Below are 106,720 nucleotides of genomic sequence, written 5' to 3' on the forward strand. Positions count from 1 at the left end.
CTGCGGGACGCCCGACTCCCCCGGGCTCCCGCGATCCACACAGGGCCGGCCCTCCTCCCCGCCCCGGGCCCACGCCAAGGCGGCCAGCGGCGGGGAGGAGCCGGGCGGAGCGCGGGATTCCCGGCCGCGCGCCGCCACCCGTGGTTCCGCTCTTCCCCGGCCCCGCCCGGGAGCAGCGAGAAGGCGGGGCGTGTGCCGGGGGCGTGGCCAACGGGCCGCGACTCGGCCAATCAGAGCGGGGTCCCTGCGGGAGAGGCGTGGCTAGGCCCCTGCGGTGTCGCGGCTGGACCAATCCCGACCCGGGCGGGCGAAGCTGAGCGCTACCTGGGCCCAGGTGCGCTCGGCTCCGCATCCGCGGGTTCCTCGGCGCGCGGGGGCCCCGGAGGCTTCGGGAAAGGTCCAAGCCAAGGCCGAGCTCCCAAAAATGGAGCCCTTGGGAAGCGAGGGCCCGGAGCTGGAGCGGCCGCAAGGCCCTGGGGAGAAACGGCTCGGGAGTCCCGAGAGCAGCCCGAGCCTGGCCCGGGCGGGGCGGGAGGCGGCGGGCTCCGGCCGGGACCTTTCGGACGACACGAAGCTGCCGCCGCCTCGCCCCGGGCCCCTGCGGATGCCGCCCCTCAGCCTGGGCTACGGCGCCTTCCGCCGCCTGGGGTCCGCCGGCCGGGAGCCGCCGTCGCCGAGCGCCGCCTCGGCCGAGCAGCCCCGGGCGGGCGAGGCGTCCGGGTCCGAGCTGGCGCCCTGGGCTGCGCCGGGCGAGTCGCCGCCCGGCACCTGGGCGCCCGTGGAGCTGCAGGTGGACGTGCGCCTGAAGCCGATGGGCGGCAGCCGCGCGCCCTCGCCGGCGCCCTCCACGCGCTTCCTCACGGTGCCGGTGCCCGAGTCCCCCGCCGTCTCCCGCCAGACGGAGCCGGGCTGCGACGCCGAGGGCCGGGCCAGCCCCGCCGCCGGGCGCGCGGGCTCGCCGGGCTCCCCCACGGGCCGCTGCGCGGAGCCCGGGCCGGGGCCGGCGGAGGACGCGGTGCGGCTGCTCGGCGCCGGGACGGACGGCAGGAGACTCCCCCGGGCGATCGCGCTCATCGGTAGGTGCCCAGCGGCCCGCGGGCTGGCCGTCCTGCGGCGGGGCCGCTGCGCCGTGGAGACCCTGGCGACCCTGCTGGCCTCTCCGCCAGGGCGCCTCAGAGAAACGGGCGGGGGAGGACTCCAGGAAGGGGGGGGGGTGACTCAGGGTCACGTGGCGGCGGTGGCTGGGGCGGGAGCGAGGCCCCCGCCGCCCTGGGTCGACTCTGCCAGGGCCCAGGCCGGTTCTCTGCACTGCTCTGAGCAGGAGGACCCCGCTGCACCCTGCAGATCCTGTCGGAGGGGACTCTGCACTGGCTGGGGGGAAGGGGGGGGTATAAACAGTGTCCCTGAGCAGAAAGCTAACAGCGCATTCCCTGCCATTGCTAGTGGGCGTGGGGCCCAGGAAAACCTGCCAGTGCGGCCTCGGGTTGGAGTTGTGGGTGGTAGGGGCCCCTTCCAGTTGAGGGAGGCAGGGCCCAAGGCCTGTGTAGAGGCCTGTAGAGACCTGCCCAGCAGGCAGACGGCCAAAAGCTCCAGGATTGAGAGGCGGGATGGCCCCTAGACATGCCCTAAGCCCCCCAGGGTGGTACAAGCTCCTGAGTCATTCTTGTCTAAGAACTGCTTGAGGTGGGGCTGGCGCTGCGGCGCAGAGAGGGAAGCCTTTGCCTGCAGTGCCGGCATCCCATGTGGGTGCCAGGTCGAGTCCCGGCTGCCCCTCTTCTGATCCAGCTCTCTGTTGCGGCCTGGGAAAGCCATTTGGGAGTGAACCAGCAAATGGGAGAACTTTCTTTTCTTTTAAGATTTTCATTTATTTGACAGGTAGACTTACAGACAGTGAGAGAGAGAAAGACAGAGAGAAAGGTCTTCCTTCCGTTGGTTCACTCTCCAATTGGCCACAACGGCTGGAGCTGCACCGATCCAAGGCCAGGAGCCAGGTGCTTCCTCCTGGTCTCCCATGTGGGTGCAGGGCCCAAGGACTTGGGCCATCCTCCACTGTCTCCCCGGGCCACAGCAGAGAGCTGGGCTGGAACCGGCGCCCATATGGGATGCCGGTGCCGCAGGCGGAGGATTAACCCACTGTGCCACACGCCGGCCCCCAGTGGAAGAACTTCTGTCTCTCCCTCTCTCTGTCTGTAACTGCCTCTCAAACAAACAAAATTAATGAGAAGAGACGTGAAATCATAAAAGAAAAAAAAGAAACTACTTGAAGAGAAGCCATTGGGGGCTTAGGGCATGTCTGTGGGGTTGGGTGTGCAGGAGGCCCTGGGTGTAGCGTTGGCCGTGGGGTGTGGGTGTGCAGGAGGCCCTGGGTGTAGTGTTGGCCATGGAGTTGGGTGTGCAGGAGGCCCTGGGTGTAGCGTTGGCCGTGGGGTGTGTGTGTGCGGAGGCCCTGGGGTATACATTGGCCGTGGGGTGTGAGTGTGCAGGAGGCCCTGGGGTATACATTGGCCGTGGGGTGTGTGTGTGCGGAGGCCCTGGGGTATACATTGGCCGTGGGGTGTGGGTGTGCAGGAGGCCCTGGGGTATACATTGGCCGTGGGGTGTGGGTGTGCAGGAGGCCCTGGGGTATATACATTGGCCGTGGGGTTGGGTGTGCAGGAGGCCCTGGGTGTAGCGTTGGCCGTGGGGTTGGGTGTGCAGGAGGCTCTGGGTATAGCGTTGGCCGTGGGGTGTGGGTGTGCAGGAGGCCCCGGGTATATACATTGGCCGTGGGGTGTGGGTGTGCCGGAGGCGTGGGGGGAAACATTGCTGATTTTCTCAGACGCTCTCGGAGTAAGCAGATGTTGCTGGTCTCCGGCCCTCTGCACGGTCAACAGCCGAAACCCCCCAGAATCATCGCCGTGAGGGCTCCTGGGAGCTCTGCTCTGCTTGGGATGCGCCACCTCCACCTGAGCATCATGGGAAAGCCGGTGCCCACGCCTGCTCTGCTTGCTGCAGATTCACGGCACCTGCTGATGCCTCGGGCGCCCCAGCACCCCCAGGTGGCCCCCATTGGACAAGTTACAGAGTCAGTCCGAGTTTACTCCGGTGCCAACGGTTTCAAAACCCCGGTGTAGTTTTTTTTCCACACTACACGTTTGTGTTTTCTTTAGTTTTCAAATTCTAACCTTGTTTTAATTCTGAAGCGCAGCATGTCCCAGGCTGATGCTGAGTTTCTGTGCCCCGTGCCAGGGAAGGGGACAAAAGCTCCGGGGGGGGGGGGAGGGATGCTGAGAGAAGGTGGCCGGGGGCCAGGAGCTCTCCAAGACCCCGGCGGGCTTCCTGGAAGCTGATGCATGAGCCCTCTCAGAACCCCTTCGTGTTTGACAGTGTGTGCAGTCTTTGAAAAACAGCCAAACTTGACGTTGCACAGAGCCTGGGGCCCCGCCCACCACGGGGCTTGGCCAGGAGGAGGTGGCAGAAGGTGTGAGCGTGGCTGCAGGTCTGAGTTGGAAGGAAATGGAGCGATCACTGGAGTGGCCCGAGGAAAGGTGCTGGAGACGCGGCGTGTGCAGCACGCTGGCGTCAGCACTGTGTGTGTGTGTGTGTGTGTGTGTCAGGGTGTGGGCTGAGGTCCCTTAGGGGTGGGTGGGTTGGAAGGCACTGAGAGAACTAGATTTAAAGACAAGGTCTTTGAGACTGGCACTGTGGCGCAACGGGTTGGGCCGCTGCCTGTGACACTGGAATCTTGTATGAGCGCTGGTTCGAGCCCCGGCTGCTCCACTTCCGATCCAGCTTCCTGCTAATGTGCCTGGGAAAGCAGTGGAAGATGGCCCAAGTCCCTGGGCCCCTGCATCCACGTGGGAGACCCAGATGGAGTTCTAGGCTCCTGGCTTCAGCCTGGCCCAGCTCTGGCTGTTGCAGCCATTTTGACAGTGAACCAGGAGGTGGAAGACCTCTCTGCTCTCTCCTCTCCCCCTCACTCCCTCCCTCTCTGTGTCTCTGTGACTTGGCCTTTCCAATAAATAAGATAAACTTAAAGCACACACACACACACGCACACACGAGTCTGGGTTCGGTTACTGGGGACTTCAGCTTCATCTGTATTTTCCGATACAGCCACTTGGCAAGGAGAGTACTTGTATTTTGTCTAACTAAGAGTTGCTATGTGGGGCTTGGGGAGGGCTTCCTCCTTGGCGAGTGATTGGGAGGCGAGGGGGCCTGCCCAGGGCTGTGACTCATCAGCTGGGCTCCCCTGGTTGCTATGGGAGTTTGTCGCCCGCTAGTACCTTCCCTGCTTTGCTTTCTGGAGGTCGGAGCCCCCGCTGCATCGCCTCTGCGAGTGGGGGAATTCGCTCCTTTTCTTGGCCGCGCTCTTTAGTTCTGCCTCTGAGTGTGGCTTCTTTCATCTAGCAGGATGGCTTCAGGGGCCCCACCTCGTGCCGTGTACCAGTCACTGTTACGTAGGTGTCCCCGTGGTGGTCTTTTACACTGCCTCCAGCTTATTCAACTGGAACAACCCTGCGCTCTCCTACATTAAAAAATTATAATTTTCCCGCTACTCCAAAGAAATGCAATAGAAAACTTTACAGAGAGAAGGCCCAGATCAAAACTGCAGGTGAGCACGGAGCCCCAGGCCCCAGGAGGAGACCACCCAGAAGGCCATGCCCCCAGGCTCACCTGCTGTCCGTACTTCAGGAGTGGGGCCAGCAGGGGGCGCCAGCTGCTTCACAGGAGACTTGGCACCAGCAGCGAGTGTCCAGGCGTGGTCAGAGCCCCGGTTTCTCCCCCAGGGGCCCATCCCGGCCTCTGCCGTCCAGTTCCAGGTGGCGGGTCCTTCCGGGGGGACTCCCAGCCCTGGCTCTCCAAGCCTGCAGCGCCCATCAGGGAAGGGAGCCCAGTGGGTATTCGCAGGCTGCTGTGGGATGCAGTCCTGCCTTTAGCCAGACACAATTCCAAGTGATCTTTCCTGGCTGCGAGGAGGCCCGGAGTGCCAGGCGGCCTGGTTGGGGAAGGCTGCTGGAGGAATGGCATGTTGGGCTGCAGGCAGCAGGAGACCGCGCGCTGGGCAAGCAGCCGTGACAGCTCTCTGACGTCACAGCACACCCTTCCTCCCTGCTGTGTCCGGTTTACCCTTGGTGAGGCACTGCCCTTGAATGGAGTTCATTGCCCAGGTCAGCTGCCCTTCCCACAGGCTGGGCTCATGATGGCCTTGAATTGGAGGATACTGATCCGTCGCATCCATACGTGCATTTCCGTGTGGTGTATACTAGTGCACAGGTGTCTTTATGGAATTAGTCTTTTCAGAAGAATAAGCTGTTGCGTATTAAACACAGCGTCTGTGTCTCTCTGGACTCTGGCAATCTGAGGATTGTCTTCTTAGAACCTCGCACCAAGACACGGTCGCCAACATCTGGGGGAGTGCTGGTCCCCCAGGGGCAGGGTCCGGAAGAGGGAAGTTCTCTTCCCGCTGTAGTTGACCCCGTGCTGCTGTGTCTTGGAGAGGTCAAGTTCAAGACTGCTGCTCCACCAGGGGAGTGTGAGTTTCCAGGTTCACAGGTGTTTCTAACTGTCCGTGGCCGCGGTTAAGCGTTTGAAATTACGCCTGCCTTCTTTTATTCCCCGGTTCCCCCCTCTGGCTTCCCCGGTTGCCCCATCCGCAGGGCAGAGTGGGATTTAAATGTGCTCTCTCCCAGCCTTTGCCGGGGCCACGTGTCCGGCTGGCACGCCCTCCCATGTGCCGCGTGGCCTTCTGCAGCCCTGTGCCCGCCCCCTGATCCTTGTGGTCCCAGAGCCCAGGCCCGGCCATGCCGATGACTCACGTGGGGGGTGCTTTGGCACCGGCAAGGTGTGCTCATGTCGCTCTGTTCCTGACATTGCAGACCCCTGAAGGGGTCAGAGGGGTTTTGATGTTAAATGGATAAGCATGGAGCACGGCCCCCGGAGTCAGGACTTGAACCCAGTGCAGCCTCATCTCTTCCTTGGCGGTTTTGTCCTGGTGTCTTTGCCTGCCCTGCCAGCTCTCAAGTGCCCAGACTCTGCCCATCCCCTGCCAGCTCTCGAGTGCCTGGGTGGCCCCTCTGACCTGTCTGTCCCTTGGTTTGCGCACAGTGTGCCGGGTGGGGCTGGGTGGCCCCTCTGACCTGTCTGTCCTCTGGGTGGCGGGCAGTGTGCCAAGCGGGGCTGGGTGGCCCCTCTGACCTCTCTGTCCTCCTCACCCTCCAGGCCTGGTTGGTGGGGCGGGCAGTGTGCCGGGCGGGGCTGGGTGGCCCCTCTGACCTCTCTGTCCTCCTCACCCTCCAGGCCTGGTTGGCGGGGCGGGCAGTGTGCTGGGCGGGGCTGGGTGGCCCCTCTGACCTGTCTGTCCTCACCCTCCAGGCCTGCCCACATACATGAAGTCCTTGCAGTGGGCCCTGGCTGTCATGGCTGTGCTTCTGGCCTTCTCCACAGTTGCCATCGTGGTCCTGGCCTCCAGAGCAGGTACAGTGTCCCCTCGCGCCCCCTCCCCCCCTGCTGTACCGCCACGGCTGTGTCCATTTACAAGAGACATAGCCACCGGGGAGACTCGAGGAGACGCTGGGCGCGGGCGACATCCGGCCCGCGGGCCACACAAGGCCTGGCCCTGCCAAGGCAGCCTCAGGCAGCTCTCAAAATTCAATCAGCCTATAGCAGGCTTGTTTTTCATTGGTAATTTCGTCCAGCCATGGATGGCTTCACCGTCCACTTCACCCTGTGGTTCACTCGTGGTCTCTGCCTGCAGGAGCCAGGTGCCAGCCGTGCCCCCAGGGCTGGCTGTGGACGCAGGAGCACTGTTACTACCTCTCTGCGGAGCCCCAGGCCTGGGAGCCCAGCCAGGCTTTCTGCTCGGCCCACCGTGCCACCCTCCCCCTGCTGCGCCACACCCAGGTAAGAAGGCGGCCGGTCGGGGGCCGTGCACCTGTGCCAGACCTGAGAATCCTGGCCCTGAAAGGAGTCTGGATCGCGAACAGCTACACTGCCAAGGTCATCAAGGGGACCGGCACTGTGGCGTAGCGCGGAGAGCGGCCGCCTGTGACACCGGCGTCCTGTAGGGTTCACATCCCGGCTGCTCCACTTCTGATCCAGCTCTTTCTACTGGCCTGTGAAAGGCAGTGGACCGTGGCCCAAGTGTGTGGTCCCCTGCACCCACGGGGGAGACCTGATGACGCTCCCGCTTTGGCTTGGTCCAGCCCAGCCACTGCATTCATCTGGGGAGGGAACCAGCAGATGGAAGTCTCTGTCTCTCCCTCTCTCTGTAATTCTGACTTTCAGATAAATAAGTAAATCTTTTAAAAAAAGCACCAAGGCCCAGAGAAATGGGTGCCATTCAGGGGACCAGATGTCGGGTCTCCAAAGGCTTTGTCCTTAGAAGTGAGGGTGAGGCAGGGTGCTCCCAGCCAGCTGGTGGTTGCATGGTTAGCGGGGCGCTCAGGAACCAGTCTGTGCTGGCCCAGGCTGGGAGGCAGTGTGGAGAAGGAAGGAGACTGGAGGGGGTACTTGTCAGGGGTTGGTGTCAATGCCAGGTAACAGAGACCCCAAACCCTGCAGGGACTGACAACAAGCATTGATTTCCCCACCACTGGGGGGTGGGGGTCAGCTGTTGTGGGCTGGGCTGGGCTGGGCTGGTCTGGGCTCGGCTGGACAGCTCAGCTTTGGGATGCAGATCGTCTGGGGTTGGCTTGAGGCTGCAGGCTGGGTTTGTGTTTGCTCCGTGAGTCTCTCATCCTTTAAAATGGCAGAAGTGCAGGAAGCCAGCCAAGCTGCAAGCCTCATTTAAGGCCACGGCTCACGTCAGGAGCCGAAACGGTAGCGTGGCCACGCCCGACACCTAAGGGACTCGGCGTAGTGCCTTCTCAGGAGAGGGAATGCGGTGTGCGTGTACGCTGGACAGAGGTGAAGTCGTGGATTTGAGAAAGGCCGGAGGCGTGGATCTGGCCCTGGCTTAACTGGTTTCCCCAAGAAGTTCTCTCTGTGTTAAAGCATATGTAACACAAGGTTTACCATCTTCACTGAAGCGTGAGTTCAGTGGTGGTGCCTCTCCCGCGCTGCGCGGCCCCGCAGCCCCCCGTCTCCTGGGCTCTGCGTCTTGCACAGCTGAGTCTGAGAGCGCTAGCCCCGTTGCCCATCTCCCAGCCCCTGGTAACCCTGTCCTGCTCTCAGCCTACGCGGGTGCCCAGCTGGGTCACACGGTACTTGTGCTGTTGCGCATAGCTTATCTCACTTAGCGTGACGTCGTCAGGGCTCGCCGATGTTAGAGTGTGTATCGGATTTCCCTCCTTTTCTGAAAGGTAACCCCTTGAACATATTCAGCTCGCTTTGCTGGTCTGCCCACCTGCCAGTGAGCGCTGGCGCGGCTCCCACGCTGTGGCTGCCGTGCCGAGCCACGCTGTGAGCGCCGGTGGGCGATCCTGGGGGTCTGTTCCCAGGTCTCCTGGGTAGACACGGAAAAGAAATCGCCGACTCATACAGTAGCTCTGGTTTAAATGTTTTGAGGAACCCCATACTGTGTTCCACAGGGCTATACCACTAGTCTTCCCTACCAATCCTTAGATTGATTTTACCTAACGGAGGGCAGGTGCCAAGAATGTGTGTTGGCTGCTGTGGAGTGCATGCAACTACAGCGCACCTCCCACCAGGGCGCGAACAGGTGTTGGGGAGCGCCTGCCCTGTGCAGCACTGGGGTGAGGTGATGACCAGAACAGCCGAGCTCCACCTTGCCCAGGCTGGGAGGGCAGGGGGCGGGGCACACTTCCTCAGGAGATGCGCAGTCACTGCGCTGACCCGAGAAGGACGGTGCACAGGGCTGTGGCTGTGACAGGGGCATGTCACTTGAGACAGCACAGCCTCTTAGAGACTGACGAGCGCGTGTGGGCCGGGCTCCTGGAGACCTCGTCCTCATCCTATGTCGCAGTCTGGCTCGCCAGGCCTCTGCACAGCTGCCGCCTTGTGTCTTCACTCACATCCCCGGTCTGCCTGTGTCCCCCACAGCTGTGGTCCCTGTGTCCTGCCCTCCTGTTTCCACATCACATCCTGTGTCCCCCACAGCTGTGGCCCCTGTGTCCTGCCCTCCTGTTTCCACGTCACATCCTGTGTCCCCCACAGCTGTGGCCCCTGTGTCCTGCCCTCCTGTTTCCACGTCACATCCTGTGTCCCCCACAGCTGTGGCCCCTGTGTCCTGCCCTCCTGTCTGTGTTCTTGTTCACATCCCTGTGTTGGCAGAGCACAATCTTTTTTTTTTTTTTTTTTTTGACAGAGTGGACAGTGAGAGAGAGAGACAGAGAGAAAGGTCTTCCTTTGCCGTTGGTTCACCCTCCAATGGCCGCCGCGGCTGGTGCACTGCGGCCGGCGCACCGCGCTGATCCAATGGCAGGAGCCAGGTGCTTCTCCTGGTCTCCCATGGGGTGCAGGGCCCAAGCACCTGGGCCATCCTCCACTGCACTCCCTGGCCACAGCAGAGAGCTGGCCTGGAAGAGGGGCAACCGGGACAGAATCCGGCGCCCCGACCGGGACTAGAACCCGGTGTGCCGGCGCCGCAAGGTGGAGGATTAGCCTAGTGAGCCGCGGCGCCGGCCGGCAGAGCACAATCTTTGTAACCCTCCTCAGGAGAAAATTTCATGAGAGGTCCATTTTTAGACATTTGAGCCCTAGGGTAACTTTATTCCAGCCTCTGAATGATTGATAGCTCAGCTGGGTATGGAAGGCCAGCATCCCATACAGGCACCGGTTCCAGTCCTGGCTGTTCTGACTCCACTCCAGCTCGCTGCAGATGGCCTGGGACAGCAATGGCAAGTGCCCAAGTGCGTGGGACCCTGCCGTCCACGTGGGAGACCCGGACAAAGCCGTGGCTTCAGCCTGGCTGGGTGCTGGCTGTTGTCATCTGGGGAGTGAACCGGTGCATGGAAGATCTCTCTGCCCCCTCCTCCACCTCCCATTCTGACTTTGAAATAAATAAACAAAATCTTAAAGAAAGATAGCTGGCGTTGCGGGTTCTAGTCCCAGTTGGGGCGCCGGATTCTGTCCCGATTGCCCCTCTTCCAGACCAGCTCTCTGCTGTGGCCCGGGAGTGCAGTGGAGGATGGCCCAAGTGCTTGGGCCCTGCACCCCATGGGAGACCAGGAGAAGCACCTGGCTCCTGCCATTGGATCAGCGCTGTGCGCCGGCCGCAGTGCACCAGCCGCGGCGGCCATTGGAGGGTGAACCAATGACAAAAGGAAGACCTTTCTCTCTGTCTCTCTCTCACTGTCCACTCTGCCTGTCAAAAAAAAAAAAAAAAGAAAGAAAGACAGACTGAAAGGAAGTATTTGGATAGTGGTTACCACTGAGAAGCAAGATTGTAAGTGGTTTTATAGCTTTTCCTTTAAAGCTCCGTGTCCTGCATCCTGCAGACAGCATGTGTCGGGATGGGGGATGTGCTGGGGGAGGGGCTGTGGCCGTGAGGACGGGTGAGCACAGAGGGCGTAGCCCCGGCCCAGGCGTCCCTCGCTGCTCTAGGTCAGAGGGCGTGGCCCCGGCCCAGGCTCCCCGCGCTGCTCTAGGTCAGACAGGATTAGGCTGTGCAGAGAAACAGTCTCGGGCTCTGCACCAAGTGACCTGCATGGCCACAGCTGGGAAACAAAGGCTGTGGCCGAGGCAGTGTCCCTGAGTGGGGAGGGTCAGGGCCCGGGTGGAGATGTGGCGGCCCCGTGTGCCACCAGGACATGCCCCGCCCAGGGTGACCCGGGAGCAGCCGAGCAGGTTGCCTCCGTCACCAGTGGGTCCTCCGAGGAGGAGGCTGAAAGAGCTCCAGATGGAATTTTTTAAACCAGGCTTACAGGATCCGTCACTGGAAACAGAAATGAAGAGCGGAACACGTGTGAGAGTCGGAGGAAATGCCTCCCGAAGCCAGGGTTCAGGATCCAGGCTCAGGGCTGGGGAGGTCTGGGCAAGGCAGGGTGGGGAGGGGCAGCCGGGGACACCCTGGGGAGCCACAGCCACAGCGCGACTTCCCGAAGGGCTGAGCGGAAGGAGAAAGTGCCCCCTGCTGGTCTAGTAGCAGCCTTGGGTCACAGTGTGTGGGCGGAAGACACCAGCCTAACGGCACATGTTCAGATTAAACCATGAGCACGTGCACGTCATGGAGTTAAAAGAATGACGTCATTCAAGCCATTTTCACCTGAGATGTGTGTGACGTGCAGCAGTGCATAGAGAGCAGGAGGCGGCTGCGGGAGCTGGGGTGGGGACGGGAGTCCGGTGCAGGGGGGAGGAGGGCGTGCTGCAGAAGGGGGGGGTGGGGGGGTGGGGGGGTGGGGGTGAGGTCCTGCCCCCAAGCTCACGGCAGCCTCAGGTCTGCAGCAGGAGACTTCAGGCAGCTCTGTTCAGGGTCACATCCCCCTCCCCGTACCCGTGCAGAAGTTAAGGCCGTGGGGGCCTCAGTATCTCTTGGGCCATCGTGAGGTGGTTCCTTTGAGCCGTAAATCACTCAGAAGTTTCTGGAATTTAAAACAGGGCAAGGCCTTTCTCATACCATGCGCTTTGCTGACAGTGAGGACCGGAAGTGGACCTGCAAGGAAAAAAACAGAATGGAGTGGGTGGGGACAGGCTCCTGCCCCCAGGAGACCAGCCGGCAAGGGCTGGGGCCCAGGCGGCCCCGGACTGGAGCAGCCATAAACCTCCAGTGAGGTCGCGGGTTAGGGACAAGGCCTTGCCCCTCACGTATCAGGGGTGGGAGATTCCACAGCTGAGGGCATGGTTTTTAGTTCTTATTTATTTATTTGAGAGGCAGAGTTAAAGAGAGAGAGAGAAAAAAAGGTCTTCCACCTGCTGGTTCACTCCTCAAATGGCTGCAACGGCCAGAGCTGTGCTGATCCAAAGCCAGGAGCTTCTTCAAGGTCTCCCACGTGGGTGCAGGGGCCCAAGGACTTGGGCCATCTTCCACTGCTGTCCCAGGCCACAGCAGAGAGCTGGATCAGAAGAGGAGCAGCTGGGACTCGAACCAGCGCCCATATGGGATGCTGGCGCTTCAGGCAGAGGCTTAGCTAGCTAGCTAGCTAGACAGACAGACAGATAGATAGATAGACTGACTGATTTATTGATTTGGAAGGCAGAGCAACAAAGAGGAACAAACACACGGAGGGAAATCTTCTATCCGTTCATTCATTTTCCAAATGGCACTTTTTTTTTGACAGGCAGAGTTAAGACAGAGAGGCAGAGAGAAAGGTCTTCTGTTGGTTCACCCTCCAGATGGTCGCTACAGGCCGAAGCCAGGAGCCAGGTGCCTCCTCCTGGTCTCCCATGGGGTGCAGGGCCCAAGCACTTGGGCCATCCTCCACTGCACTCCCTGGCCACAGCAGAGAGCTGGACTGGAAGAGGAGCAACCAGGACAGAATCCGGCGCCCCGACTGGGACTAGAACCCTGGGGTGCCAGGCGCCGCAGGTGGAGGATTAGCCAAATGAGCTGGGGTGCCGGCCTCTCCAAATAGCTTTAACAGCCAGGTCTGGGCCAGCAAAATCCAGGAGCCAGGAACCCCATTCTGGTCTCCTACACGGGTGGCAGGGCCCCAAGCACTCAGGCCATCTGCTGCTGCCTTCCCAGGTGCATTGGCAGGAGGCTGGGTGGGAAGCAGAGCAGCCGGAGTCGAACCTGCGCTCTAACGTGGATGCTGGCATCGCAAGGGGCATCCCCTAGGGAGTGTTTCATGAGTGAACGTGTGTGTGTCTCAGGTCTCGTGGTGAAAGTCCGCCCTCGGCAGCGCGGAAAGGTTGGGGAGCTTACTAAGGTTACGCGGCTTACGAGTCACGGCACCGGCACTGGAGTGCCCCAGCGCTGCCCTCTGCGCTGTGGCCCAGTCGGAGCCCTGCAGCCCCGGCGCCCCTTCCCCAGCAGGTGGCTCCGGCTCCCATCTGCAGCCGTGGCGGCCCCAGCCGCTGACTGGCACTGCGGTGCAGCCGAGGGCCCCTTCATCCTCTCCTGGTTCCCCTCAGCCCTCCCCGGCCCAGCCTCTGGAGTCTAGCAGCAGAGGGAGTAAGCGGCCGCGGAAGGGCCACGTGTGCTCCGGCTGCTCTGACCTCTTGCTCCATTTTACCGGCAGTCTGACTGCTAGGGTCTGAACAGGAGCCAGCTCTCCAGGTGCACAGGCTTTTTGTTGTTGTTTTTAAGATTTATTTACTTACTTGAAAGGCAGAGTTACAGGGGCCGGCACTGTGGCATAGTGGGTAAAGCCGCCGCCTGTAGTGCTGGCATCCCATATGGGCGAGGTTCAAGTCCCGGCTGCTCCTCTTCCAATCCAGCTCTTTGCTGTGGCCTGGGAAAGCGGTAGAAGATGGCCCAGGTCCTTGGGCCCCTGCACCCCCATGGGAGACCTGGAAGAAGCTCCTGGCTCCTGGCTTTGGATTGGCACAGCTCTAGCTGTTGTGGCCAACTGGGGAGTGAACCAGCGGAGGGAAGACCAACCTCCCTCCCTCCCTCCCTCTCTCTCTCTCTCTCTCTCTCTCTCTCTCTCTCTCTGCTTCTCCTTTTCTCTCTGTGTAGCTCTTTCAAGTAAATAAATAAATCTTAAAAAAAAAATAAGGCAGAATTATGGAGAGGCAGAGAGAGGGGGGTCTTCCATCTGCTGGTTCACTCCCCAGTTGGCTGCAATGGCCAGAACTGAGCCGATCGGAAGCCAGGAGTCAGGAGCTTCTTCTGGGTCTCCCACGCAGGTGCAGGGGCCCAAGAACTTGGGCCATCCTCTACTGCTTTCCCAGGCCATAGCAGAGATCTGAATCGGAAGAGGAGCAGCCGGGACTCCAACTGGCACGCATATGGGATGCCGGTGCTGCAGGCGGCAACTTTACCCGCTATGCCACAGCGCAGATCCAGATGCACAGACTTTTAAAGTCCAAAGTATTATGTTAACACTTAATGGATTAGGGTGGAGGCTTGATCCAGTTCTCATATCCGAAAGTGGGGCCTCTGGCAGTGCTGTGTTGGATTCGGCTGCTGGGGGACAGCCCCTGATCAGATCACCGTGGCATCACCGGGAGAGACCAGAGGAGAGTGACGGGGCAGGGCTCTCCTCATCTCTGCCTCGCGAGCTCATTCTACCCTTGTCAGCCGCCGCCAGATGCCACACTAATGGACTGCCTGATCTCGGACTGGGGGCTGCCACGTTTTTGTTTTTTAAGATTTATTTATTTGTTTGAAAGGCTAAGTTACAGAGAGAGAGAGGGAGAGACAAAGATCTCCCATCTGATGGTTTATTCCCCAAATGGCTGGGACAGCCAGGAGTCTGGGGCTTTCTCCAGGCTTCCCACGTGGGAGTGGGGACCTACGGACTTGGACCAGCCTCCTCTGCTTTCCCAGGCCATAACAGGGAGCTGGATCAGAAGCGGAGCAGCCGGGACTCAAACTGGCGCCCATTTGGGATGCCGGCACTGCAGGCGCTGCCTGACCCACTATGCCACAGCGCCGGCCCGGTGCTGGGTTTCTGGCTCCTCGGGTTATTATGGAGGGTCTGCCTTGTGGACCTGATTTTATAGGTGGGGAAAGCTGGCACACGCTCACTCTCTTACGCCAGTCTGCTTTGGGTCCTCCTCAGCCTGGCTCCGTCCCTGACGCTGTCAGCAATGTGGACTTCTCAGGCGTTCTGTTTTGCTTTGTGCTTGGCACGATTATGTATTTGCTTTTTCCTGCAGAGCTGTGTTTTCTACATACTTGTCATTTTTAATAGCATTGTGATTTTCCATCACGTTGACATCCCGTAATTTGCCTAGCTATTGCCAGCCGCGGAGCATTCTTTCTTTGTAAGCTGCCCTCTGTTCTCTTGGGATGACTTCATTTTCTCCCCTTTCTATTCCTGGCTTTGCCCCTCCCGGTGAGTCCCCCGCTCGAGCAGTGGTGAGGTGTCACGCTCTTGCTGGTAGCGCTGAGCCGCGTTCCAGGGCTGAAACCTCCACCTCCCCACATCCCTACACTGCGACCCACGATGTTCAACCACTTTCCCAAGTGACACAACCTTAAATGCATTTTTAAAGATTTATTTATTTATGTATTTGAAAGGCAGATTACAGAGAGGGAGAGTTACAGAGAGGTCTTCCATCTGCTGGCTCACTCCTCAGATGGCCGCAGTGGCCAGAGCTGGGCCAGGCTGAAGCCAGGAGCCAGGACTTCTTCCGGGTCTCCCACGCGGGTGCAGGGGCCCGAGGGCCTGGGCCATCTTCTGCTTTCCCAGGCCACAGCAGAGAGCTGGATGGGAAGTGGAGCAGTGGGATGTCGGCCTGGCAGGCAGCGGCTTCACCCGCTATGCCATAGCACCGGCCCCTTAAATGCATTTTGAAAACATATTTTTTTGCTTTAATTCATCATTAAAATTACAGGGTATGGAAAACAAATATTTTTTAAAAATCACCTATAATAGCTCTCTAACATTCTTGTTCTGCTTTTTGCTGTTTGTTGTGCGTCCATGTCCATGTGCAAGCATTACTATTATTATTATTATTACTATCGTCACGCAGAGAGAGACAAGGATAGAGAGCGCCCATTCACAGCTGCGCTCTCCAGTGCCCTATCAACTGGACCTGGGCTGCCCAAGCCGGGCGCTGGGAACTCCTCCAGGTTTCCCACATGGGTGGCAGAGGCCCAGCCCCTGACCCCTCCCTACTGCTTCCCAGGGTGCGCACCAGCAGGAGGCAGGACACGGGAGCCAGGCTTGGCCGTGAGCCCAGGCACGGCCATGTGGGGTGCCAGCCGTGGACGCCTGCCCCGTGCACAGCTTGGACAGCTTGGTGGTTCCTCGTTTAACGCGGCAGGATCCTCTTCCATGTTGCTCCACAGCCTCTCTGCTTGCCCTCCCCCCCCCACCCCTGCAATGGCCTGCCCTCTTCCCACCCCCTCCTCCTGCAATGGCCTTGACACTACTGCATGGACTCCCTGTAAGGTGACTTAGGCTCCTTTTTTGTAAATTTATTTATGCATGTGAAAGGCAGAGTTAGAGGAAGAGAGTAAGACAGATCTTCCATCTGCTGGTTCGCTCCCCAAATGGACACAACAGCTGGGGCTGTGCCAGGCCACAGCCAGGAGCCCGGAGCTTCATCCGGCTCTACCAGGTGGGCGCCGTGGTCCAAGTACTGGGGCATGTTCCTCTGCTCTCCCAGGTGCCTTAGCAGGGAGCTGGGTTGGAAGTGGAGCAGCTGGTACTCAAACAGGCGCCCACGAGGGATGTCGGCACTGCAATCGGCGGCTTGACCCACTGCGCCCGAACGCCGGCCCTAACTGATCCCCTTGGTGGCACTTGTGTCGTTCACCGGCAGCTTCTCAACCCCAGCACGCACCTGCTGCCGGCGGGGCTGTCCCGTTCCTGGACATTACCAGACCTCCAGCCTGGTGCAGGCCTTCCTGTCTCTGACGCCTTGGTTTCCCCGCCCAGTCCACCCCCATTATGTGTGGCTTGCTGGTGACTGGCATCGTATCCCCTTGGGGGCTGAGATGGGGTCGCCCTCCTTTCTGGCCCCGGCGAGCACCTGTTGGTGTTGTGTCAGCCTTGCTCTGGATCTGCGAGCTGGGATCCTGCGGAAGCCTGGCGGGTAGCAGGTGCCCGGTCGGCGGTCGGGAAGAGTGACAGCCTGCTTTTCTCCCTCAGGACTTCCTGAGTAGACAGCCCATCACCACGCACTCCTGGCTGGGGGCCCGGCGAGGCCCCCAGGGCTGGCACTGGATGGACGGGGTGCCCCTGCCGCCCCCGCTGTGAGTGACCTCCGCCTGCTCCCCTGGCCCCAGACTCAGCCTTCCTGCCCGCCCCCGGTCTATGCCGCTCTGGAAGCCTGGCCTGGCTTCAGCCCCCACCCGTACCCCCCAGCAGCATTGCCTCTCCTCCACAGATGAGGGGCTCCCTGCCCAGCGCGGGGGCCTGTGGGGCACAAGCCCGGGAGAGCGGACCGGCATCGGCATCCACGTGCCTCACCCCTCTCCTCTCCCCCTCCCCAGGCTCCCGGAGGAAGATGAGGACGACCCGGCTCTCAGCTGCGGGGTCCTGGAGGCGGGCAGGCTCGTGGCCGTCAACTGCAGCTCCCGCAGGCCCTGGGTCTGTGCCAGGGGGGCCCAGTGACTCGGGTCCCAGCGGGCTGAGCCTGCGGGGGGCCGCCCCAGGCTTCCAGGCGTCCCCGCTGCACGCCTGGATACTGGACTTGCGCTTCGAGAAGGTCACGCCCAGGAGGAGACTGAGGGCCGGTGCGCGTCCAGCGCCTGAGGCCACTCTGCTCGTAGCCGTTCTGAGCCCCGCTTTGCTTCTCATTAAAACAGCCATTTCCCATCCTCCCCCGCCTGCGCCGCCCTGCGCTGCCCTGTTTCCGTCTGGGAGGAAGCCAGGCCCAGCAGTCGCAGGAGACCAGGGCTGGGCTCCCCGTGGGTCGCGTGGGTCGCCCTGGGCGGCCGGAGCGCGGGGCCCCCAGGAGGCCTGGCCGAGGCAGAAGACAAGACTTGCGGGCAGCGTGGTAGGCAGAAGCAGCGGCAAAGCCAGGGGCCGGGCAGCGAGGGAGCCAGGGCGGATGTCAGGTTCGGGCAGCTCTCGCACCCGCAGCCCCTGCGCCGGCACTGAGGGAAGGCTCTGCTCTGTGGCCTGGGACCCTCCCCAGGGCAGGACCCTGTCCCTGCACCTCGTCTGTAGCCACATTGTCCTCTCTGCAGCCGGACCATGCGCCCAAGTTCCTCCCAAGGAAACCTTCCCTGGGGCCGGCGTGGTGGCGCCACGGGTTAAGCTGCCACTCGCAACACCGGCATCCCACGTGGGAGCACAGGTTCAAGTCCTGGCTGCTCCACTTCCGACCCAGCCTCCTGCCGAGGTGCTGGCACTCAGGAGACCTGGCTGGAGTTCACGGCTCCTGGCCTTGGCCTGGCCCCGTCCTGGCTGTAGTCGTTTGGAGAATGAGCCAACGGATGGAGAATCTCTCTCTCTCTCTCTGTCACTCTGCCTTTCAAATGAAAGGAACCAGCATTAGTGCATTTTAAACAAAGGGCTCGTATGGGCCATTGGAGAGAAAGGCATGAAGAATCTTTTTTTTTTCTTTGAAAAATTATTTATTTACTTGAGGGGTTGAGTTACAGATGGAGAGAGGGAGAGACAGAGAGAGAGGTCTTCCATCCACTGGTTACTCCCCAGATGGCCACAGCAGCCAGACTGAGCTGATGCAAAGCCAGGAGCCAGGAACTTGTCTTCCCGGTCTCCCACACAGGTGCAGGGACCCAAGGACCTGGGCCATCTTCCACTGCTTTCCCAGGCCATAGCAGAGAGCTGGATCAGAAGTGCAGCAGCCAGGTCTTGAACCAGCACCCATGTGGGATGCCGGCACTGCAGGCGGCGGCTTTACCCTCTGCACCACAGCGCCGGCCCCCGGGACAGAGTCGTAGAGGAGAGAGATTCCCTACCATTCTCAGGAAGGAACAGCGACAGGGAGGTGGCAGTGTCCTGGGCAGTGTGAGATGGGTAAGAGGCCACCAGCTAGAAGGCGGAGGCTGTGGAGTAAGAGCTCCTGCCCGCGTCCACAGCCTGCCCCTCCCCGCGGCTGGCTCTGCAGGGGCCCGGGGACACCGTGAGGGGCAGTGGAGTGGAGGGAGGCGCCAGGTCATCTCAAACACGCCTCGCCCCACCGGCTGCTCTGTAACGAGTGCTCCCACACTAGCCACAGTTAGAGAGCTCCCACACTAACCACAGTTAGAGAGCTCCCACACTAGCCACAGTTAGAGTACTCCCACACTAACCACAGAGTGCTCCCACACTAACCACAGTTAGAGAGCTCCCACACTAACCACAGTTAGAGAGCTCCCACACTAACCACAGTTAGAGAGCTCCCACACTAGCCACAGTTAGAGAGCTCCCACACTAACCACAGTTAGAGAGCTCCCACACTAGCCACAGTTAGAGAGCTCCCACACTAACCACAGTTAGAGAGCTCCCACACTAACCACAGTTAGAGAGCTCCCACACTAACCACAGTTAGAGTGCTCCCACACTAACCACAGTTAGAGAGCTCCCACACTAACCACAGTTAGAGAGCTCCCACACTAGCCACAGTTAGAGAGCTCCCACACTAACCACAGTTAGAGAGCTCCCACACTAGCCACAGTTAGAGAGCTCCCACACTAGCCACAGTTAGAGAGCTCCCACACTAACCACAGTTATTTGTTTCCAAATAATTCTTTTCCGCCTCCTGATTGACCTGCAGTACTTTTGCTTTGTTTTTATTTTAATTTTTTTTTTATTTTTTTAAATTTTTTGACAGGCAGAGTGGACAGTGAGAGAGAGAGACAGAGAGAAAGGTCTTCCTTTAGCCGTTGGTTCACCCTCCAATGGCCGCCGCAGCTGGCGCACTGCGCTGATCCGAAGCCAGGAGCCAGGTGCTTCTCCTGGTCTCCCATGGGGTGCAGGGCCCAAGCACTTGGGCCATCCTCCACTGCACTCCCTGGCCACAGCAGAGAGCTGGCCTGGAAGAGGGGCAACCGGGACAGAATCCGGCGCCCCGACCGGGACTAGAACCCGGTGTGCCGGCGCCGCAAGGTGGAGGATTAGCCTAGTGAGCCGCGGCGCCAGCCCTCTCAAATAAATTTTAAAAACTAAGTATGTCTGGAGCCGGCGCCGTGGCTCACTAGGCTAATCCTCCACCTTGCGGCGCCGGCACACTGGGTTCTAGTCCCGGTCGGGGCGCCGGATTCTGTCCCGGTTGCCCCTCTTCCAGGCCAGCTCTCTGCTGTGGCCAGGGAGTGCAGTGGAGGATGGCCCAGGTGCTTGGGCCCTGCACCCCATGGGAGACCAGGAAAAGCACCTGGCTCCTGGCTCCTGCCATCGGATCAGCGCGGTGCGCCGGCTGCAGCGGCGGCCATTGGAGGGTGAACCAACGGCAAAGGAAGACCTTTCTCTCTCTGTCTCTCTCTCTCACTGTCCACTCTGCCTGTCAAAAAAAAAAAAAAAAAAAAAAAAAAAAAAAAAAAAAAACTAAGTATGTCTGAAATATTTCACAGTAAAAAGTTACATTAAACCTCGTAGGACTTCTGAATCCATCAAGATGATTGTTAACATACAGCGTAGGTCACAGAAAAGAAGAAAAGAGAGGGCTGGTGTTGACTGGGCGCGAGGGAGGCGTTGGTCTGGTGAATGATGGCTACGTCTGTGCTTGTGTGGAAGGAGCTGTGACCTCAGACCGGCCCCAGGTGGGCCTGTGCCTCCCTGAAACCCAAGGCTTTGAGGGTTTGCTGGAAAAGCCGCCCGCCCTGCCCGGACAGAGCGGTTTTCACTGACTGGGAAAGCCTGCGGCTGGGTCTCCCGCACGGGATTTCCCGACTGCCCGTGTGGCCCACAAAACTCCAACCTGGGAAACTCCCACCAGAGTCACCGTAGCTTGGGGACACCCAGGGACTCCTCAGCTGCCCTAGAGGGGCTCCCATAATCCTCTCCGTTAGCCCCCCCCCCCCCCCAGGCGGAGGGACGCTGCTGAAGACGAGCTCGCTACAGAACGTTGAACACAGAGGTGCAGGATTGATGTGAGAAGGCCCAGGCTCTCAGCGCTGGCTCGGGGTTCCGGGAATGTTGGTACTAACAGCTGGGCAGCCGAGTCTCCCGGAAGGCGGATCTGAGTGCGGTACCCAGGGTGCACTGCAGAGAGAGGGCGTGGAAGACAGCAGGCATGAGGCCGGGCACTGCGTGCACAGCAGGGCTGTCTCAGAATCACGTTTGAAAGTGTAGACACGGGCTGATGCTGTGGCTTAGTGGGCAAAGCTGCCGCTTGCAGCCCTGGTGTCCTGTATGGGCACCAGTTCGAGTCCCAGCAGTTCTACTTCTGATGCCACTCCCTGCTAATTGCCTGGAAAAGCAGTGGAGGCTAGCCCAGGTGCTTGGGCCGCTGCCCCCACGTGGGAGACCCAGCTGAAGCTCCTGGCTCCAGATCGGTGCAGCTCTGGCCGTTGCGGTCATGTGGGGAGTGAACCAGTGGATAGACGACCTCTCTAACTCTGCCTTTCAAATAAATAAAACACAAGTTCAAAGACTGTTATTTTTAAAAAATGCACTTGATGTTTCTCTTTCAAATCTATTTTATTGGGTGTTCACAGCAACGTAATGCTGACTTCTTTAAAAGGATCCAGGGGGCCGGCGCCGCGGCTCACTAGGCTAATCCTCCGCCTTGCGGCGCCAGCACACCGGGTTCTAGTCCCGGTTGGGGCGCCGGATTCTGTCCCGGTTGCCCCTCTTCCAGGCCAGCTCTCTGCTGTTGCCCGGGAGTGCAGTGGAGGATGGCCCAAGTGCTTGGGCCCTGCACCCCATGGGAGACCAGGAGAAGCACCTGGCTCCTGGCTTCGGATCAGCGCAGTGCGCCAGCCACAGTGCGCCAGCCGTGGCGGCCATTGGAGGGTGAACCAACGGCAAAAGGAAGACCTTTCTCTCTGTCTCTCTCTCTCTCACTATCCACTTTGCCTGTCAAAAAATAAAAAATAAATAAATAAATAAAAGGATCCAGGGTTGGTTAATCCCTGAGTTCCAGAGTGGTTGAAGCGTTGATGGTGTGCTCGGCCAGGAAGCAGGCAGCACCTGCCAAGGTCATGTCCAGTGAACCAAGGACCAACTGGGTGAGGCCTCGGGTGACTAAAGACGTTTGTTTTTGAAAAGCAGAGTGACCACGAGACAGAGATCTTCCACCCATTGGTTCACTATCCAGATGCCTGCAGCAGCCAGGGCTGGGCCAGGCCGAAGCCCGGAGCCTGGAGCTTCCTTTGGGTGTCTCAGGTGGGTGACGGGAGGTTTGATGACCTGGCCACTGTTTGCTGCTTCCTGGGAAGCTGGATCAGAATCAGAGGCAGGCCCCAGCCCAGGCGGCAGCTTCACCCACTGAGCCCAGGCGCTGTTTGCTTTCTAAACTGGTGTTTGCTTTGAAAACCTTTCCTAGGGTTGTTGGCATGAAGGTAAGGCCCTCGGGGTGGGGCGGTGAGCCTGGGCCACCCAGGTGGGCTCGGGTGTTCACAGAGATTGCTAGAAGGGCAGACAGCTGGTCGGAGGGGAGCAAAGGCAATCTGCAGACGGAAGCAGAGGTCAGAGGAGGGGGATTGGAAGCGGCTGCACTCTGGCGGGGAGGGCGGAAGGCGGGGGCTGCGAGCTTGCAGGGTACGGGCAGCATCCAGAAGCCGGGAGAGGCAGGCGGCTCTGCCCTGCGCCTCCAGGAGCAGCAGGCCGGCCGGCAGCTGGCGGCAGACCCACGGCGTCCCCACAGGTGAGCCCCGGCGTGGTGCACGGCGCTGCGTGGGGTAATCTAACAGGACCCCGGTGGGCTGTACCGCGATTCTAAGCAGAACTCTGTCATTGTAACTGAGCTCTCTTGTAGTCCCATGTATTCGGTTCATGTAAAACTGTGAAGACAGAATCTCACGGCCTCCCCAGGCTGTCAGCGAGTCTGGCGCACTCCTGGCCTGCCCGTCCCACAGCCAGGCTCACTGGAAAGCCGCAGCATTCCCACAAGGGACTGCGCGCCGCCCCCCCCCCCCCCCCCCCGTGAAGACCACTGAAAGCGGGGGTGACCAGCAGAGCGCTGCGTGGGGGATGGGTGTCTAGGGAGGCTGAAGGAATTCTGATTGCGGCCCGGGGCCAGTTTCTCAGTGTTTGGGGAAAAGCTGCCGCTGACCCGGGCACAGAGCAGTCAGGGCAAAGAAGAAAGTAGGGGGCCTGGGGCACCCCACAGTCCACTGTCTGACCAGCTCTCCGGCTCTCGGCCACCCACTCCCGCGATGCTGCCTGGGCAGGCGGGAAAGGGCCGCGTGCCTGGCCCCGTCTTTGGCCCTGACTTTATGAACTGCTGCAACCAACCACACCAACAGCAGCCACAGGTGCGTGTTAAAAAGCCTGAAGCCACAGCTCCCACAGGGCTGGCTGCCTGGGCCCCTCCCGCAAACCGAGCTCTTATCCTGGACGCCCGGGGTCCTCTCCCGACTGGTCCCTGCCTGTGAGAGTCTGGACGGAGGAGGGCTGACTGAGCCCAGGGCTCGGCCACCCCCGGGTGCAGCGTCCGCGGCTCTTCCTAGAGCTCAGTCCCGCAGAGCCGCTGGGCGCCGTTCAGCCGGTCAGAAGTGTTCTTGGCCTGGCAGACCAGTCTGTGCAAGCCGATCGTGTCCTGGGGCGTAGGTCTGTGGCCCGGGGCAGTGAAGGATGCAGGGTCCCTGGTGTTCCCTGAGGGTCTTCAGAGTGGGCGCGCTGAGCCCACGGAGCCGTGCCCCGCTTGCCGGCCTGGTCCCCACTGCTGGCATATGGGGCTCTCGCGAGCAGCTCTGGCTTTGGCGGTTGCCCCTTGTGGGGTGTGTTTGGTGCAGGGGCTGCTCAGTGCCACGTGCTGACCCCCAGGTTTGTGCGGTGGTGCTGCAGGTGTCTGGAGGCCCCATTTCCATGTGGGGTTCAGTTAGGCTCGCCGGGAGGGACCTAGACCCCACGGGGGTCGCCTCCTGGGGACCGGACGGCATGAAGCTGACAATGCCGTGGTGAAGTCAGCCTTGCTGGGGACAGGACGCCCAAGCTTGAATGGGGCTGATAGAGCAACAAAGGAGGGGCTGGCGCTGGGGTGTAGCAGGTTAAGCCTCTGCCTGCAGCATCCTGTACTGGCGCCGGTTCGAGTCCCAGCTGCCCCACTTCTGATCAGCTCTCTGCTAGTGGCCTAGGGAAGGAGTGGAGATGCCCCAAGTCCTTGGGCCCCTGCACCCGCGTGGGAGACTCAGAAGAAGCTTGTGGCTCGTGGCTTTGGTTCGGCCCAGCTCCTGCTGTTGTGGCCACTTGGGGAGTGAACCCGCGGATGGAACCCCACCCCACCCCACCCCCGCCGCCGCCTTTCAGATAAATTTGAAACAACAAAGGAGAAGGCTCCTCAAGCGATGGAAACAGTTCTAGGGACCCAGTGGGGGCTGGCGTTAGACTCCCCAGTGCCCACCCTCGGTAGTAATCCCGGTGGTCTTGAAGTTTCCCGGGAGGGCTCTCCAGACCTTGCCCACGCTGGGACAGGAGCTGCAGGTTCCACGGCGACTGAGATGAGTGAGCCCCACACCAGCAGGGTGCACTGCCCGCCCACTGCCAATGCATCTCCCGGAGAGGGGCAGGGCCAGGGCGCTGGGGGAGCATACTGGTCCAGGCCAGATCCGGGTCACGTGGGACGAGAGAGCAAGGTCGGGACAGCCCACGTGGGGCTGAGGTCTGGGCTCAGATGCTGCGATGCTGTCAAACCCTAACAGCTGGCACCAGTCTGCATTCCTACTTGGCCCCCATAGTGGGGCCCTCACTCGGGTGCAAACGGCTTCCCCTAAAACCAGAGGGCCCTTCGAGAGCTGCACTGTTCCTTGAAGAGGCCATGCCCCTCTGTTCATCCCGCTGCCTGTGGGTTAGGGGCAGACGAAGTCGCCACGTGGCGCTGTGCCTCCTGCCCAGCCCTGGGTCTGCACGCCTGTCAGTGCTCCTGGGCGCCAGGTCTCATTTGCAAGCCCCGCGGACTCGATCAGGGTCTGGCTTCTCTTAGGTGGGGGAAGCTTGCAGAGACCCCCGCGTCCGTGCACTGTGTGTGTGAGTGCTGGCAGCGCCCTCACTGGTCCAGCCTGGGCTCCCGGACCTCGCCAAGGGCAGGGCCGGCAGTACCCAGGGCAGCGCCCTCACTGGTCCAGCCTGGGCTCCTGGACCTCGCCAAGGGCAGGGCCGGCAGTACCCGGGGCAGTTCGTATTGCTGTTTCTCGCTGGGCCCTCGTGAGCCAGCTGGTTAGGTCCGTTTCCGAGAGGTGTGCCGCCCCCTGCAGCGTCCTCTCCAAGGTGTCCGCCGCGGCGTCTGCTGCTGCGGAGGTGAGCGGTGACTGGCACAAGCCGGAGTGCCTGCCCCTGTGTTCCCATCGGGGTGAGCGCTGTGAGCGGCCACAGTGACTTCAGCTCCTGGTGTGGCCGCTGATCCCGAGGTCTGCCCCACAGTGACCTTCCGGTCATGGACCCTTGATCTTGAACATCACTGAGTGACCTGCAGGGTCAGCCGGCTGCCCGCTGGGTGTGGCTCCCTCCCAGTCACTGACAGCCCGTGGCTCTGCCCACCCCAGGCCCCACCCTGGCGGCATCTGTGGCAGGCTGAGGGGGCCGAGGCCCACGCGGGAGCCATCTGCACACCAGGGGCGCCCATCTCCTGCACTGGACGGGTTCCCGCGGGTGGCTGAGGGCAGGTGCAGGGCCTGTGACTGGACGGCTTAGTGTGAGCTGTAGCCAGGGCCCTGCTTAGTGCCAGGGCCAAGGAGGGTCTGGCGAGCCTTGACGTGGGGTGAAACTCTGGCTGAGGGAGCGTGGTGGAGGAAGTGTGCCCGGGGGCCGGCGGGCGCCCATCGGTTACCCTCCCTCTGCCAGACGGCCAACCCGGTCCGTCCCCGGTCGCAGGAGCGTCTCACTGGGCCGTCTCCTATGGTGACTGCAGGAGAAAGCCTCGGCCGAGGGCACGCTGCCGCTGCCTTTGGGGGGCAGTCCCCGCGTGGCCCCTTCTCTGTCAGGCGGTGTGATGGCCTGCGGCATTGGGCTGAGTGGGGACTGAAGACCCTCTGACCCCCTAGTGGACTGCTGGGGCCGTGGTCCTGCCTGTGTCTCGTTCGTCACGGCTCTTGGCAAAACCTGAGCTGGCCCCACCCAGGCCCCATCCAGGAATTTTACTCGCAGTATCCCAGGCCCGGGCCTTCTGCAGACTGATAGCCCATCCCCTGGACTGGGGATGTTCTAGAACCCCTCTTGGGTAGCCTTTCGCGGGAGAAGCATATCTGTGGAAGTTAACAAAGTATCTCTGTAGGGATCCCAGGAATGCCAGACCTATCGCCCAGCTGGCGAAGTCTCTGGCCACTAACCAGGGCTGATCGTGGGACTCAGTACCTGGGAGCAGCTGACAGGCCCGCTGTTGGCCCTTGCTGGGGAAGACATGACGTCCCAGGACTCTGGGTCTGAACTCGGGACGGTATGCCGGGGGCAAGCGCTCCTCGGCCAGAGGGGAGTACCGCCATCCGTCCAGGCGCATGACGTTTTGGTTCATTAGCACATAGCTGCGTTCTCGCTGGAGTGCAGTCAGCCTAGGGTGTGGTCTGTCTGTGAAAGTGTGAAGGCAGGCCGCTGAGCCCAGTGGAGGCACTGGTCCAGTCAGCACCCTAGAGGGCGTGGTGGGAGTCCATCGGCTGCAGACCTGGGACCTGCGGGAGGTCCTCGGATTCCTGTCCGTGTGGGAGGCGGGACTTAGCAGCCAGCTTGTAGCTGTGGCCCAGCCTCTGTTGGCCTTTGGGGGGTGAACTAGCAGATAGGATCGATGGTCTCTCTCCCTCCCCTCCCCTCTGCCCTCCCCATCTCCCCCCCCACCGCTCCATCTTCTGGGGTGGTGCAGCCACCGGGGCCAACTCAAGGGAACCTGTGAATCCCTATTGCTACATGAAGCCTCTGTCCCCACCGTGTGGCCCTCCCCAGTAGACATGGCCCCTGTGCATGCTGGGTACTTGAGGCCTCTCGTCCCCGCCTTCCTGGTGTGGCCCTCCCCAGTGGACATAGCTGCTGTGCATGCTGGGTACTTGAGGCCTCTGTCCCCACCATGTGGCCCTACCCAGTGGACACGACCACTGTGCGTGCTGGGTACTTGAGGCCTCTGTCCCCGCCTTCCTGGTGTACCCCTCCCCAGTGGACACAGCCGCTGTGTGTGCCGGGTACTTGTCTCTGTTCCCGCCGTGTGGCCCTCCCCAGTGGACATGGCCCCTGTGCATGCTGGGTACTTGAGACCTCTCGTCCCCGCCTGCCCGGTGTGGCCCTCCCCAGTGGACGCGGCTGCTGTGCGGGCTGTGCTGTGGCTCTGGCCCTGCCCAGGAGCGTTGTGCTGTTTGTTCTCTGCACCCCTGCACTCCCAGCGTCTCGCTGGATCCTGTTGGGGGGACTTGCACCCCTTTGAAGGCAGTGCCCTCAGTGACCTAAGGACCTCCCACTTGGCCCCACCTATTAAAGGTTCACTGGGGACCAAGCCACATCCAAACCGTAGCACCTGATGACCTCACTGCACTGGGGACCAGGCCACATCCAAACCATAGCACCTATGACCTCACCGCACTGGGGACCAGGCCACATCCAAACCGTACTGCTGCTGCTTTTCTTCGTTTATTTCAAACAGTTACAGAGAGGTAGAGGCAGAGAGAGAGGTCTTCCATCCCTGGTTCACTCCCTAAATGGCCACAACATCCAGGGGTTGGGCCAGGCCGAAGCCAGGAGCTTCATCCGGGTCTCCCCTGTGAGTGCAGGGGCCGTCTTCTGCTTTCCCAGGCACATTAGGGAGCTGGGCTGTAAGTGGAGCAGCCGGGACTTGATCCGGCACCTAGGGGATGCCGGTGCTGTAGGTGGCGGCTTCGCCATAGTGCCGGCCCCAGGAGGTTGCTTTTTTTTTTTTTTTTTGACAGGCAGAGTGGACAGTGAGAGAGACAGAGAGAAAAGTCTTCCTTTGCCGTTGGTTCACCCTCCAATGGCCGCCACGGCTGGTGCGCTGCGGCCGGCGCACCGCGCTGATCCGATGGCAGGAGCCAGGTATTTCTCCTGGTCTCCCATGGGGTGCAGAATCCGGCGCCCCGACCGGGACTAGAACCCGGTGTGCTGGCGCCGCAGGGCGGAGGATTAGCCTAGCGAGCCGTGGCGCCGGCCCAGGAGGGTCCTTCTGAGAGGCCCTTTCCCTGAGAGCCGCCTGTCTGAGCGCTGTGGCTTCGTGGCGTGTTTGGTGAAATGCCCCCTCCCTCTGGGCAGCCTCGCGCTGGCGGCAGCCCTCGGTTACGTCTGCCTTTTGTGTCCCTTTGCGCCTTTTCTGTTGGCAGTCCCTGTGTGCGCCCTGCGCCGGCGCCTTCCTGTTCACCCTCCGTGAGCATAGCAGGGCCACGTGTGGGCCGGTGGGGAGGGCCTGGGCTGTGGCCAGGCGTGTGTGCCCTGGCCTCCGCGTCCCCCGGTTAAGGGACTGCCGCTGGCCCCCACCCGCGCTCACCGGCGGACTGCCACCGGCCTCCACCTGCGCCTCCTTGGCTCATCCCAGCGGCCTCTGCGGGTCCGGGCAAGCCCCTGCATGAGCACCTGGTGAGCCCTGTTCCCTGGGGTATGCCACAGACTCCCCTGGTTGGCCCGACACCCACAGACACACGTTTAGTGTCTGCACACGTGGCATCCTGCCCTCGTACGCAAGAGCTTGGTGTCTCCCGAGTGCATCAGAGCCAAAGACTCCGCTTCTGCCGCTGCTTCTCCTTGGTGCTTCCGGGGAGACTCGGGGGAAAGCTGCATTGTGGATTTTTCAACTGGAAGCTATCCCTATTCTTCGAGCTGCTGCAGCAGCCAGCGCCGGTGTAGAAAGCTGACAGAGGGGAGCCCTCGGCTGCAGATGAATCTAGAGACGTCCGTCTCTGAACAAGGCTGCGCAGCTGACGGCTTCCGCCGGGGAGTTCACAGCTGCCGGGTGAGGTCCCACACGGTGGGAACAGACGGTGAAACAGGACCTGCTTGGGGGCGGGGGCGTTCGTGCAGCAGGCAGACTGCTGCCGGAGTCCCCGGGCTCAAGTCCCGCTCCACCTGTGATCCCGCTCCCTAATAATGTGCGTCCTGAGAGGGGGCAATGGGACTCAAAGACCTGGTCCACGCCGACTGCCCCCCCCCCCCCGAGACCTGGATTAAGTTTGGGGCTCCCAGCTTTGGCCTGGCCCCGCCCTGGCTGTACAGGGCGTTTGGGGAGTGAAAAAGCAGACTGAAAGTCTCTTTACCTTCTAAATAAATAAATAGGACTTGGCTATTAGGATTGAATTGTGTCCCCTACAACATGTTGAAGTCCTAACTAATGTGACCTGATTTAGCAATAGGGTCATTCGGTTCCACCTAACAGTGGACACAGAGACCGACACGACAGGGAGAAGACAGCCGTGGAATGCTGGGGCTATCAGGAGGAGGGGGCCGGGGACAGATGCCCCCCCCCCCCGAGAATGTGGCCCTGCGAGTGCCCTGATCTTGGACTTTGACCTCCAGGACTGCAGGGCGATAGCTTGGAGGTGGCTAAGCCGCCAATTCTGGGTGTAGTCAGCCCTCCAAACAAATGGGTTCTGCCTCCTGGATGCGATCCACGAACAGAACATTCTGGAAAAGCGGCTGCGTCTGTGCTGAATGGGTTCCGGCTTGCTTGCCACAAGTCCCTCAACAATGCGCCGGGACAGCTGCTCACCTAGCGTGCACGCTGCGTAGGGATCAGAGACGCGTGGGGATTCCTGTGCACGTGGCGCGAAGGCCGCCCCACTCTACACAAGGGACTTGCGCGTCGGCAGACGTGGGGACCCGGGGGTCCCTGCAGCCGCCCAGAGGCCACTGTTCCTCGTGCCTGGCAGTCCCAGCAGGACCCGGAGGATGGGGCTGTTCAGGTCTCTTGCACGTCACTTTGCCAGAGGATCACGATGCCCGGAACTGGGGAGAAAGCAGGGAACGGCTGTGGGTCTTGGGGTGCAGCGTGGACAGGAATGGGAACCGGGAGTCCGCGGCCAGCCCTCAGTTCCCCGGGTGAGCCCCGCAGGCTCTGACCGCGCGGCGCCTTTCAAACCTCGGCTCCAACTGCTCCCCTCAGCGTCTCCCTCTCCGTCCATGCTGCGCGCTTCCCCCAACACCACTCCAGGAAGTTCCCATCGGTCCCCAGAGCCACCGGATTCACTATCTGCTGTAGGGCTTAACTTAAACAGATCATGTGGCACGTACGTGTTCGACGGTGCTGCTGGGGCATACATCAGCAACTCTGCTGAGTGGAAAGACCATTTTATTTATTTATTTATTTATTTTTTGGACAGGCAGAGTTAGAGACAGAGAGAAAGGTCTTCCTTCCGTTGGTTCCCCCCCTCAAATGGCTGCTGCGGCCAGTGTGCTGCACCGATCCGAAGCCAGGAGCCAGGTGCTTCTCCTGGTCTCCCATGGGGTGCAGGGCCCAAGCACTTGGGCCATCCTCCACTGCACTCCCGGGCCACAGCAGAGAGCTGGACCGGAAGAGGGGCAACCGGGACAGAACCCGGCGCCCCAACTGGGACTAGAACCCAGTGTGTCAGCGCCGCAGGCGGAGGATTAGCCAAGTAAGCTGTGGCGCCAGCCAAAATACAATTTTTTAAAATTCATTCCAGGGCCAGCACCGTAGCACAACAGGTTAATCCTCTGCCTGCAGCACCAGCATCCCATATGGGCACTGCTTCGAGTCCCGGCTGTTCCTCTTCTTCTTCTTCTTCTTCTTTTTTTTTTTTTTTAATGGTGAAAAAAGCATATTTAGAACTAGCCAGCTGGACTCGGTTCAGAGGATCCCAATTTTGTTGGCAACGTCCAGAGCACCACAGTCAGGAGCCAGCCGCACACACGCCTTCTTCCCTCCATCAGTCTGATCAGGTGTTGACTGGCCACATCAGTGTCATAGTTTCTTCACAGCTCGTTGGATCTGGTGCTTGTTGGCCTTGACACCCACAGTGAACACCTGTGTGTCGTTGTCTCTGTCTTCATGGCCGACCCCGTGGTCGGAGGGAACTTGATGATGGCACAGTGGTCAAGCTTGTTTCTCCTGGGGGCGCTCCTCCAAGGGTATTTGGGCTGCCGGTGGTGGCGTAGTGTCTTGGGCTGCCGGGAGGTGGGGGATGTGCGGATCCTTTTCTTGTGGCTGTGAGTGCCTTTCAGCACTGCCTTCCTGGCCTTCAAGGCCTTCGCTTTGGCCTCAACTTCAGGAGGGGCAGCGGCTTCCTTCTTCGCCTTCGGCGCCATCTTGGTGAAAGCCCAGCTGCTCCACTTCCAATCCGGCTCTCTGCTGTGTCCTGGGAAAGCAGTGGAAGATGGCCCGGGTGCTTGGGCCCCTGCACCTGTGTGGGAGACCCAGAAGAAGCTCCTGGCTTTGGATTGGCGCAGCTCCGACTGTTGTGGCCATCTGGGGAGTGAACCAATGGAAGGAAGACTCTCTCTGTCTCTACCCCTCTCTATAACTTCGCCTTTCAAATAAATAAAATAAGATCCATTCACTAACTGATGAACACTAAGGTGGTTTCCAGTTTGGGGCTGTTATGATGTTATAAGTTAAGCTGGTATGAACAGTGAAAGATGTTTTATTTGCATTTACTTGGGAGGCAGACAGGAAGACCTTCCACCTGCTGTTCACTGCCCAGATGGCCAGTACCTGAGGTTGGGTTAGGCCAAAGCCCGGAGCCGGGCGTCTTTGCTGCCACGCCAGAGGCCCGTCCTGCCGTGACCACGAGAGGTGCAGGCTCCCGCTTCTCTCGCACTCCTGCAGCGGCTCACCGGGTCCTGTGGAGAGTCGGCACCCCCCCCCTCCCAGGCAGGTGTCCCGTCGATGACTGGGGACGGTCCAGTGGCTCCACGTCTGGTCAACAACTGGTGTTCAGTCTTTTATTTTTTAATTGACATAAATTGTTCCTGTCTATGGGTAATGTGCTATGTTGCTGTCTCCTTGCACATGTGTGTGGTGTAATGTTCAAATCCGGGGAACACGTCTACCCCAGGTGTTCGCTGGCTGGCCTCGGTGGAATGATTCAAAATCCTTCCTTTTTGATTATTTTGAAACACACAGTAAGTACCGGCAGCTCTGCTCGCCCTGCCTTGTGCTGGAACGGCTGAGCTTAGTACTCCTGCCTAAACACATCCTGGGGTCTGTTCCTCAGCCGCCCCTCCACCCCAGCCCAGCCCAGCCCACCCCTCAGCCTCTCGGAACCATTACGAGGTTGCTCTAAAAGGTCAGGGGAAATGGACTAAGATCTTGATTTTGGTGCAAACTCTGAGCTCCACGCAGTTTGTCATAATACACGTTTTCCGTACACTTCTTGAATACTTGCACACATGGTTTCCAAACAAATTTAAACTCCTGGATAAACTTACCTGCATTTCCCACAGCTCTGTGACGCACCCTTGTTCTCGCCTCAACTTCTGTGGGATCGGCTTCCTTACATCCCACAAGGCGAGGTCGTACGCTTGTCTGTCTGTGCCTGCCTTGCCTCCCTCAACACCGAGACTACAGTCCCATCGTGTTGTCTCGACCCACGTGTCGCCCTTTTCATGACCGAGTAGCACTCCACCGTGTGCGCTCCACGTTTGCCAGTGAGCCCACGGCTTCTCGGCCTTGCGGTTAGTGCGGCAGTGGCGTGGGGGTGCAGACGTCCCTTAGACGCGCTGGTCCCTTTCCCTCTGGCTGTGCGCCCAGCGGCGGAGTTGCTGATCTGTGCTTAACTTTCCGAGGCACCGTTTCCGGTGACGGCTGTGCTACCTCGGAGCCCCGGCGACCGCGTGGGAGCGCCCGCTTCCTGTGGGTCCTCAGCGCTGGTCTTGTGTGATAGTAGACTCCAGCGCCGGGTGGCATGGCATCCCCCCGATGACGACTGACATTTGTCTACTTCTGAGGAATGTCTACTCGGGTCTGTCGCCCATCTTTTAAACTGGATTATTTGCATTGGTGGGTTTTGGTTTTGTACTTTGTTTTGGCTGGTTTGTACCGCTGTTTGAATGGCTTATATGCTTTCTTCCAGGGGTACCATAGTTTCATGTCTTACATTTAAATCTTTAGTCCATTTTGAAGTGATTTGTCTATCTGGTGAGAGATAGATAGGAGGTTAGTTTCATTCTTCATTTGAATGTCAAACATTTTTATTTGAAGATTTTTTAAAAGATATGTCTTATTTATTTGAAGGAGTTACAGAGAACCCACTGGTTCACTCTCCGAATAGCTGCAACAGGCAGGCTCAGTCAGCGGAAGCCAGGAGCTACGTACCGTATTCTCACTTGGGTGCAGGGGTCCAAGCACTTGGGCCATCCTCCACCGCTTTCCCAGGCCACAGCAGGGAGCTGGATCAGAAGTGAGGCAGCTGGGATGAGAACTGGTGCCCACATGGGATCCTGCCCTTGCAGGCGGTGGCTTAACCTGTTAAGCCACAACCCTGATCCCTTGAAGATATTTTTGCTTGAAAGGAAGAGTTAGAGGGAGAGACAGATCTTCCATCCACTGGTTCACGCCCCAAATGACTGGTATGGTTGGTCGGGGGTGGGCCAGGCCAAAGCCTGGAGGTGGAATTCCACCTGAGTCTCCCACACGGGTGCAGGGCCAGCACCTGGGCCATCACCCACTGCCTTCCCAGGTGCATCAGCGGGAGCTGGATGGGAGGTGGAGCTCAGATGAGCTGCTAGCAGTGCGGGCTGTGGCTTAACCTGCTCCACAAGCATCACTTATTAGAGGCCGTCCTGTCTCCAACGCTTGTTTTCAGCACTTGTGTCAAATCAGTTGGCTGTAGATGCACGGTTGAGTTCCCAGGTTTCTATTCGGCTCCGTTGGTCTATGTGTCGCCCTCTTTTGATTGCTGTAGCTTTGTGCCGTGTATTTTGAAGCCTGATAGTGTTCTGTTTCCTGTTCTGTTCTTTCGGCTCCAGACTGCTTTGTCTACCAGAGGGCGGGCTCCATATGAATTTAGGGTTGCTTTCCTGGGTGGGGAGAGGCTGCCTGGCTCTGCTGGCCTCAGCTGGGCTCCTCCACCTACAAGTCGGCTTGGGTTTTCTCCTCGTCTGGCCTTGGCCGAGCCGCTCCTGCCGCATTTCCCCGTGCTCCGTGGGCTACCAGGGGAGTGGGCTGGGTTCACAATCACAGCAGAGGCGCCAGGGGCAAGGCCTCCTGAGGACTAGGTCGGACCCCCGCACCGCCCCCGCTGCAGCCAACCGGCCAGGGCCGCGGTGAAGGGCCGGGGATCTGCAAGGTCAGGTGGGGGAAGTGGGCCACACACACGCCCTCCTGCGGTCTGGTACCGGGGAGGGTGAGTAGCAGCTGAGTGAGCTCCAGTGGGAGGGACTGGGCGGCCCCTCTCCAGGCCATTTCCTGCTTCACGGGGCTCTGCGGGTGGCCGGCCCCTGACCAGGGGGGCAGTGACCAGCAGGTGACTGTGCTCCCGAGAGGGGCCCCAGGGTCCTTCCCTGTTGGCACAAGGGAGGCCGGGCACCCAGGCACGGAGCAGCAGCGCCCGGCACATCCGGGGGGAAGCCCACCCATCTCCTGATGCCACGGCTGCCGCTCTGGCCAGCCTCATGTGCCACACGTAACCTAAGTAAACATGGACGGGCAAGGCCCCTAGAGACCTCGGGGGAACCGAGAGCAGGGTTACAGCCGGGCCTGGGGAGCAGCTGGAGTGGGGGCCCCTTCCTGTTGGCTTCTGCTCCGCACCCTCTGGGCCACTGTCCCTTTTAGAAGGGCCACCAAGCTCTTCCATGCCCCCAGGTCAAGAGCAGTCTGGCCTGCAGGAGGCTCCGGCACTCGCCTCTAGGGCAGTGACCTGTGGCTGTAAGGGACGTGGAAACTTCCACACGGCAAAGCAGGGCTGCAGCGTAGGGCCGAGGGCGCTTCCTGGGAAGGGCAGGAGGGGAAGGGTGCAGGGAGCAGCAGGAATCTTCCACGGGGCCCTGCACAGATGACTAAGGACCCGCCCGGGGCAGCGTCCAGGCTGAGGGCGCACTCCCTGGGGAACAGCTGACGTCCCTCCCCAAACACGCACGGAATACCAACAAGCACCTGGAACAGCAGGCAGGGGTCAGGCCTGGCCACATCCTAGATCCTACTCGCCCATCATATCAACACCCAGCCGCTCCTCTCGTCAGAGAAGGCCAGACAGGCACTGGTGCATTAACAGAATTTGGGGAAGGAGCTGGAGCTCGGGTGAGACCTGTGGGTGCCAGGGACCGGAGGCGCAACGGTGGTTTCACGGTTGCGTGCTGTCACGCGGGATGCATCTGTCAGAACGCGCAGGACACTTCCAGTGGGTGAATCTGTATTAGGCACACGCGACATCCCCATAAAGCAGCTTTCGATCGCAGTCAGCCACTGCCACTTTTCAGTTTTGTTTGAGGACTACAACTTCATGCACCTGACACACACACAGCGGAAACAAGCGCCCCCGCCCCCGGCTCCCGCCTGTCTCCTCCCTCGTCCTCTCCCACTCCCACTCCTATGTTTCAGAGGTGAATTTGCAGTCCATCTTTCTACTGATGAGATTAACCCTACACTAAGTAGACAGTTCCCCGATTCGTACGAAGAAGTAAAGAACTAAACAAACAAGGAAAACTTTATTTGGAAGGGAGAGAGACAGCAAGCCACAGAATGGTCTCCCATCTGCTGGGTCACTTCTCAGGCAACGCTAACAGCCAGGGCTGGGCCACGGCAGCAGTCGGGTCTCCCGAGTGGGTGGCCATTCTCGGACATCCTTAATGAGGCTTTCCCTTTAAATAGACTCGACACTGAGACACAGGCCCTGCCGCTGGCGCCGCTTCAATCCCGCAGGCCCTATCGTGAGAGCTTGAGTACCTTTTTGACATTTTTAGTTTTAAAATTTATATTATTTGTATACCCATAATAAAAGTGACTATTGCTAACAAGAATAACTTTTTCAAGATGTTTTAAACTTGAAAGGCACAGTGATGGAGATGCCACCCGCTGACTCACGCCACAACGGCTGCGGTCTGCTTTAGATTGCTACCATTTCCTCGGGTTTTCCAGGAAGATTGGGAATCCATCTCGACCTCCATGTTCAAGGTAAAGACAGAGCTGAACCAGCGACGTGCACTTCACGTAAGCGCAAATGACCGAATCTGAGGTCCCGGTAACTCTAAAACTCTTCCACACAGCAGTCGGGGCATGTTGTTAAAAATCAACATAAGCCGGCGCCGCGGCTCACTAGGCTAATCCTCCGCCTAGCGGCGCCGGCACACCAGGTTCTAGTCCCGGTCGGGGCGCCGGATTCTGTCCCGGTTGCCCCTCTTCCAGGCCAGCCCTCTGCTGTGGCCAGGGAGTGCAGTGGAGGATGCCCAGGTGCTTGGGCCCTGCACCCCATGGGAGACCAGGAAAAGCACCTGGCTCCTGGCTCCTGCCATCCGATCAGCGCGGTGCGCCGGCTGCGGCGGCCATTGGAGGGTGAACCAACGGCAAAGGAAGACCTTTCTCTCTCTGTCTCTCTCTCTCACTGTCCACTCTGCCTGTCAAAAAAAAAAAAAAAAAAATCAACATAGGCCGGTGCTGTGGCAGTGGCACCAGTTCTAGTCCCGGCTGCTCCTCTTCCGATCCAGCTCTCTGCTATGGCCTGGGAAAGCAGTAGAAGATGGCCAAGTCCTTGGGCCCCTGCACCCACGTGGGAGACCTGAAAGAAGCTCCTGGCTCCTGGCTTCAGATCAGCCTGTCTCTCGTGTCTGAAGGCCCAGTCCTGCAGGCGCACGGTCGGTGCCGCCTCTCTGTAGGGATCTACCAGAGTGCACCTGCTCTCACTGACGGGTGCTGGATGCTGGGAGCACGGCTGCTATGAGCAAATACAAGTCTTTGTGTGGCTGGGCTGACAGTTCCCTTGGGAAACTAGGCCCAGGCTTGCTCAGTGGGATAAAATACAAGTAGAAGATACATTTTAATTTTAAGAAACTGACAAACTGTTTTCCAAAGTGGCTACCATTGACCATCCAACCAGCAAAATCTAAGTTCCAACTGCCCACATCTTTATCATACTTTGTGTTGTCAGTCTTATGTGCACCTGGAAGGCAGAGAGATGGAGATCTTCCACCTGCTGGGTCTTTTCCCCCAGAAGCCCACAACTGGGACTGAGGCAGGTGCCAGGAACTCCATCTTGGTTTCCCATGTCAGTGGAAGGGCCCCCACCTGGGTGCACATCAGCAGGAAGCTGCATCAGAAGCAGAGCCGGGGGGGGGGGGGGGGGGGCTGGTGCCTGCAGCGCCAGCATCCCACAAGGGTACCGACACATGTCCCAACCACTCCACTTCCCACCCAGCTCCCTGCTAAAGGGCTGGGAAAATCAGTAGCAGATGGCCCAAGTGCTTGAACCCCTGCCACCCACTTGGGAGACGCAGAGGAGAATCCTGGCTCCTAGCTCCACACCGGCCCAGTTTTGGCTGTTGAGGCCATCTAGGGAGTGTACCAGCGAATGGAATCTAACTCTGCCTTCCAAATAAATAAACCAATTAAACTTAGAAAATAAAACGCAGAGCTGGGACTCAAACCCAGGCACTCTGATATGGGATGCAAGCATCCCAAGTGGTATCTTTTCCACGGTTCACTGGCTGGGCCAGTCTGAGCCAGGAGCTTCTTCCAGGTCTCACACATGGGTACAGGGGCCCAAACACGTGAGCCATCTGCTGCTTTCCCAGGTCATTAGCGGGGACCTGGGTGGGAAGAGGAGCAGCCACGACTCCAAGCGGCACCCATATGGGATGCCGGCGCCTTTACGTGCTGTGCCACAGTGCAGAACCCCCAAGTGCTGTTTTCACTGTTAGGCTAGTTTCCCAATGTAAACGTTTTGACACAAATACTTTATGATCCGGGGTATTTGTATTCTTATCACCTAAGAGATTTTAACATTGATGTCAAGTACTTTGTGCCCATTTTTCCCCAAACACTTGTTTTCCAGGGAGCCAAAATATGTAACTCACATATTCCACCCGGATGACTATGGGTGTTGTCTCTAGTTCGAGTGAATGTGAAAGTCAAGTCAGACTGTAAAACAGGACAGTTATTCTGCTTCAGCCATTTTAAAGGCCTTTTTGTTCACTGGCTAGATGTTTATTGTCCCCCCCCCCTTTTTTTTTTAAAGATTTTATTTAAGAGGCAGAGTTAGAGACAGAAAGGTCTTCTGTCTGTTGGTTCATTCCCCAAATGGCCACGACGACCAGAGCTGCGCTGATCCGAAGCCAGGAGCCAGGTGCTTCCTCCTGGTCTCCCATATGGGTGCAGGGGCCCAAGCACTTGGGGCATCCTCCACTGCTTTCCCAGGCCACAGCAGAGAGCTGGGTAGGAAGAGGAACGGCCAGGACTAGAACTGGTGTCCTTATGGGATGCTGGTGCCACAGGCAGAGGATTAACCTGTGCCACAGCACCAGCCCCTTCCTTTCTTAAAAGATTTATTGGGGCCGACCCTATGGCATAGCGGGTAAAGCTGCTGCCTGCATTGTCGGCATTGTCGGCATTGTGGGCACCAGTTTGAGTCCCAGCTGCTCCAGTTCCAATCCAGCTCTCTATGGCCTGGGAAAGCAGTAGAAGATGGCCCAAGTCCTTGGGCCCCTGCACCCATGTGGGAGACCAGGAGGAAGCTCCTGGCTTCGCAGATCAGCACAGCTCTGGCCGTTGTGGCCATCTGGGGAGTGAACCAGTGTGGCATCACATCGTCCAAGACCATGCCGGTCTTCCTCAACCTCATCTTCTGGGGTGCGGCTGGCATCTTGTGCTACGTGGGAGCCTACGTCTTCATCACCTACGACCACTACGACCGCTTCTTTGAGGATGTGTTCACGCTCATTCCCGCCGTGGGGATCATAGCAGCAGGAGCCCTGCTTTTCGTCATTGGGCTCCTCGGGAGTCACTGCGGACTCACGTTTGTCATCACCCTGCTCTTGGTTTTTGTCACAGGAGCTGTGGAGCGGTTTTGTGATACGTTTACAGAGCAAAGGTGGAAAATGAGGTTGAGCATTCAGAAGGTGTACAAGACCTACAACGGCACCAACGCCGACACTGCTAGCCGGGCTATCGATTACGTCCAGGGACAGCTGCACCGCAGTGGAATTCACAACTACTCAGACTGGGAAAATACAGACTGGTTCAAAGAAAGCAAAAGCCAGCGGGTGGCCAGTGGCTGTCTCGGCAGCCTGGCCCCGCCCACCCTGGTGGTGAAGCAGCTGCAGGTGACGCACGTTGCCCGCGCGGCGCTGGCGTTGGCAGCTATTTCCCTGTTGGGCGTGCTTCTCCGCCCTGGCGGCACCTACGCATAGTGGACAGCTCGGCCTGGGAGGGGCGGCCGTGGTGATCGGAGGGGATTGCGCTGGTCAGCTGGTGGAGACGTGCCCTGGTGTGGGACGGGGCGCTCGGCTTGGCACGGACCCACCTCCACCCGCTCTCAGTCTCCCCTTGTTCTAGCTGACTCTCCACGCCCGTTTTAAGCACGGTGGTGAATGTTCTAATTTCAGAACTGTTTGCAGGTCACATAGTACAGCAGAATTAGAGCGTGGGCCTGCTTCTGTAGCCTCTGAGCCGTGGTGGGGCAGGTGCTGAGGCATCGTTGGGGCCTTTTGTTCCACAGTGGAGAAGGCTTGGCCGAAGCTTTTGGGGGTGAGGAGAGGAAGCCAGCTGTCAGGTTAAAATTCACACCGGTCAGTGCCCCTCACTGGTGTCCTTTTAAAAACATTTTGTGTAGTCCAGCAGAACAGCAGCTGTACCAAATGGCGAACGTAGGTGTTAGGGTCATACAGTGTGGACCTTGGTTCACCGCCAGCATCAGAGACTGACCTTTGAGAGCAGTGGTTCCCATCAGTGCTGGCCTGGCGGGGCCTGGTGTGCACCGCTGTGCCCAGGGACTAGCGGGACGCAAGCCCACGCGTCACCTAACTCGCTAGAGAGAACACGCCCGTGTAGGCCAGCAGGGTAGGACGGGACATGTGTTCCGCTTGTACATAGGAAACTCAACTCAAACTCCCTATCAGCCCTCAAATGAAAAAGTGGTGGAATGAGAAGGCCATGCCAAGATGGCCACTGGCCGCGGGCTGCTTGCCTCAGGCCCGTCTTCACCCGACTCCTGGGGTCTGTGTGGTGGCTCCGCGCCTCTTGCCCCCACCACGCTCCTCCTCACAGAAACGAATCCACTGCAACGAACCAGTAGATGAAGACTCTCTGCCTAACTCTGCCTTTCAAAAAAATAAAAAAATAACAACCCACTATCTTCTAAAATACTTGAAAAGCAGAGATAATACAGAGGTGAGACAGAGATGTATCTTCCACCTGCTGGTTCACTCTCCAAATGGCTGCCAACAGCCAGGGCTGGGCCAGGCCTAAGCCAGGAGCATCTTGAGGGTCCCCCGCGTGGGTGCAGGGGCCCAAGGACTTGGACCATCCTCTGCTGCTTCCCCAGGCGCATTAGCAGGGAGCTGGATTGGAAGTGGAGCAGCCAGGACTCCAACCAGTGTTCACAGGGGATGCTGGTGCTGCAGGCTGAGGCGTAACCCTTTACACCACAGCACCAGCCCCTGGTGCTCCTTTGACACGCCCAGCCCAGCCTGTCACGTTGCTGTGCCAGAGGAGCCTAAGCGCAAATCACAAAGATGTCAGCTGTCATTTTTCAGACACTTTAAAATTTCATTTGAAAGACAGATCTGTCCACTTGCTGACTCACTGCCCAAATGAACACAACAGCCTGGTCTGGACTAGGCTGAAGCCAGGAGCCAGGAACTCAATACAGGTTCCCCATGTGGGTGGCAGGGACCCAGCCACTTAAACTGCCTGTCAGGTTGCACACCAGCAGGAAGCTGGCATCACAGATGGAGTGGCCAGGGCAGGGGTGGGTGGCAGAGCAAACCAGCAGGTGGAAGATCGCTAACTCCAGTTAGTAGTGGAGCTGGGATTTGTACCTGTGGACGAGGTGTGACATGGGAGGTGTGTGAGCCAAGTCATGTCTTAACCACTGTGCCAGATGCCCGCCCCTCACAACCTCCTATTAGCCACGTGGCATGACTCTGCCAATGACACCGCTGTCCTGGGCCCTCCAAGGAGGTAAGGAAAAACCCTGCGAGAGGGCAACCTTGTATCATCTTATTTATACCCTATGAAATCTTACCAAGATGTACACTTGTTTCCTGGTAGAAAAAACAGGTGCTTTTTGTCGTCAGGACAGCGGGCTGTGCAGAACTTCACTCTGGAGAGATGTGGAGACGGCTCCAGGCAGGAGGGGCAGCCCAGAGCCTCAGGGTAGCAGCTGATCATGGGTGAACTGTTACCCAAGTTAGATAACCATTTTTTAAGTCATAATGGTGGCTTTTTGAAGTAAAATAATAAAGATTAATCACCACCACCAGCACTTATTTGAAAGAAATTTGCAGGATAAGAATTCTTACCCCACTGAATGGCAAGGGTTTGTAGAAAACACGTGTGCTGGGTTGTGGCTCAAAAGGCTAATGCTGGAAGCTATTAATGGCTTATTAAGGGCAACTCTGAGGGGAAAAGAGACCTGGAACAAACAGTGCGGTTCATCTTGAGGCTCAGTAATGAGGCGGTCTTGGAAAACAAACCTACTTCACACAGCGCCCTTGTGCTGGGACTGATTCCGGTCTGACGACAGCAAAATGAGGCCGGCTGATGGAAGGGGCAACACTTCACATGCTTGAACTTGACCTCCCAGTGACAAACGTGTTTGCAAATACAACCAATCTAGATTGTAATCTGTGCTGATTCAGGAGGACTATCTGGACGCAGACTGCATCTCTGAACGTCTAGAATTGTCCTGGAGAGTCCTGCCACACCCAGGATGGTGGCAGGAACCACGGACGGCGGCGCAGCCTCCACCACTGGGAAACCGCAGCCCCAGGAGCCACCTCACAGCCGCAGCGTTACCACTGCAAGTATTCGAGGTCAGTGGTACAGCTCAGTATCTAGGGCCAGCAAGTAAACACTCCGCCTGCGACACCGCTTCTCCTCCTGGCTGCTCCCTACCCGACCCACCTCCCTGTGAATGTGCCTGGGAGAGCAGCGGAGGATGGCCCAGGTCCTTGGGCCCCTGCTCCCATGTGAGGGACCCAGATGAAGCCCCTGGCTTTGGCCCAGTTGTACCATTTGGGAAGATGGAAGATCTCTCTGCATCTACCTCTTAAGAAAGAACTCTTTTTTAAAGGCAAACCTCTTCCAAAGAGGTATAAGCAAAACAAAAAGTTCAACATCTAGCTGTCAATGTATCACTATAATGGGTGACAGACACTGTCCCTTACCTTTCTTCTTTTACAGATTTATTTGAAAGGCAGAATGACAGATCTTTTATCTGCTGGTTCATTCCACAAATGCCTGTAACAGCCATGGCTGGGCCAGGCCAAAGGCAGGAGCCAAGCCCAGTACCCAGGTGTCTTACCTGGGTGGCAGGGACGCAAGCACTCGGGGCATCCCTCTGCTGCCTTCCAGGGTGCATGAGCAGGAAGGTGGATGTCCCTGGGGGGGACTTAACCTGTTGTGCCACAACACTCTGCCCCGGTACATACTCTCTGATCTACTACAAAATTCAACGTGCTTACAAGGATGGAGGAGAACAGTGCGGACAGCCAGGGACATGACAATGTCTCAACAACCCTGAAGGGGGGAATGGGCCCCCAGGGAGCTGGCTCTCTCCACAGGCTGGACCGACTGAGTGCATGGAGCCAAACGCGGCAGAACACCTTCAGCTGCCGAGGCCTTGCCAGGAGCACTGGGAGCTGTCCCCTTGGAGGCCAATCCGCTCTCACTGAAAGGGCACCGACTCCACTACCCGTCAGACCTGTACAACTCGGGGAACCAAAGACTGCAGCACTCTTGAAAGGCGGTTTTAGTTAATTAAACTCAGACACACATGCCCTTCCTTTAGTTCCTCAGATATTTTAGAATTATAATCGATACCCACCGACCACTATTCAAGTCACTAACATGTAGATAAATCTTCAATGCAGAAACTTAGTTTCGATAATGCTAATTACATACACAGTCTTTAATTTGTTGAATGAGAACAACAACAAACAGAACTGCTCTCTCTTCTGCAGATGCTGCCCCCTACAGAAGTGTGACAACCAGCCTGATGTGGCCGGGACCTGATCCGACCCTTGGCAGGTGTGCATGTATTTCCTTTGGTGCCTTGACGCTGTAACAGAAACAGTGGGAATGCCCACCGCAAGCAGCTCTGGTGACATTCACTAAACAAGCTACAGTCTAATGGTGGTGGTGATTGTTTGATTTCATTTTATTATTTTTTTTTACAATAGGGTATAGCCTTTATACTCCACACAAACAAAACAAGAAGTGCTTATTAAGAAATAGCCCCTGCCCCCACCCCCCTCAGAACATCCTGAACATAGCAATTCAATAGAACAGAAAAATCAAGACAAGTTTGATTTCAAATTTTCAATAAAAAAGCAAAAGTATGTAATGCAACAGCTGTTCAACTTTCAACTCTAAATAGGCACCATTAAACAAACCAACCCAGTATTTGAAATTTCTCCAGCACACATTCCAGTACAGATGCTAGGAACTAATGATGGGACTAGAACCTTACGACAGAAGCTGCATGGCTTTCCGCCCCTCTTTCGTCTATAGGTGGAGGGTGGAGGTGTTAGGGGAATACAAAAGTCAGAGGAAGAAAAATCAAAGAATTCCCAAAGCTGCTGCTGTTTGGACTAGAAAGGAAGACAGCATATTACAAGTGTTCAAAGATCCCCAAGGCAAGTAAACAATTCATTCACTAGCACTTCTACTTGAAAGAAGAGAGAGCAATGTCTTATAAAAAAAAATACTTTTAGAATTGTATCACGGGGTCACCAGAAACTATGGATGTAGTTTTAGGCTCCGTCTCTAGCCTAGCTGGATGGGTGCCTGGCTCTGTGCCCTGTGCGACCCTAAGCACAGCGAATCAGAGCTCCCCTGCTTCGAGCTCTCCAGAGCTGCTCCTGTCGTCTGCTCTGCCATTGGCACTCTCACAGGGCCTCTTCTTACCCTTTCCATCTCTGTCACGAGGTGATCTGTCTCTGTCACGGGATGCTAAGTCTTGGTCTCTGAATCTTTCTTTTGAGGATCTGAAAAATATTAATTTGAGGAGCAAAATATGTTGGGAAACCTAAAATCCAAATGAAAGAATAGGATAAATATTAAGTTACTGACAGCTGAATACACCTGAGACAAGTCAGTTTTCTGACAAGAAGATGGGTGATAACAGCTAAGGGTCAAAACACACCAGCTGAAGTGACGACTTCGAGGGGTTTCACCATCTCAGATGACCACAGGTTTCTCTAATCCACAGAACAGGGAGTATAAAAATAATATATAGATCAATAGCTTTGAAAAGGGAAAGGCAGGATCAGATTTCTAAAAAATATCTAATGAAAGGTACCAAAGTAAATAGAAATTAGTGACTCAGTATAGGGGTCAACCAACTTCTCTTTGCTGTCCAGCCAGATGATAAACACCGGAGGTGTTGCAGGTCACAGCCTCTGTGGTCTCGTCTTTTATTCTTTTTCCTCTTCTCTTTGTCAACCCTTTAACAGTGTCAAAACCATCCATAGCTTGCTGGCTGTACAAAACCAGGCTATAGGCCTGACACGGCCTACAGGCAACAGTTTGCCAAACCTGACTTAGATCACAGGATTACTCAATAACCATTTATTTTTAAAGTCTGCTTTATTCCTCCTTAGTTAACTCATTCAACCAAAAGAAAAGTAATGAAAGAAAGATGATCACACTATATAATAAATCTTTAACCATAAATGGTTCTTAATACTATCTTCTCCATTCCCGTACCCACAAACAACAAAAAAGTTCATGTGATTCAATCAGAAGGAAGCAGGAGATTATGGGATTAGAATAAATATGGAAACCTCTATGCATCTAACATAGAACAAATCAGTAACACATATTCCATTTATTTGGTTCTTTACAGGTGACACAGCATTTTATACAATCATCCCACGCAACCCACGTTCAGAATCAGGATGTGAGGCACTGCCAAGATGAGATGGGGCTACTTCAAAAAGTTCATAGAAAAATAAGATTTTGATGCAAAGATTTTGGAAATCCATACATAGTTTTTCCATCATATATTTACATTTTTGAGTTTTGTGAATCCCCCCCCCACACCCGTGCATGGATTTCAAAATGTCTTTTGGCACCAATGTTTTAATTCCATTTTCTAAGAACTTCTTGAAGTCATGTCATATTTTCAGGAAAATACTGTACTCAGTTTTAGAAATATAGTTGAGGGTTAGAAAAAAAAAAAGGTTGAAAGACTAATGTCAACTTTGAGCATTCTACTTAAGGTTTTGATAAGCTCAGTTAAAAAACGGGGGGACCACACAGCGCAAGTCTACACCAGCCCTACCCACAGCCTTTGTAGTAGAGGAATAACGAGATGACAGAACAATAGACACTGGACGGCTGCCAAGTCCCAGAGGGCAGTGACAGCCGAAATACAGCTGAGATGAGTTTCATCTGAAGTTCTGTGACTGCACTGTCCCACACACGAGCAGTCTCCATCATCACAATAAAGCACTACTCCTACCATCTGCCGAGCAGATGGAGACAACAGGTGGGATAATGAAGTCACGTGACCAAGATCACTGCTGTGACGTCCATGCTATACACACCTGAGTAAGAAGCTGACATCACTCTTACCCCTCATTTTTCACCCAGGGCAACTGCTGCCACCAGGGACAAGTCATAAAGACATTCCACTTACAGAGACCAATGTCACAGGAGGGGGCAGGAAAATTGGAAATTTTATCTTGAAAAATTAAATATATAGCAATTACTTGATGTCATCTTATATGTAATAACATGCAGATTTTATCAAAAATTAGCAGGTAACTGCTGTTAAAAACAAAGAATGAAGTTTTAGAACAGAATGTGAATTCAAAAACGAGAAGTGCTCTTGAGAAAAGCAAAACAGTTTTTGTAGAAATAAGCCTCTTTATGAACATGCTGAAAATCTCAGCTGTCAAAGATGCCACGTAGTATGGTGGGCAAGTCTTCCTGTACGACTTCATAAATGCGTGAAGCATCAGGACTAGGACCTCAGCCCCACCAGCAGGCACAGTGACAGCACAACCACAAGCAGCATGATTCTGGGGTTTGCGTGTGCACGCAAGACTCACTGAGAACTTTGAAAAGTGCCTCTTTCTGGACACTGCACTGAAGGTGGCCCAAAACCTCATCTCAAAAGTGTGAGAAAGGGGTCCTACAGATAAAACCATGCCCCTTCCAGATTCCGGGTGTGCATTCTCTGCATTTGCCTTATGCCACTCTTGATTCTACCTGTGTAGATCATACCCACTTCATTCAAATTTTATCTTCTACCTGAAGCCATTTTTGATGACTCTGGCATTTCCATCATCTGAAGTCTTAGGTAATTTATAACACAGTTTTAGCACTTTATAACAAAGTCTTACACCACTCTAATTGTTCTCAAAAATGCCAGGCCTATATTCCAACTCACATGGTACAACTTCAGTAAGGTTGCTCCACTCTTATATCTGTTATTTTTCACTAAGCCTTCATGAGTAGAAGTATGCAATGTGCAGTGATTAAAGTCACCTTGGGAAGTACCTGGGACAAGGCCGGCATACAAGAAATAAAATACTGATCGAGTGCCTATTAAACAACTCAGCTTCTGAGTGGTTTTCAAGGAATGGTTACTTGAGAGCTGGGTGGTAGGCAGGGAAGGAAAGATTTTAATAGCTTTCTGTGGATTCTATTTTGTACTTTACATGGAGTAATCCATAAGACTAGTACATACTAGGCACTCAAGAGAAATGTTTATCATATATATGCTCAACAATAACTATCAAGAAAAACAGCAATTCTAAGTACTGTTTATATTCTGTAGAAATTACTGGTGTTCAGGGCCTTAATGTGAGCTAAGGTTTTGGAAGGCAGGGCTACAGACTTGGAGTGCTGAACTCCTCTCCCACATGCTAGGCCTGTGCCATTCCCAGTAGACACTCGGGTCCGTAAACACACCTTACCCGTGTCTTCACCCCTCGAACCTTCTGAGTTTTTTTGTTATACCAAGGAAGATCTGTAGGATTCTGAATCTGCCCAGCAAGTCAAAGTTACAAAATAATGCATACTTATAGCACAGACTTAAGAATATACTAGAATGCGTCTGGTCTGAAAAAGTGAACCAGCTGAAATACATTTGGAGAACAGTAAGTCAAACAAAGCTAAACTCTTGTAATGAAAGGATTTGTCAGAGCCAAGAATTTGTTAATACACAACTGAAAAAAAAACTCCAAGAAAATCTGAAATCACTTGCCCATAAAATACTTTTTTCCAAGACACACTAAGCAGAGAAGAGTAATAATCTCTGCACACATCAACTCCAATTTCTCATTCTGGCTCATAAGTATATTCTTTCTGAACTGCCCATATGATCGGGGAGAAAATGTTATACACCAACACACAAATGTGTACATATTACCAGATGCAAGTTTCAAACCAATAATCTAAACTCGTAACATAAGTAAACATAAACAACGCTAAAACATAAAGGTAGCTCCATATCCTCTGATCGCCACGTCAATACCTCCTCTTAGATCGTTCTCTGCTCCTATCTCTAGAACTGTGCCGACTTCTCTGGTGGCTGCGGCTGCGGCTACGGCTGCTGGAACGGGACCGGTGGCGATGGCGCTTCTCCCGAGACTTGGAGCGAGTCCTCCTCTTGCGTTCTCGTGACATGGAGCGAGACCGATGCCTGCGATGCTCTCTGGACCTGGATCTGTAAGAGATCAGATTCCACATTCAGCTTCCTCAGCACTACAATTCTCCCCGATTTTTTGTTTTTAAAGATTTATTTATTCATGTGAAAGGCAGAGTTACAGACAGAGAGAGGGGTCTTCCACCCACTGGTTCACTCCACAGATGGCCGTATCTGCCAGAACTGCACCGATCCAGAGCCAGGAGCTTCTTCCCGGTCTCCCACACAGGTGCAGAGACCCAACTCTACTGCTTTCCCAAACCATAGTTGAGAGCAGGATTGGAAGTGGAGCAGCTGGGACTTGAACTAGTGCCCATATGGGATGCCAGCACTGCAGGCTGTGCCTTTTACCCACCACACCACAGAGCCCACCCCACCCCTGTTCTTACAGGATAAACTATGCTTCAGTACCCTTACTTAATGTTAATTCTATTCCAAGTCAGCAAAAGATACAATAAACTGCAGGTATGTTAATAATTACATACAATTTCAAAATAAAAATTAAAAACACTAATTCTTGATGGTCAATCCATATTTTAAAAAAATGCACTGCCACCATATACAAGTGATTGTGTTATCTAGAGGCTTTATTAATTTCACTTTAAGCCTCTGCCTATGGCACCAGTGTCCTATATGGGTCCTGGCTGGTCCACTTTCCATCCAGCTCCTTGCTGATGGCCTGGGAAAGCAATAGAAGATGGCCAAAATGTTCAGGCCCCTGCATCCGTATGGGAGACCTGAAGAAGCTCCTGGCTTTGGATCGGCCAAGCTCTGAAAACTAAGAAGTATTTTTAATGTACACAGGAACTTCTGTAGTGTTGACTAGATCACAAACTGACTTGTGTGCTATGCAGTGTACGTGGTAAGAAAGGCATGGATACAATGGTATGCGAATGAGCTTAGAAATGTTGCTTTAAGAGTGATGACAATGTTCAGAGCTCAACTGTGGTGAGCTTACACAACTCTACAGTTACTAAACATTACTGACTTGCACACTTAAGATGGGTAGACATGGTATATAAATTACACTTCAGTAAAGCAACTGCATTTTTAAAAAGTCATTGTGAGGAATATGTTTTCTCATAATTTGTTATAGTAAGTACAAAGCACACTTTCAGGTGACAGAGTTTATAAACTGAGCTTATTTTCAAATGACTGTTATAAATGAAATTTAAAAGGTTTCAGATTATGTCAACATTATAGTCGAATAAAGGCTCATGAGGATTTAGGTCAAGCATAGCAGAATGAAATATTTCCACAATAAATAGTCTATTTTCAGAAAGGAAGTGAGGCAAAGAAATCCAAGTCACTTGGGGTGGGTAAGCCATATGTGGGGATGCCCACGTCCCACACCTGCAGTGATTCCATTTCTGATTGATTCTAGCTTGCTGCTAACCAGCACGCGAGAGGCAGCAAGTGACAGATGATCTCTGCCACTCACATGGGAGACACGGACAGAGTTCCTAGCTCTCAGCTTTCACCTGGCTCAACCTTGACCACTGGGGACATTTGGAAGTAAGCCAGATAGCAGCTCTGTGACCCTTTGCCTCTTAAAAAAAAAAAATTTGTAGGCGGCGCTGCGGCTCACCGGGTTCTAGTCCTGGTCGGGGCACCGGATTCTGTCCCGGTTGCCCCTCTTCCAGGCCAGCTCTCTGCTGTGGCCCGGGAGTGCAGTGGAGGATGGCCCAAGTGCTTGGGCCCTGCACCCCATGGGAGACCAGGAGAAGTACCTGGCTCCTGCCATAGGATCAGCGCGGTGCTCTGGCTGCAGCGCACTGGCCGCGGCGGCCATTGGAGGGTGAACCAACGGCAAAGGAAGACCTTTCTCTCTGTCTCTCTCACTGTCCACCCTGCCTGTCCAAAAAAAAAAAAAAAAAAAAAAAAAAAAAAGTAAAAATTAACCTTACTTAATACAAGTTTTACTGATGGTACTTTTTTAAAAAAAGAAAAAAATATTTGAAATGCAGAGCAAAACAGAAATGGTGAGACAGAGATCTTCTGTTCGTTTAGTTCACTCTTCAAATGGCCACAACAGCCAGGTCTCAGCCAGGAATTCCAGCCTGGTTTCCCACATGGGTGGCAGGGCCATCACCTACTGCCTTCGCAGGTGCATTAGCAGGAAGCTGGCTAGGAAGCAGCGACGGGAACCAGCAGTCTGCTACAGGATATGGGTGTGACAGCAGCTTAACCCACTGCAGTGCAACGGCACCTCTACTGACTCAGTCTGAGCCAGTGATTATGAATTTGTTTTTCTCAATGCATAACTTCTTAAAAATTCTAGACAAACATTCATTCAAAAAATCTTTACTGGGTGCTCACTGCTCTGTTCAGGGTGCTAGGGAGATTAAGCATCAAATGAAAACAGGTACCTCATAAAGCTTACATTTTAGGAGGAAGTCAGATAGCTCTGCACACAGGAAAGATATACTAGAGAGTAAAGACATGATTCATTCAGCTGTGGAAAGACGGATGGATGGAGAGTGAGGTAACCAGGGTGTACACAGAACAGCCAAGGGAGGCTTTCCAATAGAATGGCACTTGGGCAAAGACTCAAAGAAGTAAGAGAGCACTGACTCGGTCACCTCGGACGAGAGCACTCTTGGCAGAGACAAGGCCCTGAGGTGCAGAAACAGAGCATGCTGAAGAAACACAGGCCAGTTTGGCCGGAATGAAGGGAGCCAAGAGGTGGAACACCCAACACTTTATAGAATCTGAGTGAGTCTCCTGGTCTGAGCGATGCAGTGAAAGAGGGAGCTATTAACAAGCACTGAGATAAAGCAGGCCCTCTGGAGCAGCTAGGTCAGTGCTTGGGATTCCTGTGCCATATAGTGGAAGTGCTTGGCACTGAGGCAGCTCTGACCACGACGAGACTCCTGTCGGCGCACACTCTGGGAGCCAGAGTTTATGCTTCCCGTAGCTGGATCCCTGACCTGTACTGAGTTCCCAGCTGCTGGCGTTAGCAAGGCACACCCACCTATTGCAGACATTCGGGGAGTAAACCAGAAAGCAGATTTCTCCCACATGCCTTTCAAATAAAGATCATAAAAATATTTTCTGAAAACAACAAATATAAACCAGAACTATCCCAGGGACAATCAGGTTATATGGTCACTCTCCTTAAAAGCTGTGCTAAGAATTTAGACTGCACTCTAGGAATGAGATGGACAACCTTTAGCGAGTTTGAACACAGGATTCACACAATGTATTCACTTTTTAGAGAGCTTATTCTGGCTGGTTGGTGACAAACAAGCAGAGAAAGAGAATAGGCAATTATAGAAATAAGCAGATCATTTTAAGAGGACACCAAAATATCAAAGTAAGAGATGACTTGGATGAGAGTGGTAGAAATTAAATTTCTAGGCAAAATATGTAAAGGTATCCTATGCATAAATACTTTAAACAGGATTTGTGATACAGCAGGATTAAAGCCCTAGCCTACAGCACCAGAATCCCATATGGGCACCAGTTCGAGTCCCAGCTGCTCCACTTCTGATCTAGCTCCCTGCAAATGTGCCTGGGAAATCAGTAGAGGGTGGTCTACACCCAAATGGAAGACCCAGAAGAAGTTCCTGGCTCCTAGCTTTGGAGCAGCTCAGCTCTGGCTACTGCGGCCATTTGAGGAGTGAACCAACAGACAGAAGATCTCTGTCTCTCTGTAGCTCTTTCAAATAAATAAATCTTTAAAAAATTTTTTTTCAACAAAAACACCAGATTATATTAACCAACCAATAAACAAATTATTCAATGTAGAAATTTCTCATCTTGGGTATTAGAAACCCAAAAATTAGCTTGATACAACTGGTCACCATTATTCATGCCTTTTAGTTTCTTATTGTTTATGCAAAAGTACCACTGAAAGATGCTAAAAACTACTAAGGGACAACTCACAGAAACATAGTTTTTCTTTCATAACAAATGCTCTACTTTTCAGGGGAAAGTTTTTGGAAAATAGTTACTTTCTAGAGTTTATACCAAAGGTTTCAAAAATACATGATTTGAACAAGAGGAATGGTAGGATATGAAAAAGAATCAGAAAGGGCATTCTTAGCTGGAATCGACCCATGAAGAAAGGCAATGGTAGGAAGAAGATTGGCAAGTGAAGAACTCAGAAAGATTTACATAGAGCAGGTTTTCTACCTTTCTCAGACAGAGACGCCAAATATTCATGCTGATAAACTTTCTGTGTTCATCATGCAGAGGAATCAGTAATAAACTCATAAAATCAAGACTAGTGCACATAGTAAACATTTCTGCTTCTCTTCACCTAACATGGAGATCTCATTCAAATAAATAAATAGTAAATAGCAAGTCTACTTATATCTTCAACAGGTACAGTCCCTTTTACTCGGGTCCCTGCCACCGATGTGGGAGACCTGGATGGAGTTTCTGGTTCCTAGCTTTAAGCTGTGCCAGCCCTGCCTGTTGCAGCCATTTGGGCAGTGAATCAGAAGACAGAAAATCTCACACTCTCATGCTCTACCTTTCAAATAAATAAATATTTTATAAACCTGTAACCTATTACTCTGAAATTCTAGAAAATTTGAAATATTTCAAAATATTTTAGCTTTATCCTATGACTCAAACAAAAGACTTTTACTTTGACAAAACTAAATTATAGCTTGTCTATAACTTAAGTGTCTTTTGACTAGTTTCTGTTCAAGTGACAATGCTCAAAATTGAACTATAAAATAACAGAGCACTAATTTATTTAACATATCAAAACTACCTTTGAAGAACACAAATTTACTACAGTTATAGCCATCTTGTATAATACTCACCTTTTAGGATTCTTGCTGTGTGATCGGGACCTAAAAAATAAAGAAACAAATGTATTTTTAGAAAAGTAGCCATTATTAAGAATACAGTGCAAGTACTCTTTTTTTTTTTTTTTTTTTTTTTGACAGGCAGAGTGGACAGTGAGAGAGACAGAGAGAAAGGTCTTCCTTTGCCATTGGTTCACCCTCCAATGGCCGCCGCGGCCGGCGCGCTGCTGCCGGCGCACCGCGCTGATGGCAGGAGACAAGTGCTTTTCCTGGTCTCCCGTGGGGTGCAGGGCCCAAGCACCTGGGCCATCCTCCACTGCACTCCCTGGCCACAGCAGAGAGCTGGCCTGGAAGAGGGGCAACCGGGACAGAATCCGGCACCCCAACCGGGACTAGAACCCAGTGTGCTGGCGCTGCTAGGCGGAGGATTAGCCTAGTGAGCCGTGGCGCCGGCCTTTTTTTTTTTTTTTTTTTTTTGACAGGCAGCGTGGACAGTGAGAGAGAGAGAGACAGAGAGAAAGGTCTTCCTTTGCCATTGGTTCGCCCTCCAATGGCCACCGCGGCCGGCGCACCGCACTGATCCGAAGTCAGGAGCCAGGTGCTTCTCCTGGTCTCCCATGGGGTGCAGGGCCCAAGCACCTGGGCCATCCTCCACTGCACTCCCTGGCCACAGCAGAGAGCTGGCCTGGAAGAGGGGCAACCGGGACAGAATCCGGCGCCCCGACCGGGACTAGAACCCGGTGTGCCAGCGTTACAAGGCGGAGGATTAGCCTGTTGAGCCACGGCACCGGCCTGCAATGTACTCTTTAATCACATTAATACTGATTTAGAAATTTTTCATTAATTTTTAAGTATAAAGCCTGTTCTTATTCACACAATTTTTCCAAAATACAACACAAACCCCAGATTTCCCCCACCTTGCCATGTGGGCCCTCATCATTCAAAGACACTCAGCTGTTACAAAACATACCCCTTAGGGGCCAGCACTATGGCGTAGCGGGTAAGGCAGCCGCCTACAGTGCTGGCATCCCATATGGAGGCCAGTTCCAGTCCTGGCTGCTCCACTTCCAATCCTGCTCTCTGCTGTGGCCTGGGAAAGCAGAAGATGGCCCAAGTCCTTGGGCCCCTGCACCTGCATGGGAGACCCAGAGGAGGCTCCTGGCTCCTGGCTTCATGGATTGGTGCTCCGGCCGTTGTGGCCAACTGGGGAGTGAATCAGCAGATGGAAGACCTCTCTCTGCCTCTCATTCTCTGTGTAACTGTGACTTTCAAGTAAAATAAATAAATCTTAAAAAAAAAAAATCCTTAGACACTAAATCATACTTTATCACAAATCCCTAATTTTCCATAAAATTCTTCCTAGCCTAGAAAAAACATTCTGTTTTTATATTTCTGTTTCTTTTTTCTCTTCTGGGAACAGAATGAAATTTCTGTCAACGGAGACACATATGGTTTGGAGCTAAAGCCTTATCCTGTAACTCCTAGAACACCTCGCTCAATCTTAGAGCATGTTCCAGTCAGGGCCAGCACTGTGGCACAGTGGGCTAAGCCATCGCCTGCAATGCCAGCATCCTGAGTGGGTGCCAGTCTGATAACATCTGTTTCTTCACAAGAACTAAGATCCTCTCATGCAACCACGCTTCGCATTTCCCAACATACAGTGAATATGCAATAAACAGGAAGAGTTAATACCCTGGTTGGTCTTCACTATACGATCTTTTGTGGCTAACATATTGCATGGCTGAAAGCTAGAAGCTTTGGATTCAATCAGATCCGAGTTTCAATTCTGATTGCACCAATCACCATCTGTGTCACCTGAGTAAGTTACATATGTTCCCTCAGTTTAGTCTTTCATTGGCAGAACATAGTAAGATAAGGGTCCCTGGTGGAGGGGAAGGGCTATCAAGATTAACATAGGTAAATTCCCCAGAGAAGACACCCAGTGAGAGTGATTTTTTTCATTGTCTTTTTCATCACCATAGTTGGAATCCCTTCTTTTATATAATTTTAAACTAGCTTTTAATTTTATCTTTCATACTATTGCCTCAAATTCAGACAACTTTTTATTCTAACTTTACTAAAATAGTATAACATTTGATTATCAATGCCCAAAACAAAAACAAAAACCTTGCTTGCCAGTTGGCAAACACAGGAATAAGATATGACATATGCTTGTCATCTACAGATGTGAAAAGTATAGTCCTGGAAAAAATGTTTTTTCTCATTTAACTGTCACTTCAGGTGAATCTTAAATTGAGACTTGCAAAATTATTTAAATTGCCATTCATATTGTCTTAAATAGTACATTTACACTATATTCCCATAAGGGCTTCATTTAAACAAAAGCAAGGGGTTAAGTTCTGAGGTTACATTTAGGGAAACATTAAGTTACCCACATGCAGTTTTCATTTTGTCATTACAGTGCTAAATGATTACCTGTTAAAAGTCATGTAAACATAAAGGGAGGGCATTTAAATTTCTTGAAGTAGACTGAATATAGTGTGCCAAAACTAAGAAGCTAGATCAGTAATATGATTACGGGAACAGAATTAACAAGAACTGTACGTAAATTCTCTGAGGTGTGCCTGTCCATCCTGAAGTTATCCAAGAAGCTACAACTGAAGTTATATGCTGCCACAATGCTATGTAATTTTGGTTGCCAACTGGTAAGAATGACTCAGAAGAATGCTAGGATGCCATGAATATGAAGAATTATGAGATTGCATTAATCAATGACACTAATGTAATCAGAACTGGGCACATCTAGAAATTAAATAAAAGTTCAGTGCAAAGTAATGGAACATAAATAACTCAAATGGTTTGTAAAAAGGCTAAGAAAAATTATAAACATATCTGTTATAAATCTTACAAGAACTAAAGATACGGATTCGTTCTTCCATACATTTGGAAGGAATCACCTTCAGATAAATGGCCAAGGGCTAACATATTTGTATAAGCATAATTTTGCAAGGTAGTATTTTTGAAAACTAAACAGAAATTCCCTAGATCCAAAACAGATGTATTTAACATCTAGAGTCCTGTACTGACCACATCTTTCTTCAGAACCTTGAAGATTCAGCCACAAATACTCCATACCTCCTCAGCTTCTCCCGTTCTTCTCTCTCCCTTTCTTCTCTTCGTTTCAGGCGTTCTTGGTTTCTCTTCTCCTGCTTCTCAGCTACAACTCTCTTAAAAACAATAACAATACATGAAGAACATGCTTACTGGGTACATTTAAAATTAGCTTTAACTATAAGTTAACCATATCTGGTGTCCAATGTAATACAATTAACATCAAGACAGGTTTAGTAAGAATTCAACTTTTGCCAGGTACAATCATAGTTGACAAGTCTACTTCCCAAAATCCTTCCCCTTTCTCTACAAAATTTGTAATCTTTCCAACTTCTCTAGGATTCCTGTGTTTTTTTTTTTTTTTAAAGAGCTACTTTTTATTTAGGCAGAGTTAGAGAGAGAGGAGGAACGACAGAGGTCTTCCATCAGCCAGTTCACTCTCCAAAAGCCCCTACAGCTGGGGGAAGACGAGGCTGAAGCCAGGAGCCCGGAGCATCTTCCAGGTTTCCCATGTGGGTACAGGGGCCCAAGCACTTGTTCCAATCTTCTGCCGTGTACACAGGCGCATTAGCAGGGAGCTGGATTGAAGTGGAGCAGCCAGGTCTCAAACTGGTGCCTGCATGGGATGCTGGTGTTGCAGGTAGACACTTAACCTGCCAGGCCACAACACTGGCCCCTTGCTCTGATTTCTTAGTGACATTTCAAAATCACTTCCACAAGATTTTCTCCTCTGAAGGGCTTCCAGGATTATTGTTAATTTTGTAAAGAACATCTTCCATTCACGCTGTGTCACTGCCAGCTGCCATGTCCAGTGATTTCTCACCTAGAAATGTTCCCTGATACCCTCAGTCACCGTCTTGATCTGCTGCTTTTAAAGATGAAGAAAGGGGCGGATGCTGTGGCGCAGTGAGTAAAACCAAGCCTTCAGCGCTGGGATCCCATATGGGCGCCGGTTCAAGTCCTGGCTGCTCCACTTCCAATCCAGCTGTTATTACCTGGGAGAGCAACAGAAGATGGCCCAAGTCCTTGGGCCCCTGCACCCATGTGGGAGACCAGAAGAAGCTCCTGGCTTCGCATCGGCACAGCTCTGACCGTAGTGGCCAAATTGAGAGTGAACCAGTGCATGGAAGACCTCTCCCTCTCTCTCTCTCTCTGTTTAACTCTGACTTCCAAATAAATAAATAAATAAATAGATAGATAGATCTTAAAAAAGAGAAACATGAGTAAAATGCTAAAGAGTTCTGTTGCAAGGTCTACGGAGATTCTCAAGTCCCTAGAATTTCTGAATTTGAACATAGAGCATCAACAACACTCTGTTATAGTGAAAACTCATTTTGACTTTTGAAAAACTTTGAGGGGCTGGTGTTGCAGCACAGCAGGTTAGGCCGCCACTTGTGATGCCGGCATCCCACGCAAATGCGGGTCAAGTCCTGACTACTCAGCTTCCTACCCAGCTCCCTGCTGATGCACCTGGGAGGCAGCAGAGGGTGGTCCAAGTAGTGGGGCCCTGCCACCCGTGAGAGACCCAGACGGAGCTCCAAGCTCCTGCTTGAGACAAGTCTAGTCCCAGCCACCAAGTCGACCTGGGGAGTGAACCAGCACATAGAAGAACTCTGTCTCTCTTCAAATAAATCTTAAAAACAAAAATCTTGTTGAGATCATCCTAGTCACTAAGAATACTGAGAAGTTCTCAAAGTTAACTGCAAATACAAAGACATATTTTGATTTTACATTATTTTAAATGTCAAGTTATGGATTTTGGGTTAATTCCAATTATAATGACTGTACAAGAAGTGGCCATCCAGTGTTCCTCAATTCACGACAAAACATAGTGCCATAATTCTAAAAAAAAAAAAAAACTAGCCACATCAAACTGTTGAAGGGTAAGCTGGGGGCTGGCGCTGTGGCACAGCAGGTTAATTCCCTGGCCTGAGGCGCCGGCATCTCATATAGGCGCCAGTTCGAGATCCCACTGCTCCATTTCCAATCCAGGTCTCGGCTATGGCCTGGGAAAGCAGAAGATAGCCAAAATCATTGGGCCCCTGCGCCCACGTGGGAGACCCGGAAGAAGCTCCTGGCTCCTGGCTTCGGACTAGCACAGCTCCAGCCGTTGCAGCCAACTGGGGAGTAAACCAGCGCATGGAAGACCTCTCTCTCTGCCTCTCTTCTCTCTGTGTAACTCTAACTTTCAAATGAATAAATAAATCTTTAAACAAGGCAAGCTGACTATACCCACTAACTCTGCCTTATTTTGACATTTCAGAATTACCCCCAAAGCTTTTAGTATCTTCCTCTATCCTATTAAAATAACTCAGTAGATGCGGAAGAACCATATCAGCTCTCTCACAATAGTTTATATTTAACAGTATAGCAAAAAGTTCACAGAAAACAGAATTCAAACCAAAGTTTATTTTGGTACAAAAGACTTTGAAATGCATGTATAGCTTTGTTCATAACACATATTTTCCATGAAGATTTAAGATACCTTTTTTTTTTTTTTAAAGATTTATTTATTTGAATGGCAGAGTTACAGAGAGGCAGAGGGAGAAAGAGAGAGAGGTCTTCCATCCACTGGTTCACTCCCCAATTGGCTGCAACGGATGGAGCTATGCCAATCTGAATTCAGGAGCCAGGAACTTCCTCTAGGTCTCCCATACAGGTGCAGGGGCCCAAGGAATTGGGTCATCTTCCACTCCTTTCCCAGGCCACAGCAGAGAACTGGATCGGAAGTGGAGCAGTGAGGACTGGAACTGGCGCCCATATGGGATGTTGGCACTGCAGGCGGTGACTCTACCCGCTATGCCACAGCTCTGGCCCGGCACCTTATTCCTAAGGATAGTGATTATTTTTTTTCCCCATGGTTTTAACTGAATCCTTTCTGAAAAGGGGCATAAAACTAGAGGTTCCCCCCAAGCTTACTATTTAGTAAACTGCGAAATATTTCAAACAGAGGCTGGCACTGTGGCACAGTGGGCGAAGCCTGCGCCTGTGGCACCAGCATCCCATATGGGTGTCACTTCTTGTCCCAGATGTTCCTCTTCCAATGCAGCTTTCTGTTATGGCCTGAGGAAGAAGGGGACGACAGCCCAAGTCCTTGGGCCCCTGTACCTGTGTAGGAGACCCAGAAATAGATCCTGGCTCCAGATCAGATCAGCTCTGACCACTGTGGCCATTTGGGGACTAAACCAAAAGATGGAAGATCTCTCTCTCTCTGAAGTCTCTCCCTCTCTCTGTCCATAACTCTACCTCTCAACAAATACATAAATAAATAAAATTTTTAAAAATTACAAATACATGATGGGATCATTTTCTAAATATGTCTAAAAAGTTATTATTATTACTGACTTCACTAAACAACAACAACAACAACAACAACACACTAACAATGCATTTTAGGGGACTTTGTATAAAGGATTAGCTTAGAATCCAGTTTCAAAGATTACTAATTCAATGTCACATCCAACACAAAATACTAGTTCTCAGAATGAGACTGTATTTAAAAGTCTGCTTAAGGGCCAGCTCTGTGGCGCAGAGGGTGAAGCCGCCACCTGCAGTGCTGGCTGCTCTACTTCCGATCCAGCTCCCTGCTATGGCCTGGTAAAGCAGTACAAGATGTCTCAAGCCCTTGAGCCCTTGCACACGCATGGGAGACCTGGAAGAAGCTCCTGGCTCCTGGCTCCGGACTGGTGCAGCTGCAGCCAATGCAGCCAACTGGGGAGTGAACCAGAAGATGCAAGACCTCTCTCTCTCTCTTTGCCTCTACTTCTCTGTGTAACTCTGCCTTTCAAATAAATAAACAAATGAAAATCTTAAATAAATCTGCTTAGATATCATCCATTACAGGTCTGAATTTCCACTATGATCTCATTCAGCATGAACTGTCAGCAAATACTAAAATAAAACTGCACCACAGTCAACAACTAGTTACACTGGATAAAGTAGGACATACTAATTTACCAACGTACCTTTAATTCTTCAAGCTTCTCTCTGATCTCAATAAATCCCAGGTGCAGTTTACCCCCAAAATGATCAGCCAGTCGTCTGTCATTATCATGGAGACCCAAATAGGCAGAGCAGACTTCACAGACTCGGAGTTTCTGCTGCTGGAAGCTGGAAGCTGGCATGGAATTCCGATAAACCTCCTAAACAAACGTGAGAAAAACACTTGTATAACCTCATAAGGCACACAACTAAGTAAAATACACCTTGTTGACACAAAAAAGTTTGCAATATACACACAGATGTCTGTTTTATCAAGAAAAATTACAGGATCCTGTTCCCTCTGTCCTGGACACAGGTTCACTGGGAGTAGGGGAGTCCAAAGGTCAAAGCCTCAAATGCTTTTTTGCCAAGAAACTACTTAGAACAGTTCCACATGACAAAGGTTTTTCATAACACTGTAAACAGCAGCAGCAGTGGTACCCATGCTGCACAAAATCAGGAAAGGATTAAGGAAGCAGACATTCTATTTCCTCCCTGAATGTATGGGCTACTGGCTTCAATCACTTCCATTTGTAGTAGGCATTGGGCAGGTAAATCAGTAAAACAAAGATCTCTCTCTTTCGCTCACATAAAAGTAAATAGTGCCAATATCAAAATACTTAGAGCAAAAGGGAACCATAGTTAAGTTCACAGTGGAAAAAAAGGCTACATCCTAATAAGAAATGGGGATAACCCCCCTCCCATATGCCAATTCAGTACCATAACACTACAGGGTATTCCCCTCTAAATCTAACCACGAGGACAAACCACACAGAGGGGAACTGAAGGACACTTCACGAAGTAACCTGTCAATACTGATCAAGACTGCCAAGGTCATGTGGAATGAACAAAAGACTGAGAAGATTTCTGACTGCAGGAGGCTAAATCAAACAAGGATTCCGAACCGAACCTCAAGCAAAGAAAATTTACGTTCTTTTATGATAAAGAACATTCTTGAGACAAATGGCAATATTTGATAAAGCTGGTTTTTTTTTTTTTTTAATTAAGATTTTTATTTATTTATTTGAAAGGCCAAGCCAGAACCAGAGGCAAAGAGAGAGGTCTTCCATCTGCTGGTTCACTCCCCAAATGGCTGCCAACGGCCGGGGCTTGGCCAATCCTAAACTAGGAACCAGGAGCGTTTTCAGGATCTCCCATGTGGGTGGTAGGGGACCAGGATCTTGGGCCATCTACTGCTTTCCCAAGCCACAGCAGAGAGCTGAATGGGAAGCGGAGCTGCCGAGAATAAACTGGCACCACAGGCGCTAAAACCCAGCACCAGCCCCAGGAATAGAGGTTTTAGACTCAGATTGATGTTAATTTTTGTTTTGTTTTGTTTTGTTTTGTTTTTACAGGCAGAGTTAGACAGTGAGAGAGAGAGAGAGAGAGAAAGGTTTTCCTTCCATTGGTTCACACCCCAAATGGCTGCTACGGCCAGCGCGCTGCGCCGATCCAAAGCCAGGAGCCAGGGGCTTCTTCCTGGTCTCCCTCCCATGTGGGTGCAGGGCCCAAGTATTCGGGCCATCCTCCACTGACTTCCCAGGCCTAGAACCCGGGGTGCTGGCACCGCAGGCGGAGGATTAGCCAAGTGAGCCGCGGCACCGGCCAGCTTTTGATTTTAATCATTGTAATGTGAGTATGTTCGAAAACACCCTTATTATATTCATTTAAGTATTTTGGAATGAAGACACATCACATCTGCATATATTTAGTAAAAAATATTTTGGGTCGGTGCCGCGGCTCAATAGGCTAATCCTCCACCTGCGGCGCCAGCACACCAGGTTCTAGTCCCGGTCAGGGCGCCGGGTTCTGTCCCGGTTGCCCCTCTTCCAGGCCAGCTCTCTGCTGTTGCCCGGGAGTGCAGTGGAAGATGGCCCAAGTCCTTGGGCCCTGTACCCGCATGGGAAACCAGGAGAAGCACCTGGCGCCTGGCTTCGGATCAGCGCAGTGCGCTGGCCGCAGCGCGCTGGCCGCGGGGGCCACTGGAGGGTGAACCAACAGCAAGGGAAGACCTTTCTCTCTGTCTGTCAACTCTCCTGCCAAAAAAAAAAAAAAAAATTATTAAGAAATATTTTAAACACACACAGAGGAGAAATACTGCAAATGTGGTAAAATGTTAACATCTGAGTGTCTGTTTGAAGGATACAGAAAAATTCTTTATGTGTTACTTTTCTGAAAATATTTCAAAATAAAAAAGTGTTTTTTAAAGATTTATTTATTTATTTGAAATTCAGAGTTACACAAGAGAGTAGAGGCAGAGAGAGAGGGTGGTCTTCCATCTGCTGGTTCACTCCCCAATTGGCCACAACAGCCGGAGCTGCACTGATCCAAAGCCCAGAGCCAGGCAGAAACTGCTTCCTGGTCTCCCATTTGGGTACGGGGGTCCAAGGACTTGGGCAATCGTCCACTGCTTTCCTAGGCCACAGCAGAGAGCGGGATCAGAAGTGGAGCAGCAGGTACTTGAACCCAGGCCCATATGGGATGCCGGCACTAGAGGCAGCGGCTTTGCCCTCTATGCCACAGTGTCAGCCCCCAAAAAGTTTAAGGTTTATTTATTGGGGCTGGTGCTATGTTGTAGTAGGCTAAGCCTCTGCCTGTGGTGCCTGTGTCCTGGCAGCTCCTGTTCTGATCCATCTCTCTGCTTATGGCCTGGGAAAGCAGTGGAAAGATGGCCCAAGTTCTTGGGCCCTTGCACCCACGTGGGAGACCAGGAAAAAGTTCCTGGCTCTTGGCTTTGGATTGGCCCAGCTCACGGCACTGCAGCAATTTGGGGAGTGAACCAACAATGGAAGACCTTTCACTCTTTCTCTCTGTCTGTAACTCTACCTCTCAAATACAAAGGAAGGCAGGGAGACAGGCAGGGAAAAGATCAAACTGGTGGTTGCTTTTAAACAACAAAAATTTATTTATTGGTGCTGGTGCTGTTGTGTGGTGGGGTTAAGCCGCCATCTGCAGTGCCAGCATCCCACATCGGTACCAGTTCAGGTCCTGATTGCTCCACTTCCAGGTTTCCCACAGGGGTAGTGGATCAGATGGGCCCATCTCCTGCTGCTTTTCCCAAGAGTGCTAGCAAGCAGCTGGATCAGAAGTGGAGCAGCCGGGATATATATCTGTGCCTACACGGATTGCCAACATCATAGGCAGGGACTTTAAATGCTATGCTTCAATGCTAGTCCCAATAAAAGTATTTTTAAATTAAAATCCACAAGTACAGACACTAAAGCAAGTTAACTTAGATTTTGTGCTTCATTCTCCCTTTGCTTGCTTTCTGGTTAGAGATGATATTGCTAAGACAAACTGAGAAGCAGGAAGAATGATTGAACGTAAACACACATGAAGAATAAAGAAGCATGAAAAATGGTTGAATGTAAAGCAAGAAGCAGCTGGCAATGTGGCACAGCAGGCTAATGCACCGTCTGCAGTGCGGCATCCCATATGAGCACTGGTTTGAGTCCCGGCTGCTCCACTTCCGATCCCACTCCCTGCTAATGCACCTGTGAAAGCAGCAGCAGATGGCCCAAGTCCTTGGGTCCTGCACCCATATGGAAGACCTGGAAGCTCCTGGCTCCTGGTTTGGTCTAGTTCCTAGCCGTGGGGACCATCTGGGGAGTGAACTAGCAGATGTAAGATTTCTCTCTCTGTCACTACCTTTCTCTTTGTAACTCTCCTTTCAAATAAATAAATAAATCTTTTAAAAAAAGAAAAAAACAATAAAAATTCAAGGAGTCACCTATGGCACTATGGAGCCACTTGGGGGCCATATTATTTAGGTACCAATCCCACATTTCCTAAATCTTGAGTTTTAATGAATGAACAGAAATCCTCCTCTGGTTAGGCCATAAGTTATGTTTTCTATTACATGCAGCTAAATGAAATCTATAAAGGGCAAGTAAATTTTTACTATTATCCTTACTAAAAATCAACTGATAAAATATGACAGGCTAAATAAAGACATTAAGCTACAATACATTATAAGTAACACTTCAGATGCAGTATAAAGCTTCATGAAGACTGTAAATGAGATGGTTTCAAAAATTTTGAGGAAAATGAAATTGAAAAGACAAGTCTGGGGGTGGGTGTTGTGGTACAGCATGTTAAGCAACCACCTGGGATGCTTACATCCCATTTCAGAGTGCCTAGTTCAAGTCCCAGCTCCTCTTCTTCTGATCCAACTTCCAGCTAATGCAACTGGGAAGGCATCAGATGATGGCCCAAGTACCTAGGATCCTGCCACTCACATGGGAGACCAAGATGAAGTTCTGGGTACCTAGCTTCAGCCTAGCTATCATCAGCATTTCAGTAGTAAACCAGCAGATAGAAGATATCTCTGTCTCTGTGCCTTTCAAATAAATAAATGAAAATTTTAAAGTTTATTCTGGCCTAGAAATTGTTGAAATATGTGCACAGGTTTTTCATAATACATTTCTTTAAAAAGATTTTTTATTCCTTTATTTGAGAGGCAGAGTTAGAGAGAGAGGTCTTCCATCGGTTGGTTTACTCCCCAAATGGTCCCAATGGCCGGAACTAGGCCAGGTCAAAGCCAGGATTTAGATGTTACATCTGGTTTTGTATGTGGGTGCAGACACTAAGCACTTGGGCCATCTTCTACTGCTTTCCCAGGCCACAGCAGACAACTGGACTGGAAGAGGAGCAACCGGGACTAGAAACAGTGCCCATATGGGATGTCAGTACTGCAGGCGGCAGCTTTATCTGCTAAAACAGAGCACTGCCCCAAACCCCCAGTGAGTTTTTAACAGAAAAGCCAAGTAGGGGCCCGGTGCTGTGGCGCAGGTTAATCCTCTGCTCGCGGCACTGGCATCCATATGGGCACCAGTTCTAGTCCCGACTGCTCCTCTTCCCAACCAGCTCTCCGCTGAGGCCTGGGAGTGCAGTGGAGGATGGCCCAAGTGCTTGGGCCCTGCACCCACATGGAAGACCAGGAGGAAGCAACTGGCTCCTGGCTTCAGATCCGCTCAGCTCCAGCCATTGCAGCCATTTAGGAAGTGAACCAGCAGATGGAAGACCTCTCCCTCTGTCTGTGACTCTACCTCTCAAATAAATAAAATCTTAAAAAAAAAAATTTACCTCTGCTTCTCTTTTCTTTGCCCGTGCTTTCTCTACTTCATCCATTACTTTCTGGGATTCTTCTACATTTCCTTCTGCTCCGAGTTGTTCCACCTTAGCTAACAATTTACCAATTTCTTCATTTAACTCATGAACACGTTCTGCCTAAAAAGAAAACAGAAAGAGAAGATTATGAATAAACAAAAGCAAATATGAAATTATTTCAGTATTACTGAAATCCTCAGAAAAGAATCACCCAAGGCAATGTGAGAATAAAGAGTGCACAGCCCAAGTGAACTGGTGAGATAACGAGTTTTCGAGCCTGCCTGCCCGCCGCCTTCACCTCAATGAGGTCACGCAGTATAATGAACATGTTTTCCAGCCTCTGCAGTAGGCCGTGAGCCCCAGGTGTAAAATGCCTTTATCTCCCATGATGTGGCCTTCTCTACCTTCTCAAACCATCTCTTGCTAGGCCCTTACCTCACCACAGTATCTACAGTCACATTTAGCTCACCAAAGCTACCCTGTTTTTACTCTGTGGTTACAGATATGGTTCCCTCTTCCTGGAATGCCATTCTTTATATCCCTTGTGTGCCTAGTGAATGTCCATTCCCTAAACAAGACCTAAATCAATCATCTCTTCTGTGAAGCATTCCTGAACAATCACCCTTAAACACGTAAGAAGAGATGGACTATACCCTCCTTCATGTGACCTTTGGTTTTTTTTTTTTTTCTTTTTGATAATTAGTTTAATACACATATTACTTTGAGGGCAGCTATCTGTATCACTCATCTTTACATCTCCAAAGCCTAACAAATAGCATGTGCTCAAACTATCACTTCGTGGAATGAGTCGGCAGATACCAAGTACAGCATTTAGTGGAAACAGCTTAGGAGTTCAACAGATGTGGTTTAGTGCCAGACCAATTACTAGCTGAAAATGAATCCATTTTTCTCATCTGAGAAACAGGGATAATACCTAACCCACAAACTGGGGAAAAATGACCAAATGTATCTTGTGTGCTGGCAAAGTACACTGCACAGCACAGCATGAGCTTCAGCAGACTGGAATGTCTTTCTGCTAGTATTAACTCCTGCTTTAAGATTTGATACGCTCGTCTTCCTTCTCACCACCATCATCCTGAGACTGCCTCATGAGACATGTACAGTCTTTACTTTGACCACAAAATAGTCACTCTACTGTGTCGTTAATTACATTCACAAGGTTTTGATCTGACATGAACATCTAGTCCCAACAGACTCTAGTACGTCAGTAACCTTTATTTCTCAAATTTCATCAACCCAAGATACTCCTGCCTTCAAAGAGATTCCCAACTCTATTATTACTATCCTCCATCCTGAGGAAAGTGGCATTTTCCTTTCAATGTGTCACTGAATGACTCCATTAATGCCCAAAAAGCTTCAACCGTCGCGGTATCTAAGGCCTCTTCCATTAACTGAGTACCACCACACTCTGATTCTGGACCTGGCCATGAATTTGCTTTGGTTATGGGGATCATAACAAACATGATCCAAAGAAAGACTTAAAAAACTACTTGCGTGACTCCATTTATATTTTTATAAATCCCACCGCCATACAAAATGACCAGGCTAGCCTTCTGAACGTGGCTCGGAGGCCTCTAGCTAAATGCAAGACATGCTGAGTAAGCCCAGCTGAGACAGGGATAGCTGCTCCCTGAACAGCAGCATAAATCAATGACTGCAGTCTCATGAGCTAAATAATACTGTGTATATCATCGAGTTTTGTGGTGGCTTGTCACACAGCATTTTTATTTTTTTATTTTCAAAGGAGGAGACGAGAGACTGATCTCCAAGTGCCAGTACTTTCCCCAAATGGCCACAGCAGCTCTAGTTAGGCCAGGCCAAACCCAAGGGCTAGGACTTCACCTTGGTGCCCTGTGTAGGCGGCAGCTGCCTCCCATGGTGCACATTAGCAGGAAGCAGAGCCAGGATGACAATCCCAGGACTCCTACACAGGATGCGGACATCCCAAGCTGTTCTTACGGCTGCTGTGCCAAATGCCCAGTGCTGTATAAAGAGGCCTCGAAACTTTCAGGGAAAATGTGTATTACTGATTATGCATGGATTTCAATTGTATTAGTTCCAAACTAAACTCATCTTCTAATTCCACTGTTCCCGCCATGAACTTTCAGATGTACTCTAGTACAAGCAATACAGCTTAGACTCCACACCAAGGATTTGTGGATGCTTTTCAACCAGGAGACATCCGCTCCCTAACACTGCAGGACACCCATCTTCACTGTCCTCCTCTTCAGAAGCAGCCAACTCAGAGCAATCACAGGCTGTCATCCGAGCTCTCTCTGGCCACCACCTTGCCCCCCATCTGCATTTTAATAAAATGCACAATTTCTAATGGGTACAGAATTACAGCTTAAAGTCTTAAGGCACGGAATCAACCAAAGGTAATACACTCACTGGAATTCAATGTACTTTCCTACTTTATGCATATAAACATACAAGATAACATTTTTAGTAGGTAGTGAATAAAACATGAAAAATACTCAAACCCCAACATTTAAAAGGCCAATAATCCAATTAGAAAATGGACATTTCACCAAAGGTGATGTCCAGACAGTAAGACGTCATGGAGAAAAATATTCAGCATAATTAGTCATTCAAGAAACACAAACTGAAACCACAGTAAGGCGTTACACGTGTCAGAAAATGTAAGATGCTACTCAGTGACACCATCTAATGTTGGACACAGACACACACCAGACACACACGCTGCTGGAAGGAAAGCAGAACAGTACAGTCACTCCAGGAAACCGCTGAGCCATGGCTGTCAACACTGAAAACTCATGCATCTTATGGCCTAGCAACTGCACTCCGGACACGTTTAATGCAGCTTTGCTGGTATTACCCAACAAGTGAAACAATCAAAATGCATGAATGATTACACTCAGATATATCCATACCATGGAATGCAAGGGGCAGACATTGTGCCACAGCAGGTGAAGCGGCCACAGGTGCAACCCTTAGCCCATACCAGAGCGCCAGTTTGAGTCCCAGCTACTCTGCTCCTGATCCAGCTGCTTGCTGATGCACCAAGGAAGTAGCAGATAAGGACTCAAGTACTGAGTTCCTGCCACACACGTAAGACACCTACAGTTCCCAGCTCCAGATGACAGCCTACAACAAACCTAGCTGTCGTAGCCACTTGGGGAGAAAGCCAGCAGGTAGAAGCAAACGTGTGTGTTCTCTCTGCTTTTCCAGCAAATAAATATTCTTAAAAAACAAAAAAGGGATCTAACAACTTGAATGGCTCTCAAGGAAAATAGTATGAATGCAAAAACCAATCTGAAAAAAGATTCATACTGCAAGATCTATTTACCTATCATTCATGAAACAGAATAATTAGACATGGAGAACGGATTAATGGTTCCAGGGACTAGGGATAGTAAGGAAGAGGTCATTACTGCAGAAAGGGATAACATGAGAAAATCTTGTGGTGATGCCACAGTTAGGGATCTTAACTGTAGTGGTAGTTAAATATGTGGTACAATTATCAAGAGCTACATGTACATACGTGCATGAATGACTGGTGAAATCTAAATAAAATAAGAATTAGATCAATGTCAATTTATTTTTGATTTGGTATTGCAGTTATGTAAGATATGAACATTAGAGTGAGCAACAGAAAGAGTACATGAATTCTTTTTTATCTCTTTGATACCTCCAACAAATCTGTTTTAAAATAAAACGTCAAAATATTGGGTTGGGGGTCGGCGCTGTGGTGCAGCAGGATTAAAAACCTGGCCCAGTTCGAGACCTGGCTGCTCCACTTCCGATCCATCTCTCTGCTGTGGCCTGGGAAAGCAGTGGAAGATGGCCCATGTCCTTGGGCCCTACACCCCCATGGGAGACCTGGAAGAAGCTCCTGGCTTCAGATCGGCACAGCGCCAGCCGTTGCGACCAATTGGGGAGTGAACCAGCGGATGGAAGACCTCTCTCTCTCTGCCTCTCCTTTGTGTAACTCTTTCAAATAAATAAATAAAATCTTAAAAAAAAAAAAAGAGTGGGTTGAAAGTCTTCTTTGTACTAAAGAAATGACTGAAAATCTTACCTTTGCAGCTACTTCAGCACTGATCTCTTCCTGGGTTTCTGCTAATCTTTTCTTAGCCACTTCTGTTCTTCGATCACAATCTGCAATAAAGGACTGCAGATGATCCATGGCCTATAAAGTTATAGAAGACAATTATTGTCAGAAAACCAACTTTATTAAGATTTTTACTCAAAAACAATTTTTTCAAAATGCTACTAAGGAATTAAAATAATAATAAGTAGGTTCAATTATGAATCCAAAATACTATCAGCCATCGATAAAGCTGGAGGAGTGAACATAAATTCACAGGAAAGGTAAGACTATAAAGACACTGCCATATTGATACCCTGCTTAAGGAAGCACAATCCATACAGCCTTTATAAAAAGACCACGTGGCTTTTCTTTCTTCTTTTTTAATTAATCAGTATAAAGGCATGGTGGAAAAGGGAGAGAGATTTTGTTCTGCTGGTTCACTCCTGAAAAGGCTACAACAACCAGGCCAAAGTCAGGAGCCTGGAAGTTCACCTGGGCTTCCCACACAGGTGGCAAGGACAAGCAGTTACATTCCCAGGTGCATTACAGGAAGCTGGACTGGAAGCAGAGCAGCTAGGACTCCAATCAGCACTCCAATATGGCACCCTGGCATTGCAAACGGCAGCTTAACCTGAGCAGGTACTGACCCTAGGAGAAGTGGTGATGGCCAGATTGGCTGGGTTCCTGCCACCCACATGGATACCTGGACTGTCCCCCAGCTCCAAACTTTGGTCAAGTTTGGGCTGTTGTGGGCATTTGCAAAACAAGCCAGTGAATTAAACTGTACTAACAACTATTTCTGAAAAAGTAATCAGATATATGATGGTGGTATTGCCAGCATCTTAACCACAAATACCCATCCCTTCAAAGAATGACAAGCAATCTAACTTTAATAATAATCTGTAAGGCCAAAAAACCAACGAAAGAAAAATAAAATAGGAAAAAATATCTGCAAAGTAGGTCTGAGGGAAAGGACTACTTTCCCTAATATGTAAATATCACACATCAATTAGTAAAATACTAGAGCTGGAATTGTGGTTCATTGGGTTAAGCCACTACTTGGGTCACTAGCATTCCAAATCAGAGCACTAGTTAGGGTCTCAGCGACTCCACTGCCAATCCAGCTCTCTGTTAATGTGCCTGGGAAAGCAGGGGAAGACAGCCCAAACACCTGGGCCCCTGCCACCCACACAGCTTCTGCCCGGCCCAAACTCGACCACTGCAGTCATTTGGGGAGTGAACGAATGAAGATTCTCTCTCTCTCTCTCTCTCTCCTTCTCCCCACCCATTTTATCTGTCATCCTGCCTTTCAATTAAATGAAATGTTGTTGTTTTTTTTTTTTTTTTTTTTTTTTGACAGGCAGAGTGGACAGTGAGAGAGAGAGAGAGAGAGAGAAAGGTCTTCCTTTTGCCATTGGTTCACCCTCCAATGGCTGCCCGGCATGCTGCAGCCAGGGCACCACACTAATCCAATGGCAGGAGCCAGGTGCTTCTCCTGCTCTCCCATGGGGTGCAGGGCCCAAGCACTTGGGCCATCCTCCACTGCACTCCCTGGCCACAGCAGAAAGGTGGCCTGGAAGAGGGGCAACTGGGACAGAATCTGGTGCCCCGACCGGGACTAGAACCCGCAATTAAATGAAATGTTAAAAAAAAAAAAGAGGGACCGGAGGTGTGGCACAGCAGGTTAATGCCCTGGCCTGAAGCACCGGCATGCCATATGGGCGCCGGTTCAAGCCTTGGCTGCTCCTTTTTCACAGCTCTCTGCTGTGGCCTGGGAAAGCAGAAGATGGCACAAGTTCTTGGGCCCCTTCACCCACGTGGAGACCAGGAAGAGGCTCCCGGCTCCGGCCATTGCGGCCAATAGGGAAGTGCACCATCTGATGGAAGACCCCTCTCTCTCTCTCTCTGACTCTCCTGTGTAACTCATTCAAATAAATAAATAAATCTTAAAAAAAAAAAAAAAGCTAATATTCAATATTAGCCAATAACTCAAAACACAGTTGTACAGTTTGTTAAGAAATAAAAATAAATCTTAAATGTATATAATATGTCCAAACTCACTCATAAAAGAAAAGCAAATTGAAAGTACACTTAAAAACCAAATGAGGCTGGAGCTGCGGCCTCATGGATAAGGCCACCGCCTGCAGTGCCAACATCCCATATGAGCACCAGTTCTAGTCCCGGCTGCTCCGCTTCTGATCCAGCTCTCTGCTATGGCCTGGGAAAGCAGTGCAAGATGGCCCAAGTGCTTGGGCCCCTGTACCCATGTGGGAGACTTGGAAGAAGCTCCTGGCTCCTGTTTTCGGATCGGCGCGGCTCTGGCAGTTGTGGCCAACTGGAGAATGAACCAGCAGATGGAAGACCTCTCTCTCTCTCTGCCTCTCCTTCTCTCTCTGTGTAACTCTTTCAAGTAAATAAATAAATCCTTAAAAAAAAAAAAATAGAATCCCGTAAGTAAGACCTTTGGGGGGAAAAACCATTCTGGGTTGGCATTATGGCACAACAGGTGAGGCTGCCACCTGCAATGCCAGCACCCCTACAGGCGCTGGGCTCAACTCTCAGCTGCTAGACTTCCAATCCAGCTCCCTGTGAACAACCTGGGAAAGCAGTAGAGGAAGGTCCAAGTACTATCCACGTGGGAAACGTGGATGAAGCTCCTGGCTTTGGCCTGGCCCAGCCATTTCGGCAGTCAAGCAAAGGACAGAATCTCAATCTCAATCTCTCTCTCTCTCTCTCCTTCCTTCCCTCCCTCCCTCCCTCTCCTTATCTCTCTTTAATTCAGCCTTTCAAATAAATAAATTAAATTTTTAAAGCAAATCCCAAATATTTCAGCTATCCAAGGTATCTAAAGAAGTCTTGATGGGGCAGGCATTGTGGCACAGTGGGTCTGGCCACCGTTAGGGATGCCCTCTCCCACATCAGAGCACCAGTGTCAGTTTCACCCACCCTAAGATCTGTCTCTATGTGTGTCTCTGTCGCTCAAACAATTAGGTCTTTTTTAAAAATTACTGATGTTTTACAATGGCAGAGAAATAGATAATGTCATACACTATTGGGGGAAGTAGAAATTGGTAATTCTTAAGAGCAATTTAAAAATATTTATTAAATTATTCCTTGGCACAACTACTCTATTTTGAGGTATTTGGTCTATACAAGGTCAGTGTGTGAAAATGACTATGCACTGTTAACAGGGAAAAACTGCAGGTAGGTGGCTGATGCAACAGTAAAGTCACTGCTTGAGACACCTGCATCCCATATCAGAGTGTTTGCCTCAAGTCCCAACTCCACTACTTCCAAACCAGCTTTCTGCTAATGCACACCCTGACAAACAGCAGATGATCCCACAAATACTCAGATCCCAGTCTCCCACATGGAAGACTCAAATTAAGTTAAGGACTTCTGACTTCAGCTTGGACAAATGGCAAATAAGTGAATAGAAGATGTCTCTCCATCTCTTGTTTGCCTCACAAATAAAATGAAAATTTTTTAAAAAAATTTAATTCTAAAATCTAGGCCGCCATTGTGGTACAGTGGGTTAAGCTGCTGCCTGGGATGCTGGCAGCCTATATGGGCACCAGTTCAAGTCCTGGCTGTTCCACTTCCAATCCAGCTCCCCACTAATGCTACAGGGAAAGCAGCAAAGATGGCCCAAGTGCTTGGGCCCTACACCCACACGGGAGACCTGGAAGAAACTCCTGGCTCCTAGTTTCGGTCTGGCTGAGCTCTGGCCTTTGCGGCCATTTGGGGTGAAACCAGCGGATGGAAGACCTCACTGTGTCTGTCTCTCTCTGCCTTTCAAATAAATCTTAAAAAAAAAAAAAAAAAAAGTTTCTAATTTCCATTAGCAAAATTCCCCGGATGTTCAGAAGTATAGACAGGAGTATTTTTACCTCCTTGTCTTGCAAAATTGTATGCATGCACCACCTTGCTGATAAGAAGTATAACAAGAAGGGGAGGTGGGGGTCAGCACTGTGGTACAGTGGGTTGGGCTGCAATCCAAGTAGGGCTGGCTCAAGTGTCACTGCTCCACTTCCAATCCAGCTCCTTGCTGTGGCCTGGCAGGGCAGCAGAGGATGGCCTATGCACTTGGGCCCCTGGGCCCACGTGGGATACCTGGTAGAAACTTCTGGCTTTGACCTGGTCTAGCCCTGGCCATTGGAGCCATCTACATAGTGGACCAGTGGTTGGATAATCTCTCTCTCGGTCTCTGTTACTCTGATTTTCAAATAAATAAATAAATCATTAATGAAAAAATAAGGGTGCTTGTCACAGTGATTGAGATGATTCTGAAGACAGACGCCCGCATCCTGTATCAGAGTGCCTGGTTTGTGTGCTGGGTGCTTCACACAGATGTTCAGCCTGGGAGGCAACGGGGAAAACTCAAGTGGTTGGGTCCCCACCACCCACATGGGAACCTACCCCAAGTTCCCAGTCCCAGCTACTTCAGGCAGATGGAGAGCAAACCAGCAGAGAGGACACGTCTGCCTAGCTCTGTCTTTAAATAAATATCTTTTTTAAAGTACTGGTAACGGGCCGGCGCCGTGGCTCACTAGGCTAATCCTCCACCTTGCGGTGCCGGCACACCGGGTTCTAGTCCCGGTCGGGGCACCGGATTCTGTCCCGGTTGCCCCTCTTCCAGGCCAGCACTCTGCTGTGGCCAGGGAGTGCAGTGGAGGATGGCCCAAGTGCTTGGGCCCTGCACCCCATGGGAGACCAGGATAAGTACCTGGCTCCTGCCATCAGATCAGCGCGGTGCGCCGGCCGCAGCCCGCCAGCCATGGCGGCCATTGGAGGGTGAACCAACAGCAAGAGGAAGACCTTTCTCTGTCTCTCTCTCTGTCCACTCTGCCTGTCAAAAAAAAAAAAACTTTTTTTTATAAAGTACTGTTAACGTTTACAGTCATCAGTGTATGATGTATGATCATTTTATGTAATGCTGATTATTATACTATACCCAAAAAAACAGTTTCACTGAAATGTCATCTTCTGTTTCTTCTGTTTGTTTTATCTTAAAATTAACGTCCTGGGGCCGGCACTGTGGTGCAACAGGTTAACACCCTAGCCCTGGGAAAATAGAAGATGACCCAGGTCCTTGGGCCCCAGCACACTCGTGGGAAACCCGGAAGAAGCTCCAGGTTCCTAGCTTCGGATCGGTGCAGCTCCTGCCGCTGCGGTCAGTTGGGGAGTGAACAAACAGATGGAAGACCTCTCTCTCTCTCTGTCTCTCCTCTCTCTGTGTAACTCTGAATTTCAAATAAATAAATTAAAAAAAAAAAAAAAAACTCTAATGTCCTTACCACACCCTAAGAGTATGTGTCTGTGTGTGGGAGAGATAAACATATACAGATACAAGTAAATATGAATGTACAATTTCAGAAAATTACTGAAGAAAGGGCCCGTTGTGCACTAGAAATTAGTTGCTTAAACTGATTTTTCCTTAATCATTACCACTATGCTTAATTTCCAAAATAACATAAATTACGTGACTTTTACACATTTTCTTATAATAACAAGTCTCATACATTAAAAAGTGTTGCCAAGAAAATACATAATTATACTAAGGCAATGCTTTTCGTAAAAATACAAAGTGGATAATTTACTACAAGCTTTACTCCTTTAACAGGACACAAGTATAAATCAATATTCAAATTGCTTTGCTACTAAAATAATACAATCCATTAAAGCAAAACCACATACATCCAGCTCAAAGAAAAAATCCTGTTCTTTGGATGCAATTTCATAATCTGCTCTTAAAGCCAGGTCATGGACTTTCAGACATTCGCCAAGATCCATTCTCTGCAGGGAAAAAAAAAAAAAAGACATACTATTTTAATTATTTAAAAAGAAACACGTTTTTCAAATACTCATTAAGCAAGTACAATTCTCTTCAGAATATAAAGTTATACTGATGTCTTTTAAAAATTATTTTATTTACAAGAAAGTAATAATTACAGAATGAGCTATCTTCCATCTGCTGGTTTATTCCCCAAATGGCTCCATCCCATAAAGATGTTTCTTTATAATATTAACTATAAAATTTCATGGACAAGTATAGAACGTGGTACCAGAAAAACAGCTCCAATCTCTCTACCAGCAGATGGTAACAGTGACCGCTGTTGTACCTAGGAACAAACCGGGCCAGCGCTGTGGCACAGCAGGCTAAGCCTCCACCTGTGGCGCCAGCATCCCACATGGGTGTCAGTTCAAGTCCTGGCTGCTGCTCTTCTAATCCAGCTCTCTGCTATGGCCTGGGAAGGCAGTGGAGGAAGGCCCAATTGCTTGGGACCCTGCACCCACGTGGGAAACCTCGAAGAAGCTCCTGGCTTCAGATCATCCCAGCTCTGGCCACTGTGGCCATTTGTGGAGCGAACCAGCGGATGAAAGTCCTTTTTCTTTGTCTCTCTCCTCTCTAACTCCACCTCTCAAATAAATAAATAAAACATTATTTAAAAAAAAAAAAAAAAAGACAAGGAAATGCTTTCAGAATCCAGAAAAGGGTCTTAGTTCCCAAATGCATTTCTCATTTAATAGACAAAACTTAAAACTTTTACATGCATCTGCGAAACTGCTTAGATTTTTTTCTGAGGGCTGGTTTTGTGGTGCAGCACGTTAAGCTGCCACACTGGATGTCCATATCTTACATCAGAGTGCTGGCTGGAGGCCACTTCCAACTCAGCTACCAGCTAATGAGCCTAGGAAGGTGGTCAGAGATGTTAAAACTCCTTGGGCTCTGCCACCCAATGCCAGATGCCCGAACGGAGTTCTTGGCTGCTGTGGCCATCTGGGGAGTGAACCAGCACATGAAAGATACCTTCCCCCTTTTCAATCTCCCGGCTGTTCCGCCTTTCAAAATACATACAACTTTTTTTTAAAGATACTTCCTAAAAAGCTTTTGTGGGGGGAAAACTGAGGGGAAACAATGAGAAAGGTGGAAAGATAATCACAGACGTGAACAATGGATGATCAAAGCAAAGAAGAAATTTTAACCTGGAGGTAAACAAGCCTATACCCGCAGAGACTCAACCTCTGGAGGGAAGAGAGCACAGTAATTAAGAGCACGGTTAACATGATTTTCATTTTGCTTTTGTTACACAAACTACACATAGAATAAAAATACAAAAACCACTCAGAGAATTAAAGTCATTCCTGAAATTAGTAAGTTCCGACATTGTGGACAGCTGGCCCTCGTGCCCACAATCCATATTGGAGCACCTGTTCGAATCCCAGCTGTTCTACTTCCAATGCAGATACCTATTAATGCACCAGCAGAAAACGGTTCCAGTGCCTGGGCGCATGCCACTCATCAGGGAGATCTGGCTGGGGTTCCTGGCTCCTGGCTTCAACCTGGCCCAGTTCTGGTCACCACAGCCATTTGGGGAGTGAATCAGTAAACTGAAGATCTCTTTCTCTATCTCTTCCCCTCTCTCAACTCTGCCTTTCAAAATAAACAAACTGGGGCCAGCGCTGTGGCATGTAAAGCCGCCGCCTGCAGTGCCAGCAACCCATAAGGGCACCAGTTTGAGACCCTGCTGCTCCACTTGCAATCCAGCTCTCTGCTATGGCCTGGGAAAGCAGTATTAAAATGGCCCAAATCCTTGGGCCCCTGCACCCAAATGGGAAACCTGGAGGAAGCTCCTGGCTCCTGGCTTCGGATCTGCGCAGCTCCAGCCATTGCAGCCATCTGATGAGTGAACCAGCAGATGGAAGACCTCTCTCTCTTCCTCTCTCTCTCTGCTTCTCCCTGTCTCTGTGTTAACTGTGACTTTCAAGTAAAATAAATAAAACTTTTAAATAAATAAATCATTAAAGGGGGAGGCCCACTTTGTGCCAAGAACCATACTACTAGGTAATAGGGATAAGGTGCTAAGTGACACAGTCACTGAATTCACACAGCTTTTGATCCAGCTCTCTGCTATGGTCTGAGAAAGCAGTACAAGATGGCCCAAGGACTTGGGGCCCTGCGCCCATGGGGGGGACCTGGAAGAAGCTCCTGGCTTCAGATTGGCCCAGCTCCAGCCGTTGCAGCCCTCTCTGCCTCTGCCTCTCTGTAACTCTGCCTTTCAAATAAATAAATCTTTAAAACAATTTTTTTAAAAAAGCTAAGGACAAAAGTGTTAGATGAAGGGAAGAAAAGGTTGACAAAATGTGAATAAACCCATCAATCAACTGAAGAACTTTCGATTAAGAAGCAGAAATAGATTTGCTTTATTATGACCCACAAACAACTCCAGAGTTAAATTTTAACTTTCTCAAGGAAATACTATCAGAGCTTCCCAAAGTTGGAAGGAGTTTCCTCAGAGCTTGTTAATTTCCCAAATAAGCAAAAAGTTTAGTTTTCACAGCCATTTATCTAAGATATTGAGAGGGAAAAAGCATCAACCACCAGGCTTCCATGTATTCTCCAACACTGAGATTTTATGACTTTTTGTTATCGTTGTTTTGAGACGAGAAAGAGGAGAACGACAGAGAATGCATGAGTGCATTCCCATCCACTGGCTCACTCTGCAAATGCCTGAAATGGCAAGGGCTGGGCTGGAGCCAAAGCCAAGAGCTGAAAACTGACCCAGGTCTCTCACACATTTGGAAAAACTCCATCACTGGAACATTACACTGACTCCGGGGGTCTGCATTAGTAGATATCTGGAGTCAGGCGCTGGGTACTGAACTCACACAATCCAATGTGGATGCTAATCCAAACACCTGCCCCTGTGATTGTGTTTAAAAAGCACTGTTTCTCCTCTAAGACTATCTGATACTCAGCTCTCATGTACATTAAGAAGTAACTGGGAACGTGTATATAAACAGTTCCCTCCAGTTATCCCTTAGAAAATAATTAGGGTCACCCATTAGTATCGTACTATACTGTACTGAGCATGCGGAGATTTTTTTTTTCTAAGCCCCAATGCTTGTCCTCATTCATCAGTCTATGGTTTAACAAATATGGAGTTTTTGGGCCGGCGCTGTGGCACAGTGGGCTGAAGACCCAGCCTGGAATGCTAGCATCCCACATGGGCACCCGTTCAAGTCCCAGCTGCTCCTCTTCTGATCCAGCTCTCTGCTATGGCCTGTGATAGCAACAGGAGATGGCCCAATCTTTGGGCCACTGCACCCGCATGGGAAACCTGGAAGAAGCTCCTGGCTCCTGGCTTCGGATCAGCTCAGCTCTGGCCATTGCAGTTATTTGGGGGAATGAACCAGCGGAATGGAAGACCTCTCTCTCTCTCTGTAACTGTCTTTCAAATAAAAATAATTCTTAAAAAAAAAAAAAAAATGGAGTTTTCAAGCAGCAATGTCAAAGTTGCATATTAAATAACATTTAACAAAATGTGGAGGGGGGCACATTGCATCTTAACGATGCCACCTGTGATGCCAGCATCACATGTGGGCACTGATTCGAGTCTTGGCTGCTCCACTTCCAATCCAGCTTCCTGCTCAAGTGCCTGGGAAAGCAGCAGAAAACAGATGAAGTCCTTGGTCCCTTGCACTCGTGTAGGAGGCCCAGATAAAGCTCCAGGCTCCTGGCTTTTGCCTGGCCCAGTCCCAGCCATTGCAGCCATATGGGGAGTGAACCAATAGATAGAAGATCTCTCTTTCTCTGTAACTCTTGTTTTTCAAATAAATAAAATCGAAAAGAGGAACGGAGAGGAGAGAGAGGGGAAAGGAGGTTCCAGCCTGGTCCAGCCCCAGGTAGTGTAGGCATTTGGGGCATGAAATCAACTGATTGTTAGGACTAGCGGCTGAAACAGTTGCTGCAGTGCCTGGCTTTGGTACCCACTGCAGCTCCTGACTCTAGCTTTACCAATGCAGACCCTGTTTCAAGGCAATGGGAGGGATACCCGGATTGAGTTCCTGGCACCCAGTTTCACTGAGCCTCAACGCAGTCCAGGCCAAACCGTTCGGGCATTTGGGGAAGTTTTTTCCATAATAAAAAAATGTCCAACTTGTTATTCCCAAAGACTGAGTTTAAGTCTCCCGATGTTTCTCACGTGCAGGGTTCAGAGCGCTGTTCTAGTTCTCTTCCCCTTCTCTGCACAGATGACTTGCTCAGTACCGACTGACACTACATTAGAGTGCTTCCTCGGGTAAGGACCCTTCCACTCTACCACGCTCACCTCTCCTTTCAGTGCTGACTTATCATCTTTTAATAAGTCATCCTATGAAAAGTCTGAAAAAAGCTCTTCACAGCAAATACTCAAAGCAACTGTCCACTGCTTCTCTTAGTTATCTCCCTTATCTTTATTCCTCAGCTAGTTTCCAATCTGTTCTCAACAAAACATGCAAATTTGCCTCACTGTATTTAATCTACAGCTCAGTCCCTAATTCAAATACTCCGGCCCTCCTGTCCAACTATGTCTAAATGTACATCCTACAACTTCTCAAAAGAAAAAAAGCAACTATGTGGCTTAACAACAATATGAACACAAAAAGTAACATGACCAGACCAGATAGCAGAGGTGTATTTTTGGTGAGAGTGGGGTTGAGGGGAAGGTGTGCCTTGGGGAGTAAACTGGAAAGCAAAGGACATTAACCTCCCTGGAATGGAGCCCCACAAGGACACGGATTCTGACCTGCTTTACCTGCTATGCTACACGGGACTGCATAGTAATTATCTGCTGAATGAACCACCGGCAACAGCACAGCGACAGCCAACAGCGGTCAAGCAGCTCCCACCGAGGCAGCCTGGGCTCAGAGGGGAGGGTCTTCAGCCTCTGCGTTTCCCACAGCGCCTGCACTCTCTTCTGAAGTGTTCTCATGTGTGCCTCTCCTCCAAGATGCAGACTACTTGAGCCAGTCGCTACCCTGGGCCTTGGGACTGCACCTGTACACTCTAGCCTAACTATTCTTATTATTTATTTATTTATTTTTTTGACAGGCAGAGTGGACAGTGAGAGAGACAGAGAAAGGTCTTCCTTTGCCGTTGGTTCACCCTCCAATGGCTGCCGCGGCCGGCGCACCGCGCTGATCCGAAGCCAGGAGCCAGGTGCTTCTCCTGGTCTCCCATGGGGTGCAGGACCAAGCACTTGGGCCATCCTCCACTGCACTCCCTGGCCACAGCAGAGAGCTGGCCTGGAAGAGGGGCAACTGGGACAGAATCTGGCGCCCCAACCAGGACTAGCACCCAGTGTGCTGGCGGCGCCGGCCTAGCCTAACTATTCTGAAAGACCTGGGGGAAGGGGAGCGGTGTCTGAGCCTCTTCAGCGCTTACCTCACCCTTCAGGGACCTTGCAGGACAGCAGGTATAGCTAGGCAAATTTTCAGGATTCTAAACACTAATCACCTATTTTCCTCTGTTCATACTATCACGATTAAGTACACACTCTGGCAATATGCCATATACTGTGCAGTATTTAATAAAAGGAAAAACAAACATAGATAACCCTAGCCACCACAGAGGTAACCATGACAAAACCATGCCATGACCAACCATGTACCCATCCTAAGAAACCTCTGACAGGTCACCCCTGACTTTATCCCCAACAGGACTTTGGACACTAAACACGCAGCTATTTGCTTCTGTGGCTGCAGCTTCTCCTGCTTCTCATTCCATGTAAGAGTGCTTAAAATGGAAAAAGAGAATGGTAATCCATTCTAATTTAAAAATTATACCATTTGTGATGAAAGTTATAGGAAATTTTGATTTTTTATCTATTTATTATATTTATTTGTTTCAAAGACAAAGCCAGAGCAACTGAGAAAAAGACACAGAGGAAAAGAGATCTTCCATCTGTTGGTTTACTCCCCAAATGTCAGCAAAGGCCAGGAATGAGCCAGGAGCTCCATCCAGGTGTCCCATGTGGGTAATAGGATCAAAGCAGAGCCGTCACTGGCTGCCTCCAAGGGGTGCCTCAGCAGGAAGCTGGATCTGAACCACAGCCAGAGGTGCAACTCAATCCCAGGTCCTCTGATACAGAATGTGGACATCCCAGACAGCAGCTTACCTCACTGTGCCACAGAATCAGTCATTATTTATGGCACTTACAAAATTAGAAAAACAGCTCTACTTTCATCTAACCTAGCTTCAATTCTTCCATTTATTCATACTGCTTAATTTGTTTAAAATAACAATCCTCAGGGCTACCGCAGTGGTGCAGTGGGTTAAAGGCCCAGTCTGCAGCACTGGCATCACATATGGTTCCAGTTTGAGTTCTGGCTGCTCCACTTCCGATCCAGCTCTCAGCAATAGCCTGGGAAGGCAGTGGAAGATGGCCCAAGTCCTTGGGCCCCTGCAACCACATGGGAGACCTGGAAGAAACTCCTGGCTCCTGGCTTCGGATCAACACAGCTCCAGCCATTGTGACCATCTAGGGAGTGAACCAGCGGGTGGAGGACTTTGTCTCTCCCCTTTCTATTCCTCTGCCTCTCTGTAACTCTGCCTTCAAATATAAAAATAAATTTTTAAAAAATAATAATGGTAATTCTCTTCATTTGTCTTTATTATGTTTTCTTATACCATCTTAAAGAGTCTCAAATGAGAGAAGTGAAAGACACAAAAAGTGATAAATTACAATCACTTAGATACAGTAGGAAGATAACAAGGAATATAAGGATAGAAACATTAATAGTACTAAGAAGGGACTATATACCAGTAGGACAAAAAGTAAAATCATGGTAGCAAGACAGAAAGCACAGGAGACACATACATTTGTCCTAACACCAAAATCCTTCAATTTACTGCTCCAATGTGAACACTACTTTCTAAAAGAAAAATTTTCTATACTTTGATTCTCATCTCTTGCACCTTCACTTTTCCTTGTATTTGTAAAATGTCTTTCATCCAAGTTCAATGTTTGTTTTAAGACCCAGCTTAATGGCTTAATGGCCGTGGCGGCCATTGGAGGGTGAACCAACGGCAAAGGAAAACCTTTCTCTTTGTCTCTCTCACTGTCCACTCTGCCTGTCAAAAAAAAAAAAAAAAAAAAAAAACCCTAAATGCTTTATTAATGTTTGTGGTTAATCACCTCATAATAAAGTATTTTAACTTTTCTTTTATTATCATGTATTTATTCTATTCTCTGTTCAATGATCTGCATCCTCCATTTTTCAATGAACAGTCTTAGAGAACCCAGAACTCACTAGTTGCCCCAGATTTGCTAAGTTTACATAGCTGAAAAAAATCTGGAAGTTCAAGGTCTACTAAGGATAATGCCTAGTAATAAACAATTACTGAGATATTAACCAAGTCCTAGACTTTGAAAGCCAATCTGCTCCAACAATGACTTCCAGACCTCCTGCTTCATTTGGGACTGAATGGTATTTGCTATTTCCTACCTACATTGTTTCAAGAGTCATGCTACAATGATAAGGTCAATCTTTGGAATTTGCTTCAAGAATTATGGAGAGAGCAGGAGCGATTATAAATGAAATAAGGCAGTAGTGGTAGATCAAGTAACCAGTTCCTTTGCAGAACAAAACGCTGAAACACAATGTCTAGATCACCTTTAAGGAAAGACATCTCGGGGCTGCCATTTTGGCATAGGGGGTCGAGCCACCATCAGCAGCGCCAGCATCACACCCAGGTGCTATTCTGAGTCCTGGCTGCTCCTTCTGATCCAGCCCCCTGATAATGTGCTTGGACTCTTGTATCCAGATAAGAGACAGGGAGGAAACTCCTTGGCTCCTGGCTTTGGCCTGTCCCAGCCCCAGCTGTCTGGGGAGTAAACCAGCAGATGGAAGACCTCTCTTTCTTTCTCTAACTCTTTCAAATAAATAAATTTTAAAAAAATCTCCACAGGCACAAAGTATATGGAGTTATTGTACATATATGAAGTTAAGACTGTGGGGTCAGTGTTGTGACAGCAGGTTAAAGCATATGCAACACCAGCATCCCATGTGGCTGCCAGTTTGAAAACCAGCTGCTCTACTTCAGTGCTCATGGCCTGGGAAAGCAGAAGATGGCCCAAGTGTTTGGGTCCCTGCACCCACGTGGGAGACCTGGGAAGAGCTCCTGGCTTCAGGTCAGCCCAGCTCTGGATGTTGCAGCCATTTGGGGTGTGAACTAGCAGATGGACAATCTCTGTCTTTCCCTCTCTCTGTGGCTCTGCCTTTCAAACAAATAAAAGTAAATCCTAAAAAAAAAAAAAAAATCAGGGGCCAGCATTGTGATGCAGCAAGTTCGGTTGCCGCCTGCAGCCAGGGCATCCCATATGGGCACCAGTTCAAGTCCCAGCTGCTCCACTTCCAATCCAACTCCTTGTTAAATGCACCTAGGAAAGTAGCAGGGGATGGCCCAAGTCCTTGGGCCACTAAACTCACACAGGGGACCCAGAAGGAGCTCTGGCTCCAGAATGGCCCAGCTCCAGCCACTGTGGCCATCTAGAGAGTAAAGAAGCAGATGGAGGATCTCTGTCTCTCCACCTTTCTCTCTTGGTAACTCTACCTTTCAAATAAACAAATCTTCAAAAGGAAAAAAAACTGAAGGATTCGAAGACTATTCAGAATGACAGGAAGTTATTTCCTAACGACATAAATACTCAAAGTAGCATAGTATAGCGTATTCATGTGCCTGTTTACTAACAATGCTTCAAACTATTCAGGATGTAGTTTTTTTGTTTTTGTTTTTTTTGACAGGCAGAGTGGACAGTGAGAGAGAGAGACAGAGAGAAAGGTCTTCCTTTTGCCGTTGATTCACCCTCCAATGGCTGCTGCGGCCAGCGCGCTGCAGCCGGCGCACCACGCTGATCCGATGGCAGGAGCCAGGTACTTATCCTGGTCTCCCATGGGGTGCAGGGCCCAAGCACTTGGGCCATCCTCCACTGCACTCCCTGGCCACAGCAGAGAGCTGGCCTGGAAGAGGGGCAACTGGGACAGAATCCAGTGCCCCAACCGGGACTAGAACCCGGTGTGCCGGCGCCACAAGGCGGAGGATTAGCCTAGTGAGCCGCAGCGCCGGCCCAGGATGTAGTTTTTAAAATGTAATAGAACGACACAAGCATTTAGCACAGCAGTTAAGTCACCACTTGGCGACACCCGTATTCCATACTGAAAGACCTAGGTTGAGTCTTGGCTACTCCACTTCCAATCCAACTCCTTGCTAATGCAACCGAGAAAGCAGCAGAAGATGGACCAAGCACTTGAGCCCCTGCACCACATGGGAGACCTGGAAGAAGCTCCTGGCTTTTGCCTGGCCCAACTCTGGCCATTGCAGCCATTTGGGGAGTGAACCAGCGAGGGAAGCTCACTCGCTTGCACGCTCTCTCTCTTTCTCTCTCTCTCCTTCTCTTTTTATAACTGCCTTTCAAATAAAAATTTAAAAACGAGAAAGAAAAAAAGAATGCATGTTTTCATGAGTTTAGAGACTGTTTTGTTCAGCTCTCTATCCCCAGCATCTGAAATATGGTCCCTTCCTTTTATTAAATAACTGACCCACCCAAATTCAGAATTTTAAATAAATAACAAAATGGGTTCTAAACACCAACCTGGAATAGCAGGCATTTGGAACAGCAGTTATGACGCCACTGGAATGTTCACATCCTGTATCATAATGCTTGGTTGGTCCCAGCTCCAATCCAGTGGAGTAGCTAGGACACAAACCAGCACCTGTACAGGATGCCGGCACTTGCAGGTGTAGGCTCAACTGTCTACACCCCAGTGCCAGCTCTGAAAACTTGTATTTTAATGGATGGTTGAGAAAATTTTGCATAGGTCTACTTCTTACCATTTACTCCACTTCTCCATGGCTCTTTTACTTACATACTATCAAAGAGACCTTAGTATTTTATTGCAGTTCAGGTTTGTATATACCTTTAGGTATACAACAAAGAAAGCATTATAAAACCAACCATTGTAATTGCATTGTTTTCTTTCTTCATTTTAACATATAAAAACACAACAGGAAGTAAATATATGAACTAGGGGCGGGCATCATAGCACATCAAGTTGTACTCCCACTTGGGACACCTGCATCCCATACTGGAGTCCCAGCTGTTCTGTTGCCGATCCATGTCTCCAATGAGCCTTGGGAAACAGCAGGTGTCGGCTTAAAGACCTGGGCCCCTGCCACCCACACGGGAAACCCAGATGGGAGTTCCTGGATCCTGGCTTTGGCTTGGTTCAGCCTTGGCTGTTGAGACTCACCAATTGGGGAGTGAACCAGCAGACGGAAAATTTCTCTCTCTCATTCTTTCAAATAAATTAATTAATCTTAAAAAAAAAAAAGTGTGAACTATTAACATTCTATCCCAGAAAAGCATTTATTCTATAGGAACTGTTTCTATAATTACAAAAAAAAAACTTATGCATAGGGTCAACTGTTAAAAACAGTCACAGCCATGTTAGGGGTCAGTGCTGGGATGTAGCGGGTAAAGCTGTGACCCGTGGTGCCAGCATCCTATATGGGCGCCAGTTCATATCCCGGCTGCTCTACTGCTGATCCACATCCTAGCTGCTCCACTACTGTACCTGGGAGTGCAGTTGAAGATGCCCCAAGTACTTGGACGCCTGCACCCATGTGAGGGACTCAGAAGAAGCTCCTGACTCCTGGCTTCAGACTGGCCCAGCTCCAGCCATTGCGGCCATTTGGGGAGTGAACCATCGGATGGAAGCTATCTCTCTATTGCTCTACTCTCTTTAAGTGTGCCTTTCAAATAAACAAAACTTTTTTTAAAAAAATCCCTTTTTTAGTTAATAATAAGGCTCATGAGGAATCACAAAGATGGCTTTTTGTTTTCTTTTTATCTGAAAGCCAGAGTTACAAAGAGGGAGGCAGAAAGAAAAGACATATCTTCCAACTACTATTCACTCCCAAAATGGTCACAATGGTTAGGACTGATCAGGCAGAAACCAGGAGCTGGGAACTTCACCTAGGTCTCCAACGTGGGTGCAGGGGCCCAAACACTTGGGCCACCTTCTGCTGCTTTCCAAGGTACATTAGCAGGGAGCTGATCAGAAGCAGAGGTCAAGACACAAACCGGCACACCTAAGGGACGCTGGTGTCACAAGGAGCAAATTAATCCACTGGGCCAAAACATCAGCTTAACAAAGAAGGTTTTCAAGTTAAAGATCCCATTCTAAAACTCTGGAGTCCAGTGACATCCTCAGTCAGCCCTCAAAACTCCGGCTCCGGCTGCTGCGGCCACTTGGAGAGTGAAACCGCAGGAAGAAGACCTCTGTCTGTCTCTGTCTCTCTCTGTCTCTCCTTCTCTGTGTAACTCTTTCAAATAAATAAATAAATCCTTAAAAAATATTATAGATCAGAAAATTTGAAAAATGGCATGTTAATTTTTGTTAACACTTAGTGATGAACTATGGTCAATGAGTGTTCACTATAGTACTCTATTTTCAACACGACATACATAATTTCTACAATAAAAACATAGCAATAGGCCAGCGCTGCGGCTCACTAGGCTAATCCTCTGCCTTGCGGCGCCGGCACACCGGGTTCTAGTTCCGGTCGGGGCGCCGGATTCTGTCCCGGTTGCCCCTCTTCCAGGCCAGCTCTCTGCTGTGGCCAGGGAGTGCAGTGGAGGATGGCTCAAGTGCTTGGGCCCTGCACTCCATGGGAGACCAGAAGCACCTGGCTCCTGGCTTCGGATCAGTGCGGTGCGCCGGCCGCAGCGCGCTGGCCGCGGCGGCCATTGGAGGGTGAACCAACGGCAAAAGGAAGACCTTTCTCTCTGTCTCTCTCTCTCACTGTCCACTCTGCCTGTCAAAAAATTAAAATATATATATATATAGCAATATTAGAAAAAAACTAATGTTCAGTCTCTTTATATCATCAGAGCTGAACGATTTTGAGTTGTTGCCTAATATCATTAGAGTTAATTTCTTATCTGTAAACTGCAGATAATTTACCTCACAGAATCTTGTATTTCAAGAATTTTCAGGGCCTTCCTTCTTCTAAAAAAAGAAAAAAAAAGGTTTGGGCCACCACCTACAACACCAGCATCCCATATGGGGGTCCAGTTCATGTCCCGGCTGCTCCTCCCTCTGATCCAGCTCTCTGCTATGGCCTGGGAAAGCAGCAGAGAATGGCCAAAGTCACTGGGCCCTTGAAAAGCTCCTGGCTTCGGATCAGCACAGCTCCGGCTGTTGTGACCATTTTGGGAATGAGCTAGCAGATGGAAGATTCTCTTTCTCTCTTTGCCTTTACCTCTTGTAATTGTCTTTCAACCAAACAAATCTTTTAAGAAATGTATTTATTTTAAGTAAATTTACTTAAAGTCAACAAGAGGGAGGAGAGAGACACAGAGGTTTTCTAACTGCCTGTTCACTCCCCTAGATCCCCTAGATGGCTGCAAAAGCCAGGGCTGGGCCAAGGCAGAACCAGGAGCTTCTTCCAGGTCGCTTACTTGGCTGCAGGGAGCTAAACACTTGGGCCTGGATGGCTTATTAACAGGGAGCTGGATCAGAAGCGGAGTAGCTGGGTTTCAAACTGGCACCCATATGGGATGCCAGCGTTATAGCCAATGGCTTTATCAAGCTATGCTACAACATAGGCCCCACAGAATCATTTTAAAAAATAAACCACTGTGCTGGCGCTGTGGCATAGTGAATAAAGCTACCACCTGCAGAGTCAGCATCCCATATGGGTGTTGGTTCGAGACTTGGCTGCTCCACTTCCGATCCAGCTCTCTGCCATGGCCCAAGTGCTTGGGCCCCTGCGCCCAAAGAGGCTCCTGGCTTCAGATCGGTCCAGCTTGTGACACTGCGGCCATATGGGGAGCGAACCAGCAGATGGAAGACCTTTCTCTCTGTTTCTCTGCAACTCTTTCAAATAAACCTTAATATTTTTAAAAAAGCAATACCTCTTACAGACACACAATCTGAGTTTCCCTATTAAGTCAGCAGTATAAAATTTTAGGTGGCAATGCTACTCTCAAATAAGCTGCACAGATTTGTCTTAAACATATTTTCCTCAATGACTCTACAACAGAAACGTTTATCAACCTTAACAAACATGCATACTACTCTGCATGACAATCTACTGGTTAGCAGAAAGCGAAACTTTATTTCTGAACTAAAAACACCAGTACCATCTAAGATGGTAACAAGTACGTCTGCATTCAAAATAAGTGCCTTGGGCCGGCGCCGTGGCTCACTTCGCTAATGCTCCGCCTGCGGCGCCAGCATCCCATATGAGCACCAGGTTCTAGTCCCAGCTGCTCCTCTTCCAGTCCAGCTCTCTGCTGTGGCCCGGGAAGGGAGTGGGGGATGGCCCAAGTGCTTGGGCGCCTGCACCCGCACGGGAAACCAGGAGGAAGCACCTGGCTCCTGGCTTCGGACTGGCATAGTTCTGGACATAGTGGCCATTTGGGGGTGCTGAACCAACGGAAGGAAGACCTTTTCTCTCTCTGTCAAAAAAAAAAAAAAAAAAAAAAAAGACAAAATAAGTGCCTTTAAAAACCGCTCCAGAGGGAAGCGTCTGGCATCAATGCCTATGTCCTACACTGAAGCGTGGCCAAGTTCCCCAGCCCCTGCTCCTCCAACACCATGGGTGGCAGTGGTCTTAACTCAAGTAGTTGGATTCTTGCCACCATGTGGGAGACCTCGACTGTATTCCCTGCTCACTGGCCTAGGCAGGGCCTTGGCAGGCATCTGGGGAGTTAACAAGGAGACGGAGGAGTGCACGCTCCTGAACTCTGGTAAACAAGCCATCGCTCTGAAGAATGGAAATAGTAAAACACAATCCATCAACTGCTCCCGAGAAAAACTCATTACTGCAGATTTAAATCTTCCACTTGAATAAACAAAGCACAGGGGTGTAAGTCCTTCCTCTAACAAAGTGTGAAAGTAATCGCTGCCTAAGAATTTGACAAAGAATTAACACTTTCATCAACTTGTGTGTCTTCACAGCATATCAGTAATTAAACAGACTTAACACGTACAGTTCCAGAAAGAACATCATGAGGACAACAGTTGAGAAGATGGCTCTTGCATACTCTGTCATCACTGAATTTGATTCGCTGGCGAGTGGTATCTCCTGTAATATAGAAAAGTTAACAACATTCAAGGTTAGACAACTGGGCGGTATTAATTTTCTGAGAGCCCTATTATATCTAGCATTTCATGTGTGGCTAAACACACACTTATAAATCAGCTCAAGAGGGATTAGTTTTTTACATAACCTCCTACAGAAAAACTATTTTAGACAACATGCAGTTGCAGTATGTGTACTGCACATAAAATTCAAATAGTCAAAGTAGAAAAGCAATGCATTCTGGTAAGTAGAGTACTTCGGAAAAGCACAGGATTGTAGAGCAGGAATGGACCTTACAGCTTATTGAGTCCAACTCCTTTGGAGTGCAGACGAGGCCCCGAGAGGTTAAGCGACTTGCAGCAGACCCACCAGGAGAGTTTCTACTGGTGTCCAGTGTTCCCTTCTTGACATTAAGCATGGATTCATTTCTTAATTATTTACATTAATTGAAAAACATAAAAAGTAATCTTGCAAACATTGCATACACACTGCGAATCCCCACTGAACCCCAGACGCCATTTCTTCCACTATTTTGTTCCAGCTGAGGTGTCTCCCTTTTGCTGCTGGGAGGAGTTAGAGAGGGTAGAATAACGTGTTTAAGAGTGTACAAACCTGGAAGAAGGACTTACACACCAGTCAAACAAAGGCACATTGCCTAAATGAAACGTTAACTTTATGCCTCCAAGGGTTCTATACCTCCAAGTTTTATGTAGTCTGTGCTATATATCGCCAAACTGGGTACACTTAAATTCAGTCTGTCTTCATATAAAACATTACACTTCCTAAGCAACAGAAATATTCAATCTGCTTATCAAATATGACTATCTACTCAAAACTTTAAAGAATCTAAGAAAAAGAAAGGTAACTAGCTCTAGTAACAAAATATATGTTAATTTTTTTTGCTTAGATTCTCTGGAAAAACAAAAGAAAAAACTCATAGGTGTTTCCTCTTTCTATACAGAATGATAAGCCCTAAGAAACGTAGATGTTTTATTTCAGCCTTGAATTGAAAGCATCATTGATGAATGAAAACCTACTGGTGAATCACTGAAGCAAAAAGTGTTAGTAACAGAAACAGTTGTAATGACTTCTGTACTTCTCACTGATGCCTGGAGCACTACAAAGACTCTCAAAAAGGAAATGATTCAATCATTTGAATTTCTGTATTTTCACACGAGTAACAAAAAATATTTAAAACTTTACCCCTTTATATGGTCTTATATTGAAGAGTTTAATACACACTATAATTTTTAGATGGGGTAAGATGTTCAAACTGTTTTAAATTGGTTAAAAAGATTTATAGAACATTCCAATTTGACATTTCTCAGAAAAGCTTACAGCTAAGCTGACAGCTCCAGAGCAGTTCAACAATAGGTTTTCCAGAGGCTAGTCTCTATTTGGTCATCTCTGACACACTGTGGAGAGACCCATTAGTGTCCACGCCTGCTACTACGTGTAAAGGTGATTGTGGTGGTCCTCTCTGCCTTTTAAACACAACTGCTTTTGTTGCACATTCATTAACACATCTGAAAAGTTAGCGATAACTCACGGCTCGGCGAATGCGGGGCCTTTCTGACACTCCCTTGCAGACTGAAGTAGGCAGGCATAGATACATTGAACCTTTACAAATAAAACAAGGGGCCAGATTGTTCAGTCTGTACAGAATAGACTGCCAGCAGTTTCAATACAGCATCTAGAAGCACATGTTGACTGTAAAGATTCTTGTATATGAAACCAAAAGTGAACAAAATCAGCGTGTTCTATTTGTTGACACTGACTTAACAAGTATAACCCCAGAGTAGAATATGACCAACCACAGGTAACAGTCCAGTGCTGGAGTTCTAAAAGTGGTCACTGCAACTGGGGTTTTAAAGAAAAGCTATATTTCCTCAAGACTAGGTAAGTGTGGCTTCTGGTCCTTTTGAATGATACTATGACAAACTCACATCCAACAGCATTGCTGTATTAGAGGCTTTTGCTTCCTATCACATACCAAAGAAAATGTATTTCAAACCTGCTCCGTAATTATGTTAAGCTTTTATAAAATGTTTTAAAAGGGGGCAAGGGGACCTTACATCTGGGAGTCTCCCTGCTACAAGTATCTAAACTTTTTGATAATGCAGCAGCAGTATCACTCTAGTGCTTTGTTAAACTGATGGCTCAAGGGTATAAGACAGGCCTTAGAATAAAATCAAGATTCATGAAGTTTTATTAATCAAACATTTCAACAAGTAGGATGACTATTTTTGCTTAAGAAATCACACTAAAACTAATATTAAGGTATGTGTCCTGAAGACACTGTGGTAAATTAAATACAATTCCAAATATGAATATAACAGAGAGTAGCCCTGGTGAGCTTTTAAAAAAATTTTCCACAAAAGCATACTAACATAACTACTCCTGACTCCACCTGAATAGATGCTACCTGAATTTTTGAGAACTGTGGCTAACACCAAATACAGCTATTTATACTAGCCATTACAGAAATCCCTGAAGTGGAGGCAACAAATCCTTAATAACTGAAGATGCAGAAGTAATATGAGAAGGACTAACAATTGAATACTTGTTTATTGGTATTTTTGAAATTCTGTTCAAGGGGCTTTAAGGTTAATACTTTATTTAACAACTGGACTACAGAACCAAGTAGTATCTAATAAATTATTTGGCCTTATGCCAGGAAAGTAAAATTTGGCTCAACCAACCAAGAACTTTTAAATAAAAATACTTTTAACTTTGATTTCTGTCAAGATATCTGGCCCAAACCATGTTTTCAAAAAAAACTAGGTAAAACAGTGCCCATTTAAAAACAAGCAAAAAAAAAAAAAAAAAAAAAAAACACAACCAAGAAATTAGTAAGAATAAAATCTCTTAAATAATGTAAAAAACTATGAGTTCAAATACTTTCCTTGGGTTTTCGGGGCATACAGTCATATAAAAATCTGAACTCAGGGAAAAAAAGTGCCCTGTCACACAACACTGGATAGAAATCACAGAATTAAACCCGCTGAGATCACAGCCTCTGTGCCAGGCAATGGTGCTACAGAGGCACACAAGACCAACTCCCTACCTTCAACCAGTCTGATCTGGATAAAGAAACAGGACACACAAATGAAGTAACAAGTAAAATTACAAGATAGCATGACCTCAGTGCCAAATAGTTGTTTCATATAGGTAGTGCTTCAGGAATTGTAAGACTAGAATGACCACCAAACACTGGACAGGCTGAGAAAGACAGAATAAAATCAAAGGACAGACAGGACTGAGAGCAAAGAAAAGGAGCAAAAAAGAGCATTCCAAACTGGAACAGTATCTCTGACAAAGTTTACATAGGCAGGAAGCTTTGGTGAACAGTAAATAAATCATATTTGGTTTTGGCAAATGCCTTTATTCAGAGTAGAATAGCAAAGTTGGAGTCAGAATATTTTTTGAGATAAAACTCGATTTTTTTTTCAATCCAGATTTTTAGTGTACAAGGTGCAAGAAGCTTTTTTTTTAAATGGAGCCAAAATTAGATCAAGCTATATAAGTCAACAATAGCATTGCCCCACCTATAGTATCAGAGATCTTTCTGCCCTACAACCTCTATAATCACTAATCATACGTTGTACACAACTACAATGCTCAGTTTTTAGAACTGGAAATCTGACTTATAACTTTGGCAGGCAAAGCACCTTTCAGGTAAAGAGAAGCAACAACATTCCTATTGATTACTTGCTACCAAGTAACAACTCTCTTACCTCCGTCTTATTCATCTCTGCATGAGTTTCATGAATTACAACCTTTATTTGAGAATACCTGAGTCATAGGCATATAACCCAACTTGGGATGCACATCACTCCTACCCAGGTATTCTCCAACATAACAAAGTCTGCAACTGCACTGAGGCAGTCAGTCCCACTTGGACAGGTCACTTTATAAAGGAGGCTCCTGTCCAAATTGTCCTCAATACCACCATTCTCAAAATCCCCTTCAATCTGCTGGAATGGAAAAAACAACCCCACTGTAATTCCCAATGCCTTCCATTTTATGGCCCTGCCTTTTCTGAAACTGCTATGCTTAAATTTTAGTAATAACACTGAGAGCCTCAGCTGAGGTGTGTTCTGACATCACTGTGGCACAGGCTATTTTCCCGATATCCACCCCCACCACCCTAGTGCCACCCCCCTTCTCACTCCCATACAGACAATAAACCACATAACTTTCAGATTTAGGTACTATTTTAAAAACATCAAAATTTTACTTTACCCATTCTCTCCGATGCTCCCTGTATTTTTATAAGCTGTGAGTGGATGACCATGCTATGTGATCAACTGTGAAGGCTAAGCAAAAGTGAACTGAGTTTAGTATTATAATTTCAAAAGAACCTTAATGTTTGTAATATTTGACATAGTTCATGATATGCAGAAGCCTATTTTACTGCATATTATCAGGCAATAATGGCAAGCAATTCATAAAAGCAGTAAGTATTTCTTTTGTACAGAATTAGCATAGAGCTTAGCTTAGGGAAAACAAAGAGGGAAGAAAAAACACAACAGCACACAAAGCAGTGGAGACAAGGTGGTAAGAGCTCTCCCCAACTTCCCAGTGTGACAGCCAAAGCCCTCCCTCCCACACAGGGACATTTTCAAGGGGCCACGTGTCACCGATGGCTAGGGAGAGGACAGGTCCCAACTTTTACTAGAAACTTATCTGAAAGGAAAACTGGAGATGGACAGAAAGTTGTAGAACGGAAAACTTAAAAAAGCTTCTCACTTCCCTGATCCCTTGAATCCCCAAATGCAGAGAAGTGATCCTCCCATTTATTACTGTTTGTTCTAATACAAGCTGCCATGTTCATGTGTGGGAACTATGCAAAGACCCACGGCCAATTCCAGACGAGTCCTGGGCAGGAAGAGACCTCAGTAAACACATACAATTCTGTGTCTTCCCATGGTACCAAGGGAAAAGCAGTTGAGTACTGCTGCCAGGTCACCACACTGGGAACTACCCTGATCACTTCTACACCCTCCTCACACTCTGTCATCAACTCTAACTTCACCCACCTACCTGCATCTTCTTTAGAATTCAGTTGAAAATCTACCTACAGGAACCCTCTTGTAATTAATCTTTTGAATCATAAGTTTTTACATTACTTGTTTACTCTATGTTCCCAGTTTAATCCACTGTATATTTAACCACTTCAAGTACAGAGTTCATTTAATAGAAGGGAACATGTCTTAGTATATAGATGTTTTGAAAATATTTAATACAAGTAGTACATGTTAAAACTTTTCACTTATATATTTTCTTTGTGAGGGAAGGGAAGAAAGAGTACTAAGCCATCCTCACTTATGTACTGATTTCTGATAAAGGCTTGATGTTATTAAAACAGGCATTTTGTGTTCAATCTAATAAAAGAGTTTCCGAGTCTTGTCGGGGGGGGGGGGGGGGGGGGGGAGAAAGAGTACTAAGCCAAAGATGGCAACAGATAAACCAAACGTGACAGTCAGCCTTCCAAACCTAACAAGGTCATTTCTTTCTAAGGGAACTTACAAAGTCATACTGAACAGTAGTAAAAGCCTTTCTTTCTTCCAAAGATGCTAACAGTACTATACAATAGAAACAGGATACCCTTCTCAAGCCTTTGGTTCACAAGGCCTATAACCTTGAGGGTTTACAACAGGCAGTATCATCACCCTCTCCATCATCCACAGTACAAACCCAAAACTGTTTAAATGCGATGTTCACTGTATTTGAAATTTCTGAAACAAGTTTATTCTTGCTGGATATGATCAAAGACTAATACTGTTTTCTAAATTTTTTACACTTAGCCCACCTATCTATGAAAATCCATGCAATAAAAATTTTCAATACTCAGACTGGGAAAGACTTGGTGGTATGAGAAAAAGCATGCAGCACCTGTAAAAGCTAAAAGAATAGTGAAGAAGACTGTGGAAACAAAAATACTGAAGTAGCCAACAGCTCTCTTTCACCCTCTGCCCCAATTCATTTTTCTCTCTTTACACAAGCAGAGTGTCTTAGCAATTGACAGGGATCAATGCCTTCACACTGGGGAGGGAGGGAGGGGAGACCTACTTTAGGAAACCTATCAGCCTTTTTCTTGGATTTAAATGAAACATTAGTTAATCAGAGGGAGAGAGACACGGCAACAGATATTCCACTTCCCAAATGACTGCAACAGTCTGGGATGGGTCAAACTAAAGCTAGGAGGCCAACTCTACCCAGGTTTCCCACATAAGAACTTGAACCTCCCAGGGTGTATGTAGCCGGCCGGAAGCCGCAACTAGAAGTAGAGCCAGGACTTGAATCCAGGCAGTCCAAAATGGGACAGGAGTATCCCAAGCAGCATCTGAACCACTATATCAAAAGCCTGCCTAAATCTTATACTGACACATATTTGCAGACTGCCATTCTGACACAATAATCCAGAACCCGGGCATTTGGCTCCCGCTATCATTCAGAACTTAATATGCACAAAATTAGAAGAAAAGCTAGGAAGCTATGAAGGAATAGCTGAGAAGAACCAAAGAAAAAAGGACTGGCTGATTTACCTATCAAAAAAGACAAGTTTCTCATCAGTTGGTGATGGACATCAGTCAACCAAACAACCTCCCCAAATCTAAAACCAACAAAGGAGAACGAGAAAATAAATGAGAGGGGGCCGGCGCTGTGGCGTGGTGGGAAAAGCTGCTGACTGCAATGCCGGCATCCTATATGGGCGCTGGTTCCAATCCCAGCTGCTCCACTTCCAATCCAGTTCTCTGCTATGGCCTGGGAAAGCAGTGGAGGATGGCCCAGGTCCTTGGGCCTCTGCACTGTGTGGGAGACCCTGAGTAAGCTCCTGGCTTTGGATCAGCGAAGCAACGGCTATTGCAGCCAGTTGGGGAGTGAACCAGCAAATGGAAGACCTCTCTCTCTACCTCTCCTTCTCTCTGTGTCTCTTTCAAATGAATAAATCTTAAAAAAAAAAAAAAAGAAAAGAAAAGAAAAGAGGACAGCAAAGAATACAAGTGATAGACAACCCAATGGTAAAGGAAGGAAGTCAAAATGCAAAGCAGATTACAGTGAAGGAGATGTGAGCCTTGTAACTACTGCAAACACTCAGCAGCAATACTGGGTCACACTGGATACACCCCAAATTCCAAACAAGCGTCAACTCTGGAGAGACTGAAACCATGAAGGGGAACACAGGGACTTCCTTTGTTAAGCTTTGTTTGCTTTTTAAAAGTTGATGAAAATATACAAGATAACATTTGTATATTCACCTAGGTGTTTGTCCTCTGTAATTTTTAAAACTTTTTTTTTCAAAATCAGATGCCTACTTCTATAAGCAGTATCACAGAATGCATCACTTAAAAATAAGCGTAACTTCCCATTGGAGTTTTGGTCCCTCAAGATTATTAGAGTAAAAAGAGGAAAGAAATACGTCCGTAATCTCTAAGGAAAGGAACAAATAACTGAAACAACTCAGCAATCCAAGGATACAAAGGTTCTATTGCTCTCAACAATTACGACACCCTAAAGCCCATCTCCCGCTAACAGAATAGGACAAGCTAAATCCCAACACAAGAATTTCTCGAAACACTAATAATGGTTTCTAGATTCTGATTTATTTCTTCCTTCCTTCCTTTCCTTCTCTTTCCCTCCCTCTCCCTCTTCCTCTCCAATGTTCTACTCCAGAGTTCTGATAAGCAACTTTTCCCCCAGCCAAGTATCTTCTCCCATCACCTCTCTGGAACCAGTTGGTAACAACTTGCACAGACCAGAACACTACAGACAGGTGAGAATCAAGCCACAGGAAGTAATCTCCACCTGGCACTCTAGATGCTCCCCACCTCACAGGTTTGTGTTTCTGGCCAATCATTTCTACTTACAGGCTGGGTACACAGAGTTCAAGGTGTTAGATTTGTACAAAAGATGATTTTAGTTGTCACAGTATTTCATCAACTTGACATTTCAAACTTCACCTAGTCACTTAATAAGATTCATCATTATTAAGTCAAGGAAAGTTTCCATTTGAAAAGTATGCATGTAACACACCCAGCAGGCTCCTAGTGTTAGCACAGGGAACCCTAAGTGACATCAGAGTCCAGTTCTTTCTACACACCATTTTGTTTTCATTGTATTTATTGTTCATGATATAAACATTTTTAAAAAATTAGGGAGTTGACAAAGAAAACAAACAAAAATACAATTAAAAACAGTAAAGGTAAAAACATTAGTAAAGGAGGCAAAGTGTGACTAACAAATGGGGTCCCTTCATCTAGAACTGGGCTTCTCAAACTGTTTAAATGGTGCATCACCATCATTTAGAGAGCTTCTTCTTCTTTTTTTTTTTTTTTGACAGGCAGAGTGGACAGTGAGAGAGAGACAGAGAGGAAGGTCTTCCTTTTGCCGTTGGTTCACCCTCCAATGGCCGCCGCGCTGCGGCCGGTGCCATCACGCTGATCCGAAGGCAGGAGCCAGGTGCTTCTCCTGGTCTCCCATGGGGTGCAGGGCCCAAGCACTTGGGCCATCCTCCACTGCCTTTCCGGGGCACAGCAGAGAGCTGGCCTGGAAGAGGGGCAACCGGGACAGAATCCGGCGCCCCAACCGGGACTAGAACCGGGTGTGCCGGCGCTGCAGGCGGAGGATTAGCCTAGTGAGCTGCGGCGCCAGCCTAGAGGGCTTCTTAAAACAAAGACTGCTGGTCCCCATCCCCAGAATTTGATTTAGTAGGTGAGCCCCAAAAAGCTGCATTCTAACAAGTTCACAGGTGATACTGAGTTTGCTGGTCTAAGTCAGGTCCACACTTTGAGAATCACTGATTCAGAACAGTAATCAACAAACCTTTTTAAAAGGCCAGACTGTAAATATTTTGGGCTTGCCAACCATATGATCCCACTGCAATAATTCAATTCAGCTGCTGTAAGGCAAACCAGCCACATACATGTATGAATGGACAGTGTGTTCCAATAAACTTTACTTACAAAAACCAGGCCACCGGTGCCAGTCCCTGATGTAAAACATATCCTTAGGCAACAGAAAAGAATATATTGTGTTAACTAATAGGGCAGAATACAGAACAGAACAGCTAGGTATATTATCAGATACTAGCCAACAAATATCCAAACCTCTTCTACAGAAAAGCAAAGTTTTAGAAAGTTAACTCTAAAGGAGAAAATTGGAAAAAAAAAAAAAGAATAGGTTTGCAGATATCTGAGGTCTCAAGAAGATAAGAATAAAACAATTTACCATACTCAGGAGACACGACAAAAGATTCAGCAAAGGCAGCGGGTTAAATTCTTTTCATGTTGAGTCAGATAGGTCAAACATCAGTTGTACATGGTTCACAACTAAATCAGAACATATGGTCAATGATGAATGTTTTTTAGAAACAAATTTTAAATATCCTTTCTGTGACCTACATTAAATAGCAAAATGTGACATTTATTCAGCTGACTGAATTACACTCTATTTCCTAATGGCTTCAACTTCTAAAACTCCTAAGTTATTCACCAAAAACAAAAACATTAAGTTGTAGACAATTCCAGTTTTTAGGAATGACTTTTCTCCATAAACTCATTAACCTTACGAAATTGAATAACTGGTCTATTTTGGCTGGTTCTTCCAACTTACAGCCTAACTTACATGCTTGCTGCGTAAGAATTTAAACCAAAAAAGAAGCATTACGACTTTTTCTTCAGGTGCCAAAGCAACAAGATTCCCATCAGAAACTTACCCTCTTCAACTCCCTCCTTCCTTCTCCAGCAAGATGTTCCAACTTCCTTCATCTTCTTAGTCTATAATCCTTAATGGACTGAATAAATTGGGTATAATTGTTTATGTTCCCGCAAGAACTACACTAAGACCTGAAGCAGTCAGTGTACTTCAAACATCTTTCTGGAATTCCATTCTGGAGGAAATTTGCCTCAGTGACTTAGTTTTGAGCACACTTTACTCAGCTTCAGCGTTAAAACACCTACTTCCTCAATCCCACTGCTTGCCTGAACCCTTACCAACTTCCAGCTTCAACGTTACTGTCACTGAACACCGTCTCACTGAACCTGGCCTTGATCCACAGTACCCACTTGCCTCTGAACTCCTACTATTTATCCTTATATGACCTCCTAAACTAAACTAAAAGCGTTTATTTGCTGCTTATGCAGAAATAAGACCAAATAATTTTTCTTCAGTATCAATTTCTTTCTCTGACATTAAAGAATGTCTCACGAGCATAGGGTTACTTGAGCAGAGCTAAGTAACTATAGACTCCAGAGACAACGCAGGGTTGGATGAGGTAATTTTACTGTTTTCTTGACTGCGCCATAGATAAAATATTACTCAGCATTCAAAATGCAAAAAGAAGAAGGCTTCTTAAACTGATTAACTATGAAAGTGCTAACAGAACTTTTAGGGTTTTGGATATGCCTAGAACTCAACGTAAAGTAAAAAAAAAATTACTGAAAATGAGACATACTATTGTTTATGTTTGCTAAAATTTCTTTAAATGTTAAAGAATTTACAAGCTTTGGACTAAAATATACCTCATTATTATTTCTCATATGTGTGCCTATACATTAAAGGCTACGCCTCCTTCACCTAAAATGAACAACCCAACTGGAATAAAAGAATGGCTCTCTACTACCCAAGATATACTGTTCATTATGTTAGTGAGAGAAAATTAAAGAGAACATGCTTTCAATGTTGATGACAAGTTAAGGAACACAGGTTACAGCAAAGTATAAAGAAGAAAATCCACCAAAGGGAATACTACTTCAATCTTTGATTCAACAGTTTTGCAGACAGGCAGGATCTCATCCTGTCCTATGGCCTGTACTCCGAGTTACACACAACTGACAACATCAACAGCTAACTTAGTTTCTGAACTGCATTTTCCTGGGTATCTCCTTTCAGTTTTACGTCCCATATACTCTAACTACCATTAACTATAACAGATTTTTGAGGAACTATATCATACAGCTAAAATCACCTAAGTTTGAACCTGTCCAAACCACTCCCTAACAATGGGGGCCACAATGCTGCTATAAAATGCTTCAGCCTACATTGTGTTGTTCTGAGGGCAGGCTGTCCTTCCTGGCTTAATTTATAACCTTTCAGAGATGGTATCTGCTCCCATTAAAGGTGTATGCAACTAAGAGATATGGAACTCTTCCAAGTACCTTCTCTACAACTTCCCTAATTTCTAAATTTGGGATGTTATCTAAATCCATACCTCAGATTTTGTTCAATTGCTATTCTCAGCATTTTTTACGCCTTTCTGAGATCAGGACCATAAACTTACAATGAAACTGTTGTGGACAAGAGGGTTTTCACTAAGAGACATTCATGCAATTAACCTAACCCAACAAAAATGACCACAGTCTGTGTGAGGCCACTGGGTTCCTCTAACAATTGCACTGACAATTCTCAAACTTTTTCTTAAAATCTCCTGTACAACTTCTCCTGCTATTAAATAGATTATGTTCAGGGAAACACTCTCTCCCCCCCTTTATTAATGCTAACAATTAAAACAGAAAGGTATTTAAAGAATGTAATGAATCTGAGATAAAATACTAATAACTGAGATCTACTTATGGGCCCTCCTTTCTAAAAAACTTAAAATATATTTTTAACATTATTTGACTATAACATAGGAAATTATTTGGCTTCCCATATAACAAATTAGAGATTTAACTTGAGGCAAAAAAGGTTAAGTGACTTACCCAAGGTTACAATTAGAGGTACAGCTGGGGCTAGAAACCAGGTCTCCTGAGTCTCAGCCCAGTGATCTTTTCCTTAGCCCATGATGCCTTATCAGAAAAATCCAAATACAGTCAGACCCCCAGTTATATGGGTATGAGTTACACTGATTCACATATACAAACTTTATATAGTGTGACCAATGTTTCAACTCACGCGGTACCCTGCTTCCATTTATGCAGTATGCCAGGCATCGGCACGATTTTCAGTGGCACACAGGCGGTTGCCACCACCAGGGCCCTAGGCAAAATTGCAAAGAAGGCAAAGTTTGTCTTTGGCCCTCCCACTTCCCTTATGCATTCCTCTCCCACCTCCTTGTAATCCCCCTGCCCGGCCTCCCAGCACCATCATGCTGCCCCTCTGATTGTTCAAAGCCCCCCACTTCCACCACTCACCCAAGACTGTCCTGTCTCCAAGTGCCCAGTGCCCAAAATTACCTCTCCATTTCCCTGCTACCGAAATTTCTATTCCTTAAGATTCCAATGAGGTTTAGGTAATCTAAATGATTGAGTGAAGCCAATAATTCAAGAGAAGGTACATTTAACTAAGGCTTAACGCTCCAAGGAGTTAAAAAAGGAACGAATAACTGTTGGTGTCACTCAGACCCTTCACATACAAGGACCCTAAGGACTGAAGAAGGCAGTGCTACCTTGAGCCCTGCTATCCAAAAAGACAGTTTCTGGGATATAAGACAAAACAAAAACAAAAACAAAAACAAAACAAAACAAAAAAACAAAAACCAGAGCTGCCTACATATCCTCTCCTACCTACCTACCTACCTGCCTATCTTTTCCATCTCTCTCCCACCTCCTGGATCCCCATTTCCACCTCTAGTGCCAAAGACACGCAACAGCATTCCTCATAAGCTGTTTTTGTGTCCAAGACAAGCCTTCCCACTACATAGCTTTAAATTACATGCTGCTACTCAGAGACATATCCATGTTCCCCTGTCCCTGGGTAACTTGAAGTTGACTATATGCTAAAAAAGAACAATCCTAATTATTTAAAAGTCCTGAGTCATAAAATGAAGTATGTAAACTCATTAGATACTGGCAAGGAGGAAAAAAATGTTCTAATCCTATCTTGTATATGTAAAAACTAATTTGGCTATCTAAAAAATTATTCAATTCTTTTCCTTGAAAGAGATGTGTTTCTTACTTCTGACCGAATACAGCAGTGAAAATCCAGTCATTTCAGCTAAATAATATCGTGCACTTGTAAACATGAGTTCATTCATAAATCCTCTGTCTGGAGGCAAAAAAAAAAAAAAATCCAGTAACAGACACATAAAAATATATAAATTTATTTGCATACAGAGTGGATTTTAAGAAATCCACAGTTTGCTGACTACACACACAAGAACTTTTTTTCTTTTAACTTAGCCTTACAATACTAGATGGGGCTGTCTGGTTCAGAAATTTTATCAGTTGATGGCTACCTTGATCCAATTAAAACACCCAGTAAAATTTCGAAAATTCAATTCATGCAGAAGACACCAATGGTATCCATCAAGGATTAAAGGATCATGTAAAGTAAGTCTTAAATGATTTCTAAAATTACAAAGATTGGTTTAGATCCTTGATGAAGCCCCTTCCCAGTACCTCTCACGTTGGAAAAGGAGCAATGTTAACACATGTTTGAGTGATAAAGTAACCATTCTTACCTAAATATGAAAAATGGTAACAAAAGTTTCTCCAGTGGCATTTTAAATTAACTTGGTTTACAAAACAAAATAACTCATTTTTTTCCAATCTTTCCCTCCACTTCCACACAACCACAAGTCGGTTTGCCATCACCATCTACACCTGTTTATGGTCTACAAAGAAAGTTCCCAATGGGGGTGTCTGTTAAAACTGAGCTGTGAACACTGAAATGCCATTAATTTGAATACCATTATTTTTAACCTACTCACACATTTTGCTGCAAAGTACTCAAGTGCATTATAAGAGCGACTGCTACAAACTAAATTTAAGAGTGGGCCATTTCTCTAGTCAGGCAATTCAAATTACTCGTCAAGAAAAAGCTCTCAGCCTCCACAAGCCACCTATGAAAACAAGCCAGGATGCCGCTTTGCTTTGAAGGGAGAAAGGCCTGAGCTGCACCTCTCCTCCGTGTTAGTGTCAATTTCGGCTGCACCGGAGTCGTTCCTAACTATCAGCAGCAACACCGCGTGTCTTCAGTCCAAGCTCTCCGTGACGGAGGCGACCCGGCGCTCGCTGGGTTTCCAGCCTCTGCCTCGAGTCCCTCGGGGGCTTTGTTCCCCTCGAGGCTGCCTCCCTGGGGCCGAATTCTCAGGACGGTTCTCTGCGGGGCACACGCGAGCTAGGCCGGCATGCACTGCACAAAGCCTCTGGTACGTCGTCTAACAAGATGGTGGTCTCCACAGAACAGGCCGTAACAATTTCCCCCACAAAATGGGGCCAAACACTCCCACCGCAACAAACATGGTTTGGGTCAGATTCTCCGTCCACGGGGCGGGCCGTGCGGGGCTCGCGCGGGCGGCGGCGGAGCTCGGGGCCGAGGCCTCGCGACAGCCCCCGGGAGGACGTGGGCTCCCCGGCCCGGCCAAGTCCACGGGAACAGCACAAACTCTCCTTTCTGCCTCAGGCCCCGCCTCACCCCATTGGCAGCAGTTCCCGCCAATCCGCTCCGTCACCACCCCCCGAGCCCGCCTGCCAGGCCCTGATTGGACGGGACGGGAGCCGGGGACCTCGTGGTACCAATCTGGGAGCCCCTTCCTCAGCCCCGCGCGCGCGCCCAGGTGCGCCCTCGAGCCCCTGCCCTCGCCGGCCGCCCCCTCCCCCACCCCCAGGGCTCCGGCCGAGACTTACCGTCCCGGGAGGTGCCCATCAGCTGGTCCAGCATGGCGCGCATCTGGGCCTGCGCCGACATGGCGGCGGCGGCGGCGGCGGGGCGCGGGCGGCCGGGCGGGGGTGGGGCGCAGGCCGGGCCCTTCCGGGCGGGGGGCTGAGGGAAAGGGGCAGGGGGCGGCGCGGCGCTGCCTCGAGGCGAGCGGAACGGGAGCCGGAGGGGCTGCGGCAGAGTCCAGGCTGCGCTGCTCACGACGCCGCGGACGTGGAGGACGGCAGCCCCGCCAGCGACCCTCGCGCCCTCACTCTCCGTCCGGTCCCCGGCACAGAAGCGACGCGGGCAGAGCAAGCGCTCGCCTCCGACACGGCCACCCGCCAGAAGCCGTCAGCCCCCCCTCCGAGCTCTGACGCCGCTCGCCGCCACCGTCGCCGCGACGGGAGCGCGCACGCCGCCCGCGCACAGTCGTTTCCCGCGGAGGCTCCGCCAACCGGCGCCCAACTGTGCCGGCTCGGCCCGCCCCCGCCTGGGCGGGGCTCCGCCCTAACGGCTCCGGGGCGCGTGCACGCGCGCGGCGCCCGCCCCCGGCTCCCGGATCTCGCGAGACGCGGCGTTCTGAGGCAACGCCAGAGCCGGATCGGGCCCGAGGCGCCAAAGCTCGCGGGGCGGGCGAGGCGGGCCGCGATTGGCGCGCTGCGCCCGAGGGTGGGCCCGAGCGGGAAGTGGGCGGAGCCCGGCGGGGCGCCGCCTTCCGGGACAGGCCCGCGAGCAGGGGAGGCGCGGCGGGCCGCCTGCGAGCGCTGGGGGAGGCGGCGCTCCCTCCGCTCCGGCGGGAGGAGCTCCTGGACGGGCAGGGTCCGAGCTCTGGCCCGAGCGCTGCGGAGCCGGTCTGCCCGGGCCGCAGAGCCCTCTGGGCGCCTCGTGCCGAAGCCGCGCCACGCGGCGCCCGCGCCGCCTTCCCTGTCGCTCACGTGCGAAATGTGCGGGCACCGCCGAGCGTCTCAGCGCGGTGGCAGCCGGCCCAGGAAGCAAGGCCGAAGGTGCACCGTGGGAAGGCCCTAGGCGTGGCTGCACCGACGCTTGCACCAGGCGGACGGGCCCGGCCCCGCTGCCCGCAGACCTCGCGCCCGCGGCCTGTCTTCGCGGGTGTCTGGTCGTTCCAAGTCGCACGTTTGCTCCCAGCGCCTCCCCCGGAACTCACAGGGGCACGCGAGGGACCCAGACCACCCTGCGCCTCTCCCTTCCCCCAGGCCGTGTCCATATTAGGTCGGGGTCGTTCCTTACTGTGCCCCTCCTGTGGAACTGGGAGCCTCTGCCGTGGCTCCGACGGGAGTGGGCACCGGCCCCGAGGCCGAATCCAGCTGCTCCCTCCCTGCTGTCCTGCGACGGCCGGGCTGAGTGCCTGTGACAGCCCACGCGGGATGCATCTTACGCGCGTCCTGCTCCACCGTGTGCGTCCACGCGTAGCCCGTTACTTGGTAGACGCTGCCCTCGCTCCTGAGCTCTGCGAGCACTGCTCCGAAGCTGGCCGGTCGCTTTAAAGTTGCACTCTGCCTCTGCCTCTCTGTACCCTGCTTTTCAAATTACAACAGCTGTGTCGTTTGCCTTTTCTGCAATTTTACTTTGATGGATCTGGGTGTGGATTTAGTATTATTTCTACTGAATAATGACCATTCATTTCAAATGCATGAAGTAAAGTATTTCATCAATTCAGGAAGTGTCTTGCTGTTACCACCTCGGATCTTGTCACTTCCTTCAATTTTTGGACTTCCACATATATATCAGATAGTTTTCAGTGTGTCTTCTGTATCTCTTCACCCTTTTTAACGTTTAGCATTTATTTAGTGAGAGAAATACACAGGAAAGTGAGGGCTTTATTTAAGGGAGAGAGGAGTCCAGGAGCAGAAGCTGAGAAGTCCATACCAGGCAGAGAGCAGGCCGGGAGCCATGCAGCTCTTCACTCCTGCTACTCTACTTTCTATCTTGGCTTTTTTTTTTTTTTTTTTTTTTTTTTTTTTTTTTTAAGATTGATTTATTTGAAAGAGGAGAGAGGTCTTCCATTCACTGGTCCACTCCCCAAATGGCCGCAACGGCCAGAGCTGTGCCGATCAGGAGCCAGGAGCTTCTTCCGGGTCTCCTCCGCAGGGGCAGGGGCCCAAGGCCCTGGGCCATCTTCTACTTATTTCCCAGGCCATTAGCAGACAGCTGGATCCGAAGTGGACCAGCCAGGACTTCAACCGGCACCCATCTGGGATGCCCACTGCAGACAGCGGCTTTACACCCACTATGCCACAGCGCCAGCCCCTCTACCTTGTCTTTTGAAGCTGCCTTCTTAACATTTTTTTCAGGCAAATTTTACTGTTTCTCTGTATCTAATCTGATGTCAAATCCACCAATTGAATTTTTTATTTTTCAGTTCTAGAATTATTGGTTTCTTTTTCAAATGTACTAAGTCACACTTTATATAATTCCCTTATGAAATTTCCAGGCGTATCTATTCTTTGACCCTAGAAAGCAGATGTCTGGTCTGAGGTTGCCAGTTCTAATATCAGATGGTGACTATGGATCTGTTGCTGTTTTCGCCAGTCTCAAGTAGGAGGTCATGTGCATATGTACATGTATGTGTCGCCAGTCTCAAGTAGGAGGTCATGTGCATATGTACATGTATGTGTCGCCAGTCTCCAGTAGGAGGTCATGTGCACATGTACATGTATGTGTCGCCAGTCTCCAGTAGGAGGTCATGTGCACATGTACATGTATGTGTCGCCAGTCTCCAGTAGGAGGTCATGTGCACATGTACATGTATGTGTCGCCAGTCTCCAGTAGGAGGTCATGTGCACATGTACATGTATGTGTCGCCAGTCTCCAGTAGGAGGTCATGTGCACATGTACATGTATGTGTCGCCAGTCTCCAGTAGGAGGTCATGTGCACATGTACATGTATGTGTCGCCAGTCTCCAGTAGGAGGTCATGTGCACATGTACATGTATGTGTCGCCAGTCTCCAGTAGGAGGTCATGTGCACATGTACATGTATGTGTCGCCAGTCTCCAGTAGGAGGTCATGTGCACATGTACATGTATGTGTCGCCAGTCTCCAGTAGGAGGTCATGTGCACATGTACATGTATGTGTCGCCAGTCTCCAGTAGGAGGTCATGTGCACATGTACATGTATGTGTCGCCAGTCTCCAGTAGGAGGTCATGTGCACATGTACATGTATGTGTCGCCAGTCTCCAGTAGGAGGTCATGTGCACATGTACATGTATGTGTCGCCAGTCTCCAGTAGGAGGTCATGTGCATATGTACATGTATGTGTCGCCAGTCTCCAGTAGGAGGTCATGTGCATATGTACATGTATGTGTCGCCAGTCTCCAGTAGGAGGTCATGTGCATATGTACATGTATGTGTCGCCAGTCTCCAGTAGGAGGTCATGTGCATATGTACATGTATGTCACCAGTCTCCAGTAGGAGGTCATGTGCATATGTACATGTATGTGTCTGGTTATCATTGTGTACTGAACATGTATTTGATAAAAAGATGAACAGGAATGATATAAGCCATAATTTTAGGATATAATGCTACCTGCCTCCAGAGAGAATTTTTAATTTTTCTGCTAGGTAACTGAAGATATTAGTAGTCAGGTATTGCCATCACATAAGCCTCAGTTTCTCTCAACCACTAAATAACAAAACAGACTGAAAGGCCGGCAGTGTTTCCTGGCGTTTCACACCTGAGGGCCATCTTCAGGGTCCCTGCTCTTGGTGGATGGTTGATCAGAATTCCTACCTTGGTGAGCCCACACTGCTTTCTTAAAATGTTTGTTTACTTATTTAAAAGGCTGGGAAGGACAGACACAGAAATCTTTCATCCACTGGTTCACTACTCTGGATGCCACCAGCAGCTGCAGTTGGGCCAAGATGAAGGCAGGAGCAAGGAACTCCAAACGGGTCCCCACAAGGGTGGCAGGGGCCCCGAGTACTGGGGCCGTCCTCTGCTGCCCCCCAGGAACATCAGCAGGAAG

At 50.1% G+C, this 106,720-nt stretch overlaps 2 protein-coding genes, 1 long non-coding RNA gene and 1 pseudogene across 10 annotated transcripts; 3 read left to right on the forward strand and 1 right to left on the reverse strand.

Annotated features, from left to right (window-relative positions):
* The first annotated feature begins 260 nt into the window (after positions 1 to 260).
* On the forward strand, positions 261 to 19,511 carry KLRG2 (killer cell lectin like receptor G2). The gene is made up of 5 exons (XM_008249284.4): positions 261 to 1,076; positions 6,355 to 6,456; positions 6,737 to 6,882; positions 16,590 to 16,693; positions 16,934 to 19,511. The coding sequence occupies exons 1-5, from the start codon at positions 425 to 427 to the stop codon at positions 17,052 to 17,054; spliced, it is 1,125 nt and encodes a 374-aa protein (XP_008247506.4). The 5' UTR covers positions 261 to 424; the 3' UTR covers positions 17,055 to 19,511.
* Positions 19,512 to 19,924: 413 nt separating this feature from the next.
* Positions 19,925 to 47,066, forward strand: LOC138843132 (uncharacterized). The gene is made up of 2 exons (XR_011387519.1): positions 19,925 to 35,535; positions 42,537 to 47,066. It is a non-coding gene; the product is annotated as an uncharacterized lncRNA (long non-coding RNA).
* LOC127488082 (tetraspanin-3 pseudogene) lies at positions 37,450 to 44,616 on the forward strand (annotated as a pseudogene).
* LUC7L2 (LUC7 like 2, pre-mRNA splicing factor) lies at positions 42,710 to 103,113 on the reverse strand. Of its 8 annotated transcripts, none has more exons than XM_070071428.1 (12): positions 102,722 to 103,113; positions 100,047 to 100,130; positions 89,698 to 89,768; positions 88,057 to 88,151; positions 73,931 to 74,029; positions 68,222 to 68,332; positions 64,135 to 64,278; positions 59,034 to 59,210; positions 55,093 to 55,184; positions 52,012 to 52,041; positions 47,063 to 47,254; positions 42,710 to 43,562 (listed from the first exon to the last, which is right to left on the reverse strand). In XM_070071428.1, the coding sequence occupies exons 2-12, from the start codon at positions 100,082 to 100,084 to the stop codon at positions 43,400 to 43,402; spliced, it is 1,212 nt and encodes a 403-aa protein (XP_069927529.1). In that variant the 5' UTR covers positions 100,085 to 100,130; positions 102,722 to 103,113; the 3' UTR covers positions 42,710 to 43,399. The 8 variants fall into 8 exon arrangements, with proteins under 8 accessions (XP_069927529.1, XP_069927530.1, XP_069927534.1 ...); XM_070071429.1 differs by having other exon boundaries at positions 92,394 to 100,130; positions 102,722 to 102,769; XM_070071433.1 differs by adding an exon at positions 84,308 to 84,373 and having other exon boundaries at positions 88,446 to 100,130; positions 102,722 to 102,769.
* Between the last annotated feature and the right edge of the window lie 3,607 nt (positions 103,114 to 106,720).

This window comes from Oryctolagus cuniculus, chromosome 3 (assembly GCF_964237555.1).
Source record: "Oryctolagus cuniculus chromosome 3, mOryCun1.1, whole genome shotgun sequence".
Taxonomy (NCBI): Eukaryota; Metazoa; Chordata; class Mammalia; order Lagomorpha; family Leporidae; genus Oryctolagus; species Oryctolagus cuniculus.

Coding starts and splice junctions, on each gene's coding strand:
- KLRG2 (XM_008249284.4), top strand. CDS start 425: ATGGAGCCCTTGGGAAGCGAGGGCCCGGAGCTGGAGCGGCCGCAAGGC. Junction 1,077..6,354: donor CCGGGCGATCGCGCTCATCG/GTAGGTGCCCAG, acceptor CTCACCCTCCAG/GCCTGCCCACATACATGAAG. Junction 16,694..16,933: donor GTGCCCCTGCCGCCCCCGCT/GTGAGTGACCTC, acceptor CCCCCTCCCCAG/GCTCCCGGAGGAAGATGAGG.
- LUC7L2 (XM_070071428.1), bottom strand. CDS start 100,084: ATGCCTGGCATACTGCATAAATGGAAGCAGGGTACCGC. Junction 68,333..73,930: donor ATTTTTTCTTTGAGCTGGAT/GTATGTGGTTTT, acceptor ATAACTTTATAG/GCCATGGATCATCTGCAGTC. Junction 64,279..68,221: donor GTGCTGAAGTAGCTGCAAAG/GTAAGATTTTCA, acceptor TTTTCTTTTTAG/GCAGAACGTGTTCATGAGTT.